Raw genomic sequence first — 144,179 nt, 5'->3', positions numbered from 1 at the left:
AGCAAAAAGACGGCCGGAACAAATGGCCTGGACAAAAGACCTGTTCTGTAGTAGTGCGAGATTATGGTTTGTATTGAGAGGTGTGAGGTATGTTGCACTGCAGCGCCCTAGGACAAATTATTAGAGGATGGTGTGGTAGGGGCTCAAGAACAACCGCCAAGGACGTAATTAATAGAACAATAAAATTAAAGAAGAAGTAAGCCATAATGCTACATAATATATATAAAAACGAACCAACAGATGCAGCGTATCTTATCATCAGTGCATTAGTAATATACGTATATAACAGTTTTAGTCAGAACCAAGTTGTTGGCTGAGTACAACTTAGTTACATATAACATATACAAGGGCTTGGTGGGTAACATATATCTTTATACATGTATCTATGACATCCATTATCCTTATCCATGTATTCCCTCCGTTCCAAATTATAATTTCTTTAACTTCTTTTGTTGTTGCTTACTTTATTAATAAAAGTTCTTCAAGAATAATGACTTAAAGTTGACTATGTTAGCATAAATTTTTTAAATAAACAAGGGTCAAATTTGAAGTTAAAAAAGTCAAACGAATTATAATTTAGAACGGAGAGAGTATTCAGCTTCTGGTGGGTCTGTTTTCTTTAACATGGTTTTGTGGCTCAAACTGTGGGCGCAGAACAAGCCAACTAATAACCACACACTAATATAAACTGGTCGCTGGCGATGCGTATATTGCTAGTGATTAATTAATCATTATTGCAAACATATATACAAGTTCCTTTTCTTCTGCTCGGCTCAATAATCTGCTAGCTAGCTAGCTAGCTAGACTATATATGTAGCTAAGTTTTATTTGCACCCAGTACGTAAAGCAGCCGGTACAGCTAAGTGAATTCAAGTTCAAAGACTTCAAACTGGTCTAGGCTAGCTATAGGTACATATCACTGCGTCAGTGCGTTCGCATAAATAGAAACAATGGCTTGGCTCCACCAACTATAACATATGGGTCATATGAAGTTTTTGTGCTTAAATTAAAGATATATTTTTTGTGCTTTATGGTATTTTTGATAGACTGTAAAAGGGCTTTAAGAATTAATTGTTGCGTGGATAAAGATTGCAACCACACTAAAGCTCAAGGACCCCAGATCAAACAAATATTAGTCTTGAGAACTAAATTAAGTGCAGTACTTGTTTAGTTTTATTGCCATCAACAGCACTTGAAAAGTAATGAAAAGTATACCAGCAATTGGGCCTTGTTGAGGGATTAAGAACAGCGCCTATATTATAGCTTTATTTGACTATATATATACCACATGCATTCGCGGGGTGACCTCGATTATTAGAGTGGAAGTCAACTTAAAGCACATCTATGTATGTAGCATCATATATTAGGAGTACTTGCTAGTAAATTGAACAACTAGCTTACCTTCATTTTGTTTTATCTATAAGAAGCATAAGGGCTCCTCCCTTCTCCATCTTTGCGGTCTCTGCAGCAAACGAGACTGACAACAGACAAGTTACTAATTTCTTTCCTGAACCACTCCATTGTAGCTACATTATTATCTTCTTTTTATTCCTGTGCGCGTTATATCGATCGATATATATTTTCCTGGTTTTGGCCAATTATTCACCGTATTACATAGCTTCTTTGTAGCTGAAATGCAGAAGTTTGAACACTGATACTGTCTGTCTTATATATGACAGCGGTCCAGAACTGAACTTGGTCCTATTGAAGTACATACAGAGATGAACTCCTCATCAGCCAATCATCAATGGCTGGAAGAACTGGTAAGCCGTACCCCAGATGATCTCATCTTCAAATTGAAGAATCCGTCTGTCAATTCGCACTGTCAGATTCATGAATACTGATGAGGATCGCAACTGTTTGTGTTTTCGCTGAGTCCAGGAAAACGAGGATCTCGGGGAGCTCGACTTCATTGACCCGCTGAGCATGCAGCAGCTCGCCGAATCCCTCGCCGACGAGCTCTGGGACCAGCCTACTCAAGAACAGCAAGTACAGTTGGATCTACGGCGGCAACCTATGTGCCCGACAGGCTTCTCCTTTCTCGGGGACGTCAGCAAATACTACGCCGGCGCCGAGGGATTCCCAACGACGATGACGGCCATCAGCGCGGGCGGCGGCGACAGCATGTTCTCCTTCACCGACGGCAAGTCGAAGCAGCTGAGCTTCTCTTCGCCAGAGCCCAAGCAGGAAGGCGACGCCACTGCAACTTCCGGGAGATTCGGCGCACCGCCGCCGCCGACGACGATGGAAACGAAAGGCAGGCGGAGAGCGAGCTCCAGAGTGCATGAGCACGTTCTTGGAGAGAGGCGGCGGCGGGAGAAGATGCACCTCCAGTTCGCGACCCTCGCATCCATCATCCCTGACGCCACCAAGGTGAGATGATAAGCTATCTACCATTCTTCGTAGCTCGCCGTGATTTCAGAGACAACAAAAGGATATATGCAATGACTAATGCCATCAGTTCCCAGAGAGACAAGGTGTCCCTCCTGGGGAGCACCATCGACTACGTGCAGCATCTCAGGGGCAGGCTCAAGGCCCTGCAGGATGAGCAGCTCCAGAGCACGGGAAGCACGGCGGAGTCACCGCCGCTGGACGCCCGGTGCTGCATCGGCTCCGAGGATGACGGCGAGGCGAGCCAGAAGATCGAGGCCGACGTCCGGGGGACGACGGTTCTGCTGAGGGTGGTGTGCCGGGAGAAGAACGGGGTGCTGATCATGGTGCTCCAGGAGCTGGAGAAGCACGGCCTGTCCATCACCGGCACCAACGTCTTCCCGCTCGCCGATCAGTCGTTGCTGAACATCACCGTCACCGCGCAGGTGATATATATATATATATATATATATATATATATATATATATATATATATATATATATATATATATATATATATACACACACACGTATGCAATATATATGCAGCTATTCTCCTCCAATATTACTCCCTCCGTTCGAAATTATAAGATCTTGGAGAGTCAAAGTTTTTTATATTTGACCAAATTTATATAATAGAATAGTGATATTTATTATATAAACTAAGTACTATTAAATTTTTTATTAGTTATATTTTTATAGTACATCAATTTGATATCATAAAATTTTATATTTTTCTCTATAATCTTGGTCAAACTTGAGATTGCTTCGACTCTTCAAGATTTTTGGGATGCCTTATAATTTGAAACGGAAGGAGTAACGTGGAAGGAGGCTTGGAAATGTCATGGATGTTGAATAAATTATGTGTTTTATTTCCTGTTTCTTTATAACCATGCAGATTGTTGAAGACGGATCTTCTACTGCTGTTGAGCTTGTGAACAATCTAAACTCTGCTCTCAGAAATTTTTATTAGGTACAAATTTCAGTTTAATGGACGAAGTATTGACATATGTTTGGCAGCAACTAGTTTGTAGGTGTGATTAGTGACCCTGTGTCCCTGTTCTAGCTTAGTTATCTTTGCTCAAGCAAATTGATACCTTGTGTTTGTGTTCTGGCAAAATAATGGGATAAAACTTTGTATTTTGGGATATTTAGTACACCCTCCATTTGAGATGGCAATGCTTGTTTCATTTGGTTAGGATAAGACTTTGACCAATAATTATTTTATTAATATATAGTTTTTTAGTTATATATATAGGAGTGAATCCATTGTTTACAAGTTGGTAGGCCGGGAAAGACGTACCCCTTCACAAGTTAGTTTACAAAATGAATTTTATCTAAAAAAACTAATCCTACTCGGATTACAATAGGTCGGACAGGTCTGACCGATCAGACCGGTCGGCCGCGGTCTTTACCAATTTTGGCTGTCAATATATGGCCCCTACCTTTCTGGTGAGATTTGCAAGCCAAAACACAAATACCAGAATCATGATCTAAGAATACAATGTATATTGTCCTATTGTCCTAAAAAAGTAGTACTAAGGGTGATATTCACATATCGGTCATCTTCATCTTTCATGTATCTTGCCATACGTTGGGTAGTATTTCTTCAATTATCTCCCATTGATAGCCCTGGATAGACGTTCTCCTTGCAGTGTCTCCACCATGTATGAGTTCCCGAAGATAACCTTGATAATCTTGTACGGACCCTTCCAACTTGGTAACCACTTACCAAACTTATTGTTTTCATCCCAAGAGGCAAGTTATTTTCCAAATCAACTCGCCAACCTAAAAAGATTTGCCTTTTACCTTCTAGTTGTAAGTTCTAGCCACCCAAAGCATGTCCTTTTCAATCTCCTTCAAAGCCTATAATCGCTTGTCGGTCACCTCATCAATATTATCCATCATCAAATTATGGTAATCAACAGCAGAAATGTCATTTTGTTTAGCCAATCCATAAGCATCCAGATTTACCTCAATGGGTAAAACGGCCTCTTGACCATATACAAGTTCAAAAGGAGTAAGTTTAGTGGCACCACCTCTAGATATATGATGAGCCCATAATGCTTCGGATAAAACTTCATGCCACCTCCTAGAATTTTCTTCAATCTTTTTCTTGATAAGCTTGCTAAATATCTTATTACTTGACTCGGCCTTACCATTGCCCTGAGCATAATATGGAGAGGAATTGAGCAATTTAATCTTGTAAAAATTTGCAAATTTACACACCTCGCTCCTTTGAATAAATGAAGAACCTTGATCCATCGGCAAAGTTTGAGGAATATCGAATCTATGAATAATATGCTTTGTAATAAACACAATCACCTCTCTATATGTCATGTTCTTCAAAGGAACTGCTTTGGTCTATTTAGTGAAATAATACGTAGCAACCAACACAAAGCGATGTGCCTTTGAAGATGGAAGATTAATCTGACCAATAAAATGTAATTCCTGCCCTCGGAATGGCTATGGCTTAATAATAGGATGCATCAATGCAGAGGCACTAACGGTAAATCACCAAATCATTGACATTCCTCATACCCTTTATAATATTTGAAACAATCAGACATCATGGTAGCCTAACATAAACCGGCTCTTCTAAGTAACCACTTCATCTTGGTAGCCGATTGATGTGTACCACAGATGCCTTCATGAACCTCGCCCATGGTGACTCTGGCCTAATCCAAATTTAAACACTTGGGAAGTAAATCTTCGGTGGTCCGACGATAGAGCTCATCGTCGATCAAAATGTATTTAAATGCCATACGCCGAATAATCCTCTCTGCACCATGACCAGGATCCTCTAATCCTAATCTTCGACTTTGATGATGGAATCATCTTTTACAGCCGAGTTGGTGTCCTCAGCATCTTAGCCGGTCAGACCGGTTTCTCTTACTAGTTGGACCGGTTGGCCAGAACCTGCAGCTCAGCACTGAGTTGCATTGGCTTTCGTGCGTGAAAATACTTCTTCACAATGGCATAATCAGATGCTTGCTGAGCTAGAGTATTAGTCTTTTCATTTTCTTCCCTTGGTACATGTTTTATAACAAACTCATCAAAGGAAGAAATAATATCAAGGCATTTATCAAGATATGCATTTATAGAACCATTGTAACATTGGCATATCTTGGATACTTGCTGCACCACCAGAAGTGAATCACCAAGGTTTCAATGTGTTTCGCGCCCATGGATTGCAAAAATTCCAAGCCAAATAGAAGTGCTTCAAACTCGACTTGATTATTTGTGCAACTATCTTCCAATCATTTTGAAAAATAAAAAAACAATGATATTCAAGGAAATAAGAACGACACCAATTCCTTGACCATCACAACAAACCGATCCATCAAAATATAACTCCCATGGTGTGCAAGTAATATAGCTGATTTCCAAATTATGCTCATCATTTGTCTGATGCTCAACTATAAAATCCGCTACAATTTGGCCTCTCATAGATTTCAAAGATTCACAAGCCAAATCATAATCAACTAATGCATAATCCACTTGCCGATTCTACCACTTAAAATCGGCTTGTGCAACATATGTTTGATCACAGCAGTTTGACATACTACTATGCAAGTACTAAATAGTAGATAATGCCTTAATTTTGTACAAGCATATAATAGTGAGACAAATATAACTTCTGAATAAAATTATACCTTGTCTTCACATCAATTAATCGTCGGCTTACATATGTAATAATATACTCCTTGCCTTCGGTTTCTTGAGTCAAAACAGCCCCAATAACTTTGTCCTCTGCTGCCACATAAAGCCTGAAAGGAACCCCTCTCCTAGGCGCCTTGAGTACCAGTGTCGAAGAAAAATATTGCTTGATCTTCTCAAATGTCACTTGGTATTTTGCCCCCCAAGTAAATTCGACTTCATTCTTTAACTGAAAAATAGGAGTAAAAGCATTAATCTTCCAAGACAAGTTAGATATAAATCTTCTCAAGAAATTCACCTTACCTAGAAACTTTTGGAAGTCTTTCTTGCAAATAGGAGCCTCGACTCTTCACGTAGCTTCAATTCTTTTAGGATCACTCTCTATGCCATTCTCATGAATAATAAACCAAGAAACTTTCCAGCTGATTCATCAAAATCACATTTTAGTGGATTCATATTTAAACCAGCCGATTTGATCACAATATCATCAATGTAAACTTCCAAGATGACACCAAGTAAATCATGGAAGATTAAATTCATATCTCTTTGAATCCTGAACATCTAAAGGCCATTTTGGACGTATCCTCTTCGGCCATGAATCCAACTCTTCCTAATAACACGATGTCCGGAAGCTTCATTAATCAACATGTCGACTATAGGCATATGATATTCATCTTTGGGAGTAGCTTTATTAAGATATCCAAAATCAGTGCAAACTCTAATCTTGCATGAATCTTTATTTTCAACGGACACAATGTTAGAGATCCAATCAGTATAACGACAAGACCGAATAAAACCAACATCTAGCAGACGATTAATTTCTTCTTTAATTCTATCATAGATAATAGGATTGAAATGCCTACAAGGTTCTTTATAAGGTTTAAAATCGGCTTTAGCCGGTAGCCGATGTTCTACTAGATCACGACTCAAATCAGGCATTTCATGATACTTCCAAGCAAAGCAATTGATGTATTCTTTCAACAAATTGATCAAATTGGCTTTATACTCAACTGATAATCAAATTGGTTTACAAAGAATGGCCTATGAATAGCACCATCACTGAGATCTAACTTTTCTAATGGATCAGCCAACGTAAAACCTTGGCCCAACTTTTCTATATCATCAATATCTTCAATGGCTTCATACATATCGTTCGCATGCGCCCGATAGTGATCAATCCGCTGTTGTAGCCAATCTGCATTGGACCAGTCTAACCCACCGGTCTGACCAGTCGGCTCTGAGTGCCAATCCAAAGAGGACCAGTCTGACTGGTCGTGGGACCCGAGTAGACTGGTTGCGCCTGAGTCGCGTGCTTGACTCATCTTGATCACATTAGATGATTTAGCTGATTCTCCATCGACTTTAATGTAGCAGGGACAAAGCCATCCTTGGTTCAACTGATCAATCCGTAATTGAACAGATCCAAGCCCGATAAACACTTGATATTGGCATACGCACCAATGGAGTAGGAACCAGCAATTGTAATGAAGAAGAAGTGTCACCACGTACCACTTCAATCTCATCGCCGATCCACTGAATAAGAAATTGATGCAAGGTAGAGGCACGCATTGATTAGCATGTATCCAATGATGCACAAGGATTAGACTCAAGTTACCTTGCACCTCGGAGACGAAGAAGGCTGTGGAGAGCGTCTTGCTTCTGACGGTCAACTCCATGGAAGCAAACCCCTTAGCACCATCTGGGATCACCTCCACCCCCGTTGCTGACCATCATGTTCGTCCTAATCAGCTCCTCATCCTTTCCGCCAAGTTTTTTGAACAACGAGTAGGGCATCAAGTTCATAATTGTGCCACCATCAACAAGCATATGCAAAATCGATTTCCTATTAATATGCCCCCTCATGTAAAGGGCGTTCAAATGGTTATCCAATTCTTTGTGCTTCTAGAACATAGCATCATGAGGCCTGAAGATGTGCAACCTCTTCTTCCAGAACCACAAAGTAATCCAAATATAAATGTACAACATTAATTTCCATGTTGCTATGTTCCGGGGATGCTTCATAGTCCACTAGATCCTCATCCTCCTTTGCTAGAGGAATCAGTGGCGCTCCATCATCACGAGAAGCCAAAATGGATACTGCTGATTCGACTAGCTAATCTATGCTCGGCTCAACTGGTCTGACCGGTGGCTCAGGGCGGTCGGACCAGTTGGATGGACTGGTCTGACCGATCGACGGTACTGGTCTGACCGATCTTGCTGCTAACTGGTCAACTGACCAGACCTGCCACACTTTCCCTTGAGGAACCATAGGCCTGTATTTGTTGAAGTGTTCGTCCCTTAACTTCTCTACCTCTTCTTCCTTTTTCTCCTTGTTGCAATTTTCTCTTCTGCATTGTGAGTCAACCAAAGAGGACACTACATAGGTTGATGATACTTATCTGTTGCGCTACTGCTGCTGCCAGTGTCATGGTCATTGGCCATGACAGTCTTCTGGATGGAGGAATTAACTGATTTGCCAATTACCATCTGTCTTTTGTCTGTGTCTTGCACAACCACTTTGACATCACCGATTTGCACAATATCATCGGGTTTGGCCTTCTCAGAATTATATTTTATGGGCTGCACTTCTTCCTTCTTCTCCTTGACACGGTACTCTTATTTTGAAGCAAAATCATTTGTCGGTCTCTGATGAGACCCTGGTGCACGAGTTTTCACCTGACCTAATTGCCATGATTCCAATCGGTCATGTGCGAGCCTCCTGATGTCTTCTCCTCCCTGATGAGTTGGAGAATGTGGCATGGGGAAGCACTACATCCAGATCCCCTCATGCTCCCATGTTGGACATGAAGAATTTGACGTCGGTGGTGCCCATGGCATGGTAGCATATACCTTCTGTGGAGCGAACAGTAGTAACATCCCCCCGGCGCTTGCTGGATTCTCCCCTAGGGGATCAAGGTCTTTCTCTGCGCGGTGGTGACCTTTCTCTCTTTTTTAGTGGCCGATCATTTTGAACGGCCCTTGTGTACTTGTTCAAGAGCTGAGCAAAGGTGGGTTTCTGATTAGCAATTCTTCCCTTCACCTTTGATTCACTGATCTTACAAGTACCCACTTCCGGGTGCCTAGGATTGAAAGTTCGGGCTTGGCCCTAGGCAGGACCGGTCTCGATAATCGGGGCGACCGGTCACGCCTAGGTAACAAGCCAACTCGCGTCGGCAGATGGATTCTCTTGCCCCTCAGGTCTTGAAGCTTGAATAGTAATTTTCAAAGACTCCTTACCATCAAGAGTCTTATCCAGAACCACTTTTCTAACTAGAATTTTGCATCAACATCCTTCGGTCTTGGCTCTCCAACGATCACATTGTTCCCTTTGGCCCCTTCGGCTTGTTCTGGCCGAATGAGCACTTTGGCATTGTTTTGATCCAATGTACGAATAGGGAAGGGAGCCTTGTCAACTTGCATCTCAGCTAGTAACAATCGTCCTTCATTAATGGCCGATTGTACCTGTCGGCAGAAAACATTACAATTATTAGTTGCATGCGAAAAATTATTATGCCACTTACAATACGCATGTCGCTTTAGATCTTTTGCCGATGGTATAGCATGAGATAACCTGATGCTTCCATTCTTAAACAGTTCATCAAAAATATGATCGTATTTAGAAACATCAAAAGTAAATTTTACTTTATCTTGCCAATTCTTTTGAGTCAGCTTGACTGAAGGACAAGTACATGGTTTGGGCTTTGATTGCCGAACAAACTCGGCAGAGTATACCTCTTTTTCCTCACCGCCTGAATTGTCGGAATCATGATCAACCACATGGGTGTTGGACCGATGGGTTTTATAGGTATCCTTTGCATTTTTTAGTTTAAATTTCGAACCGATGGCTTTCATTTGCAAACAATTAATACAAAGAAAGTCAAAACCCTCAAGTTTTTCCTTCGAATAAAAACGCAAACCCGCAAAGGCCAAATCTGCCAAGTCCTTTTCAGAAACTGTCAAATTACAACAATGATTTTTTATGTCCTTAAACCTTCTAAAATAATTAGAAGTAGAGTCATCACGGCCTTGCCTAACTGATATCAAATCCATCAGTTTAGCCTCATTTTCCGCACTGAAAAAGATATTTTGGAACCTACGCTCTAATTGATTCCATGTCTGAATAGAATTTGCAGCAAGTGAGAAAAACCAAGAGAAAGCAGTTCCGGTCAAAGATAATGAACACAAACAAACACGTAAAGCATCATGGAAATCAGCTTCTCCCAATTGCAAAATATATTTTCTCATGTGTTTCCAAGTCGTATGAGTACCATCACCATTAAATTTGGTGAACTCGGAAACACGCAAACCAGTGGGGTAAGAAACAAATCAAACTCAGGAGGATACGGTTTTTTATATAAACATGAATTATCCATATCAATCCCAAGCTTAGTTTTAATTGTGTTAACCAGATCTTCCTTAAATCTGGAGAAATCATCTTGATAGTTACCGCTGGTCGAAGCCTGCACTAAAGGCGCAAGACGTTGTGCATTAGGATTAGGAGGTGTCATCGTTTGTGTAGCATTTGGAATCAGTCCATAATGGGGACCAGATCCCTACGGTGCACTGCTCGCTGTTGTGGTATGAGGCGGTGTATAAGTCATCGTCTCATTGGTTCGGCCAGGGGCAACCGAAATAGGAATTGTTGCAAGCGGTGTAGGTGAAGGTAAAATGGCCACCATGGCACCAGTATGACCGGCCGTCTGACCGATCGCTAGGACCGGTCTGACGGGTCCTGTCTGGAATGATGAAGGTGGTGGCATTTGACCTGCAAAGTAGCCTGGTGGCATGACCTAGAGTGTATATATTGCAGGTACTGGCATAGCCGATGAGCTAGGATTTAAAGCATCCGATGAATATGTGCTATCAGCATTTTTACCCTTTTTCAATGCATCTATTTCATCGGACATAGAAGCAACCCACAGCTAATTGTGCAACAGAAATTTTCTTATCCATCATGAGTGATAGTTGCTTAAGTAAATCTGAGGCTTCATCACTTACATTGGGGATCTCTCCAATCTGATTATTGGTTAGCTTGAAGGATGGTTGAAGGATGGCATGACGAATTCTTCGACCCTCTTGACAAGGCCACCACGATCCTTCTTGAAGCCCTTCAAGAACTGTGCCATGAAGTGCCCCTCAACAATTAGGTACACCTTGTGCTCCTCCTCGGTGAGCTCCCCAATCATTGCCATGATGATGTTGCTCTTGTCGATAACTCACCATTGGAGCCCATCTTCTTTGGGGAGTAGATTAGATCGGTTTTGTATAACCAAGATCTCCGTCCCCAGCGGAGTCGCCAAAAGTATGTTGACGCAAATCTGGTCAACACACGAAATGCTAGAACGCATGGGTTGCAAACAGACCGAATTGCTGTAGGGCTGCGCAGACCGGTCAAACCGAATCAACAACCCAGTCAGACCGAATTGTTAGGATTTGGCCTAAATCGGTCGTTCGAGAGGGATAGCTATCACGCTTACATGATGAAGGACGGCTAGGTTTATAAGCGAACCAGCAAAGGATAACCAACGCACTTACCTGACAAAGAATGACTAGTTTACGAGCAAACTAGCGAAGGTCGTCAATGTCCATGCCCTGACAGGGTCCCTCCCGGGCGTGAGCATCGACGACCTTTGCTAGTTTGCTCGTAAACTAGTCGTTCTTCGTTACGTAAGTGTGTTGGTTATTCTTTGTTGGTTTGCTCATAAACCAAGCCGTCCTCCATCACGTAAGCGTGGTAGTTATATCCCTCTCGAACTACCGATTTAGGCCAAACCCTAAGAATCCGGTCTGACCGGATTGTTGAGCTGGTCTGACCCGGTCTGCACAGCCCCACGGCGATTCGGTCCATTTGCGACCTGTGCGTTCGAGCACTTTGTGTGTTGACCAAATTTATGTCAACAATGAGTAGTTGAACACGAATCTACAAATGCAATAATGTACCTAGATAAGTAACCCGAATAATAAAATTTTGAAGGACCAATTAACTTATTGCAGCACTAGTAATTAATTTATTTGATGACATGCCAGAATCTCATAGCTAAGCTACGTACGGGGCAAGTCCAACTTGGTCTTTCTGGCTAATCCAATATCCAGCTGACTATGGATCTGCTGCTGGTTTTGTGGCTCAACCTGTGGGCGCAACGGCACACACACATCAACTACCTAATATACATGTAGCAAGATATGACCTCAAATTGAGGGTAGATGCATGTGCAGCACGATCAGTGCACATCATCCCATCAAAAAAAAATTGCAACAGCACTGAAAGTATGAAACCAGTGGGAGGTTATTTTTCATGAAAAGTCAGTCTGGAGGTTTAGACACCTTTGCACTTGCAATTCTCAATAATAAAGAGGAGAGGGAAGTCAGACTTAATCTCAGATCAGGACAAAATTATAACCAATATCTAGAGTCCTAGACGTGCAAAGAAAAGTTAGTTTGTAAGTTGGCTTGAATGTACTACCCTACAAACTAAGTTTTGCCTCGAACCTGTGTTCACCTTTCCATGGCACGGCTCAAGAAGCTTATTTATTTAAAAGATGTCTCAGCGCTAAAGGCGTCACTGCCACCTGTAGCTCAGTGGATAGAGCGTCTGTTTCCTAAGCAGAAGGCCGTAGATTCGACCCCTACCTGGCGCGATGTTCTTTGCTTTGTTTTCTCTTTTGCTGGCGGTCCAGTAAGATCTCTTCTATTATTTTCTTTCCTTCTTATACTACTGCCTTAAAAATGTTATATATATATCATCGATTCAACATCTTTCAAAAATATTTTTCAACATTTCATATGTCCAAATCAAAGAGCATAAGTGGTTATATCCTACCAACCAATTATAACTATCTCTGTTTCTAAAGCAAGTAATGTTTCCTTAGTCTGTCAATTGGAATCCTAATTGAAATCAGACAAATCAATCAGATCTTCTGCTATTTCTAAAGCAAGTAATGTTTTCTTGGTCCGCCAATCCGAATCCTAATCGAAATCCGGACAATTCAATCAGATCTTAATCGGAACCCGGACAAATCAATCGGAATCCCAATCTGAACACGGATAATCAATGTCTCGCACAATCACGGCACGACTTGTACATGAAGTGAATGAACACAAAGTTGATAGTATTATGTATTATATTACCGTAACAACGCATGGGCACTATGCTAGTACACACAAATTACAATTATGGTACTACAACCTACTTCATCCCAAGATAAGTTCACTTCTAGAAGAGATCAATGTTGTTGAGAAATTACATATATACACCTATAAAGATGTAATCATTGCATTTTAAAAAGAGAGAGAGAAAGTACAAAAAAAGAGAGCTAGAGTTAGGTTATCTCATATCCAAAGGTGCACTTATTTTTGGTCAAATTTTGAACTCTAGAAGTGCATTTGTTATAGGAGGGAGTATTCTGTACAATATTAAATATGAAATAGGCCAATAGCCACGGTTACCTTGAGACCAATGGGCTCGCCTCGATGGGCCACGCCGCGTCACACCACCCGCTTGCCCACCATTGTGCCTGCTCGACGAGGCCCAACCCCATACCCATCCCCGGTCGTGAATACTTGACGCCACTCGTCCCAGGCTCGTGTGCCATGTGTGGGAGAGGGGAATAGGAGGTAGGGGGAGGCAGCGGGAATGAGTTGGAGAGAGAGAGAGAGAGAGAGAGAGAGAGATGGGATGTGACGGTTGCAAGAGAGGGGTGGTGGGGGAGGGGAGGAGCTGCGGGGGGAGAGGAGGAGAGGCAGGCTGAGGAGAGTGAGGGGGAGAAAGGAGACGCTATAGCAATGAGATATGGAGAGGATGGAGATGGAGGGGGGAATATCTATGACCTGCATCCTCACCGCCGGGATGTATTACGACCCAGCGGTGCTATCCCAACATCAACGTCGGTTCAAATTACGACTCGGCGTTGATGCCTGTTACACCTATCACCGTCAAACTGAACTGGTGGTGATGAGATGTTTTGTGACACCTGACCAATTTGAATGTGGCCCAGTAGTGGCCTATGAGTATTGCGTGCATAATTTAGTACCACCTTGCTAGTTGTGCAATTGTGGAGCCAATTTATAAGGCTTTGTCCTCTAGCCATAGCACCTTCAAGTTGACCCTTTTACACGAAGTGAGGATGAAAGTGTAAGCAGAGAGCTATGTGTTTGCAAGCCCGCCCCTCGAAAGGGCTGGGTAGTGCGGCTTTGGAGGGCAGGTGTGACAAATGGTATCAGCGCCGACTTTCGTGGTTGCGCGTACGGGTAAGTGTCCAGGCATATGGCGCATGGCATATGTGGGCCTAGATGGGACACACGACATGGCATATAGCGCTGCCACTAGACGTGTGGTCATGCGCTAAGAGGGGACGTTCCTAGATACGTACAGGTTAGTGTGTGGACATATGGCGCATCGCGCGTGTGCGTCTAGAATCCAGATGGAACACACGGCGTGGTATATGGCACCGGCACTAGACGTATGGTCATGGAGCTAGACCGATGAGGACGTCGGGTCCTTTGAGGGGGGTGGCCCAATTTGGATGTGGCCCAGTAGTGACCTATGAGTGCTGTGTACATATGTTTAGTACCACCTTGCTAGTTGTGTAAGGGTGGAGCCAACATATAAGCCTTTTTCCTTGAGCTATAGCACCTTCGGGGTTAACCCTTTTTCAAGAAGCGGGGATGAAAGTGTAAGCATGATGTTATATGTATGCAAGCCCGCCCTTGGAAGGGCTAGGCAGTGCGGCTTTGGAGGATGGGGTGTGACAGATCATCTCAAGAAGTTGAAGCCTCATGAAGTTGATCGTTCGCAGGATGATCTCAAAGATATCAGTAAGGGATGCTAACATCGTGAGTCACAACCCTTGCTTAGGAGGATTCCCTATAACCTTAATAAGAACGTTAGCTTCATTTGGGTGTTGGTCTCACTAACCTTAGTTAAGTATGCTTGTGATGCTTGTTAGTGTGTTTGTTTGTGCTAACTCCTCGTTTTCATCATCGATGTATTGCGGGACTTGTGAGTCACAACCCATGCTTAGGAGGATTCCCTGTAACCTTAATAAGAACGTTAGCTTCGTTTTGGTGTTTGTCTCACTAACCTTAGATAAGTATGCTTGTGATGCTTGTTAATGTGTTTGTTTGTGCTAACTCCTCGTTTTCATCATCGATGTATTGCAGGACTTGTGGCTACAGTAGCACCTGTGGCAGAACCACCTGAATTATCCCGGCTCAAGTGCGCTAGCCATCATCATAAGGCAATACCGGCTCAAACGCACTTCAAACGGAACAATTCTTGGTCTGTCGGGTAACGTCCCGATACAACCACCGGTTCTCGGATCGAACAAGCATACCCCGCACGAAGGTGAGTCCAGAGGTATTACAACCACAAATTTTACATCACAGGCATAAAAGTTATTACAAACCAGTTCTAAAGCATTATTACAAGCACAAACTTAAAAAAAAATAGTTACACAAACCAAGTTCAAGGTTCAGGGTTTATATAGCGGAAGATAAAACACGTCAGCTACAACCCGTTGCAAAAGCATACCAAGCTAGCCCAAGCAAGGTATCACTCGTCAGGTTCATTGCCAGCTGAAGACGGATCCCACTCAACAGACCAGCCAGCAGGCTAAGAGCAGGGATAGGTCAAGCTAGCTATCTGGTTCTCGAAACTCATACCTGAAAAAGGTTTCAACAGCAAGGCTGAGTATACTAATACTCAGCAAGACTTAACCGTCAACGGGTATACTTAACCCACTTTAGCTAGACTATGCAGGGTTCTGAGAGGCTCTGGTTTTCTTTTGCTGAAAAGCAATAAAGAGTAAGTCCTTAATGTCATATTTTAGCTTTCAATATTCTAGTTAATTAACCATTCTATGTAAGCATCTAACTCTACTCAACCATGGTAGAACTTTAAGCAAACATCAAGATTATTCATAATAATGTTGCTCTTATTACTCTGTGTGGCAAAGAGATCAAGCAGTCCCAAACTGTGGGAAGCAGACGATTCGAATCGAATTTGTTAACTTGGCCAGGCAGACCTAACCACACGCATGGGAATAGAGTCACCCACGCAACAGTTCCCTTCAATTCCCGCTTCACGGAACAGGCCCACCGCCCTCAAGTACAGCAGTACGACGACTCTGTACTCGCCATTAGCTAGATGTGAACGAGTTCAAGACAGTGGGGAGTATGTTCCGGCCTCGATTCAATCCAGTACTTAAGCTTACCGATTACCATATTCTCGGCATGTGGTTAGTACGTTCAAAAACTTAACCAGCACTACCACACACCGCGACCTTAGCAAGTTCATCAACACAGACGGGGTCTCACCAAAGGTCATGATATCGAACACGACCCCGTCCGTCATCCTTATATTGATAACAGAAAGTAAACAAGCCATTCCTATAAAGCTCGCGAGTGACAGGCAATCACTCGACTTTTACCGGTCCTATAAGCTTAGCAAGTAGTCGAACTCCGGTCTAGTGTTCATTACATAGGTTTCTAGGATCATGCATCTAGGGTTTCAATTCAAATCCTAAGAACTGTAAATGCACAAGTAAGTAATAACAGTAAATGATAATAATTTGAAATATAGGTTATGTCCGGGGCTTGCCTTCTTGGTAGTCGCTAGCTAACACAGCCTTGGGCTCTTCCGAACTTTGGTTCGGGGCTTCATTTAGTTCAGCGGCGTTCACCTAAACTTCTGGGTCACCTCCGTCAGACTCCAGGATCAGCTCGTATGTCCCGTCCGTTAAAGCAGTCGTATCTATATGTGATGCAAGAGATGGAAACACAATCACACACATCTCATTTAAAAAGCTATAACTTAACAGATAGCAAACAATCGTATCACATGGGCAATCATTTATAGAGTAGTTAACTAACAATTCTAACTACACAAGGCATCATGATCAACAGCATAAAAGAACTATACTAACTTCATAACAAGTTGGAGTGGTTTCCTATAGCAAGTAATTCAGGGTTTGCTTAATAAATTAGTCACTCAGTGCACATTCAGTAATAAAAACAGAAAAAATTACTTTGAACAGAAGGTAAAAAGAACAAGCTATCCTGCGAATTTCATGGTAAAACTTGTAGCCAAATATTCAGAATAAATCATGTATTCAGACAACACCTAGAACAAGATTGAATTCTTCAGATTAAACTAAAGCACATCAGAAGTTCAAAAATTAATAGCAGGTGGACACAGATATTACTTAGCTACTGTGAATTTTTCATGATTTTCTCTGAAGAGAATTAATTCTGAGAAAATAAACGATACAGACATCAATCTAACAAGATTCATTTTTAGATCCTGCTCTAATCAGTAACTGGGGCTCAAAATTTATTTACAAGCTAAGATATTCAAACAGATCACTCATAAATATTTTCATGATTTATCATCAGCATAAACTATTTATCATAATTAAAGTATACTAAACAAGGATTAAACCAAAGAAATAGCTACACAAGAGAACTGACCACAAAATTTTTATAGCAATACTAGAGTTGCAAGAACAAACCATCATAAAAATTTCACTGCAAGACATTGCTTCAAACATCATTTAAGGAAAAGATAAAACAACAAGTCTTTATTTACCTAGTGACACAAATCTAATTTTTCCAGCAAAAAGTTTCAACTAACACCCAGCATATTATGATTCTAATGCAAAGAGCTACTCTCAAGGATTCCAAAACATCAAGGTTTACATTTTTCTGAATTTCCTACTAATTTCTACTGAATTTCAAATTCGTAGCTAGAAATTACAAAGAAGTCCTTAGAGCACTATTCAACTGAGTCTAGAGCTTCGCAGACAGCCCCCTGGAGTTGTTTAAATTCTGAACTCCAGGTCCTTGCCAAGGTCAGAGAAGAGCGCGGGGTTTGACCGGTCGATTCCGGCGTCTAGGATCACTGGCGGCGAGGGGTAGGTTGGGGAAAACGGAGTAGAGGCCGAGGCGATTCTCTGGATGCTCTTGGGTCGCAAAATGAGGGCTGGAGGAGGTCGGTCCACGGCAAGCGGCAGCCGTTTGAGCTCGGAGCACGGCGGCGGGGTGGTTCCCGTGGGGTTTGGGCGAGGCAAAGGGGTTGGGAAGCTACGCTAGGACGAGGCGGAGCGGATGGTGGGGTTGGCGTGGGTGGAGTGGGTCTGTGGTGGCGGGTCGACGGCGGGGGTGAGCTCGTCGGAGTTCAAGCGGGGCGGCGGCGGCGTTCTGAGGTGAGGGAGCACGGAAAAGGCGAAAGGAGGAGAGGAATAGCTTGCGGGGATAGAAGTAGTGCTCGTGCGCGCGAGAGATGAGGACCTGGGGTGCTGCAGCGGGCCCTCCACGGCGGCGGCGAGGTGGCGACCGCGAGGCGGTTCTGGGCGGCGTGGCGAAGGGAGGGGCACCAGCGCGAGACCAAGGGCGGTGGAAAAGCTCCGGAGCGACGCGTGGGAGCCAGCGCGAAGCAGGAGGTGGCCCGGAGGCGGCCCAGAGCGGCGAGCGGCGCGGCGCGGGAAGCAGGGGAGCAGGCAAGAGAAAGGAGAAAGGGGGCATGTTTGCAATATCCGAAAATTCCAAGGACCTGAATGTAAAACAAGGATAACTTTTAAACTAAAGCTCAAATGGAAAAGTGCGCAACATGAAAGCTGTTCAATTTTTCAAGATCTACAACTTTGATGTTGTGCAAAAATTTATTTGATCAAAGATTCAAGAGATATTTTTGAAAACGTAGGAGGGATTTTGAATTCCAAGGAATTTTGTCTTTTTCAAGGTAATTTCACTTTAAATTTAGACTTAAAAGCAAAATTTGCTGCCATGTAGTAAATGCACTGAATTTTGCAAAAACACCCTCCACAAAAGCAACATATACACAACCTATTCAAATATAACTGCAGAAAGGACCTTGCATAAAATCATAATTACACAAGGGCCCTTATAAATTTAAATTAAGCCCTTGCTCAAACAATTCACACATGAAGCATAGCAAACAAATGTAGTTTTTATTGTGCAGACACCTAGGGTGTCACAGCACCGTTCAGCCCATTGTTATCTCGTCACCGCCGTCTTCTCGTTTGGAAGAAAAAGAAGCACAGAACATACAACGCTAAATCTCTCTTTCTCGTTATCTATCTTGTTTTCTCCTTACCAGAATCTATTTGTTCTACCTGTTCTCCTAACCCCTAGTTTTTGCGAATCTCGGGACGAGATTCTATTTAAGGGGTAGTTTTGTCACACCCCAAAATTTCAATTTTGGGATGTAAATATATTTCCAAATATAATTATCCATCTTCTGAATTTTTTGAGAATTTTACAGAATTGTCGGGCAATTATTCTCATTTTTTCTAGAATATTTTTTTACAAAATTCAAGTATTTTATTTGGACTTCTCGTGTCCCAAACTATCTCTACGATTTTTTTTTCGATCCTTTGGGATTTTCATGATATATTTTTTGTGGATTAAAAAGGTTTATCTAGAATTTTCTAAATTTATTTTAACCCTGAGAATACATTCTGGGCAAATGAAATCTTTTCTCGTTTTCTCCTGGACTAGGTTTAGCAACCCGTCTTGGCCATTGTCCTTTTTCCGGTCCAAACCAATATTCATCTTCCTCAATTTGTTTCCACTAAACCGGCGTGCTTTCGTTTTCTTGGATTCATCTGACCACCTCTTGGTCTCTCCCTCTTTATCTTTCTAGCCGTGACTCGAATTCTTTCCATCGACCCAAATCAATGTTGGCTAAGCCATTGCGCCCTATAAAAAGTTTCAGCCCGCCCAATCCTCTCGCGCTTTTTTCTTTTTTATATTTTTAAAAAATAAAAATTTCAAAAATATATGTCCGTTTTGAAATATTTCAAAAATACCCCCGGTCGCCCTAGGCCCTAAGTGTTTTTTTCTTTCTTCAAATTCGCCGAACACATAGGTACATATATGTTTCATACAAACTGGACACATAGGTACAATAATATTTCATTACATGCCTGCAATATTTCATTACTACATATTACAAATAATAAAATACAATTGTGGATCATGACACCGAATGCCTTCCACGAATAATTCTCGCCGATGCTCGTCTGAACGTAGGAGGTGCTCCATCTCTGGGATTTCCGGAAGGACCGACGTCAACAGCATCGTGAAGTGCATTCTGAGGACACTTCTTGTAGTTGTGACACAATGCTCCACATTGGCTGCAACGCTTTTGTGCCTTGCTTGCTTCGGACTCGTCCATACCATTCCGAATACGACATGTCTGACGGCGGCCTTTGCCTTTTTTAGTGGCTGGATCAGGAAAAAACATCTTATTCTCATTATCCTGAATGAAAGGCCCCACTATTCCAATCCCGTATACTTCATGTCCCCAGGTGGAACCAAAACTCCTTTCCAGATGTTTATCTATGGCGCTAGATGTGCACTTAAAAGCAGAAAGATCTACTCCATTTGGCCCATACAAAATATTGTAGTCACCATAAAATACTTGAAACTGCATCTTGCTCGACATATCTGTATATCACATAATACTTATCGAGTTATACTCTTTACTTCACTACCTTATTCAATAATCCGTAAAAAGTAAATATGAAATTCAACTACAACGTATAAGTATTCATAACTACGTGATGACACTCAAATTCTATACTGCATATGCCAAATTCTATTCTAAATCATAATTAATTTATAAACACGTCTCTAATAATACTGCAATTGTAATAATAAATGCGTAGTACTAATTTTCTAAATTAATTTACTACTACGTAACTACAAACTAAAGTATCATTAAACTCCTACTTAAATGATTCTACTATAGCACTAATTAAATTAAATTACTCACCCGTACTTAAATTACTCCTACTTAAATGCGTAGTACTTAAATGGGAAAATATATAAACTAAATGTACTAACCTGCAAATCACAAGTGCTGAATCCGGCAGGGCTTCGCCGCTTCCCTTCTCCTCACCCCTCTTTTTTTCTGGATTTTTGGTGGAATTTTCGGGCTCAAATGAGGAGGGAATGGGGTGTCGGATCCTTATATAAGGGGGGTACCCCGGTCGCCCGAGGGGGGGCGACAGTCCCCCCTGTCGCCCGCAGGGGGGGCGCGACAGGCCCCCCTGCCGCGCCCGTGGGCGGGGCCCAGTGGTCGCCCGAGGGGGGCGACAGACCCCCCGTTGCCCGTTGGGGGGGCGACAGGTCCCCTTTTTTCCAGGGACCTCGTTGCAAATTTGAAGAGAAAAAAAATACACTTAGGGCATGTCGCCCTATGGGGAGGCGACCGGGGGGTATTTTTGAAATATTTCAAAACGGACATATATTTTTGAAATTTTTATTTTTTTAAATATAAAAAAGAAAAAAGCGGAATCCTCTCTCTCACACACACTCACTTCTATCTGTGATCTCGAACGACTAGTTCAGCCTCGCCAGGCCGCTTCTCCTTTCGGCCCAATTGACCCGTGCTCATCACCCCCAATCGGACCAGACTGACTTGGCTGAACCTACCCCAGAGCCTCTGGCAAGCATGCCCACGCTAGGGTTGCCAAGCTGATCGAGGTCGAGCACTCAAGCCACTCGGTACCCCAGCCGAGAGCTCGCCCTTGCACTAATTGCGTGAAGACCTAGACCTCTATGCACACGTGTAGAAAACTTAATCGGTGATTCGAAAACTTAATTTACTCCATTTCTTTATGCTAAACCAACATGCAAATTAATCATACTAGCCAAGCACTTTTGTGTTCTGATATTTAGCAATTTCGCATATTGTGACCATCTGTCTTTTTTTTTGTTCCAACAATCAATTCGTACAATTAATGTGTAGAAAACGCTTTGTAAATGAATAAGAAACTTATTCATTCAGTAGCATATTTTTGTTCTGGTTGCACCAATATATATTGGCTAGTGAAAAACATGTCGCGCATTAGTTTTCTTCTAATTAGGTTTGCACCAATGCTTATATATTAAAATGGTAACATCCTTGTTTTGCGAATGAATCGAAAGAAATGCAGATTACATAAGCTAGATAAATCAATTCAGGATACAAAATGATCTTGAGGAGAGGTACCAGGACTGCAGGAGAGGTACCATTGAATTATATTTCTAGACTATACAATGGCTAACTTTAAGATTACCTGTCAATCTGACAGGAGCAGGGAGCAACATGACAACAACAAATAGATTGAAAGAGCCTAATGAAAACTTGAGTGATTGCTTTTTCTAAATCACTGTTGGTGCTTTATGAGATTATGTGTGACATGGCTCTACTATTGTAGTTGTGCTCTGTAGGGATGTATGCCGGATGATGATTGCCCCTCTTTAACAAATGCTGCAATATGTTTCTCACTAAGCAACAATATGGTTTTCATTAGGCAATAACATGATTTTCACTAGGCAAACATAACTTTTATTAGACAAAATATTGTTTTGTGTTAGTTAATGTTGTTACTTCTAGTTAGGCAAAAGTATTGCTCTCATGATATTCTCTGTGAGGTATAACATTGTTTTAATTGTTGCTTGCACATTTATTTTTCCAAGGTGCTCGTGATGTGCCAACTTTTAACCAAAATGCTTACAGCTGTATGAGAAAATCTGTTCTTCAGCTTATCTGACCTTTTCTTTTCCTTACTCATTTACTCTTCACTACATGCTACTGAACACATTTTCTTCTTTTTATGGCAGGTCATTAAGTAGTTCAACATGAATGCAAATATGAAGTACAATAATGTTTTGAGAAGCAAATATGATGTGCAGTATGTTCAAGTATTAAGCAAGGAAGCAAATATTGTATCTTGCAATACTGTAAATAAGTGGTACTGTAGGAATGCATGGTTAGTCTCTGCTGTGCAGCTGCAGCATAACAATTGCTAGAGTTTCTAAATCTGAACTATGTGAGCTTTTCTGAAATATTGCTAAATTAAAGCTGTGCGCAGTTATGCCTATGCATTTGATGTGGGCCTAGTCTAGCAAAGAATTATGGACAGCACATCCCTGTGCTTGCGTTAGAATTGATTCATTAAACTTCTTACCAGAAAAGGAAAAATGTCCTTATAGAATTTGTCTCTTTGCTAAAAGAGGAGGGGCCGTACGTTATAGCCAGCCGTAAATTAACCACATTCTTTTTTATTATTAAGGCGGTGCTTAGATTAAGGACGGCAATGGTTCGGTTTCGGGTCGGATATTTGCGGGTTTCGAGTTTTGCGGGTTCGGGTTCGGGTATGATTTCTCACCCACGGTTTTCGGGTTCAGGGCCCCGAAACTTATCAGGTTCAGTTTCGGGTTTGGTTTTTCACCTGTAGATACCCAATGGATAATCGTTTGGAGTAAAACCTCATGTTTTATAGTATACTTAGTAATAATTTTGTTTACTTAGACTATTAGATTTATTCTATGTTGACTTAGGAAATTATTTACTATTTATTGTAACTTATTTATACATATAAATGTTATATATATCATGTGTACGTTTATAAAAAGTATTTATTGCTCTTACTATGTTGCCATACAAAAACGGGTTTCGGGTATCCGCGGGTTTCGGTTTTGGGGATGGATTTTGACCAGAATCGGTGTTCGGGTTGGGTTCGGGTTTTAAGTTCGGGTTTCAGTTTTGGGTGCCCACACACTCCACCCGACCCGAACCCGACCCATTGTCATCCCTAGTTTAGATGTTTAGGGTTAAAATTTTTGAAAAGAAATCTTGCTATTTTGGAGTACTAAATGAAGTCTATTTATAAAACTTTTTGCATAGATGGATTATAAATCGTGAGACGAATCTAATAAGCATAATTAATCTATGATTAGCATATGATTACTGTAGCATCACTGTTGCAAATCATAAATTGCGTAGCCTCATTAGATTCATCTCGCGATTTACAACCTATCCGTGTAAAAGGTTTTGTTAATAGTTTCATTTAATACTCTATGCATGTTTCCAAACATGTGCTGTGATGTTTTCTGCCAAAAATTTTTGGCATCTAAACACGGCCTAACAATATACAAAACTTGCTTGGACGGTGCATATGATGTTGCCAAGATTTGCACATGCCGGAACACTAAGCTGGACCTCAGAGGGTAAAAGGATCATCATCTGCTTAGGTGCGCGCACAAGAGCAGTACAAATAACTGTTACGATCACCAACTTTCAAAGCATGTACACAGATCTACAGGACAACAAGCATCACATCATCTAAAAGATTAAAAAAAATTGAAAGAAATCTAAAAGATAAAATTATGGGCTACCTAGAGTTCCCAATTATTCGACCTACCCTGCTCCGGATATAATCATCCCGCTACAGAAAATTTAAGTTACAGCTCCCAATCATATGCCTGATATCCCATGTATCCTTAGATCCAAACAACGACAAAAGGCATGAACTACAACAGATTGTGTGCAATTTCTTCACCACATTATATCCCAAAAACCACCCACCATCTTCCTGTCAGCCGTGCTCCACCAAAAACTGATGCTGAAATGCAGAAACAGATGTAGGAGTGGGCAACTAAAAGTGCATCCAGTCGCAGTAGTGTAAAAACACTAATTCAAAGTTCCCTTCCCCCAATACGATACATGGATCACCCTGGAAAGTGCAAATTCAGCAGACGAAACACATCTTCTCAGTAAACTGCACAATGTTATTGCATTGTAACTGAAGGAAAACATGTTGCCTAGCAAGTTATCACACTAATCAAGAAAACAGTCAAAATGAGTGGCACATTTTTTTTTGCGTTGTTCATGTCACCTGGAAGCTTGCACTGGCACACACAAGAATGACATGCTCATTATCAACTTCTCAAATGCCATCTCTTTCATTTGCAAAAGACAACAACGCTTTCATAGATGTGCAAGCAAATGAGAGCCAAGTTTCTGTACAATAACCATTCTACATGACATTGCAGACTTCAATTTACACATATTTATTAAGATGCTGAGTGAGAACATAAAAGAAACTTGTGTATTTCAAGCAAATGAGAGCCAGGTCCTATTCTGGGGAAAATGTAGGGTCAAAATTCCAAAGTAGGACAAAAGATAAGACATTACCTGGTACTATACATTCTCGAGAAGCAGAAGTTACTTATGTCTACAAAATAGCTTCACAGGTTGCCTTATTGTGTCCTGCTTGCTTGCACCTGCTGCAGAGTCGAATAACTGTGGGGACCTTGTTGGGGTTAATCCGCTTCCTTCTTGGTTTGTCTGATGAACGAGGCTTGGGAGGTGGAATTAAGTTAGCCCCAGCACTAAAATCAACAGTATCCATGTCAAGTATTGGGAAGATTGTTCCTGAATAAGTCAAATGGTAGCTTTCTAATCTGAAAAACTTTGAGCAGTAGTCATAGTAAGATCGCCCAATCCTATTGAAGACAGCAACAGCATGCACGCACGGGAGACCAGAAAGTTGCCACCTCCGGCAGGTGCACTCCCAGTTTGCAAGGTTGACAACGAAAATTGCATTGCCCCGCACTTCAAACACAGTTTCAGAGGAGCACAGCACTGTCATCTTACCAGCCTTCATCATCTCCTCCTTTGCTTTGTATTCCATGGAAGGCGTCAATGGCCCTGACCACACCTTGCAAGCTTCATGCCTTGATTCTATTATCTCCATTATTTTTGTTCTCAAGGAGTCAATCATCAGCACTATTGAACCCTCCTTCTTGGTTGGTATCCAGTTATTGAAGGCATCAACAATGTTTGAGGAGAAATGATCATATCGACAGCCTCTGAAAATGGCATCTGACCAATGCTCAGGCTTGCTTGCAATGATCCAGTCGGCAGCTTCAGTGGATATATTCCTTATGCTCTCAATGGATGCATTAAAATCCTCAATGCTGCATGCTTGAGCTGCGCGAGTAAAATCCTCTATCATCCCCTCTCTTATTTGTTGTGACCATGGCCCTTTCTTCAGCTCTCCTTTGAATTCCTCCATGATATGATGCAAACAGAAGGCATGGTGGCTATCTTCAAAAGTTTGAGGAACAGCAGCATCCAGACCCTTTTGTCCACTGGACAAGAATGTCATGGCATGGTAAGGGTAATTCTGATTTGAGAGAGCATATTTCAGCTGCATTAAGAACCAAATCCAGCTATCGTAATTTTCATCTTCAACCACGCTAAATGCCACTGGAAAGACACCATCATCTGCATCAACGGCAGCGGCCACCAGCAATTTGTAATCATTTGTTGCTTTCAGAGGAACCTTGTCAAGAAATAAGAGGGGCCTGCACCCACTTGCAAAGCCATGCAAAGAAGCATGGAATGCAACAAAAAAGCGACGGAATTTCGTATCCACCATTGGAGACAGCAAAGCTATACTTCCTGGGTTAGACTCAATAAGCCTATCAGAGTACCAGGGCAAATGGCTGTAGGTCTCCCTGATAGCATGATACAATTCCTTCTGCGCTACTTCTTTACCTCGCCAAACCTGCGAATAAGTTAGTGTGACTCCATATTGTTCATATATTTCTTTGACAAGCTCTTTCGGCTTCAACATTGGATTATCGTGCAGCTTCTCCTTAATGATGGTTGTCAGCCACTGTCTTGTTGCTCGACGCTGGCCTTCTCCATTACCTCCTCCACATGTATGCTCATCTGTAATTTTCTTGATAACAAACTTCTTGTTACGAGATGACTCGGATGCATGCAATCGCCATGGGCAGCCCTCTGCAACACATTTTACCGTGACTCGAGTTGTTTCATTTTTTATGAATCGATATGCAAATCCTTTCCCGATGGCATATTTGCACAGCTGAGCACGGAAATCCTTCACATTATCAAACTCTTGACCAACACCCTTGATAATGTCATCCCAAAACACAATAGGATTTTCAAGTCCATGATGAGGGTCTGCAGTAATCTCAGAACCAACATATGGGTCGCTGGAATCATCAAACAGAACAGGTTCCCTGAAAAAGCCATGCATAAACATCTGTGAAATTTGTCCTATTTGTACAACAATTTGAAGTGGAAAACATGAGATAACAAAATTACCTAGGAGTGGCATCAACAAGAGCAAGAAGATTTTGCTGATCCAGAATGCTTGGTGCACTGGAAGCACCTCCAGGTGGGGTAGCAAAGGCAACATCACTTCCGAATTCCAGTTGGAAAACCCTAGTTTGAGAAAATTGTTAATAGCAACTGAGAATTGGCAATATACCTCCACAAAACAGAACTACTGAATAATCAGAGTAATAGTTCTGATTTATAACACTTCAAATGATAAAATGACATGTATTCAAAAGACTTAAAAATTCAAGATACTGTATTGCTTAGCAGTTACAAGTTGCTAATTATTCACTCGTATGTTCTGTCAAATAACCAAAAGTACTATATAAATCAACTTATGGGAAAGACCTTCAAAAAAAAATTATGCAGGAAATAAGTCGACAAATTCAGAAGTAAGCATTAATGATGCATTGGTCATGAAGTGGCAGTGCTGGCACAAACAAGAACTTAAGAAAATAGGTTATGCAGGAAATATAGGTTAACTAGAATGCCATTATCCAAAATAGGCATTTTATAGGCTAACCAGAAAATAAGGTAGTACACTGGAACACGCCACTCTTGAAATTAAAGGGGCCTAGAATAGCTGTCTTGCATGTTCGCTAGGCATGCAGTAGATAGGTACCAATGACAAAATGTCTTTCCTGATGGGAACATGGAAATACTTTATTGTTCATATCATCTCAGAGCAAGAGGTTTCTATGAGGTCACTCAGACAAAGAGCAAAATTGCAGTCGTGCACTGTGCCGGGGGAGGAGGCCGACAAGATAAGGTAGATTCAGATGCCACTGTTGAAACTAAAGGGGGCTAGAATAGCTGTCTTGCGTGTTCGCTAGCGATGCAGTAGATAGGTACCAATGACAGTGTCTTTCCTGATGGTAACATGAAAATACTTTTTTGTTCATAACATCTCAAGAGGTTTCTATGAGGTCACTCAGAAAAAGGGCAAAATTGCAGTCTTCCGCTGCGCCAGGGGAGGAGGCCGACAAGTGACAATCCTCCACCCGTCAGAACTGCTACAGTTGTGTCTATTTATATTGGTTGTCTAGCTAGTACTAAGCTCTTGAGCTAGGATGGGTCTCGATGTTAACCTCTTGAACTAGGATGGGTCTCAATGTTTTGTTTATAAAGCCATTTGTACATAAGGCTTTATTTCCCTCCACTTTATGAATGAAAGGTAGAACTCCTGCCATTTCTTCAAATTCAAAAACATCTGAGAGCAAAGAAGACGTAAAAAGATGTAGCTGTTATATGAAGATTGATTTTGCACCTGTTGTCATCATTTTCAGTGACAACTGGTCTTGGCTGCTTCACATTATTCGCGCTAGCTTGAACTGCAGTTCCTGGAACATTGGGAGTTGAAGTCTTGCTATTTTTTGATGCCCTACAGAGAGAATGTTTCATGTAGAGCTTAAGATTATGGGGGATGCAAATAACAACAAAAGGACAATCAGTGCAGCGCAAACTACTTGTCTTTGTTTTTGGAAGGTGTCCTTTTCCTTTTGGCGCCAGGCGTATTAGACCCAGGTTTAATTGCAGACGCTCCAGAGTGAGTTACAATACTCCTGATTATCCAGCAAGAGAAAAGCATGCATCACGGAAACATATGTGTGAAGCTGGCTCTTCAACATGAATTATAATGATAAGGTGCAACACAGCATACCTGTTGTCCACTCTACTAATCAAGAAAACATCCACTTGTGCAGCACTAGTAGTAAAATCAACCATCCGTTGTAAATCTCGATCACATGATATTGTGATGAGAGTTCTGTTATTATTCGGAAGGAAGTACTTGAATGACATGTCAGTGACATCAACATGGAACACCTTGGATACCTCATCCTTGAAGCTCTCAAGTGACATATCACGAGTGACATCAACAGCATGCGCCTCTCCTCCTTTATATATCAAATTACCATTGGGGCCAGAAGTAAACTCTCCACCGTATTGGCAAATGGCAACCACGATACCCCCATCTGCCATACTTCCTGAGTTGTTCAGGGTTAAGTATAATTAGAAATACATAACAAAAGTAAAGGAAAATTACTTTCTACCAAATCTCTCAGATGTAATCTACGCAATTACAATACATTGGAAAATACACTCAACAGTTCAAAATGGATGAGAGCAAAAGTCACGTTAAAGAGGGGAGAGCTGTTCATGAGCATTTTGAAGCCTGAAACTCCCATTTATTCTAGGTTTAACAACAACAACAACAACAACATAGCCTTTTTTCCCAAGCAAGTTGGGGAAGGCTAGAGATGAAACCCAAAAGAAATAAAGGTCATGGTTCAGGCACATTGATAGCTAGTCTCCAAGCGCTCCTATCCAAAGCTATCTCTTTAGAGATATTCCAATCCTTAAGGTCTTTCTTAACCGACTCATCACAAGTCAGTTTAGGTCTACCTCTACCCCTCTTTACATTATCGACCCGCTCAAGAACCCCACTACGCACCGGCGCCTCAGGAGGCCTCCGTTGGATATGTCCAAACCATCTCAGCCGATGTTGGGTAAGTTTCTCCTCAATTGGTGCCACCCCGACCCTATCCCGAATAGCTTTGTTTCGGACTCTATCCCTCCTTGTGTGCCCGCAAAACCACCGCAACATCCACATCTATGCTACACTCAGTTGCTGGACATGTCGCCTTTTTGTAGGCCAACATTCAGCACCGTATAACATCACCGGGCGACATTGATGCCTGAAATTCAAATTTTTTTAGGCAAAGGTATAACAAGAAGAACACAGTTATTGGGCAAATAGAGTGCATGATTGGTAAGCATATAGCTTAAATTGGTCAGGGTTGTTCGTGTGCATATAACAAAACAGATAAAGCTCTCAAATATGCAGTATTCAACTTACCAACAAGGTCGTGTCCAAAATTTGCTCAACTTTTTTGGCTGTTCTATTGATCATAAATAAAATAGTTCACAAGGTAATTGAGATTTTATATTATCAAACATACAGGCACAACATACAACGATTTCGACCCGGATGTCATATTGGCGCCACGTTACTTAACCTCTGGGCTTTCAAGTCACGGAAGCGAGTGTGGATATCCATCTTTGCGCATCTCGATCCCACCTATCAATAACGTACTCATGGACAGCTTTTTCTTCCCTAAGAGGTAAGAGCTGAGATATTCAAAAACAGTGGCTGAAGCTGAACTGAACTCGTCTGAGTGAGCGATGGGGGTGAAGTGCCATTCGTTCCTAATTGCAGGGCCGCAATGATAATAACTAACAAAAGCCAAGGTACCTTAGGAAGGAACTTTGGGAAAAGGGGGTAAAAGAGAGAAAGAGGAGCATTTTGCTCAAGAATCCCCTGCAATTCGGACAAATCGCAAACGAGACTGCGAACAGCAGCCACGAAACCAGCGGCGAGGCTCGGGGGAAAGACAAAAATCCCAGAGGATGCGACGCGAATTCGCAGGCAAACCCAGAGAAACTGAAGCGGGGATCCAAATAAAAATTGCTCATACTAACTGAAAATAAGCACAAAAAAGGACGGCCGTCTCTCGCTGAAAGGGATTCTAATTCTAGCACCAACCCGTGGGGGGGGGGGGGGACGCAGGGGCTGGACGGAAGAGATTCAGTTCAGTCGAAACCCCAGAAAATCTGCAAGGGAAGATAGATTTACTTACCGGCAAGAGCAAGAGAAGAAATCAGCCCCTCAAGTTCGGATCCACGCCTCCCCCCACCAGGAGAGGGGGGACGGAGGGCAGCACGAGCACCAGAAGCGACGAGCCGCTTCGAGGCGGAAGGAGGCGGGCGTGCCTGGCGGCGGCCGCGAGCGAAGGGGAGGGGAACGGGATTGGGGGCGGGGGGGGAGGGGAAGATGGAGAGGGGTCGATTTGCTAGGGCTGCGGACGCCAGGGGTATTCCTGATATTTTCCACACAGGGGGAAAACTTGCCTGGTTCTTTTCACAATTTTGCTCCCTATCTCCCTTTCCAGGCGGAAAACATTTTGTCATTCATGTGGCCCCGAATCCCCCGTGCCTACCACATCGTCAGCACTCGCTTTTATTTTTTTTTTTTGGCGGTCTATTGCGAATGTAATAATTTTTCTCAAAAAAAATGTATGAAAATACTACACTACAGGAACGGCTAATAAGTGGGATTTGATTTGAGAATTCAAACCATCATAGATGAGGTGGTTCATCATAAGTGCATCCCATAATTTTTTATGACATAACTTCATTCCTAATATTTGTACTAATCACCCGCAAGAAAATAATATTTGTACTAATAAGGAGCTTGTGACGAATGAGCAGACCATATATCAACATATTTTATTTTTCAAACTAAATAAAAACTTAAATAGTGAAAAGATGAAGATTCACCTTATTTCTCAAACTAAGCATGCCATTAGTGATTCCCTTTTTGGTTTTACACAGGTGACGAGTTTGCTCTTTGGGCTTTCTATAGTTGTTAAACATGTTTCTTTATTTAAAATGGGTATGGCTTCAACTATATTAAAGGTGAGTAAAATCGAAAAACATGATCTACCTAATAAATAAACAATTAATGCCCAAGTCAAAAGTGAAGATGTGTTCAAACGGCTACCATATATTACCATAACCTTTTTTATGTCAAAATTTGCCTAAGATGCGCCAAATAAGTCACATTCAGGGCAAGTTTTATTAAATAAATAAGCTTATGACAAACTGCTAAAGTACTCTTACCTAAAAACTAAGGCTATATCCTTTGGTTAGGCGATATTTAGCTAATAACTACTCATGCCCTTTTACTTCCCCGTGATATTTTGCTAACAACTAATCCGGCTCGTTTAGTTCCCTCAATCATAAATAAAAATAATAAAAGCTCATTATCCTAAGTCAATTACTTATACAATCATTATCTAAAAGTTTACTACCTAGATTGACAACACAAGATAAATAGCACTGAAACACTATGTCTCATTGCCGCGCGGAACGTTCCCGCAGCCAAACTAGCAATATAGTACTATATACTATAGGCTAAGCATGCATTAATCATATATAGGAGTATTGCAGTAAATATTACATATGTGCACGCATAGATGTCTGGATGGTTTCAAGTATGTATATATAGTTGCATTAGTAGTAGTTAAAGAATCTAAAAGAACTTGTATTTTATGTTACACAGGGCACAAGTTCTGTAAAATATGATTAAAAGTACATATTTGGGCACAAGTATTTATAAGTAAATTTGGAATTTACATGTGTAAGAGTAGGGCATAAGTTCTACAAAATATGATTAAAAGTACATATTTGGGCACAAGTATTTATAAGTAAATTTGGAACTTACATGTCTAAGAGTATAGTATTTACAAAAGATATGTTATGACTCTAATTGTATTTAAAAATGTCAGGTACCATTCATCATTGTTATTTAACAAGCCTCTTACGAAGCATGCATCTTTGAATGTATTGTAGAGAACTCTATTATATGTTTTAGTACCATTATAGTTTTTAATTAGCTCCTTCAACAACCATTAGTAGCATTCATGAGTAAAATTTTCCATCTTCAGCTGGGTTTACATAATATAGACAATGAACTTTGAAACCATATTTTTCATTCCATTTACAGTTTTTATTCCATGTTTGTTTTGTTGGAAAATCTTCATAAGTTTTTTCATACTGTTGGTTTGCTGTAGACCATTCAGTAACATTGTTTTTGCAATCTTAGGATTTGTCATCAGTCATCATTGGCAGTGCTGGTGGGCGGATTGTAGGTTCCTATCTATAGATGGCAACTAGTAAATCTGCGTGGATAGAATCTTTGTATACCTGAATCCGCGAGTAAAAATTCATATCCGCATCCGCACTCGCTATACCCACCACGCATCCGCACTTGCTATACCCACCACGGGTAGAAAATCATACCAGTACCTACTATCTGTGAGTACTCTATGCCCGTGGGCATGCCCGTACCCGCAAACTTTAGGAAATTAAGCATTGAAGAGCTATTAGCCATTGCAACTGCAAAATAATTAACAAGTTCAGATAATCACATCAATACATCAGTGATTCAGTGCCCTGCGGCAAAAAGATCAACTAAAATAAACATGAAAGTCTCAGCCATTTTCACTTCATATTCTACCAGGCATATCACTGATTCACCGCAGGTCTAACGTTCTAGCTCATGTTACAACAGATGTACAATATGTGATACATCAAAAAAATTCCTTCATATACTACTTCATTTCTCGGTGCATTGAAAGAGCATATCCGTGCATGGAAAGAGTAGATTCATGCAGGAAATAGATCAGAGCAGCACGATAGGACTAGACTCCTGGGGCGGCAGGGCGGTAGAGGTCACGACTCACGAGAGCAGCATGCCCATGGTGGAATCGGACGGGCGGGGCTCGGGCTGCAAGGGGCCCTGAGCACGTACGCGCCACGTGGGCCGCAGTGAGCCAGGCGCACTAGACGCAATGGTCAATGGGCAGCCGGGCGCACGGGGAGCGGAAGTGGCATGCCGACGCCTGTGCCGCCAATTGTAACACTGTTTCATGAGCTAAACCAGGTTCATTAACACCAAATCATGTATCCCTAACTAAGAAATGTCGAAATAAATGCATGTGTATGTATGTGTGTCTATGTGTATATGTGCATAGGTCAGGAACCTTAAATAACTTTTAACCCAATGCAAGTATGCATATGAAATTAAATAGGCATCTCGCTAATGTTATGATAAACCAAATGATAGTTGAAGTCAAAGGGAGAAAATGAAATTTTACACATGAAATGACGAGCCTTTCAAACCACAGTTTTCAAACAATTAAACTGTCCTTCAAATTTTAAACAAATATGTTTTAAAAATAATTTCTAAAATATAGCTCAAATGAACTTTTGTCTAAAACCAAAATCGTAGGGTTTCAAATGATGAACGACTTTCGTGTTCAAAGTTTTTCAAGTTGCTATATAAAAATTGAAGGAAAATTTTGAATTCAAACTTGAATAGGGCAATAATGTACATTTCTCAAGAATTTAAATTTAACTCTTTAACTAGGCTTCAAATGAGTTTATGCCTGAAACGAAAGTTGTAGAATTTTAAATTTTGAACAACTTTCGTACTCAAAATTTATCGATTTCATGTGGAAAATTTTGAGAAAAATTGAATTTTGACTCGGTCAAATCTCTTCCTCTCTCTCCACTCTCTTTCTCTTCTCTCTCCCTCCCCTGTTCTATGCCGGCAGAGCTGAGGCCGCCGGCCACGTGCCGCGCCCTCGCCGCGCCCCGTCCCTGGCTTCTCCCGAAGCTTCTCGGCTTCTCCATGCGGCACTACCTCCCTGCGCGCACGCCGAGGACGGCTGCTCGACGCGCCACGGCGACGACACGCAGAGCAGTGCCGTGCACCACTTCCTCAGCCCGCTGGCGCCCTCGCCCGGCTCTCCTCCCTTCCATTTGCTTCGCAAACGAGCCTCCTACCTCCCCCTCTACTCTCCTCCCTGCTCCAGGCGCCCAGCCGAGCTTCCCCGGCGTCCAGAGCCGCCATTAGCGCCGCCCCTCCATAGCCGCCGTGGTGCTCACCCCTCCGGTCTCCCTCCGCCCCGAACGACCCCCCAGCTAGCTCCCCCTCGCCGCCCTGAACCTCCTGCACCCGGCCACCCCCTCCTTTCCCCGCCGGAACGCCGCTGCCACGGTCCAGTCCGCCGCCGGCCGCCCCTCTCCGCGGCGAGGCCACCTCAGTCCACGTCCGCGAGCCCCAAGACCCTCCAAAGGTAGCGCTTGTGCCCCTCTCTCTTTTCCCCTGCGAAGCCCCCACCGCCGGCGACCCTGTGCACCGGAAATGGCGCCGCCGGTCCTCCCCTATTTTTCAGCCAGGGGCTTCCCCTGAGAAGGAGCCAAAACTCCAGGGGGCCCAGCGTAAAAACGCCATGAACACAAAATAGCAAACTTTGAAAATGCCTAGAAATTCGTAAAAAAATTGGAAAATTCAAACTCAATTGATCTGAGTTCCTTGTTACTAGATCTACAAGTTTCATTACATGCACATAATTAATTTCTGTCTATATTTTAATCTAGGAAAAAGATTAGATTACCTAGGCTATAATTATTGTAGGAGTTCTACTCAGTATTTGTGTGTGATTTTTGGCTGGTAGCTACTTCATAACATGTTTAGTTTTGTGTAAAAATTTGAGCACTAGTTAACACTTGTAACTAGATGAAACCCTAGTCTTGGCTAGATCTAGTAGAATAACTTACTTTTTATTTCTGGATGTTCTAGTTCAGATATGTGTATGAAACTTTTTGTGTGTACTTACAATACTATATGAACACCACTGTACAAGTTTCATTATTTTTAGATTTGTGTAGCTAGCTCTGTGTTTTAATCTTTAAAAATGGTGCTAAATTGTTATAAATAGCTGTTGCATCTGTAAAATTTTGAAAATTTTACCATGGCTCGGTCTTCAGAAGATAAGCTAGCATACAAACTTTGAGAGCCAAAAACACTTTGTAACTCTCTGTACTAAGTAGTCCTATTATATGTGAGTTAAATTTGTCAATTTTATTACTCTTGTTTTATGTCTAGAAAAATACTGATAAATTTAAAGTGTGTTTAGAATCATATGTAGACTCCTCTGTAAAAATTTGAGATTCAAAAGTGTTGTGGTCTAATCTGTGTAAATTCATCTTGATCCTAGCATGTGCTGTTTTTTAGTATGTTTCATTCATCCATGCTTTACTGTTTTTGCCTGAAATTTTTACTGCAAGTTTCTGATCTGATGTACTACCTTGTGTAAATATTGTAGTTGCTGAAGTTATTTCTAACTTATGAAGTGTTGAAACTCAACCCTAGATTCTTTTATGAACTAAAACATATTAGATTTTACTCTATAAACGATTGCCCAGTAAAATATGAATGAAAGTGTTTCACTCTTTAACTTCAGGTTTTGTTTGAATTACAACTTTATAGTGAAGCAAATAATAAATTACTATCGTCACACAAGTCATACATGTGCATTTCATATAGATTCGACTACTCTTACTGACGGAACATACGAGCTGGTGCCCGAGTCCGAGAGTGAGCAGCGTGAAGCTCAAGTAAATCTAACTGAAGCTACTGAAGACCTGAACCCGATTTCGGAAGAGCCCAGAACTAGCTACGCCCAGGAAGGCAAGCCCCGGAGCATGTCCTTCTATTTTAAATTTATGCAACTTATTATTGTTCCTATCTACTTGTGCATTTAAGTTACAGGAGTTGACTGCAACCTTAGTTGCATGATCCTAGGTACCGATGCTTGAACAATAGTATGTGTAGGTCGCTATTTGGCTATGCTATTGGTTCGGTAGAAGTCGAGTGATTTCCTGTCACTCGCGAGAAATTATAGGAGTTGGGTGTTTACTACTTGCTACAACTATAAGGTCTACGGGTGGGGTCGTGATACTTGGGATGCCCCGTCTGTTTAGTGAAAAGTGATAAGGCCGCAATGTGTGGTAGTGGTGGTTAAGCATTTGAACGTACTAGACACATGCCGAGAATAAGGTAATCGGTAAGCTTAAGTACTAGATTGAACCGAGGCCGGAACATACCTTCCCACTGTCTTGACATCGGTCTCATCTAGCTAATGATGGGTGCAGAGCCGGGCTCTGTAGTCGAGGGCGGTGGGCCTGTTCCGTGAAGCGGGAATTGAAGGGAAAAGTTGCACGTGTGACTCTGGGAGTAACCACGTGACGTGTGTTTAGGTCTGCCTGGCCAGGTTAACAAATTCGATTTGAATAACCCTTTTGCCACATAGAGTAAGAAGTGGAACATGATGATGATGATGAAAATGATTGATTGATGAAAGATAAAAAAATTTCACCATGTATGTTATTGGATAGATGCTCACCTAGAAAGGTTAATTGAACTAGAACCTTGAAGCTAAAATTTAAAAGTAAGGACCTACACTCTATCGTTTTTTGGCAAAACAAACCCCCCAAGGCAAAGGCCTTGCATGTCTAGGTAGTGGGCTAAGTATACCCTCAGTCGGGTAAGTCTTGCTGAGTATTAGTATACTCAGCCTTGCTTGTGGCTCAATTTGTTTCAGGAGATACTTTTGAAGACATGTTTGCCAGTCTGACCTGGCCTTGCACTCTCCCGCCTGGTTGGTCCGTGGAGTGGGATACGTCCCCGACCAACGATGACAAGAACGAGTGATGTCATGAAATGGGCTTCATCATGACACCCATATCGTCGTTAGTTCTCATGTTTACTTTCCGCTAAAATAAAGGACTCTGGTGAACTTCTTATATGTTGATTTTACAAAGCACTTTGTTAAGCGTGGAACTTGGTTTGTAATCCAATAGTTATGTTAAACTCTCTGTGTTGTAATATATGGTGTAGTGTTGTAATCTCTGGACTCGCCTTCGCGTGAGTTATGCTGCTTTGTTCGATCCTGGTTTAAGTGGTTTCATCGGGATTTTACCCGATGGGCTGCCGATGTGCGAGTTAAACCTAATTGTCTTTGCAATGATGGTTAGCGCACTTAAGCCGGTTTATGTCGGGCGGTTCTGCCACAGCTGGTATCAGAGCCGAACAAAGCGTGCACCAGAGAATGCGACGAGTTTCGAAGAATTTTATTAAAAGTTTGACCACAAAAATTGTGTTTGCAAAATACGTTGGTTCATTAAGGATGGTGCCTAGTTCGTAAAGCCCTAGGGGAATTATGGGAAGTTATTAGGTGGCTATCTAACTTATGTCATTATATATCTGACTTCCAGCACTTTACTTTCCGTCAAACCTTATTTTTGTGCACAATCAACCCTTTAATTCTGTAACGACACACCTACGCTAAGGTAAGAAGGTAAGAATCCTCAGTCAGCTGAGGGAGTCTGACCTTCCCGTCGGTGATGCGAGCCGAACGCTGCCCTCAAGCAATGGCTTACTTGAGGTGCTGCCAATATACCAACTATCAGTTGACTATATTGGGAGTAAAGTATACTCAGTCAGCTGAGGGAGACTGACCTTCCCGTCGGTGATGCGAACCGAACGCTGTGCTCAAGCAGTGGCCTACTTGAGCTACTGCCAATATACCGATCATCAGTCGATTATATTGGGAGTAAAGAAACTCGTGAATATGCTATCTCAGCAGCGTATGTTAACGTTGGCCATACGGCGGAAAATTGTATGGCTGTCGTTTCTATAGTGAATGGTAATGTATGGGTGAATATGTAAGTGCATATGCGTTATCCATGTGGCGTAGGACACATGGGGGCTGTTCGTGAGTGCTGGCACGAAGGGTCCAGTCGTGAATATTCATATATATATACATGCTATGCATCTTCTACAGGTACACTAACCGCGATTACGTTAAGTTAAGAATGGTTAGAATTCGGCTAAACATATATAGAGAGAGACGTAATTTTGTGCTATGCTACCGGCGCTAACCCCGTAAGTCCAAAGCTATTTGTCAGTTGTTTGTTTTGTGAGGACGAATAGGTCGTGCATGCATCATGATCTTAAAATGGAAATCAATAAAAGTACATGTGGTAATGGGGAATACTGAGGTTTGCACCTGAGCACGTGTTAATTTTTTTTCACGATTAAGGTCTATCTAGACTCTGCTCTGTCTACCGTGTCTGGATATAGGAAGTTAACGAACTCAGCAAAGGACTCTATCTGCCGAAGTGCTTGAGTAGAATACAAAAGTTGTAGAATGTTAAATTACCCCTCGGCTGTCAAAAGTTGGGAGGATTTGGTTGAACAGAACGTGAGTTGTGATTTTTCTTGTAACAAACAACCTTCTGTCCATGTTGTTATATAATTCATGCTAGTTCTATTTTTCTGCATTTACTCTTTTGTACTTTGGGGCATTATATACCACTTGCTCACAAAAGAGTTTTTGCATGTTCCAGATGGTGGGATCGACGCATGCCAATCCGGAGGGTTTTGTGAATGCGAGTGGTAGCGGCTCGCAGCAGCCGCCACCCCCGCCACCAGGCTTTGCGGAAGTCCTGTCCGCCCAGACTGAGTTGCTTCGCCAACTTGTCCAAGGGCAGCAGCGAGGTGGACACCACGCCCATCAATCTCAAACTGCTGGTTATCAGGAATTCTTTGCAACCCAGCCTCCTCTGTTCAACAGGACAGAAGAACCACTGGATGCGGATGCTTGGATTCGCACAATCAAGTCCAAGTTTGCACTACTTCCGGTGCCATGTTCGGAGGAAAATAAGGCTTGTTTTGCCACGCAACAGCTTCGCGGTTCTGCGCGTCTTTGGTGGGACAACTACCATGGCATGCTTCCAGTCGATCACGTTGTTACTTGGAACGAATTCAAAAATGCATTTAGGGACCACCATATTCCAGAGGGTCTTATGGAAAGGAAACTGAATGAATTCCTGGCTCTTACTCAAGGAATTCGTACGGTTATCCAATATGCCCAAGCTTTTAATGGTCTCTGTCAGTACGTGGGCTATCATGCTGACACAGATGTTAAGAAGCGTGACCGCTTTCGCAGAGGACTCAATACCAAGCTCAAGGAACGTCTGAATCCCATTAGGGTCGACACATATAATGAGCTGGTTAATCTGGCAATTACACAAGAGGATTGCATTGTGGCTCATCGCGCGGAGAAGAAGCGAAAGGCTCCACCTGGATCCTTGAGTGCTTAGTCACCGAGGTATCGTTTTGTGCAGAATGTTTCTCCTACAATCCCTCAAAAGGCCCCTCAGCCAGGTTGTTGGATTTTTAGGCCGCCACAGCAACAGGGTGTAATGCAATCCCCTGTTCCTCAACTAACTGGTCCCAGGCCAATTGCCCCACCACCAGCCCGTCCAGGCGATAAAAATCATTGCTTCAACTGTGGGAGTTCAGCTCATTTCGCCCGAGAGTGTCCGCAGCCTAAGAAACAAAACCAGAGTCAAGGTTCTACTCAGAACAACCAGAACAAGGGAAGAAGGCAGACTATTTAGGTCAGGCAAGGTCGGGTCAACTTCACCACTCTTGCAGAACTACCTGAGGGAGCACCAGTAATGACGGGTATATTCTCTAACCGCAATAAGCCTGCAGTTATATTATTTGATTCCGGAGCATCCCATAGTTTCATTAGTGCAAAATTTGGTGCAAAACTGGGTTTGGATTTTTGCCACACAAAAAGTTCTTATATGATATCAACACCGGGTGGTAAAATTGCTTCCAACCAGGTTATACCGTTTGTACCAATCAAATTGGGAAGTATAGTCATCAAAACCGACCTCATCCTTTTGCCACTGGAAGGCATGGATATTATTTTGGGGATGGAATGGATGACTCAACATAAGGTCATGTTAGATGTTCCCTCGAGAGCTGTTGAAATAAATTCACCAAAATATGGAACTACTACTCTTTATTTACCCTCCCAAGAGTGCCCCAATTCTTGTGCATATGACATGAGCGAATCTAGATTAGAAGAAATCCCAGTGGTATGCGAGTTTGCCGATGTTTTTCCGGATGACTTGCCAGGAATGCCACCGGATAGGGACATAGAGTTTGTTATTGAGTTGCAGCCAGGTACTGCACCTATTTCAAGAGGCCCTATAGAATGCCACCTAAGGAATTGGCCGAATTAAAAATTCAACTTCAAGAACTTCTTGACAAAGGTTTCATTTGCCCTAGTGCATCACCTTGGGGTTGTCCGGCCCTATTTGTGAAGAAAAAGGATGATAGTTTGAGGTTGTGTGTGGACTACCGGCCTCTCAATGCGGTGACAATCAAAAATAAATATCCCCTTCCCCGCATTGATGTTTTATTTGATCAGTTGACTGGAGCTAGGGTGTTTTCAAAGTTGGATTTTCGCTCTGGATATCATCAGATCTAAATCCGACCCTGTGATATTCCTAAAACCGCCTTCGCTACAAGATATGGACTATATGAATACTTAGTCATGTCCTTTGGCCTCACAAATGCACCTGCTTATTTCATGTACCTTATGAATTTGGTGTTCATGCCTGAGCTTGACAAGTTTGTCGTGGTTTTCATTGACGACATCCTTGTTTATTCCAAGAATGAAGAGGATCATGCCCAACACTTGTGCATTGTTCTTCAACGCCTCAGAGATCATAAATTATATGCTAAGTTTTCCAAATGTGAATTTTGGTTAGATAGGATGAAATTTTTGGGTCATACTATATCCAGTGAAGGCATAGCCGTTAATCCTAGTAAAGTGCAAGAAGTGATGGACTGGAAACCTCCTACTTCCGTTCATCAAATTCGCAGTTTTCTTGGTCTAGCTGGATATTATCGTCGATTCATTCCGGACTTCTCAAAAATTGCTAAGCCAATGACCGAACTGTTGAAGAAAGGAATAAAATTTGTCTGGGATGAAAGATATGAGAAAGCTTTCCACACTCTAAGGGAGTTGTTGACTAAGGCCCCCGTCTTAGCTCAACCTGATAATGCCAAGCCCTTTGACGTGTATTGTGACGCGTCAGGTACGGGTCTTGGTTGTGTGCTCATGCAAGACAATAGAGTCATTGCCTATGCTTTACGAGCTCTTCGGCCCCATGAGCAGAACTATCCTACTCATGACCTCGAGTTAGCAGCCGTCATTCATGCTCTAATGATTTGGAGACACTATCTTATGGGCACTCATTGCAATATCTACACAGACCATAAGAGTCTCAAATATATCTTCACCCAAGCCGATCTAAATATGAGACAAAGAAGATGGTTGGAATTAATCAAAGACTACGATCTCGAGGTGCACTACCATCCGGGCAAGGCCAATGCAGTCGTGGATGCACTAAGCCGCAAAACTCATTGTAATTGCCTAGCTATGGAATCTTATAACCAGACACTGTGTTCTGAAATGAGAAGACTCAATTTGGAAATGATTCCGCAAGGCACTTTAAATCGCATTTCCATTGAACCAACCCTCCACGATCAAATTATCATGGCGCAACTACATGATGAAGGTATTAAAATCATCAAGCAGAAGCTCTCCCAAGGGGAAGAAAAATATAAATGTTTCCGCCAAGACCATAATGGAATTCTATGGTTCGAAAGCCGCATAGCCGTTCCAAAGAATCATGAGCTCCGAAAGAAAATCCTCGATGAGGCACACCTTTCCAAGTTCTCCATTCATCCAGGCAGTAACAAAATGTATCAAGATCTTAAACAAAACTTCTAGTGGACTAGGATGAAAAGGGAAATTGCTAAATATGTTTCCGAATGTGATACCTGTCGGCGAGTAAAATCCAGCCACTTGAAGGTAGCCGGCCCTCTTCAACCTTTGTCTATCCCATCATGGAAATGGGAAGACATAAGTATGGATTTCATTGTTGGATTGCCAAACACATCCCAGAAGCACGACTCTATTTGGGTTATCGTGGATAGGCTCACAAAGACGGCGCATTTTATTCCAGTACACACTACCTACATTGCCAAGAAATATGCCGAGATTTATCTCGATCGCATTGTTTGCCTACATGGCGTACCTAAAACGATCATTTCTGATCGTGGTACTCAATTCACAGCATGCTTTTGGGAACAATTGCAAGCTTCTCTTGGTACCAAACTGATTTGAAGCTCAGCTTATCATCCTCAAACCGATGGACAAACAGAGAGAATAAACCAAATCCTAGAAGACATGTTGAGGGCTTGTGTCATTCACTTTGACAAGAGATGGGATAAGTGCTTATCTCTAGCAGAATTCTCGTACAACAATAGCTATCAAGAAAGTTTGAAAATGGCACCATTTGAGGCCTTGTATGGTCGAAGATGTCGTACTCCTTTGAGCTGGTCGCAAGTCCGAGAACGAGTGGTATTCGGACCTGATCTTGTAACCGAGGCAGGGTAATCCAAGCCAATCTTAAAGCGGCACAATCTAGGCAAAAGAGCTATTTCGACAAAAGAAGAGATCCCTTGCAATTCGAAGTTGGAGATCATGTATACCTTCGGGTTTTCCCAACCAAGGGTGTACAAAGATTTGGAGTGAAAGGAAAACTAGCTCCCCGGTATGTTGGTCCCTATGAAATCATCGAAACTTGTGGACCCGTGGCCTATAGAGTGAGACTACCTCCGCAACTATCCACCATACACAACATCTTCCATGTTTCTCAGCTTAAGAAATGTGTTCGAGTTCCCACGGAGATTGTCGAACAAGAGGATATACGGGTAGAACCGGACCTTTCCTATGTGGAATATCCTATCAAAGTTCTGGATCGGAAAGAAAGGGTAACAAGAAGAAAAGTAGTTAAAATGTACAAAATCCAGTGGAGTCATCACACTGAAGAAGAAGCCACTTGGGAGACTGAAACTTATCTAAATGAACATTACCGTGGTTTTCTAACTTCCCTCCAAGGTACACATACCTTCCACACTTAGCATAATTACTCGAATCTCGGGTCGAGATTCTTTTTAAGGGGGTAGGCTGTAACACCCCAAGTGTTTCATTAGCTAAACAAGGGTCATTAGCACCAAATCATGTACCCTTAACCAAGAAACGTCGAAATAAATGCATGTGTATGTATGTGTGTCTATGTGTATATGTGCATAGGTCAGGAACCTTAAATAACTTTTAACCCAATGCAAGTATGCATATGAAATTAAATAGGCATCTCACTAATGTTATGATAAACCAAATGCTAGTTGAAGTCAAAGGGAGAAAATGAAATTTTGCACATGAAATGACGAGCCTTTCAAACCACAGTTTTCAAACAATTAAACTGTCCTTCAAATTTTAAACAAATATGTTTTAAAAATAATTTCGAAAATATAGCTCAAATGAACTTTTGTCTAAAACCAAAATCGTAGGGTTTCAAATGATGAACGACTTTCGTGTTCAAAGTTTTTCAAGTTGCTATACGAAAATTGAAGGAAAATTTTGAATTCAAACTTGAATAGGGCAATAATGTATATTTCTCAGGAATTTAAATTTAACTCTTTAACTAGGCTTCAAATGAGTTTATGCCTTAAACGAAAGTTGTAGAATTTTAAATTTTGAACAACTTTCGTACTCAAAATTTATCGATTTCATGTGGAAAATTTTGAGAAAAATTGAATTTTGACTCGGTCAAATCTCTTCCTCTCTCTCCACTCTCTTTCTCTTCTCTCTCCCTCCCCTGTTCTGTGCCGACCAAGCTGAGGCAGCCGGCCACGTGGCGCGCCCTCGCCTCGCCCCGTCCCTGGCTTCTCCCGAAGCTTCTCGGCTTCTCCACGCGGCACTACCTCCATGCGCGCACGCCGAGGACGGCTGCTCGACGCGCCACGGCGACGATGCGTCGAGCAGTGCCGTGCACCACTTCCTCAGCCCGCTGGCGCCCTCGCCCGGCTCTCCTCCCTTCCAGTTGCTTCGCAAACGAGCCTCCTAGCTCCCCCTCTACTCTCCTCCCTGCTACAGGCGCCCAGCCGAGCTTCCCCGGCGTCCAGAGCCGCCATTAGAGCCGCCCCTCCATAGCCGCCGTGGAGCTCACCCCTCCGGTCTCCCTCCGCCCCGAACGACCCCCCAACTAGCTCCCCCTCGCCGCCCTGAACCTCCTGCACCCGGCCACCCCCTCCTTTCCCCGCCGGAACGCCGCCGCCGCCGCGGTCCAGTCCGCCGCCGGCATCCCCTCTCCGCGGCGAGGCCACCTCAGTCCACGTCCGCGAGCCCCAAGACCCTCCAGATGTAGCGCTTGTGCCCCTCTCTCTTTTCCCCTGCGAAGCCCCCACCGCCGGTGACCCTGTGCACCGGAAATGGCGCCGCCGGTCCTCCCCTGTTTTTCGGCCAGGGGCTTCCCCTGAGAAGGAGCCAAAACTCCAGGGGGCCAAGCGTAAAAATGCCATGAACACAAAACAGCAAATTTTAAAAATGCCTAGAAATTCGTAGAAAAATTGGAATAATGCAAACTCAATTGATCTGAGTTCCTTATTACTAGATCTACAACTTTCATTACATGCACATAATTAATTTCTGTCTATATTTTAATCTAGGAAAAAGATTAGATTACCTAGGCTATAATTATTCTAGGAGTTCTACTCAGTATTTGTGGGTGATTTTTGGCTGGTAACTACTTCATGACATTTTTAGTTTTTTGTAAAAATTTGAGCACTAGTTAACACTTGTAACTAGATAAAACCCTAGTCTTGGCTAGATCTAGTAGAATAACTTACTTTTTATTTTTGGATGTTCTGGTATAGATATGTGTATGAAACGTTTTCTGTGTACTTAAAATACTATATGAAAACCACTGTCCAAGTTTCGTTATTTTTAGTGGTGTGTAGCTAGCTATGTGTTTTAATCTTTAAAAATGGTGCTAAATTGTTATAAATAGTTGTTGCATCTGGAAAAATCTGAAAATTTTACCATGGCTCAGTCTTCAGAAGATAAGCTATCATACAAACATTGAGAGCCAAAAACACTTTGTACCTCTCTGTACTAATTAGTCTTGTTATATGTGAGTTAAATTTGTCAAGTTTATTAATCTTGTTTTATGTCTAGAAAAATTTTGATAAATTTAAAGAATTTTTAGAATCGTATGTAGACTCCTTTGTAAAAATTTGAGATTCAAAAGTGTGGTGGTATAATCTGTGTAAATTCATCTTGATCCTAGCATGAGCTGTTTTTGAGTATGTTTCATGCATCAATACTTTACTATTTTTGCCTGAAATTTTTACTGCAAGTTTCTGATCTGATGTACTACCTTGTGTAAATATTTTAGTTGCTGAAGTTATTTCTAACTTATGAAGTGTTGAAACTCAACCCTAGATTCTTTTATGAACTAAAACATATTAGATTTTACTCTATAAACGATTGCCCAGTAAAATATGAATAAAATTGTTTCACTCTTTAACTTCGGGTTTTGTTTGAATTACAACTTTATAGTGAAGCAAATAATAAATTACTATCGTCACACAACTCATACATGTGCATTTCATATAGATTCGACTACTCTTGCTGACGGAACATATGAGCTGGTGCCCGAGTCCGAGAGTGAGCAGCGTGAAGCTCAAGTAAATCTAACTGAAGCTACTGAAGACCTGAACCCAATTTCGGAAGAGCCTAGAACTAGCTAGCCCAGGAAGGCAAGCCCCGGAGCATGTCCTTCTATTTTAAATTTATGCAACTTATTATTGTTCCTATCTACTTGTGCATTTAAGTTACAGGAGTTGACTGGAACTTTAGTTGCATGATCCTAGGTACCGATGCTTGAACACTAGTATGTGTAGGTCGCTATGTGGCTATGCTATTGGTTCGGTAGAAGTCGAGTGATTTCCTGTCACTCGCGAGAAATTATAGGAGTTGGGTGTTTACTACTTGCTACAACTATAAGGTCTACGGGCGGGGTCGTGATATTTGGGATGCCCCGTCTATTTAGTGAAAAGTGATAAGGCCGCAGTGTGTGGTAGTGGTGGTTAAGCGTTTGAACATACTAGACACATGCTGAGAATATGGTAATCGGTAAGCTTAAGTACTGGATTGAACCGAGGCCGGAACATACCTTCCCACTGTCTTGACATCGGTCTCATCTACCTAATGACGGGTGCAAAGCCGGGCTCTCTAGTCGAGGGCGGTGGGCCTGTTCCGTGAAGCGGGAATTGAAGGGAAAAGTTGTACGTGTGACTCTGGGAGTAACCACGTGACGTGTGTTTAGGTCTGCCTGGTCAGGTTAACAAATTCGATTCGAATCGTCCGTTTCTCACCGGTTATTGAGACTGCTTAACCCTTTTGCCACATAGAGTAAGAAGTGGAACATGATGATGATGATGAAAATGGTTGATTGATGAAAGATAAATTTTTTCACCATGTATGTTATTGGATAGATGCTCACCTAGAACGGTTAATTGAACTAGAACCTTGAAGCTAAAATTTAAAAGTAAGGACCTACACTCTATCGTTTTTCGGCAAAACAAACCCCTCAAGCCAAAGGCCTTGCATGTCTAGGTAGTGGGCTAAGTATACCCTCAGTCGGGTAAGCCTTGCTGAGTATTAGTATACTCAGCCTTGCTTGTGGCTCAATTTGTTTCAGGAGATACTTTTGAAGACATGTTTGCCAGTCTGACCTGGCCTTGCACTCTCCCGCCTGGTTGGTCCGTGGAGTGGGATACGTCCCCGGCCAACGATGACAAGAACGAGTGATGTCATGAAATGGGCTTCATCGTGACACCCATATCGTCGTTAGTTCTCATGTTTACTTTCCGCTAAAATAAAGGACTCTGGTGAACTTCTTATATGTTGATTTTACAAAGCACTTTGTTAAGCGTGGAACTTGGTTTGTAATCCTACAGTTATGTTAAACTCTCTGTGTTGTAATATATGGTGTAGTGTTGTAATCTCTGGACTCGCCTTCGCGTGAGTTATGCTGCTCTGTTCGATCCAGGTTTAAGTGGTTTCATCGGGATTTTACCCGATGGGCTACCGATGTGCGAGTTAAACCTAATTGTCTTTGCAATGATGATTAGCGCACTTAAGCCGGTTTATATCGGGCGGTTCTGCCACACCAATAGGTGTTGAGGGAGGAGGAGGGTGGGCGGGCGACGCACAAGAAGGAGAGCCAAGGAGGTGGAGGTGATGCTCAGAGAGAATAAGGGGGTAACGGCGTAGGGAGGGGCCGCAATCGGGGAGGAGGGGGCGGGTTGGGTAGCTAGGTCTGGGTGGTGGCGGCTGCAGGAGCCTAGGAGTGAAATTTGGAGGCTAGGAGGAGAAATGAAGACGAAACCCTAGAGGTTCTTTATATATAGGAGTATATGTGTCCACCTGTAAACAGGTCTAGCAGGTTTGCGGGTTCGGGTATTAATTTTTTTACCCATTAGCAAATACCCATTATTTTTCATGTTATATCTGCACCTGTATCCGTAGGCACAAAGTTAGACCCGTATCCGTGCCCACCGGGTTTCCTATCCGCGGTTACATGGATATTTCATGCTTGTTGCCATATTTATTTCTATCCAGGAGTACAAACAACTTATGAACCACCGGTAGAAATTCTTCCCATATGAGTGCCATCATATTCAATAAAAGTAGAAGGGACACAATCCCATGACACAGTACCTTGTATTTTTGGTGCTTGACCATTGAGGGTATGGTAATTTTTGTGAATGTCAAAGAAAGATCCATGGTAATCCATAGAGGAGCCTCTCTACTCTCTAGGCATGGTGGTGGAATGTGATCGATGACCCACTCAGGTTCGAATCCTGCTGCCCAACACATTCACAGATATTCTAAGAGCATCTCCGGCAGGCTCCCTTCCCAATAAAATTATAATAACAGATATAAAATTTACTCCAATAGTTCCCTAAAACCTTCCCTTTCCCGATAATTCACTACAAGAATTCTAATTTTTTATGACAAAAGTCCCCATGACGAGGACAAATAGCGTCATATATTGTAACATAATATGACAAAAAAAATATTGGCGTCATAAATTCATGAGCCCTTGAACTATTTATGACGACGCTCTATATTTTGTCACATAAAGATGCCATCTGTCGTCACAAATTGTCGGCCGGCAGTAGCCGATCGATGGATATGTTTTTATGACGGCACGGAGTAGTTTTTTGTGACCTTGTTGTAGCATCATTGTTTGTTAATTGTAACATGACGGTCCCCAACATCATTATTCAGCCATGGTCCTAAAAAAATAAAAATCGTGAATATACTCCCAGTATGATTTTGACTATTTCGAATCGTTCCCCAAAATCCCCCACTCCCACACGAGAGCTGACGGGCGGTGTCTTGGCCTCAAGCAGGGTGAGAGGAGCGCGGCTGCCGGCGAGAGGTTGGACCGAGCGTGGCTACCGGAGGTGGGTGGGCCGGTGTTGCGTGGCGGCCAGGCAGAGGTGGAGCTTGGCGAGCGGCCTAGTGGAGCGCGGCGGCTGGCAGGCAGCGGATCTCAGCGTGAAGCTAGGGTTCACGGAGCGCTGTGGGGGGATTTCGGTGGGCGGCGGGCGGCGGAGCTTGGCGGGGTGAGCGCGGCTTGCGTGCGGGCGGAGCGTCGGAAGGGCCTGGTTTGGCGGCGAAGCGGAGCGTCGTAGGGGCCTGGTTTGGCGGCGAAGCGGAGGTCGGTTGGGTGGCGAGGCGTGCACGGCTGGCTAGCGGACTGAGCGCGGTGGGTGGGCGGCGGAGCGCGGTGGGCGGGCTGAGCTCGGCTTGCGAGCGGGCGGAGCGTCAGAGGGGAGGTGGGCCAAGCGCGGCGGGCAGGCTAAGCTCGATGGGCAGCGGGCGTCATCTCGGCAGTGGTAGCTCCTCATCACCCTAGGTGTGCCATTTTGGCAATGCCCCTCCCTGTCCCCCCTCTATTGCCTTTCACTGTTGCTCACCTTCCCTCTCCAGTTATCATGTCGTAGGCGTCGTCCTCAACCGATCGGACTCGGCGGTCAAGCACAGCTCGGGTTGCCCTGCAACCTGGACCCCTTGCTGTTGTTGCTGCAACGCGTCCGCCCACTGCTGTCGATCTGCAGGCGCCGCCTGATGATATGACCGGGTTGCCATTGATCATGTGCCCGACTTGCAAGGATGTGCAGGTGTTTGCTGCCACTACCACGAAGTCTCAGTATAATGTTGGAAATAGGTTTTTCAAGTGCCCCTGACAAGGCTATGGAAATGTCAGTTCAGTGGCAGTTTCTGTTCCTCAAATTTCATTCTTGTTTGAATGCCCTGAGAATGGTAGTGTTTGTAGCATTCAGTGCCTGCACTATTGGTGTTAAATTGTCTGTGGTTGTGACTTGGATGCAGGGGAGATGTTCCAGCTATTGGTTTGAGGAGGAATATGTGGTGTACCTTGAAGATCATGGTTATCTACTTCCAGCTTCCTCGACCATTGCAGCTGCTTCGACAACAGAAGTTCCCGAGCTGGTGGGAAAAATTGATAGCTTGGAGCAAAATCTGAACAAGGTGAAGGAAATGGTTGGCAAGAACAGGGAAAGCCTGGGAAGCTGCATTTGTCTTGTGTGTGGATGTGTGAATGTAACAATATTCGTGGTGTTGGCCATCGTCTTGGTTGTAGCTGTAGTGTTGAAGTAGGCAATGCTGATGAAGTATGGGCCTTTGTGTTGAAGCTGTAGTGTTGAAGAACATGTTGTAGTGGTGGATGTATGTGCCCTATGTATGTGCAATGCTGATGTATGTTGGAAATAAAAAACACTTTTGCTTTGATGTGAAAATTGTGTGGGTTGAAACTTTTCCAGCATGTATGTTAGTTCCATATACATTTTTTGACAAATTTTATACTTTCCATGACATGGCCTTGGGGTCATAAAAACCCGGAAATATATTTTAGGACAGATTCTGGGCATTCCATGACATTTTCATGTGTCATGAAAACACAGAAACCTTGGACTATATACATATACACCATGTCAAATGAAATCTAGACACTGTAACTTGCATCACACATGAAGTATCCACTGAAAACAAAAACATTGCATATAAGATCTTACAATCTGATAATTCAGATACAAATGTAGTAGCATAATTTAAATACAACAAAATCAATAATAGAAAAGTTGATGGTTCACAAATCTCTAGAAATGCAAAGGTCAATCAACATCACTGTCTTCTCCTGAAGTATTGCCTTCTTCTAGACTATGGTACTCAAGGTAGGTTTTATCTTCGTCTTGATCTACATCTTCGTGGTCTGCTTCATCACCTTGAGCAATATGTTTTTGTCGACGGATGCACTCGACGAGGTCTCTACTAATAGGGCTGTCTGGTTCATTATCCATGTGCAACAAATTAATATCTGGAGGAATGTCTCTCACTGCAGCATCTCTAGATGAAATATGCTCCTCTTGGTATGCCTCTTGACATCTCATTTGTACTTGCTCATGGATTGGTTGGTTTGTATCGGACTCTTCGACATCAAATATATGTCTGTGGCCAAATTCTTGTAGCACTCGCCAACATGGACCTAATTTTGTATCTTCCAAGAAAAATACTTGTGTAGCATCTGTGGCCATAATGAAAGGATCATCCTTATACCATCGGCCTTGGATGTTTATGCTCTTGAAGTAACCATCATCTTTCATCTTTTTATGTCCTTCCCCCAAGATGGTACTATTCACATCTTAATAAGATAACAGTTCTACGTCCTTTGTTGTTCTGACTGTAACTCAACTTAATAATGTCTGTATTGCATTTGTGGTGCAGGAGAAATTCGCGAAGAATAAAGTAAACCGAGGCAACGTGAAGCTTCACCAAAAAAACTGGTTCTAGGTGCTACATAGCCCATCGATACAGCCTGGTAATACTATTGCTTTCACTTTTGGGGTACTATACTACACACTTTTGGGGTGCTTTTGGGTTTTATGTTCAACATCTTTAAGCTCCTGTTAGATTGCAAAGGAAAATGGAGTTCATGGCTAGGTGTCCTTAAAAAATATTGGTTATTATTAACTTTATAAAAGCTAACATTGAACATGTGAAAATGATGTATGCTAATTTATATTGAGAAAGATTGATCATGTTGAAATAAGTAGATTTATATTGTGCTTTTCCTCTACTGAATAGCTATTTGTAGTGCTTTTCCTTTTGCAATTTATTTGGAGAGGGAAACTGAGAAAGATGGATGAAAAGTGGCAAAGTTCTTTCTGATAGTAACATTTTGCTTCTTGTACTGTATGTGGTTATTTTGTTCTATATGAACACTGATTGCCTGGTGTTCAGCTGGATCCTTTTGTTACTACAGCATGCAAACTGAGATGTGTGCTTCAAAGTAATCCAAGACTTTTACATGCTGCAGAGGCCTAAGTATAACAACAGTGATCCAGATGTTGTAGAGTTCTTTGGGGAATGTATGAATAGTCGCAAAAATGGTCGCACTCCTCTTGCCAATGAAATATATGTAAGTTCCAAAATGATTGGACACATCTACTGTACTCAAGTACATGCCTGTTTCAACACTGTTCTACAGCCTTGTTATTAAGTGCATTCTTTTTATGTAGGAACAAATGGTGGCAGAGAGGGATAGAGAGCCAGAAGGAGAAGCAAAAAAGTCTCCCTCCAAGATTGTTGATGAAAGTCTTAGCCAGATCAGCCTCTCATCCACATTTCTTCTTAACATTGGTGTCCCTCGACCATCAAAGACTGGTCAGTCCTCATCGACAGCAGCACAAGAACGCATGCAAGCTCAGTTTGAGGCAGCCCTCCAAGCTGAAAGAGAGGAAGTTGCTAGGAAGCAGGAAGAGTTGCAGGCATAGCTTCAAACTCAGCAGGCCGCACTTGAAGAAAACCAAAATTTGCTGCGGCAGACCCAAGAGGAAGTGAGGGGGATGACTACAAGGTTTGAGGAGACTAATGCGCTGTTGCGAGCTGTCCTAAAACTTCAGAAAGATTGAGGTATGAATGCAGTTTCTGAGGATGAGGCCTTTGCCTAAGCTTTTGCTACATTGCTTCAACTTAGTCTGTGCTTGGAACTTTGTCAGAACTATGTGTCATCTGGTTGTATGTTAGATTGTGCCATATATTTGTATGTTTGCTGGAACCTGAAACTATGTGTTGGAACCTAGCTAGAACCTGGAACTATGTGGTTGAACAAGTATGATGTAAGTTTGTGGTTGGAACATGTGTATGCATGATGGCTTCAGTGAATTGTGTTATCATTGGGATGTCAATCTGTGAATTCTGAATGATTTATGAATTGTGATGATGGCTTTGATGATATATGTGTATTATGCTTTTGTGTGCTGTGATGAAAGAGCAGTGGATTGTCACTGAATATGCATGCCACGCTCGTCATGAATGAAATGACAATTTGTGACGCCACACATGCGTCTCCAGATGTGTCTAAATATCATACGAAAAAGTACAAAACATGACAAATATAAGTGTCACAAAATCTACAAAACTATACATGACGACCCTGTGGCGTCACAAAAAACTATCCAAACTTGGTCTTCGGCTTACCATTTGTGACGACTCGTACATAACGTGACGCGTTGACTAACTAATATATGACAAAATTAGTCGTCATAAAAATGTAACAATATGTGACGTTAGAAGGATTCCGTCACAAAAGATACTGATATTTTGTGACGACATACCATAAAACCGTCACGAGGTATATTATGTGACGGTCGTTTTGTGACGACCTCGTGATGCGGGGTTTTTCGTTATAACATACTTTTTATGACCAATTTCGTACTTTATATGACAGATTCGGTTTGTCATACAAGCCAAGATTTCTTGTAGTGATTATTTAGTTGTCCTAATATTGTATCCCAACTTCCCTCAAATAAAAGAAGAATTTTGGCTCTTCCAATATGTTACTTGATTAGGATGAGGTTATTGGGAAACTGTAAAATCATCTCTCCCAATAATATATGGTATTGGAATATCCCAACACTATCTTATTGGAAGATATTTTTTGGGGAACTGATGGAGATGCTCAAAGGGCATGTGTAAATGTTCAAAAGAAAATGTTCAATTGTTAAAGATCATTTATCTGTGCAAGTATATGATTTTTCATAGGTGTGATAAAAGAAGAGCACTCGCATTTAGCGTTGGTAGTGTGTGCACAAGCTTGTTCATATAATTGTGAAGAAAGAAATTCATCCACAAGCTACAGATAGGGAAGACGATATGTTAAGAGATCGAACAACTAACATTGTTATCAATTTACCACCCTTTACAACTCCGTCGTGCATGATCCTTTGCCCTAACATGATGTGGTATGCATATATATTTTTAGGGGCGCTCCTCCTTCTTTTGCTTCTCCTCCTCCTCCTTCTCCTTCTCCTCCTCCTCCTCCTCCTCCTCCTCCTCCTCCTCCTCCTCCTCCTCTTCCTCCTTGTCGTGCATGATCCTTTGCCCTAACATGATGTGGTATGCATATATTAGGGGCGCTCATCCTCATCCTCCTCCTTCTTTACTATTTTTTTTCTAGAATCGCGTGATGAAGGGAGAACTAGAACCACAACCATGAAGCTGCTACGACCAATTTCGTTCATTTGTTCTATATCGCTGCCACCAAACCGAGTTTCTTGAGGATTCAGAGTACGGGAAAACAATATTGTGCCGCCATTTTTAGGGGCGGGTGACACCGTCACCTGCTCCTAGAAATGCATTTCTAGGGGCGGGTTCCTGAGATGGGTGATGGCGTCACCCGCCCCTAGAAATGCACTTTGGGTGTCCACCTTATTCACAGATATTCTAAGGGCATGCGTAAATGTTCAATTGTTGAAGATTGTTTATCCGTGCTAGTATATGATTTTCATAGGTGTGTTAAAAGGAGGGCACTCGCATTTAGCGTTGGTGGTGTGTGCACGAGCTTGTTCATGTAATTGTGAAGAAAGAAATCCATCCACGAGCTACAGATCGGGAAGACAGTATGTCAAAAGATAGAACAACTAATACTGTTGTCAATTTACCACCCTTTACAACTCTGTCATGCATGATCCTTTACCCTAACATGATGTGGTATGCATATATGTGCATGTACTAGTTCACCAAAAAAGATGGAGAAGAGTCATCTGAGAGTTATTACTCACTCATGGATATACACATATAGAACCATGCATTATGGATCCAGTATGTATGTAGGTCATCACTTGCTTCCGTCGTCCCTCTTTCCATCGATCACCCTCTCTCTTTTACTAGTACCCATCGATCTAGTATATATGTACAGTAACAGTGTATATATATATATATAGCTCCTGTGTGTATATATATGTGTACGTATATGCATATATACATATAGGTAGTGTAGTTGTAGGAATAATAAGTAAGTTAATTAGTTGGGGGACGATTATTAATTATGGCCTGCGTGGCGGGCGGGCGGTGGAGGAGTCGGTGCTGTAGTCCGAGGAGTAGTCGTCGTAGTCGCCGCTGTCGAAGGCCAGCTGCCGGAACCGGGACATGTTCTGGGAGCCGCCGCCGCCGTCGCCGGTGGAGAAGAGCATGCTCTGCCCCGGCTTGACGCCGTCCTGGTGCAGGTCGTCCAGCGACGCGTCGCCCTCGAGCGCGCGCACGATCTGGCTCATCCTGGGCCGCCGCTTGGCCGAGTGGCGCGTGCTGGCGGCGGCGCAGGCCGCCAGGCGCTCCACCTCCGTGGGCGAGTACTCGCCGCCGAGGCGCGGGTCGACGAGCTCCTCGAACCCCGCCTCCCCCGCCAGCGCCGCGGCCAGCAGCGGGCGCGCCCAGTCCACGAGGCTGTCCTCCATGTAGTTGGTGGTGTCGATGGGCCGCCGCCCCGTGAGCAGCTCCAGCAGCATGACGCCGAAGGAGAAGACGTCGGAGCGGTCCGTGAGCTTGCCGCTGGACGCGTACTCCGGCGCCAGGTAGCCGAAGGTGCCCATGACGCGCGTGGACACGTGCGTGTTGGTGTCCGTGGTGAGCTTGGCGAGCCCGAAGTCGGCCACCATGGCCTCGAAGTTGTTGTCGAGCAGGATGTTGGCGGCCTTGATGTCGCGGTGGATGATCCGGGGGTGGCAGTCCTCGTGGAGGTAGGCGAGGCCCTTGGCGGAGCCGAGCGCGATCTTCATGCGGGTGGGCCAGTCCATGACCTTGCCGGCGGCGTACAGGTGGTGCTCCAGCGTGTTGTTGGGCACGAACTCGTAGACCAGCATGCGCTGGCTGCCGGCGATGCAGTAGCCGACGAGGGAGACGAGGTGCCGGTGGTGCACGCGGCTGATGATCTCCACCTCCGCCTGGAACTCGCGCTCCCCCTGCCCGCTGCCGGACTTGAGCTGCTTCACCGCCACCTCCTTGCCGCTGCCGGCGAGCACGCCCTTGTGCACGTACCCGAACCCGCCCTGCCCCAGCATGTTCGCCGGGGAGAACCCCGACGTCGCCGCCGCGAGCTCCTCGTACGAGAAGGCGCTCTTGGAGAAGCCCAGCGCCACGTTCGGGGAGGGCGGCGGGAGGGCGGGGCCGTGGGGGCCGGACGAGTAGGGGCCGCCCATCTCGCCGCTCAGGGGCGCCGCCATCGAGCCCGGCGGCGGCGACAGAGGGTTACCGCCGCCGGCGGGGTGCCATCCCGGCATAGGAGCGATGCTGCCGTTGCTCCCATACTGCTTCCACACGGGCGGCATGCCAGCGTTCGGGTAGTACACATTGCCTGCACGGTGCATTGTATGGTGGGTGGGTTACATACAATACAAGTCCATTTTATTTGCCCCCAACATGTTCAGTGGTTACCGAGTTGAATTACTGAACTACTGATAATTTGTTCGGTAATTCATCAACTCAGTCTAGCTATTATTGATGTAGAATAAACTGCTACACCTAAAGTGTAAAAGTAGCACATATGTGTATATTGAAGTACACATCTATCATCACCTTTCTCGTCGGTGTAGAAGGGCATGTTCATTGGTTGTGAATGCTTCTTCTTCTTCTTCCTGGAGCAGCACACGCACGCCACGATGGCCATCAACAGGGCGAAACCCACCACTCCGAGCACCACGCCGGTGATCACGGCGGCCGTATTATCTGAGGACGACGAAGACGACGATTTCTTCTTTCCATCTTTGGAGCTAGTAGAACCACCGCTTTTTCTTGGTGGTGGCGGCGGGGGTGGTAACTCCGCCGCCGGAAATGAGGATGATTGCGACGATTGAACCTTTGGCGGTGAGGTTGATGCTTGTTGTGAGGGTGGCGGCGACAAGTTACTAGAAGACGGTGGTGACTGCTTGGAGTTGGACGACGATGGCGGCGAGGACCGTGGGGCAGAGGCCATCTATTGGTTTCTTCTCGCAGATTGAGGATGGAGCTCTTCCTGCAAATGGGGAGAACTCCACCCCCCTTGACCCTGAGGGTCCTATATTTATGTAGTATATTATATTTGATAGCTAAGAGTTTTAGCTCTTAGTTGTGCTTCGACACCCTGCAAGACGAAATTGGGAGAACACATTGTAAACTGAAGAGCTAGCACAAGGTGCAACTTTTGTTGCTGATTAAATAAGAGAAAAAAAAATAGAACTGCTGCAACATTACAAGAGAAAAGAAATTGTTACACTTTTTATTTTTAATCGAGTGTACATGTGTTCCTGAAATTGATGATTGGGCTTTACTGGCGACATAATCCAGATGATAATTACTAATGGATACATGTGGTACGATGAACATACATGGGAGTAACCATCATTGCAATGCCTCATATCATCATGAGCGTTACAATAATAAATATACAGAGTATAACAAGTCAGCATATATGAACAATAAAAGATACGAAGAATTCGTAGGCTCTTGGGATTAATGTTCAAAGAACAAATGAAGCTGCAAGTGGGTGCACTCAAATGCGTGATTAACAGCATGAAACTCCGAATGAATCGCAAAATAAGTTGCAACGGAGAAACAGCTGATTATGAATACATGTGGACGCTAGCGATCTGCAGGTAGATATGCAGGATTGTGTACCTTTTCCATTCCCGTGCAGGTGATTAGGTGAAGAGGGAGGAGAAAGGGGTCGAAGCCGGATCGGGGGTGGCAGAGGATGAGGGAAGAAGGGGCGCGCCTTCCGTGGCACCATCCAACCATCACCCCACCTCCCTGCTGCCATCTCCCATTTTTAGCTACCACTCCAAATAAAGCCCACACGTATTTGCATGTAGAGCGATAGAAAGCACGCAGCTAACTAAAGAATGAATGCAAAGAATACAATAAGATCACACAAGATTCATGTCAAAGCATTCCCTCTGTCCCGACTTGCATTGTCTAATTGCATACCAAAATCTACTATGTATCTAGAAAAGCAAAAACGATTAATAATTTGGAACAGAGGGAGTACATTACTTTCGTTGAACACAATTACACATCAGTTGGTTCTCCTTACATCGATCAATTAGATGAATGGTTGGTCTGAATACACATACATGATACACAGCATCAAATCAGCAGACTGCTCAATTGAGAAGACATGAGAAGGGTCTCCACCAATTAATGTTTTGACACCGCACCATACAGTACAACAAGCACTCCAACTCGACTGCCGCCATGCCTACATTCATCAATCCAATCTTATGAACTAGAACAAGATGGCATGATTATTAGTAGCATGCTCTTGGATGGACCCAAATCAAACCCAACCAGACTTGCTCTGGTCTTTCCTTGCTCAGTTCTGCTTTCTTTTTACTGCTCAATCACCTCCCCTGCAGGAGTGCTAACAGAGGAAGCCCTCGCATGAGCCACACTCGCCACAGAGGTGAAACTTGCAGGCAGCTCATACAGTGGGCCGCTCCCCTCTGATTCACCCAGGAACGCTTGCCCCAGACAGTAGCCCAGTGCCCGGGCAACAGGGACAGCCACTGCATTGCCGACTTGAATGTACCTATTACCATCAGACAAAGCACACCACTCAGAATTAAGGATGTTGATTGCTGTAACTGGCAGAACAAATGGCTTACTGCACAGTGTTTCAAGAGAGATTTCTTAGGTACAAACTTTTAAGAGGAGCTTACTTTTCCTTGATCGGACCAAACAATCGGTAGTAATCAGGGAAGCCCTGCAACCTTGCGTTCTCCCGGACTGTAAGGACTCTTGCCTGAGTCGGATGCAATATAGCCTGTGGACAGCATGTTCAGTCAGGGTCACTTGCAGACAACAATAACAGTAAACAAAACAGCTGCAGACACATTCAGAGTAGTTTTGCTAAAGCTGACCTGGTTATGAGGCTCTGCTCTGGTCACAACGGTAGGAACTGTCTCATCCCACCACAGGCGCCCAAATGGCCTACAAAATCATTTGTAAGAACAACTGCTAGTTTCCATTTTTTATGTAGAAAAAGAAATCAGGGTCTATTCACCACTTACTTAAGTGACCTCCCCTTGATGAATGACATCGCATAATCTGGAACCTATTACAAGGATTTGTGCATTAACATAAAATTTGCACCTGACACATTAACATTCTATAGAGAACTGCGCAATTGAACCCATACCAGGGGTTTCCCAGACGACAGGTACACACGTTCGATTTCTGGATCCCACTCAACTATGTTGTTTGCTCCGACCTTTACACCCTTGAGGTCTCGGAAATTGGCTCCCTGTAACAGAAAATAGTTATAAGGATTGATGAAGGTGAGGAGGCAACATAAAAGGAGCATAGTTCAACAGCCAACCTTCTTAACAGGAATCTGCTGAACACGCTCATAATCATCATTATTCAGCCGTAAGGGCTGGTGATCCAACAGTTTGCCTTCATCTGGACCAGCCTCCTCCCCAAAGGACCAATCCAACATGTCTGGAACATTTAAACAAAGTGAAATTGAGCATGAAACAGAAAGCTAAAATTAGCACTGAATTTTTTTGTCAGTTGAGCCACTTGGACATGAACCGTAGAGTTCATTGGGCCTTACCTTTACGACCAAGCCGAATATAGCGCTGGAATTCTGTCTTGGGGGAAGAAGAATATTCCATTACATCATGAGGCTGATAATTCTCTACCTGCAGAAACAAAATTAGATTGCATGTACAGGTTGCACAATGTATGAAACTTGCAAAAGGACTTGCCTGCGGTAAGTCTGAAATAGCATCACCAAGAAGTAAGGCCTTTTTTAAGGAAGGCCTTTGAGTTTCATCATATGCAACAATGCTTTGCTGCAAACAAAATCAAATCAGTCACTAACTCTCACACTTCCTGAGATTTTAAAAGCCACGACTGTACTTACAGAAAAAGCATTAGGAGCCCCTCCACGCACAACAACATCATGTGTAGGAAGAGGGTACTTTGGGAGCACCTACATTGACAAATACAGCTGATTACTCATGAAGGCTAAAGAAATCTAAAAAGATTATAAAGCAGCAAGCAACAGAACAGACCATGGAAGAAAGAGCACCCCAAAGGAAAACACGCATCCGGAATTGTGGCAGACCATAACAGCCAGCCACCATCATTCCAAGCCGTGCTTGGTAGTTCATAGCGACCAGGCAGCTTAAAGCATATCGTCCTAGGTAGCCATCAGCGAATTTGAGTATGTCCACAACATTTTCCATGAGAACATACTTGGGTTTCAAGTATGCCACAATATCCATGAAAGTAACCATTTGTTTATTTTTCTCATCTTTAAGGGGCTCATTTCGGTTCCTGAATCGATTAAACCCACTGATCCCCTGGCATGGTGGGCCTCCACAAATGACATCAACATCACCCTTTCAAAACATTAGAGAGAGGCAGATGTAATTACCAAACAGAAGTGTGGAGCTAAACATGGAGGAACATCAAAACCAAATAAATACTCACAGGCAATGGCAAAATTTTCCTCCTGTAACCTTCTTGTACAAATTCTTTAATTTTCAGTGGGCAGTCACTGGTTTATGGAACAAGGATTAGGACTACAAATTAATATATCTGGCAACAAGGCAGATAAGTTATCATACACTAACCTGAGGTTATCGATGGGTTCCCATGTATCCTCTTCAGGACCGTATCCTTCCCATTGGACCTGCAAAAATTCAGTATTGTTACAGAACAAACATAAAAAAAAAATAATTTCTTAGAACTCCGGACTTTTTTTAGATTTCCATAGTAACTAAACTTTTTTCTTGGAAATGCTTAAAAACTGCTGGCATGCAAATGAAGCCTTTTTCAGAAATCCAAGCAAACAGCATAAACAAATAACACATATGTACCTTAAAATAGATCCCATTTTTCCTGCCACTGCCACCATAACATATCCCAATAAGCTTCTCTACAACAAATTCATCCTTATCAAGAGTACTGTCATCATCTTCTTGATCCTCTGGGACTGTTGAATCCGAACACACATCTTTGTTGACATACTGGTCGCAAAGAACTGCCCATTCCCTAAGGAGAGCAAGAAACTCATCGGCTTTCTCATTCCGAACCTACACTCAAAGACCCAAAGATACTTTGTAGCAGCAGCCGTCCATAATAAAAGGAAACCAAGATTCAGTTTACTGCCCATACCTCAGTTTGTGGATGATTGTACTTCAAACTCTGGCATGCAAAGCTGTTAAGATCAACAGCCCATCGCTGCAACGATAGCCAGAAGAATAGAATTAGTACTGAGGACATGGATATATTCCCTTCCATCAAATGACAAGGTAGAAAATTACAGTTTCAAGTTTGAGGCCTGCAAGTGCTGCACCCAAGCAAAGCCCAGTGGACATGCCCCCACAGCCAGAATACAGATCAAGCAGGGTTGCTGTTCTCCCTGGCATATGTGATGACATCCCCAAATCCGCATCATCAGAAATACCAGAAGTAGTTTCACTGCCTGATGCCCCATTTTCTAGTTGAGAAATAAAGTTAGGATTTGTGCCAAAAAATAGCAAAAGCTTTCAATAATGTTTGTTACTATAGACTGTCTAGATCCGTTATATGAAAATAGAAACCGGTGCACATTGAATAAAATTATTAGTCGACGAGTATTATTGTAGCACTAAGTTGACAAAACAAGTAATTTGAACACACCCAAAACTAGTAAAGGAAGCTGTAGGAGTAATTACCTGATGGGATATTAGCAAATGTAGAGTACGCAACAGAGTAAGACATGTCATAGTACAAGTCACAATGCTCTATAAGTTGAGCCTTGGCTTTTGGATCCATCTAAGACAGAAACAACTTTAGTGAGGAACTTTATGTGCATAACAAGACAAAGCTCTGAACAAGAAAACTTACATTTGGATCAACAGGGACTATCTTGACTTTTGAGATGATGCAATCGAGCACATTGTCATTATTTTCCTCAGAAAGAAAAACACGTCTGGGATCATGCTTTTGGCCATCAACATCTATGGACACCAAGGAATTGATAACCTGCAAAAAGATAGCACTCAATTATATTCCTAGTGGGAGACAGAAAAAAAATAAAAAATCAATACATACCGTATCCTCAGGACGGAAGAACCAACGGCAAGTAAAATACTGACAGTGGTCAGTCCCCTCAAAAAATTCAGTAATGCGGCCAATATAATCAGCCTCATTTTCTCCAGCCTATATGATTGGCAAAAAGGTGAAAATGTAAGGTACTATTATTGGAGAACATGACAAATGGTGTAGTGAGAGAGAAAATTATCCAGTTGTACATAAACAATGAACAGAAAACTTTGCTGCAACCAGCCAACAATATTTTTCTCTCACACCAAACCAGCAACAGCCACCAACCACCAGCCAGCCAGTAGTAATTTTCTCTCACAACAAATCAGCAACAGCCACTAGCCACAACACAGCGAACAGAGTAGAATACTCTTTCTTGTCCAACGTATAAACTATGCCAACATTCAGTCAAAACTCATAGAACTTTCACCAACTAGAAATCAAGCAATAAACAACACTTTTGAATCATACACAGCCAGACAAGAAAAGGATAGCACCATGTAATCGCATAGGTCGTTGTGATGTAAGCAAGCACTGACAAATGCAAGTTAGAAACAGGATTAACCAATTAACAAACATTTTTTATTATTTAAATAAAACATAATTCATAGGATTCAGCTTATAGTAGAACAGTTAGTCCCACTGAAATGGTGAACAAGTTAATCTTAATAAAATTCAAAAGGATCCAGCTTTTATCAGCAACCTATACACCTCTGTTTTCAAGGCGTCACCTAGGCGACAAGGCGGTGGCGGCTCGCCTTGCTTAAGGTCTCGCCTTAGCCCGCCTAGGCGTCGCCTAGGCGATAAGGCGGTGGTGGATCGCCTCGCCTCGCCTTACCGCTTTAAAAACATAGCTATACACCCAAGACCTCATAATTATCACAAGATTCTAGGCTAGCATCTAGTCGTGCCTGAAACAATATCACAACGGAAAACTTCCTAATGAGTCAGCCATATGCATTCAGTTACATTATCATGAATTTTTGGTACATCAAAATAAAGCTTCACACACTTGAATCATAGAATAGATTGAAACAATTGAGTCACATGCACCTACCAGTTCAACAAAAAACCTAACCTAATGTGGAAAGCTTGACAGTTCACCTATACTTCAACACTCCCTCTCACAAGCACATGTCATCAGCCTCCCAAAAGCCTAAGCTAATGGGGAAAGGCAGGCAATTCACTAATGCTCCAATAGAAGAAGAAAAAACAAGAACTACTGCTCCATGCAAGTTGAACTACAATTCAATAAAAAAGGTAAGGAAAAAAACAGAGGGTCTTGTACAGACAGAAGTTCAGAGTACCACTTTAATGTATCAATAGCATATGCTGCTTGCTAAACACATCACTAGGAATCAATATTAAAAAAACTTCCTTTTTTCGCAATGTAACATGGCAACATTCACTACAGTGCATAAAAGAAATCAGAAATGTTAGAATATACAACCGATGAAAATGTTCAGAAAATTTTGAAGATGACAAATGGAAGATCATTTACAGCATAAATGAAGCATGGGACTAATCACTTTTGGAAAATAAACAACATTTACAGCACTCAGTTTGCTTAAACAAGCAGAGGCAAAAGTGAAGATCATGGTTTTTTTTATAGAATCAAATGGGTCCATTTTTATTTGCAGCTTATACAAAAGCCAAACAATAATCACGGAATTCCAGAGTAGATTTCCTTGTTGCATTTCAAGCAAATATCATAATCAGTCAGTCAAATCTAGAATAAATATGTGTGCAAATTGCTCATAACACTTGAAGGTCCAAATAGGGCACAACCAAACGAGCACTACGCAATACAAACTAAACTACAAGCCGATAAATATTTTCTATATACATGAAAGATGCTGCCAAGAAGGGCATTTTGGACACATGCATCCATTGCAACCCTCTACCCACCAGACTACCAGAACCATGCACAGCTTTTCATACCCACATTGCATCATGAGGGATTGACTTTCAAAACCAATCAATGTTTTATTTCATCACAAAGGCACAAGCACACCGTAAACAAAGGCAAAACAAAAAAAAATAGCAAAACTCATGGTGGAGCAACATTTACAGTTTTTCAAACAAAAAAAAAGTTGGAGCATTCAGCTTACACTAGAACACTCTACACCTATCTTGTTTGATTGACCTGCAGCTTGCTAAAATGCTACCCTGAATGTATTCATTGAGCAGCAGATTGGATCGGGTGTATTTAGTTAAAGTTTGGAAAGTAACTGGGTCAAAATTTTGTTCAAGTGGCTAGCCCACAAACTTGATTGCTCAGGGTAGTAAAACGAACCTTTTTCCAACAAACAAATAGCTCCACATAGTTGAAATTCAGAATATGCAATGAACAGTTCTATGCTACAATGGTCATATGAATCTCTTATATCTCTCCCAATGCCACCTAATGGTCTCTACGAATTCTTTTTCTCTTTTTTCTAAAAAAAAGGAAAGAAGGAACTGCAAACTAATCAACATTAATCAAAAACCAGGAATGACATCAACCAAGAACGGCAAGCAAACCAGTAACCAAGCAGAGCATTTTGTACATGCAGACATGTAGAGCACCACCTGAAATACCAGTGCCGTGTACTGCTTGCTAAACACAGATCATCGCATCACACCACCGGGAATTGACAATAAGCAATGCTTCCTTCACAAGCACACGAGCGCAGCAGCAACAGCAGCACAGCGAGAAAAGAAGGTAATGAAGGGGGCGAACAATGACCTTGACGTAGACATCGTCGTCAAGGCTGTAGACGACGTTGTCCACCTTGGCGCTCCGGTAGTGACACCTGGCCTTGAGCTCCTCGTCCTCCTCCGGCCTACACGCGCGACGAATCAACAAAAGAGGAGCAAAACTGTTGGGACCGAACGAAAAGACAAAGCAGAGTAGGGAGGGAGGTGTATACCTCTTGGCGGCGGCGCTGCGGTCGTAGCGCTTGGGCCACTTGGTACGCGCCTCGGCGGCGGGGACGGGCTCGCCGACGAACTCCGGCTCGTGGTCCCCGGCCGCGACGGCGCCCCTCTTCCTGGGCTGCGCCACCCTCTTCTTCCCCGGAGACCCCGCGGGGGCCGCGGCCGCCTCCTGCTCCTCGGCCTCGGCCTCCGCCGCCTCCTGCTCTCCCATGGCCATCTCCTCCTCGTCCGGCTCCTCGGCGCACACGTCGTCCTCCACGGGCTCCGTCCTCTCGGCCTCCGCCTTCTTCTTCCGCCCCGCCTTGGGCGGCTTGGGCTTCGTCCCGGCGGACGCCCCGCGGCGGCGCTTGGCTGAGGACGCCACCAGGGCCTCCTCCTCGTCCTCCTGGATCTGGCAGACCTCCTCGGCCTTGGCGGCGCGCTTCCGCTCGGAGACGCGCGTGGGGGCGGCGGACGACGGGGAGCTCGGCGCCATGGCAAGGGCGGCTGCTGCTGCTCTCACTAGGGTTTGGGAGGCGAGGGGTTCGGGAGAAGCGCGACGGCTCCTCCGGGGGGCGATTTGAACTCGAAATCGAATGGGATCGGATTGGTGAGATGTGAAAACAGGGAGGGAGGGAGGGAAAGGAGGTGGGAAACCGAAACCCAAAAGATTGGGGGCAGCGGGAGCGCCCGATTTCGGACGGCGTGTGGGGCCCGGCTGCCAGACGGATGCCTGCGAGAAAGATTGCCGCGTCGATACGTCGCCGACGGGTGGGGTCGCAGATGATTCGGGCCCGCCTGCAGTGGATGGGGCGAGAATTGCAGCGGTGAGGTCGGATGCGCGGGCAGGCGGGATGATTCGAATTTTCTGCCGGCGGTGGAGGCAGGCTGCATGAGCGCGCGCGGGGTACGGGATTTTGAACCGTTGGGACCCGAGTGGGCCATACGGGCCTGGTTTGGTTTGCACTGTACTGGGAAATATAGCAACTTTGACTGCTAATTACGGTATCAAACAAGTCAGTTTGTAAAACCAACTTTAGAATCTCTACGCTAGTAATCCTAAAAAAATTTAATGAGACCTTTGACCGCGTGATTAGAGGATGGTTACTGTAGCATCACTCTAGCCAATCATCGATTAATTACTGTCATTAGATTCATCGCGAAAAATTACATCCATCCCTAAAAAAGTTTTGCAAATAGTTTTTATTTAGTACTTTATGCATGCGAGATTTTTTTTTCGAAAAATGTGCGCACTAGGATGGTAGGGTGATCCAAACAAACAAGGCCATGATCCGCGAGAAGCAATTTTTACCGTGTCTGTGGACACGGGACAGTAAAGTTGGATAGTTCTGCCAGGCTGGTGTTTCCTTATTTTCTGATTCATTGATAAAATATAATTGGCTGCTCTGGCCTTTATTGTTTCATGTTATATTAAATTTAAATTTTTTTCGGGCAGCTGGGCTTTCACTTCCAAGATAAATAGGAATGGATGAGCCTCCACTCCAAAGTCTGTTTGGCAATGCTCTAAGAGCATCTCCAAGAGATCCTTTATATATTTTTTTATTGTCATAAATAGAGATTTTGATAGGAAAATACTCTCCAATAGCTTCTAAATGGCTATCCAAATATAGATATCCTACATTCCACATTTCTTGATAGCCAAAGATAGATAATAAAAATAGCTTTCTAGAGTGCACACAAGATATAGAGAAAACTGTTGGAGAGTGCAAACATATAGAAAACGATTTTTATGCATAAGGCTCTTCAAATGATAATTTAGAGGGTGAAATTTAGAAAAACTCTTGGAGATGCTCTAAGAGCCTTTTTGGCATGGCTCCACGAGCAGCTCCAAGATGGGCTCCTGCCAGAGCCCTCCCAAACGAGATGCAAGCATCCGGCTCCGATGGTGAAGCCCGAAATTTGCACTCTTTCGAGTGATTTGGTAAAGGAGAAGACACAAAAATGTAGCTCCAAGCGGCTCCTCTGGCTCCTCACATCTCGCATGTTGTCTTTGCCCTCGGACTCCGCCTCCTCGAGCGTGGTGACTGGTGAGGGCGGATAGGGGCCATGGGAGAGCACCACCGGGGCGGAGGCAGCCAGCGGCGCGGCAGAGCCCCCAGAAGGAGCCGCGGCACGGCGGCGGTGCAGCAGAGCACTTGGCTGGGGAGGAGCCTGCGGCGAAGCGCACAGTCGGAGTAGATCCGACAACAGCGCGGCGGAGCCCCCGAGCTCGCAGTGGAGAGAGAGAGAAGGGAGAGCGGCATGTGCGGGAGAAGGGGATAAGGAGGAGAGAGAATGTGGAGAAAAAATAATAAGGAAAAAATAGGATAAACATTTTGCTAGGGGTTTGGACATTTCATCTTTTAGACAATACGAGGAATACATTTTGCTAGACGTTTTCAAAGCGGCTTTAGCTCCACCACAGAAATCGCTCCACCAAAGGAGACGGAGCCGAAGCCGAAGCCGTTTTTTAGGAGCCGGAGCCTTGCCAAACAAACACTAAATTAATGTGCAGTCTCTCTAGCTCTAGCTCTAGCTCTGCCTGATTTTAGCTTCAATTAGCTCCATGCTGGATAATCCCACATGTGTTAGTGCTTCGTGCTCTGCTTCAGCTCCCCACCGCTTACCATAGATGGGATCTCGGCAATGGTGACACCTTCCTTCATCCTCATCGCAGATCAGAGCTCAATCATGCCTCCTTCCTTCATCCCCATCACAAATCAACCCTTCCTTGTGCGAACGTGGCTGCAACTAGCGGAGAAGAGCGGTTGGCAATGAACTGGTGGACAGAAACAAGCTGAGGTGGGCACCTGGACAGACAACAACGAACGGTAGCGTACTGGTGGCGGTCGTGGACAAGCTGAGGCCGGTGGGCAAACGGAGAAGAGCCGAGGTGGGCGAGTTGGATGCACGAAGAGGATGGAAATTGTCAATCGGGGGAGCATGGTTTTTCCACTCCTCACCGTATGTACAAAATTGTGAATCGATTTTGTTTGCTCCACAGGAGAAGCGAGCAATGTCTTTTTGCGTTTGGCAGCGCTCCGTGCAATCTAGCGTGGAGCAGAGTGGAGGGAGCACTGCCAAAGTGGGCATTTGATGCATAGGTTTGAGTACTCCTGAAATGGATCATCATCCAAAATCCAACTGACGATATCCAATTGACATCCAATTGATATCAAGTTATGATCTAGTCCAATCTTAGTAGCTAGTCTCCACCGTCCAATCTTGTCCAATCCAACCTTACCTTGGCCAGCCAATTAAATTCTCTCATGGATGAGGAGGAGGCGGTTGCCTTGGCCAGCCGACCGTTGATGATGTCGTCTAGTATGTGGAAAATCTTCCCCTGGTAGCCTGTCACCCAGCGACACCATTCTTGGGGGTTGAGCAACTTGAGGAAAGGGAGGAGGTCGGACATGTCAAGCCTGGCGATGGATACAATGAGCTCCTCCATGAACGCCTGCAGGCAGGGATGGAGCCAGAGCTTGAACCAAAGGGGGGCTCATTTTCTTCTTTTTCCTCCTCTCTTCTCTCTTTCTCTTCTTCTTCCTCTCTTCTCCTTCCTCCTCTTCACCATGCCAAAATTTCTTAGAGGGGGCTTGTAGGGATCCAATGGACAACATGGGGGTAGGGGCTGCAGCCCCCTGCCCCCACGCTGGCTACGCCCCTGCCTGCAGGCTCTGTGCTGATGTTGCACCAACATCGACAATGTCATCGGAGAAGAGCACGCTCAAGACGATGTTGATCATGTTGTTGTACATGGCCTTCTTGAGATCCACCTCCACACCACGCGTAGCTGTAGAGGTAGACCACCAGGTCCCACACTTACCGCTCCCGAACAACGTGTCTTGCTGCAAGACGTGTGACACCATGATGCCGTGCAAGTTCTTCTAGAGGCGCAATTAAGGATGATGCCAAGGGCGAGGCGCCAAATGCGCGTGCCCAAGAGAGTTTCCCGAGCAGAGTCCAGGTGTGGTGGAGGCAGGTTGGATTAGCACGTGCTTCCAGGATTTTTAACCACTGGACGTGGGTGGGCCATACGATCCGAGAGGCAATTTTCACTGCGTCTGCTAGGTTGTGGACACGGGGCAGTAAAGTTGGATAGATCAGCTAGCCTGCCAGTGTTTTCTTATTTTCTCTTATATTTGTAATTCATTCATAAAGTGATTGACTGCTCTTGCCTTTATTGTTTCTTGTTATATTAAATTTGAATTTTTATTGGACTATTTTTACCATCCAAGAGAAATAGCAGTCGCTCTAGCTCCAATTAAGTTCAGCTTCAATTTGCTCCCTGCTGGATGATTCCGTGTTTGTTAGCGCTTTCTGCTCTGCTTCAGCTCCCCACCGCTTAGCACAGATGGGATCTCGTCGTCTCGGCGACGGCAACACGTTCTTTCATCCCCACTACATACCAGAGCTCAATCAGGCCTCCTTCCTTCGTGTCTGTCATAAATTGGCTCTTCCTCATGCCAGCGTGGCCACGGCTAGCGGAGAAGAGCAGCTGGCAATAAGCCGGTGGTCGGGGACGAGCAGCGGTTGGTTGGTGGGCGGAATGGGAACGAGTTGAGGTGGGTGCGTGGATGGACGGCAACAAGTTGCCAGCTGCCAGCGCGGTCGTGGACGGGCTGAGGTGGGTGGTAAAGCTGCGCCAAGCATCTGCTGCCACAAAGAGTAACAAGACATCGCATCCAACGCCAAGATCTGCCTCCTGCAATGTTGCAATGTTTGTTGTGATAGCAGCTTTATGTTGTTGGTTAGGTAGGAGGTGTTGTTCATCGGGGAGTTGAAATCATATCTTAGGCCACTGGTGTCCCACATCATCCATGTTTTCCTGGTTGTCGCTACTGACATTCCCTATTCTCTCTGCTCCTCCTAACATCACACATTGCATGGTTGTCGGCTGTAATACCACCAAAAAAAAAGAAAAAAAGGCTTTCTAGGGGGAAAAGGCCCAACCAGCCCACCTCCTCCCTCCCCCACACCATCTCTTCTTCTTGTCCGCCCCGAGCTTCCTCTCTCATTTCTTTCTCTCGTTCCCTTCTTCTTCCTCCTCTCCTATGGCTGCTCCTCCCTAGATCCCCCCACAGCAACACCCAATTCTTAGAGGGGAGTAGCAAAATGGAACGAGGAGAGTAAGAGGAGCTCGAAGAGGTGCATCTTTGGGGCGAATTTGCTTTTCCCACTGACTCCCCGCGGCTAGGGTTTGGGGAAACCTAAGGTGAGTAAGATTTACCCTTTTTCTATACTAATTAGGCATTTATGGTGGAGTTTGCCTTTGAGTTTTAGTGGATTAGTGGGGAGAAAGAACATTTTGGTGTCTCTCTAGGTTTTCAGATTCACTATTTTTATTGTAACCATATTGATAGGACGATTTTGGCTACTTAGAGACCGAACTAAATCATGGGGCGAACTACAAAGTTGTAGGGAACATTCAGATCTAGTAGTTTGTGATTTTAGCCCAAGTAATTTGAGAGATATGGATTTTATGAGCTAGCTGTCATTTTCTGATGAAAATCTGGACAGGGCCGGAACAAGGAGGTTTTTGAAAAATATTAAAGGCATAATTAGACTTTTCATTTCATTTCCAGATTGGTTATTGTTACTTTCCAACCTTGGGGAACTTGTAGTACTTTTCATTTCATTTCCAGATTGGTTATTGTATGTTTATGATAAGTATAGTTTCAATTTTAGATTTTATAAAATCAGTATCCCTGTTTTGTTAGTAGAATTTTGAGTTAAGGTTGAGCCCTTCTTTAGGCCATCTTTCTGGGCAGATTTAAAGTTCTATTTTCAGCGGCAGATTTGACCATTTTAAAGCCGCAATAAAAATAAAGTTCCTCCATGAAAGTTTTAGGTCTTTATATGTAGATTTCAATAATGTATTCTTTCGCTATCATATCTTTTGTATATTAAAAGATACGAAAAAGTGAAGCAGCACTGCTGTAATTGACTTGTGGTCTTTTCGATGTTTGGGTTGGATGATGGTTTGGGAGGGGGTGTAGGAGCGCTTTACTTATTGAAATGCTTAATGGTATGAGTTGTTATTTAATCTTACTTTGTCAAACAGGTGGTAGTGCCTCAGATCGCACCTAAAGCGGTCATCTCTTCGTTGGAGGCAAGTAAACATAGCAGTGGTTACTACTTGCTTTAACTTGTTATTTATTCTACCTTCACATAAAAATTCAGAACCACGACTTATATAATATGATCTATTTTATCATGTTCTAATTGGGTTGATATATGTGCTATGGGTTCGATGTGAATATTTACATTTCTATGTTTGTGATAATCTAAAAGTAAGGTTGTACATGGCTCTCATAATTATTGGAAAAAGTAAGAATATGTTCTTCTTCCTAATTATCAATGTAGCTATGTGGTGGATATTTTTCCTTCTTAACATGAGTACATGTATGCATAAAATGTTTGTTAGATGATGGTTTTCGATATTATGGTTGAGGATTGATAAATTATTGCACATGTGGCATGTGCTTGGTTATTTAACCCATGATGTGTTCTTTTACTTTAATTGACATTCATGGTCTCTTACGTAATAGCTAATGAAGTGGGTTACAGAGGTATATTGACTTTGGTGTTCACAAGTCTTTATATTATTTATGCTGATTTGTTACTCTTAGTTGCCAACCAGTTTAAGTACAAGGATGTTGGGGGTTGCACGGGATGATATGAGTAATCTCCCACAAGCCTTGGGGGTTGCACGGTGTCACACCCCAAAATTTCAATTTTGGGTTGTGAATATCTTTTCTTGTATAATTATCCATTTTCTAAATATTTGAGAATTTTCTAGATCTTTCTAGCAATTATTCTCATTTTCTATAGAGCTAAATCCATTTAATGGAAAGTTCTACAATACTCTTTTTTTTCATGAGACTCAAGTATTTTATTTGGACTCATCGTGTTCCAAACTATCTCCAGGATTTTTCTTGAAATTTTTTTAGGATATATTTTTCGTGGATTAAAATATTAATCTATACTTTTCTAGATTTATTTTAAGCCTGATAATATATTCTTAGTGACTAAAATTCCTTCTCTTTTCTTCCCTGTCTGGATTCAACTTGTTTTGTCCCATCGAGTTTCCTGTTCTCTTATCTTTCACCTCAATCAAATCATGCCCAAAATAGCCTTATTTTGATTTTGGCGTTTTCCGGCGATATTTTACTATCATCACCGTCTGTTCCGACGACCAGTACAATTGCTCCAAAATATTTGTTCCATCTCGATCCCCCTCAGCCACCATAGTCTGCTGAGGCCGAGCGCCGCCGGCTGTTGGCTGTCCGATTTGCCGACTCCTCCGTCCGCTTGCCAATGCACGACTTCCCCCGAGCGCCACCCGCAACCCCACCACTGGTCGCCACCCTCGTTTCGTCGCTGAGGAGCTCCGTTGTAATGAAGGCTAGAATGATGGCTGCTTTGTTCTAACGTGGGGGAGCACCTTCCGTGTTTCCCTTGCTCTCATCAGTTTCCCTTGATCTCATCTCCTGATTTCCTCTCTCTACCGCGCCTGTACAAAACATGTGTCCAGAAACCCCCCGCGTGACCCTTCCTCCCACCCTTGATTTGCTCCGTGGCCCACCCTAGACCGCACGCCACATGTTTCCCTGCCTTCCCGTCACTCAAGTATATATAATCATATACATGTATATGTATTGAAAAAAATGAAAAAAACAGCATTCAAGCTACATTCCTACTTCAAATGGGCCAAGCAGCCCAAAAACTACCCACTAACAAGCCTGAACCTTGCCCACTCACGGCCCACAGCTCACTAGAACCTCTCCTTCTTGGCTCCCTCACCCTCACTCAGCCAGGCTCCCTCCAATCCCCGTTAGTGGGTGAGGGTGTGCTCCTACTGGTGAGGGCGCACAACAACTTGGGCCTGGGTCCCAAGCAAAATTACAAAGCCCGTGGCCCGATAAAAGGTGACACAGCACCCTAGTAAATTCTGAAGGTTTACTTGTTTCGACGATTTCCATTGACTCAGAAGTAATTTTGAAGCAAGACCGGTGCCATTGGAAGCCATACGAAATTATCTTTCCAACCATACATGGATCATCGAAATCGGACTCCGTATGTGGCCTGGGCGTCCAACCTAAGATGGATTGTTCCTGAATTCCGAGCTGGACTCGAACTTGAGATGTGTTGGGCCTCCTACTTGGCTTGGACGTCCTTTGCTAGCCCTTCTCACCTATATGGCTGTCTTTATATACTTTATGATGCTCTCCATAGTTTCTAGTCATATTAATATCATTAGGTAGCAATCTATTCTTAGAATTACCAATAGTACATATGAACGAGCTCACCTTATCATCGTCTTGAAAGGTTGTAGCTAAATGGTTCATGTCTTCATCAACAAACATGTATTTTTCTTCTTGTGACTGCCGGTGAGAATTTTTCTTATGATTTTAATAAAATATGATTGAAGGTTGATCTCACTTCTATTGCTTTATTTTAGATGCCTGGTAAAGACAGGGTCGGGAGCACATGGCTTAGGGTGATCTGAAAACAATATATGAGCAACCGGTGATGTTCTTATTTGTGACAGTTCACAGTCGTTTGCAGTTTTTTTTAATTTATATCTAGCAATGAGGATCGGGTAATCTTGCTTGCCAAACAGGATAATTACTCTGGAGGTGGGCATTTATAGTGAATGTTTGGTGAGTTTATTGGACATGTGTGATCTATTTAAATGTTGCATTATGAAATTTTAAAGTAATCAGATCTTACTCTTATGTCCTATAATATTTGGAAAAAGTTCAATTTACACCCTCCAAATATAGCCAAAGTATGAATAACCCCCTAAACTATAACTTGGTCCAATTTACCCCCTAAATTATGGCATTTAGTTCATTCTACCCCATAATACAATTTGTCTTTGTTATTTCTCCATACACAAGTTGAATTTTAATATCAAATTTTGCAAGGTTGTAGTGGACATCAGGATGGATATTTAAAAAATTGTTATAATTTTTTCAACATTATTTTTTATATAATTTTGAACTCCAATGATTAATTTCTTATTAAATATCCTAACCTATTGCAATAATGATAAAAAATTAACATGTGTTATGATGTGTACTACCATCTTATAAAATTTCAACTTAAAACTCCACCTATTGATGGAGAAATGAAAAAGACAAATTCTATTAGGGGGGTAATTTGAACCAAATGACATAGTTTTGGGGGGTGTCAAATAAACTAAATGATAGTTTAGGGGGTTATCTGGACTTTGGTTATAATTGAGCGAAGTAATTTAGATATTTTGGTAGTGTCATCTTTTTAAAATCGTTTTAGAAATTGGGCTGATCTTCTGAACTTTTGCATTGCATGCAGCCTTTTCAAGGCTACAAGGCTATAGAAAAAGTGTTAAAAAATGGCATACTGTTGGATACCCTTTTGTAAGATTCATGCTTGTGATTCTCCCATAATATGTTGATGTGGCAAGCCTTCTTGTTTTCAATTTGACATATGTGATCAATAATTTGTTGAAGAAAAAAATTCAGATGTATATCCATTGTGCTTCCGTGCTTAGGAGATCAATGTTACCACTGACTTGAGCTACCTTGCTCAGTGAGGAAGAAGAAAGTAGACGTAGGAAAAAGTGGTGGTTCCGGTGTTTGTCTGGCTAGCTGCGCCTTGGTTTACATGGGCTGATGGCATGGGGACGAACATGACAGTGGTGGCGCTCTACCATGCTGCCTAGTTTATGGAAAACAGGAGAAGGAAGGAGCAGAAAGCAGATGAGATGGGCTATATACTTTGGGAAAATTCCCTGTAAGGGCCTCAAACAAATAAATACTTTAGGTTGGTGAGATAAAATGAGAGGGTGTTATTTGCATTGGTTCGTCCCAACTTGATACCTGAGAGATCTTCACTTATGAAATCCACATGATTTCTTTCAATGAATGTTTTTCCTTCGATTTTTGATATTGTTATGCCCACAATTTGATGGAAAAAGTCGTAGCTACTTAGGACAACAGGCTCTATCAAGCTTCAATCAGTTGTAAATACTTGTCCATACTAGTATATTGCAGCCATAATTTTGAACCAGAACTATGGTGACCACAAAATTTATTATAACATAGGGCACGCAATTTTTTTGTAGGAACGTAAAAAAACGTGTGATGCATCTTTATTATAACATAAAATTTAATTCTTGTTTACAAGTTTTTTTTAACATATGCCTAGGGCATGTGCACTCTACTAGAATTTTAGCTCTTTTCAGGTTGATAAAATGCCAGAATTGTTAAATGATGCAAACTTTTCTGATAGATTTTTTTAAACTCCCATAAATTAGAAGTCCTAAATGATAAGTGGTCAAAGGAAGAGAAAGAAAAGACAACATAAGGTGTAGGGTTCATTCTTGAACAATGGAGGCATTCAAGCATTAAACAGGTAACAATTTGTTATTGGTGCCTCCGTTCGTGGCCTCAATCACTGTGAATTTAATGGAAACAAAGCTGTTTATTTTTCCTTATCACAACTATACCGATACTCCATTTCTTAGAAGGATACTTCGAATTATTTTGATGCGTGTTAGGATAGTAAAAGTTGTTAGAGCATCTCCAGCAGTCCCCCAATAATCCTTTTCCAATAACTGGTATTGAAAGATGTTCCGATAGAAGTTTTAGGATTATTTGGGGACTTGTTTTTACAGTCTCCCAATAATCTTATTCCAATCCAACTATTTTATTAGGAGATTCTCTAACTCCCCCTTTATTTAGGGAGAGTTGGGGTGAATTATTGGGTTGTCCCAATAATTATTGAGAAAAGGGAAAATGTTTTAAGGACTGTTGGAGTACTATTTTTTTATCTACTCTCCCAATATGGTAGTTGGATTGGGGATTGGGGGACTGCTGGAGATGCTTTTATGGCAGCACAGTATTCATAATGTTCTCCTGCTATATGTATAGTCTCCTGCTATATGTACAGTTAATAGTGAACCACATGATTAGCTAGACAATTTTGCAAAGTGCAAATTATTTATAAGATGCATCTGCTTTTAGCTTGATTTTTTTTCTAATCTTTGTTACTCGATTCTTGGAATTTTGTCATTCTACTCTCCATTTTTCCTTCTTTGGATTATGTAATTGTGTCATGCTACTGTTCAATCTTTGATTAATCCATCACCATGTGTTCAACGATTAACTCAATGATGATGATCAGATTGGAGGCAAGACCGTGAATAGAAAATTTAGTGCGAGATCAGAATCAGATGATAAGTATTCTTTTTTATGAGATTGCTTGTAACAAGTAAACTAAATTCATGTGACCATGTAAATTAAATCTGGATTGCAATAGCATTATGCAAAAAAATTATCTTGCCTGTAGAAACGCACTGGCATTTAGCTTTTCTTTGAATTTTTTCTTACTATAAAGAGAACCCTATACTGGTAGGGATACAAAATTAATGTCGGTTTCAATTGGATTTGCTTGCTTTGGCCATATATGAAATATTTGCTCTTTTATTCTTGATTACTCAATGATCGATGTCTATGAATACATCAATAACTATGGTAACTTAATTGGCATTATAATTAATATCCTTTGCCATCATTCATTGTATTAAGTATTTTGATATATGAATATAATTTTTGTTTACGGGATTTTTTAGAAACATGTTCTGAATTGTTGAATAAAAAAAGTATTTTTAATTGGATCTTTTGTTTACCAAATATTTTAATATGTTTGATACTAAATTACTAACCTCCGTTCATAAATAATTGGCAACTTTGATTTTATTATTCAAAGTTTGACCTTCAATTTTAAAAAGATACATTGTTATACCATTTTAAACATGTGTCATACTTAAAGTATTCTTGACACAAAATACAATGATACTCTAAGTGTTTTCGTTAACTGGATACTTTTTAAATAATTAGTGGTCAAAGTAGCAATAGTAAAAGTCAAAGTTGACAAGTATTCGTGAACGGAGGTTAGTATCAATTATTATATTCTTATTTATAAAATTTATTTTAAACTACGTACTCTCTGCATGAACACCTGTACTATGAAATATAAAATTGTTATCTACTAGACTTTATATAAATATAAAGTTCTTATTTAATATATTTTATTACATGCGCCGTCCATTAGTCTTAGATAGTAGGAGCTTTGGTTCTGCTGCACGTTTCTTGCACTTGTTCTGCTGCACGCCCGCAGCTAATTTACGACGCTTGGGGAAAGACCAAGTTGCCCCTGTCTTTCCCCTGTTCTGTTTTTAGTTTTTAAGGTAATGCTACAGTATGTACGTCCGGAATTTTGAAAAAAATCAGACGCTCCAACATATGTTGCAATAGTTAAGCATCAATATTGAAATTATTGTTTCTACATGTTTCACAACAGATAACAGATGTTGCATGAAATATGCTGTTCATGTTGTGGCAGGAATTTTCTATCACGAGTTGAACAAAACAATTATTTTTACATATAATTTTTCCATGTTATAAATAGTGATATCTGATGTTGCGCAAGTTAATTTTCGATGTTTCATCACAGACGTCCGGGGCGCAGCGTCCAGACGTCCGGGGCGCTGCTTAGTTTTTATCCAGGTACTCGTCTTCTCTCAACCGGCCTCTCAAGAACAAGTCTGCCTTCCGTGTCACGCGACTGCTAGTCAAACCGCATTGTTCAACAGTAACCTGTAATCATATAGATCGTCGTTTCAAAAATAAAAAAGAGTATTTTTTTATGGGAGAAATGCCAAACACAGGAATAGGGAAAAAACGTAAAGAGAAAATATGAATGAAGTGGAAAATAGAGCATTTAAAACCACAGGAAATATATTGGTGTTTGGAACAGAGGAACTTAACCACGGAAATTTACTGCACCAATGGAATAAAAAAAACTATAAGCCCCACCAACCAGACAAACCACCAATGCTACCAACCAACGAACAACACAGTTCCGGTTCTTTCCCGGTGATGCCGGCCACAATATGTTTCCCCGCTGTTCTCTCTTCGCTATTGAATCAGTTCCTTTGCAATTTCTCCAAAGTTCCTTTGAATCAAACAGGGCAAAGAAAAGAAAAACTATATAGACCGCTACACCATCCCGTGAAAACATCACAGATTAACCGAACCTTTGTGTCAAAACTGCAAATCTATACCACTCGCTATCTTTCCAGTTTTCCTTACACACAATTGGGGGAAAAGGAAATCAAGGTAAAAAAGGGGAAATAAATATTCGAGGGCAGCACAGTAAAAACCTCGAGCTACTTTATTCTGTTTTTCGGGGAATACAAATCACTGGCCATTGTATCGCTGTATTGAATGCTCACTTCTTTCTCATGTCTAGTTTAACCGAAACATCACTCCGTCGTTACACCCGGAGAAGAGGTTGTACTCCTTGATGTTCGTCTCCTCCCTTGAGCATGGCTGGGCCTGAGCTATCTCCCTTGAGCATGGCTGGGCCTGAGCTATCGGCGGCAGGAGTCTTGACGGCGCCAATGCTCCCTCAACTTGCTCTTCTTTGGACGCTGCCGGCGCAGGAGGGGCGATCGGCAGGTTGAACTGGAACAAGGAGAACGGCATGCTATCATCATCTTTCTGTTTCTGTTTGGTGTTGTTGTCTTCTGCACAGCCGTTCTCAGCCACCAGCACTGCCTGGTTTAGTTTAGGAATGAGAGGATGGCTCTGCTGCCTCTCTTGATTCATCAACACCGGCACTCCACTTCTACATAGCGGGGTCGGTGGTGGCACTGGCACTGGCACGGCATGGAAGCTCACAGGAGCCTTGTGAACTGGTGGCGAAGGCAGAAAACCAAACTCAGGGCCTGAGTAAGGATGAATGTTATTGTTGTACTGCATTGGGAAGTCCACACATTGGTTACCAGCGACTCCATATCTGACAGGGGCCACAGGACCAGGGAAGAAGTGACCAGGCTGAGGATATGACAAGTACCCATTTGTTGGAACTGGCAGGGGGTGATTGTGGAACCCCATGAATGGTGCCGAGTAAGGTGGTGCATGGACCTTCTGATGGTGCAACATCTGGTCCTGGAAAGGGCCAACCCTGAACCCAAACTGGTTGCCATCAGGAGGATGCAGGCCTTTAGGTTGGTACTCCCTGAAACCATTTCCTGCACACATCTCAAGCAATGAACGGGAAGCACTCTTCACTGGTGGATCACCCGGACTTCTATTGTTCCTGTCTGAAGAATCTTCTGAATCAGATGTCGATGAAGACTCCGCATTCTGAGCACTCAGTGAGGTCATGCTGCTCATGCTGCTGTCTCTGTCTCCCTCACTTAGACAGGAGGAGCTGTCCGAACTGGTTAAGTTTGCTGTCCTACCAGTGTCCTTTGCCAAGCAGCTATCTGGCTTATCCATGACATGAGGTCCATCATTACAAGCAGACTGACTCTTCTCACCTCTGCATGGCTCATCTGTGTCTGACTTGCAAACTACCTCAGATCCCTCAGAACCAACATCAGCAAGTGGTTCACACACTTTCTCAAGCTTTTCACATTCACTAATAACCTTTGAGCATTCCACTTGATCTGACCGATCAGCATCATCAGCAACCCCAGCAGTATTACTTTCATTCCCCAAGCTGGCCTTCTTTCTTGCATCCATTGGCTCCCATACTTGCTTTGGCCCTGCATTCTTGGTTGGTGCACCACCAACACGGCCTCCTTTGGGCACTATGAAGCTATCCAATGGATAGCACCTGCGGTACTGCAACCTGGGCTTCTCAACTGTTTTCCTGGCCATCTTCATATCTCTGCTTGGTCTAGCTGTATTTGAAAAGTATCTGTATTCTTCCTGATGCCCACAACTGCAGGGATTGTATCTATCCCTAGTTCTATTATTTGCACCAAAAACAGTGTTGTAGCCTCTAGTGTTATTCCATATCCTCTCCCTAGAATGCTGCTGAACATCTCCAGAGTCATCTTGGCAATCTTCATACCAATAACTGGCATCTTGTTCTTGAGGAAAGTCTCTTCTATATCTCAGGTTTCTTCTTGATGATATAGACTCCTCATATGAGAATGAGCCATCACAATCTGTTGTTGCATTGCATTCATGCTCATTGCTCCGCTCATCACTGTCCCTGCTTGAAGCCTGATCAACAGAGGAATCAGGAGAGGAGTGCTCCCTGGCCATAACATTATCTTCTTCTTCGCTATCTGAATATCTCAAGTCCAGAATATTTAGTGACTCATTATTTGGTGTTGCTTGGTTGCTCAGAGATGGCGGTGAAGTATCACCTTTTGACTTAACCACTATTTTTTCCCTATCTCTATCCTTCCCTTTTAACCTTTCTTTTCTTCTGTTCTTCTTTTCCCTCTCTTTTGTCCTCCTCCTCTCCCTGCGCTCTTCTTCTTCACGCTTTTCTTTCTCCTCTTCCTCGAGAAGTTTGGTCTGCAAGAGTAACTCAATGTTGGTATACATCATGAAAGGCGAAGCAAATAATTCACATCAATGATGCACCTTCTACAACTAAGGCAATTTGTGTACACATCTTTTATATGTGCCTGCTTTGCTCACTTGTCATCATACTTCCTATTTTGTGTAAAACACTGGAATTTGTGTGTGCACCACTAGCCAGTGCTATACACACAAACTTAAATGATATACACAAAAATTCAAATTGCATATACACAAATAACAACTTCAGGATGGCCAGTACATGAGCTAAACAGGAAACTCCCAGTGGCATATAAAAAAAAAATTATCCTTACATCTGCTATCACATACAAAAGATACCTGTTTTTCCAAAGTAATTATTTCCTTGCAAGCAACATGAACTCGTTCTTCCAACAGTTTTAGTGCAAGGGACACAAAAACACTATGTGCATTCTGCCGTGCTGTGCCTTCTCTGAAAGCCTTCTCGACCTGCAAACAACACCAACAATTGGCAAGAGATTAGTGCTTTGGACAAGTTGGTCTAATTATCTCAAAGTACAGACCAGTTAGCACAATTGTTCTGCCCATAATGCTGACCATATAATTTTTGGTACAATTAATAAAGATCAAGTATGCTGATAAGTGGCAACAGACTCACAAAGAATATTTTTATATTTAATGCTTAAATCGATTGTACTGTCTCAGTTGTGCTGGTTACTTAAAAAAACTATAAATTCCACATATTTATGTTCTATGCAAAGAAATCCTTATTTCAAGAGGTTGGTATATAAAAGGAGAAGACATTCAGGTAATGCTGTGACATTTAGAAAGCGTATCACCAATTTTTACTACATTTATGATCAGAATACTAAAAGTAGATAAACTTTTGCTCTTCATACAACCAATAACAGTAAAGAGCTTTTAATTTCTCAATAGATCAGTGTTTGTAAAGCTTTAAGGCGAGGCAAGGCGAGCCACCACCGCCTTATCGCCTAGGCGGGCTAAGGCGGACTAAGGCGACACCTTAGGCAAGGTGAGCCACCACCGCCTTGTCACCTAGGCGACGCCTTCAAAACATAGCAATAGATGGTTCGTTACTATGTATCCAGTGCCATACACTACCTGTTCTTTGAAGATCACTGCAGCAGCATCCAGGAGAAATTCTCTTGCAAGTTCAGGGCTCTTGGCATGCTTCTGGGGATGAGCAACATCACCATCAGGGTCATTGCTGTCTCTATCCATTGCATCATCTTCCTGCTCATGCATACGTCACAGGATCAGACTTTATGAACAAGAACAATGTATGTTCAAGTTCTGAATAACAAATATTCTGAATTTCTGATCATGTTTGATGTTAATGATTTAAAATAGGAGCCACTTACATCCTCTTCCTCTGCTTCTTCAGCATGCTCAAAGAAACTTCTAATACTTTCACCTTTGGTAATTGTCACAAATCCATCCCCCACAATAAGTCTGCGGTGAACACATGATTGGCCCTTCAAGGCATGAGCCTTCACACATAATTCTGAAGAACGCCCATCTGGTCTGCGTGCTCTCAGTGTAACAAAATAGTCTTCAAACTGATCAAGATCGAGGCCTTTTCTATGGACTTGCCCATTCATCCCCACATCTTCAAAGTTTAGAATATCAGATTTTCCTTCATCTGTTCCAATAGCCAACTCAAAATGATTGTAAATTTCATCTTGCTCCAAAAAGGATTGGTGCCAATCAACAAGAACAGCATCTTCAAACATCTGCAAATATGCAAAGGAAAATGTTAACAAGCCAACTAGGCAAGCTCTATCAGATTACAACAATGAAAATGTGAATGAAGACCCTTGAACCATATTTGCTGCAGAGTTTTTCTCTGTACGGTTTTACCACAAGATGTGTGCCCAAAGAAACAAAGAGAGATAAACAACCATGAAATTGCAGATATGACGGATGATAAGGAATGCCATTCTGACCTCACACTGAAATGCTGTATCTGCAACACAAAACCAACTGGTGCAGCAAGGTTCCTTTCGCATGCGCTTTAGTTCCTTGAGCTCTTTGAATTCGCGAATAACATTCCTTCTGCAGTCTCGGCAAAATCTCTTGCTGTCAAACCTGCACCAAAATTTCATCCAAAAGGTTATTAAATTATTCTATATTGACTACAAACATATACACATTCATAATTCAGAACATCTCATCAAAAGGTTGCATTGGATAATAAATGTAAAACCATGGTACTGTTATCGCTGATGAGCTGATGACATTACATATAGTAGGGCTTGTAGATATTTAAGTACCAGGCACAATGTTGCAAAGCATTAAACATTATATGTACAAGCTTGAACAAGAAATGAAAAGCTTTAAAACATAGCTTTAGGTTGCATGCTCTATCTGTGCAACATTATAATAAATAAGCAGCGGACATATGTTAGAACACAGACCAATTTGAAGTAGCGTTTAGCCAATTTATAATTCATAAATGCATTTACCCAATAAACATGCGGATTTATAAGAACTAAGATTACCTAGTTCAGCGACTTATTGCTATCATTAGGCCCGTTGACAATGTCGAATTATTGCAAAAATTTAGTTTTAGATTGTTTGATGCACTTCCTTAAATTAGAACAAGTAATTTTTTATGGAATTTCATATACCTTTCAAAAGATATTTCAATCAGTATCAAGAAGAAAATCAACTCATCTTACAAAAAAATTAGCATGTAATGCCTATAACAATCTACATTTAGAAGTTATTCCTATCAATATCAAGAAGCAAATAAACTCAAATAACAAAACTAATGGTTATCCCATTCTTGTTCACGATAGCACATCCCTTGACAGTAACATCACTGTATTTCAGTTCAAAACAGTATAAAATGAAAACAGCTTTTGGACTCACCTATGCATAAGTCTTTCAATGAAGTCCTCTTCCTTCATCCTTAAAAGAGATGATCTAGTTTCTTCACTCAGTGCCGACCAAAAATCCACCAGAGTATCGCAAGAAAGGCGTGCAGTGTGCAAAGCACATGTGTCTCGTGTTCCATGCCCCCTGCCATAGTTAGGTATCACTGGGCTAATCCATCCTCTGCCACCGCCACCACATGCATCAGGGTAAAGCATTTCACGTTCACGTTCCCTTGCACGTGCACTGGCAAATACCTAGTCAAAACAATGTGGAGTGCACTAGAATATGAACATATGAGAAGGAATACTACAACAGACAATCAGAGAACAAACGAAAATATCATAGGAAAAGTTCATAGGCCAGATAAAGAGAACTAAGTTTACTGTTTCATCCTTACATTCTGGATCACATGAAGAGATTTTGCATTTATGAAGCAATCAAGAAGAGTTAAGATGCCATCCTTTGTTGTTGAAAGGCCTCCCCAAGGATGAACTGAGGGGTCCTGAACTTCTTCTGCTTCAACTTCCTGAAACCTTGGCTCACACGAACCTTCTTGATGCAGTGACTTCCCATACTTGACTATTTGTGTAAAACTTTCCAAAAGCAGCCCATTGCATCTTGAACAGTACAAGTTCTTGCGAGCATGCTCGATGAGGGTCTGTTTATCAAGTCTGAGCAGCTCATGTCGTGCACGAGGTGACAGGGCACTCCAAAACTGGAACAGTTTGAATCCACAGGATTAAGAGATCAGTTACATTATTCAACTTAAAATGACATAGCTCTAATAGTACACATTAAAAAAAGAACATAAATGCACATCTCAGGGCTCAATAAAGAAGATAGTGCATTCAACAAGTCAATTGAAACTAGTGAGAACTATCAATGTACAGTACCATACCAACCATTAACTCTGTTTGAGAAGCAGTGTAGTGTATTGAACCCCAAGTTGACAGAACTTTACAGAGAAATGCTTTGCATTAACATCTCCACTAAATCTTTATAGCCCATTCACCAGCTCAGGGCCACTAGAATGTTTCTAAATCAGGAATCTACATTGCCTGGATCAATACGCAACCTTCCATTACTAAATGCATACTAGGAATGACACAGTTCGATAAATATGATTCCATCTGAAATAAAATGATCGTAGGCTAACTTAACAGTACATATATTGAAATGGTACCCACATAAAACACCTAGGTAGTCAAATAGTGAGAAAGCTAGAGACAAGCGCACAGCTAAGACATAGGTTGCAATGGCTCCCTCGTCTATACTGCCCTAGCCAAACACCAACAATAGCTTTTACGAATCCAGATTCTTGGCATCACAACTATGGCCAGTTAGCACAGCAGCATCGTCACTAGTAAGGCAGTAACGCCGTGAATGTATTCTCCATCCATGTGCCCAAATCTGACGAACCAATCATATACTTAGAAGCAGTTGGTTGCTGCAGCCAGGATGCAGTGATTACTCTCCAAAGTTTGGTTTGTCGTCATCACTGCTCGTCGGTTAGCAGCAGCAGCAGCAAAACCAATAGTAACCGCTTCAATCCAGCGCATTCTTCATACCTTCTGTTTGTCTGGCAGTGAGATAAACCAATAAGCAGTTAGCTTCTCCATACAACCCCAAGATCGTTCTTCAAAATTGAGGCCGTTCCCACTTCTCTGGACAGCTAGGTTGGCAGCAACAGCGCCGAAAACAGCTTCAATAACTCAATCCGACACATCCGGCCATCCGAATGCGACAAACCAATCAAATTCTTCAGTCAATAGCTTGTCTGCTCCAGCCCCCATGCAACACCCAGCACCAGCACCAGCACCAGCACCACCACCTGGAGTCCATGCCAGCTGAGAAGCTGGAGCAATCGAATCTAATAAAATCCTCCCACAGGTGAGCAACAAAATCAAATCAAAACCTACAGACTACAGCAGCGCGCCCTGGAAGAGCCACCCTCGGGCGCGACGGCGAGCGCCGCGGATCGTCTGAGCACGGCCCGGGCGCGCGGGAGGCGTCAAACATGGGGGAACAGGGCGGGCGCCTCAGATCCGCGGCGTCGACTCGGGGCAGGGTCAGCGAGCGGGCAGATCCGATCGGGGCGAGACCGGGAGGGGCGGTACCTTGTGTAGGCGGTCGAAGGTGATCTCGTCGCGGCGGCGCGACCAGATCGCCGACGGCGCCGCCTCAGCAACCATGGCGTGGGTGCTCGGGCGGTCGCCGGAGGTGGCCGTCGCGGTCGCTCAGCGGCGGGCGGCGGCGGAGTCCGATCCGGCGGCCATCGGGCAGGGCTGAGCTGGGAAGGGGGAGGGATCTGAGGGGAGGGGGAGGAGGGTTTGATAGAAAAATTGGCGACGGAGGCGGAGGGGGAGGATTTCTCTGGTGAGGTGGAGGCGATGATGAGATGAGGTCAGGCGGGGGTATGGTGTGGCCGGCCTGCTGCGACCGGGGTAAAAAAATAATACATAAACAAACTCCGAAATATGTTCTCTGACAACTCGGAAAAAATATAAAATACGCAAACAAACTCCGACAATGATGACAGCCTCTTCTTCTCTTCCGACGTAAAAAGACGCGGGGGTTTTGCCAAAACTTATCCCATTGTTTTACGTCATACTTTCCATCTATTACTTATTTCTTAGATCTTAGACGAGAAATCTAACATTAGAAATCATCTACCACTTTCCTTGAGAAAAATGTTGTTGATGCGAGGCATACTGGTGATGGCGAAAGAATAATGTTGTTGAGCGTTCAATGAATACAACTCACATGTAGCACCTTGCACAAGCGAAATTTAAATTCTACTACTCCAACACGATGCAAGGAGAAAAGAGAGAGGCATGTGTTAGGCAGTAGAAAAGGCTAAGAGTTAGAGCTTATTTATCTTTTTTTTAGCCGAATTCTTCTTTACAGAAGGTACCTAGATATCAAGGCCTATTAGTAGTGGTACACGTACGATATTATATTATTTTTTAAGAAAAAATTAGATCTGTATCATTAAAAGATCTCAAAGTTAGATATATATTATTGTAACTCATATGTCATGGACTCATGTGAGCCCCACATGTCAGTGAGACAACGATGGTATATATCTAACTTTGAGATATTTTAATGATACAAATTTAAATTTTTCTTTTTTTATGATGTTGAGATGCAGAAGGTACAAGAAAATATGGTTGTTCCACAAATACAATGGTCTCATAACCTAAATTTTAGGACCATGAAACTAGTATAACACCATTATAATTTTGAAAAATCATTTAGTTTAACGGCCACTGTACTGACACAAATGTAACTATCTAATGAAAATCCCACCAATAGAAAACTAATAATCTCTTCGAAAATCCTACTATGCGTGCAATACCCTACAGATTAAAAATATATTTAATACCATGAGCGCCCATACATTGATATATATTCATTGTTTTCTCTCACATACCATGCTGTAAATATTACCTTATACAGTTAAGAAAACACCACAAGGATACTACATCCAAGTGGTTTTTTCCCATCATAGATATGTTCAAATGGTATTTGTTAATCTTCTCCGATGTGTTTGTATTCATTTCCTTGTCCAGGAAAAAAACATAACAGAGTCAATATCTATTTGTAACATCCCGTAATTTTTACGGAATGTTATAAACTCCAAAAATGCGAGTTTCAAAAACTTTTTGTGTGATCGTGATAATAGCTAGAAAAGTATAAGATTAAGTGCTATCTCCCTCAAAATTCCTAGAAAATAAAAGCCAAATTAACATAAGGACCTTAATGCTAGTGTGATATATTTGGATTTATTGGATCTACATTGTTTAATTGAAGTTCGATTTGAATTTACTTTTCCCTTGTTTGAATTCTGTGGGAATTTATTTGAAAGAGGACATTCAAATAAATTTCAAAGGCTAACAGGTCTAACCCCTCTAACTCCTAACCAAACCCACCTAACACTTCCCTCCAGCCCAGCTACAACAAATCCGGCCTGCCAGCAGCCCAACCCACGCACCCCCCCTCTGCAGCCCAAACTGGCCCAACTAGAACCACCCTCTCACCAAGAGACCGACAGGTGGGGGCCACCCGTAGCCTTCCCCCATGTTCCTCTTCTTTTCCCCGACGCTGTCGCCTGCTCCGCCTGCCGTGCGACGCCGTCCGCCCGCTCCCACGCGTACCTGCCCCGCTCCACGACAAGTTGTGGAAGCCGTGGCGCCCCCTTTCCACCTCATCCTTGACCAGTCGTGCGCGCTCCGAGCCCTAGACCGCTCGGCAGCCGCTGTGATGTCGCCACGTACCCCTAGCGCCTGCACCGAGCTGCCTCCATTAATCCTCGACGTCTGCGCCGAATCGGACCCCGACGCCACACCTATAAAGCTCGTGGCCGCCTCCCTTGCAAACCCTAGGCCCCCTTGGGTTCTTTTCCCCTCAGCCGCCGCCACACCTAGCAAGGAAGAGAGGAGGAGGAGAAGAAGAGAAGGGGAAGACTGAGAGGAAGAAAGAGGAGCGCCACCTCCGCCCGGCCATCGCCGAACCAGGAAGAAGGTGTTGCGGAGGAAGGCCAGAAGGAGGAAGAGCGCCACCGGCCACCAACACCACCGCCGCACTTGGAGGAGGACGCCGCTGCCGGACCTCGACGTCGGCCCTGCGCCCGTACGACGACCTCGTCGTGGCTGCGCGGCACTGCACGACAGCAGCTCGCCATGGCTTCACCTCACCCTTGCAGCGCCCGTTTCCCCCTCGCGTTCCACAGGTAGGTCGCCGTTCCTTGCTCCCAGAAACCCCCCTAGTGTTGCGCTGCCGACGAGCGCGTTCGCAGTCGTTGAGCCTTCCCTAGAGGAACCCGTAGGCCTCACTGTTCCTTCCTTTCTTGTGCAGGAGCCCGACGTGCCACGTTCCAAACCCGCAGCTCGCACACACCGCTGTTTTGTTCCCATCGCGGCCACGCCATGCCTCGCCATGGTCACGCCTGGCGTGCACCCGCGCACGCACCGGCCCAAGGCCGTGACTTTTTAGCTTTCTTGCACACCAACGCCTCGTTTCTGTTCTTTTCCGCCTCACCAAGACCAGACCCCCATGGCCGCACCGTTGCGGCGCGACATGAAAAGCCCTTTCAGGCATTTCATCGAGCACTCACAGAGCGCACACCCACACAGCCTGCACGTGCATGTGACCTCGCCTTTGCACGCACACCTGCCGCCTACGACGCGGCCGAGCGGCCGTGTAAGGATCGCGGCCCAAGAAGGGGGGGTTGAATTGGGACTTTTTCAAATTTCTAACTAGTCCTTAACCTAAACTAGTATTGCCCAATCTATAAATTTGAAACCTAGTCACTAGAACATACTAGCACAAGGTCCTTAGGTAGGTAACCACACTATCATGATCATATTGCTTAAAGGATATCACACTCGCAAGAACAAAACCTAAGCAAACGATCACACTACCATGCAAGTTGTCCTAGTCAAACTACAAGCAATCAAAGACAAGAGTAACAACAAAATGATTTAATTGCTTGAAATAAAAGTAAGAGACACGAGACAACCGGATTTTTTCCCGTGGTATCGAGGAGTTGACGCTCCCCCCTAATCCACGTTGGAGCACCCACACAAGGGTATAGCTCCCTTGCTTCACCAATGAGCAAGTGATCACTAAGAATGCTCTTTCTCCATCTCCGGAACGGCGAGCTTCACACCGTGTACAATCTTCTTGTCTTGGGGCTCCCACAAACACCAAGAGCTCACCAAGAACCTTCCGATCACCAAGACCAGCTAGGTGCCGTCAAACACCAAGAGTAACAAGCTCCTAAGCCTTCACTTGACCTACACTCAGTTGGCCCTAGCTCAAGCACACTTGCTACACTTGCAAAAGATGGATTCTTCAAGGTTGAAGCACAAACAAAATGCTAGATCTTCTCTTGTTTGCTCAATGCACTTTCTCTTCTTGTCAAGGGTGGCCTCAAGTATTCAGGGTGTCAAAGGCAACTAAAATGAGCCATGGGGTGCCCTTATATAGAGTGGAAGGAGTTACATAGCCGTTGGAAGTCCACTGCAGAAAAACTGTGAGCACCGGAAGAACCGATGGGTGTCTGTTTTGAGGCGTCGGTTCAACCGGTCTCTCTGTGTCCCAATTGTAGCCGTTGGAGTTCTGACACAGTGTCCAGGCTTGCTTCAATGCACCGGTGCATGCTCCGTAGGGGCATCGGTTCAACCGGTGCTGAAGAGGTTCACTGATTAATTCAAACAAGCTCTCTGGAACATAGGACGCTCAATGCACCGGTGCTTTGATTCCGAAGCGTCGGTTCAACCGGTGCTGAAGAGAAGTTGAAGTCCACCAAAACATGCTCTCTGGAACAAAGAACTTTCATTGCACCGGTGATTACTTTTCTGACCATCGGTTCAACCGGTGCTATACTTGATTTCAGCCTTCATCCAGAGAAGATAGACCGACAGGGCATCGGTCCTTCCGCCAAGCATCGGATGCTCCGACGCTAGGGCACCGGTTCAACCGGTGCTGCTGTTTTTCCTGGTTTTCAGCTGAATTGACTTGGATTTCAATGTAACTTCGATTGTTTCTTCTTTCAAGTGTTGTGTTAACTTATATTGACTATCTTGAGCTGTTTTTTGAGCGAGTGTGCAAGATTTCTAAGGCCAACTCAATTTTGATCAAGCTACTAACTCATGAACCCCTCTTAATAGTACGGTCAAGAACTAAAAACTATAAACCCTATCTAAATCAAGTGTCATTCATCTCCTTGTGACACTTGAGGCTAGAAAGGTCCTTAATCTTTGAAATTGAGTCCTTGGCACGCATGATTGTTCCGAATTGAGGGGTCTCTTTTCACATTTCATATGAGACTAAATTAAACAATAATTTTTCCTTCAAAGCACACGTTAGTCGCATATGGTTGTCATTAATCACCGAAACTTACCAATACATCTATCGGCCTAGATGCACTTCAGCCCGCGACTGCCTTTCGGCATTCTGCCGAACACCTTGCAGGCAGACACCAACCTATGCTCACGCGAACCGCACACAATACCGTTGGCTGGTTCGCCATGCCGCCGTCGCGTTCCACCTACGCCTCATTTCCCTTGCCATGTTCTGGCCTTGGCCTTGTGCCTTGTGCCACTTCTGACCCGTCACATCGATGTGGACCGGGAACGCCCGCGTTCCCGTCGCGAACGTGCACTGGAGCCTCACCGAGCACCAAGCATGTTGAATCCGCGTGGCCCTAGTCTCGCCGCGCCACATCTCGGCTTCCCGAGTGTCGGTGTATGCACGAACTTGGTTCGCCTCGCACGTCCAAGCCGGTCCGCTAGCCGTGCCCTTTTTCCTTGCTCGTCGTGTTCCAACGCCGCTCATGGAGCCGTCGCTTGGTCAACGCGTTCCCGAGCTTGGACCAAGCCATGACCTTGTCCTTGCCCTGTTCTAGCCCTTGCTGATCGAAAGGTCGTGTCCCTGCCTTGACCAGCCTTATCCTCGCCATAGAATGTTGTCGTTCACCAAGTCCCTACCTGGTGATCGCGAACACCGTCGCGACGACGCGTTCGCGACGTTCCCGAGCCCTTTTGGCCTTTCACCATGCGCCTCACGAACACGAGCCCGTTCGTTCGCCTGTGTCCCCCGAGCCTTGCCGTCAAGTTGGACCCTTGGCCATGTTCTACGCTGTCTCGCCTCGACCTTCGTCGAACCAGCGCACCGTGCCCTCGTCATCGTTGTGTGCTTGAGCCACCCTGGCTAGCCCTTGTCGTCTCGCCGCCGCCAAGTTGCCGCAACGGGCCGTGTCGCGGCTTCCCGCACACATGCATGTCGCTGCTCACGCTGCCGTCGTCGCCACGCCGTCGTAGTCGCCTTGATCGGCTCCGACGCGCCGCTACCTTGCTACGTTGCCTTGCTCCGCCGCCGCATCTCGCCTTGGCCTCGCCGCCACCGCAGACTGGTATGCCAGCACCCGCGCGCGTGCGCCCCTGGACCCTGCCAAGCTCCACCACGGCCTCACCCGAACCGAGCTGTCAGGGGAAGAAGAAGGCGCCACTAGGTGGACCCGCCCCGTCAGAGAGAGGAGAAGAAGGAAAGAAGACAGAGAAGGGAAGTTGGGCCGCCGTCACCATGCCGGCCCAACCCGCTAGGAGTGAAGACCCAGCCAAGCCGAGCTGAGAAGATGGGCCGCCAGCGTCCGAGCCGGTCTGAGGAGCCAAGCCGGCCTGCCTCATCACAAACCAAGCCGCCGGCCCAAGAAGCCAAAACCCGAGTCGACGCCTTTTGGGCTGCCGAGCCGGCCCGAGTTCTCTTTGAGCCCAACCGAGCCGCTCCTTGTTTCTTTTTCTTTTTCCTGGAAAACCTGACACGCGGGACCCACTGGTCAGTGACTCAGTGCCGCTGACATGTGGACCCCACTTGGACGTGGACCCAGTTGACCTGTTGACTTGGTCAACATTGACCGGGTCAACGCTGACGTCGTCAAAGGCCATGATGACGTCACATTTGGCGGACCCCGTGCTGACGTCATGCCGATGTCAGCAGGACACGTGGCACTCCCCGGTGCTGCCACGTGTCAGCCTGTGTATTTTTCCTTTTTCCGAAAACCTTTTATTAATTCTAAAAATTGTTTTAATCTTAAAAAATTCATAATAAATCAACCAAAGTTCCGAAAATTATGAAACCAGTTTTATAATCCTTCTAAGTAGGTTTTGTTGTGAGTTGGATCTTATTTGGGTAATTTTGTGCATTCTTACACTTTGGCCCTATAGGAATTCATAATTACGAATAGGTCCTGCTGCTGAAGAGAAGATCGACGCCTCGAACGCCTAGAAGACTCAGGAGGACGTCCCGGACTACGAGAAGCCCTCGAGCACTCAAGAAGACTACGAAGAGTCACCATGTTCACGCCCATCTACGATTTGAATTTCTATTAGACATTGCTTGCTAGAATTGCTATCGCTTTACTTGTGTGTGTGAGATATGCTTGCATGGCCTACTTGTTTACCGTATTCCTTGCATCCCTATTATACCTTGATTGATTCTTGGATGCTTTGGCTACTATGAGAGTGATTGGGTATGGGATTCCGTGATATGATAGTCTTGGCATGCATGAGATCCACCATGTGAGGAGCCAGTGATAGGGCTTTTAGTGGGGGCAAGCGACTGGCAGGGGATGTGTGGTGGGCACATCCTAAGAAGCACCTGTGGCGGGTGCGGGATGAGGAGGGGCGTACCTGTGTGGTTTCCCAAGGAGAGGCGATACTTGTTATGGGTGCCTTTGGTGGACCACTGCGGAGGACTGTGCAAGAAGATGCTTGCCCCGGCAATGTAGATTGAGATAGTGCCCCTGGTGACGGAACTATGTCAAACGTGCACATCACTTACCCCGTATGGGCAGGGGTTCCAGCCATTCCTAGCTGTGCGGTACCAGGACTCTGGCTGTGTTTAAGGAGAGGGTAGGCCGCGCACGCCCATGGGAATTCGGGGTGCGTTGGGCCCGGCCGGGTGTTCCGACCCTTGTCTCCAGGAGAGGGTAGACCGTGCACGCCCAATTCGGGGTGCGTTGGGCCCGGTTGAGTTCTTCGACCCTAGTCTCCGAGATTCTCGAAGCCAATGGCCAGGTTAGAGATCCACAGCCCTGGAACATTCGTTGCAGTGAATGTATCCTACCCCGGGAATGCAGGATGGTACCGTCATGGTTAGGGAGTCATGGTTGTGGGCTGTGTCTCAGCTGGTTAGCTCCCGGCTTGCAGCCCGAGTGGGTACAAGTGTACAACCCCTGCAGGGTGAAAACTATACGTATAGCCGCGTACTCGGACATGTACAACTCTTGATCCGGCTGCACTTTCATAGAGTAGTGAACCCCCAGTATTTCTACCTCCCTCTAGTCCACTTCCCCATGTGGAGTCAGATGAGGTGCAGGGAGAGAGAGAGTTTCCTGCACCAACCTGGGATGGGTGAGAGACATGATTATGGATATATATGCGCATAGGAAACCCCAGCCTATCCATTGGCTACTTTTTATATCTTTGCATCCACTTAAAACTTGCATACAGATGGTAACGTGAACCTATCCCGTCCTTGGGGATAGCCTGGTAGATGCAGGATTCAATTCGCGGATCAAGCTCGAAGACAAAAGGATAAAGCTCAGGACGGTTCGTGTTATGCTCAAGTGCTGCCTGTGGAGGAAAGTCATCAAGACGAAGGATGCCCAGAAGAATAGCTACCGCTTCCAGTTTCTGTTTGTTTTCCTTTAGCCCAAGGGGCTTGTACTCTGATTTTCGTACCACAACTCTCTGGGTTATGTAATAATTAAATCCATATAATGATTTTTAACGTTGTATGTCTGTGATATCTAATTGAAATGAGTTCTGTATGTGATAGCTACCGATTCAGGGACTATCACGACGATACAGGGATTCGGGTTCTTAGTTCGGAAACCCGGATTGTTTCACTATTCAAGTTGTCCCTTATGTGAGTGCCAAAAATTCATGAAACATAGCGAGTTCGAGTAGGTTAATGCAAGTTGTGGAACCATCTAAGTTTCAACTTAACAAGCACAAATGAATACAAAATGGCCTTTCTAGGATGAGATGGTACATTAGAATTTTATAAGTCAGAAAAAAGAATCAAGTCATTTGGAGTTTGGGGGGAGGGGATAAATTTTGTGAAATCGTATATTGGGTTTAATGCAAAAATAAATTAAAGAAGGAGAATCTCGGGTTGGGCCTGATTTCCTGTCCAGATGGGCTACTGGTAGGGAGGGAAGGGCACTTTTTTCTTTTTTATATTTTTTAAAAAATCAAAATTTTAAAAATATATGTCTATTTTGAAAAATTTCAAAAATACTCCCCGGTGGCCCCCATAGGGGGACAGGCCCTAAGTGTAATTTTTTTTCAAATTCGCAACGAGGTCCCTGGGCAAAAAAAATGCAGGGGGCCTGTCGCCCCCCCCGCGGGCGACAGGGGGGCCTGTCGCCCCCCCTCGGGCAACCGGGGAACCCGCCCCTATATATGCCTCCGACCCCCATTCCCTCCTCATTTGAGCCCGAAAATTCCACCAAAAATCAAAAAAAAAGAGAGGGGTGAGGGGAAGGGAAGCGACGAAGCCCTGCCGGATTCAGCACTTGTGATCTGCAGGTTACTACATTTAGTTTATGTATTTTTCCATTGGTATTGTAGAGTAATTTAATTTAATTAGTGCTATAGTAGAACCATTTAAGTAGGGGTTTAATGATACTTTAGTTTTTAGTTACGTAGTAGTAAATTAGTTTAGAAAATTAGTACTACACATTTATTATTACAATTGCAGTACTATTAGAGACGTGTTTATAAATTAACTATGATTTAGAATAGAATTTGGCATATGCAGTATAGAATTTAAGTGTCATCACGTAGTTATGAATACTTATACGTTGTAGTTGAATTTCATACTTAGTTTTTACGGATTATTGAATAAGGTAGTGAAGTAAAGAGTATAACTCGATAAGTATTCTGTGATATACAGATATGTCGAGCAAGATACAGTTTCAAGTATTTTATGGTGACTACAATGTTTTGTATGGGCGACATGCCCCTATACCGTTGGGGGGGGGGGCGACAGGCCCCTTGTATTTTTTTTGCCCAGGGACCTCGTTGCGAATTTGAAAAAAAAATTACACTTAGGGCCTGTCGCCCTATAGAGGGGCGACCGGGGGTTATTTTTGAAATTTTTCAAAACGGACATATATTTTTGAAATTTTGATTTTTTAAAAATATAAAAAAGAAAAAAGCTCGAGGGAAGGAGAGTTTGCTGAGGGAGAAGAATTTGGTTTGGCTTGGGCCGTTTGTCAGGCCCAATACGGTATTCTACTGCAGTTAAAGTACGGGCCTAAATTTTCGAAAACAAACCAGGCGGTCCAAACCGATTAAAATCTTCAAAACAATTCCCAAAATTCAGCAATGACCGTTTCCATTTTTATCACTAGCTAAGAAATTGCTGCAGCTACTTTAATTTATATACAAAAGTAAGCATTACTTCAAGAGACCAAAATTCCGCGAGAGAACATTTCCTGAAACATGATCATATATACGCCAAATAACTGATACAAAAGATTGTAACTCTATCTTGTAAAATCTTGTAGAAGCCACATTCATTTTATTTGAAAATTGTCCTAATATAGCAAAGCTTTTGTTATGAATAGATAATGTGTTAACATTTGGTTCTATAGCTAACTATAAATTGGAAAAATTAGATATGTACCTTAAAAGATCCCAAAGTTAGATATATACCATCATGACCCACATATCATTGACTCATGTCATGTGATGTGAGCCCCACACTTCAGTGAGATAACGATGGTATATATCCAACTTTGAGATCTTTTAGTGGTACAGATCCAAATTTCTCAACTAAATTTCTGGTATGTGCTTCGCCTTGCTCCGGGAACTCTATGGGTGCATTTTGTTATGAAGAAATAAATTAGTGATCGTAATAGTTAATTAGATTAATTAGGTGTTTACTTTTCTCGAAAGAACCAACTCTCGAAAGGGCCAACTCATGAAAGGGCCAATCCTAAAGAACACCATGCCCTTTGGACTTGTATAAATATGTAATCAATCCTATCAATGAGAAGCTAATCATTCCATTCACTTTTACTCTTCACACCTTATCAGCCACGTACTGCTCTCCGCTGTGAGATTGAGAAACGAACAGAAGAAGCAATCAATGACGCCGGCGACGAGCGGTTACCAACATGCGCTACGTCCAAGAAGACCAGATTTCCTTCGACATCTTCGTCACCAATGGCGGCCACTTGCCGGCGGCAACAACCAAGAACGAGAACTCACCGGAGTTCCTGCAAGAAACTCGTCGAGTTCGGCCTCGCCGAGAACACAGAGAACAAGCAAACCGGAGGAGAACATGGACTCACCACCGTGTATGGAGACGACGGCAAGATCGAGGCAATTTATGCATCACATCCTCTCCCGACGCAAGGATATGGCAACGGTGACAGGTTCATCTTGAAGTATTGGTCTTGTCGTTGTTCTTGCCGTTGGAGAAGAAGAAACTGAGAAGAATCAGTAGAGAAGAAAATAAAAATTCTCCACCTACGGGAGTACTGCATCAACTTCACTTGAGGTACTATGTGGGATCGCTCACCTTCGTTTTGATGCGATTATTGGGGACTCCGGCGGCGCAGCACCCTTCGACCCCACGCTCGCCCCTCCACTGCGCGCTCTGTCCTCGGCGCGTCGCAATGCGACGGCGGCAGTGGCGTCCTGGTTTTTGTCCTTTCTCCAACAGGGACGGCGGCAACCGCATCGCGGCCGGAGGCCGGCAACCCCTGTGCGCATTGGGGTGGATGCGTCACAGGACAAGCAAAAAGGGGAGAAAGGAAGGCGGCGCTGCAGTGCAGGGCATGGCACACGCTGCGACGACGGCGCACCACGCGGATGGCGCATCGGCGCACATAGAGACGGCGCGGCCAAGGGGCGGTTGAGCGGCCAGACGAGACCGGCGGCGACGCCAAGAGGCCAGGCGGCGGCGGCGCCGGTTACAGGGGTGGCCGATTTGGGCCGACTTGGGCCAAATCGGCCCACAGGCCGCCATGCCGGGCCACTAACAGGCCGCCTGATCTCTCTGCAATTCAAGAACTTTATCTTTACACGTTCTAGATTATTCAATTCTGCATATTTATATTTGAGGCCATTATTCTGTTTTAGCCTCTAGTCTTGATACAACACTGCAATATATTACATTTATAATTACCTATATAAATGCTTGTTTTAGACCTTGTGTTTAAATAAGTTATGATGCAAATTATTTACCTAGAGTAAATTGATAGTTTTGAGACCTATGAGTCTTTAGAAATTGCATCATAATACATTATATTGCGGAGATTTTACTATTTAATATTTACATATTTTTTTTGTGTCTATGGTTTTCTATTTTAGTCATGAACTCTAACAGTATTTGTATGGTAGATTTTTATACCTATACATTGAGCCAAACCATTTTTTGCTAGTAAGGCTAACATAAAAAGTGGATTTTTTGTTTGCTTTAATCCCTACAGAATTAGCACACATTATGCCACTATCCATCTATAGCACTATGTGCTTAGTAAATTTTCTATTTTAATCTATGAATTAAACAGTATCAATATGGTGGAGTACTTTGTTAACCTTGTTAATTTAGTTATTTTTCTATAAATAACATTTTAACAAAGATTGTTACTCTTAATTAAGAATTTCTTAATTATTGAGGGGTTATGCAAAATTGTTATATCTATATTTTGGATACATTTGGGATCCTAACACAAGTAATGGAGACCTAGGCATTGACTGCGCTTAATTCATATCGAATTATTCAGCCCAGAGACTGTGCCTATGGCAGGGATTATTCGCCCATTGCTGAGAGGTCTACATCACGTTTATTTTAAACTTGATGATTACCTTGTTCTCCCAAATAAGTGTTTTGCTCCCAAATAAGTGTTTTGGAAATATACGAATGGTACACTTTTACAGTGACTACCATCATTCATTATTAAAGGTTACACACAGATAGTAGAGTCTTAGGCATTGGCTGCAGTATATTCATGTGAATATATTAGCTTAGAGACCGTGCATATAGCAGCAATTTATTTGCCTACTACTGAGAGATCTACTCTATGTTTCGGACATAGAGATTATCTACTATGTGTGTGCCATATTAATAATGATTGTCTATGAGGTATACACATCTTGTGACTACCTCTAATTGTTGTGAGGTTTGAAGTTTTGTTGACTACCTCCAATTATCCAAAACAACAAGAAGATATAGATCCCCCTAAATTTTGCATTGGAGATTACAACATCACCATAGTGATTTTTAATTTACCTTAGGTGTAAATTAATTAAATCAATGGGCTGTTAAATGTTGGATATTGACTTCAGAGGAGTTTGATGAACTTGCTCTAGATTGTATCATTATCCTACATGGACAGTGGAAAATAGCAATGGGTTTTATCCCATTGACTAAGGGAAGAATTTCATGAACCTTAATTGGGGTTGTTCGTTATACATCAAAGATGTTGTAATACTCATTGTCAACGCATAAGTATTGTAGTATCATATTATGAATTTGATACTTGATAATATTTATGAATTTCTATATATTATATGAGAATTTCATTGAATTCTTGTCATATATAAATATAGATAATCCGGGAATCATTCCAATGTGGGAATGGTATGTGCCTCGTGGACATTCTTTTTACCACAAACTTTATAATTGAGGAAGTAAAATGTTTCTGATTCTTATGACAAGAAGAGGGAATATTTTTGGCCATCGTTGATGCGATGCAATGATAGTTTGGCTTGTTCTACCACTGTCATTCTTCCTATGGATATGAGTTAACAATTGCGGATATTTAATTATGTCCTAATTTGACTCATATCTTACCAAATTATAGGGATATCCAAATGTGTAATGAGACAAGACAATATTGGATATGGCATATAAGTAATGAGATAAGTCTCATTTTGATTGTATTATGCATACAACCATTTCAGTACAGATGTTGCGTATAAGATAATTTTTCACACTGTTGATGTATTCCAAATTTGGAATGATCAACTTGCCCGTCCTATGGGATTAGTTGAAAAATTATTAGCAATTCAAATGTCCATATTTTTCAAAAGCGTGGTTACAACAAGTGCCACAGTGAAACAGATTTTAAGACCCTCTTATCTTAAAATCATATTTCAGTGTCTAAGATTCCTTGATCGTATTAAAGAGAATATGTTTGAGTTCGTACAAACATTGTATGGACAGAACAGACATTTCATGGTTGTAAAGATTCATCTATAAGATGATCTAGAGTGTGTGAAGTATCCACACTCAACCATGCATTTGGTAAATAATGGCTCAAGTTGTGAGCTCATTATCCTGAACACTACTGAATTTATATGCCTCAAAACAATTGTTTTGGCATTAGAATTCAGTTAAATATCTAAAGGGATAAATAGAATCTATACGAAAGACATCAAAATAATAGAGAACCAGTGTTAGAGAATTGCTATTTGCCAACTTCGTGTTGGAGTCAGGTAGTTTTACACACGCCTGACTTATGATTAACTGCATATCCCCTATATGTATTTAATATGTGGGAATCCCTGAAGATTTCCTATTTGCATAAGGTTTGGTTACGTTGTATACGTACCAATCTCACCACCACAACGTACATTGATTGGTACACATAGAAAATTTGAGACCAATATAAGATTTTCAATCTCCGTCAATCATTAAGTATCTAGAACCTCTCAAGGAGGACCTATTTAAGGCCCGTACGCTGGGTTTATTTTAATAACGAGCATTTCCAGGCATTAGGGGGAGATTTGAAGTACCATATATAATGTCAGGAAAATATTTAGAATGCTTAAGGCATTTCAAGCTCAGGATCACGTACTAAATGAATTAAATTCTGAGTTCAAGGAACTGATTTGCAAAATATTGCAAATAAACTGTCACATGCATTTACTGACCACTAAGGTATCTTTTAAATTTGTTAATCCTTTGTAAGTATGTGCCAGAAAGGGTGGAGGTACCAAATAAATCCACTCAACTCCCAATTGTAAATTGGAGGCGGAGAAGTATGGCCATAAAGCAGGATTATTCATTGCTAGCAATAGAAGACTTTCCTTCTAAGATAGTAAATGCAGGTCAACTTATGGTTGGCAACATATTGTGGGTAAATATTGGTTATTACCCGGTGGATGAATGTCATACACAAATCTAGCTCAGAGGTGCACCTAAATAATACTGATGCTAGAATATCGGAAAGCCATGACTCTCGTTTTAGGAAGTCACGATGAGTCGTTAAATGGTATTTTTGAGACTTGATAGACTGGAGAATTATATGATACAAAGGCTACACGTGTCGACACATATTTCTCTGAATAAATTGTATACAACATTCTAAGTCATCCAATTAATAAGACCATGGCAGAGTGTTTTGAACACTCTTATTGGAACTTGTTGAATGAAGTAGTACATACAGAGATAGTCGTGCTGACCAAGAAAGAGATGGTTTAGCCTATGGAGCTAACATCTCAAGGTATCTTTACTGTGGGATACATAAGTGTTTTCATCCTAGAATGAATTGGGAACAATATGATGGTAAGATACAAAGTAAGACTAGTAGCATAAGGGGTTTACGCAAAGCCCAGGCACTTAGTTTCAGTGCAAATTATTCTCCTAAATAATTTTTAAAAATTTATGATACTATCTTTTGATTGGCAGTGCAAAAGCATCTATCTTTGTAGTTGATAGTTGATAGATGTAGTGATTGCATATATTTATATGATCACTTGGTTTGGTATATTTGTGAAACTTCCGGGAAGGAATTCACATACCCAACTCTCATACATAAAACACAACATATATTGTGTATTGCTTAAGTCGATATATGGTTTAAAGCTGTTAAGTCGAATTTGGTACAATCGACTTTGTGTGTATTCATTAAACTTAAGGGATACAAGGTTGATTACACGTGTGTAAGGATCACCGGGGTGTCCGACCCTAGAGGGAGAGAGGGTGAATAGGGTCGCTAATCGCTTTGTAACCTAGGGCTCAATCTATTTGCATAAGATAAACCTAACACGTCCTACACATGCTAGTTATGACTAAGGTTTATCTATGCTACTCTCTACTTACCCCAAAAGACTTGCAACCTATAGCCAATCCTAATCAAACTAACTAGGAAAGTAAAGGCACATAAGATAGAGTAAATACGGAAACATAATATAGTAAGTAAAGAGGTAAGGGAGAGAATATGCAAACTCCCGTGAAGACACCAAGACACATGATTTAACGTGGTTCGGTTAGGACACCAAGTCCCTCCCTACGTCCACGGCCACTTGTCCAACAAAAGTGTGATGCCGAGTCTCTGCGCTTGATCACCGTCTTGCATTCGCCACCAAGGCTTCTGGCAAGCAAAGGCTAAGTGGCGCCAAGTCACCAAGACAAGGCCACCGCCACCATCTCTCTCAAAGCGTCACCAACGGCACCGTCTTCACTATAGGAGCTTCTCACCAAGAGGGGTCTCATTCCCCGCACAAAGTGTCGTTGCCGCTCCACACCAAGTCGGAGGGTCACACGACGAGTACACAAGATGCTAGCCGCAGCAAGGCTTTCACTCAAGCTTACTCTCTCAAGAGCTAAGCCTAACCAAGCACTAAGCACTCTCACAAGTGTGCTTAAGCCTATATGATGTACAATGAAGCTCTATGGTGGTTGGAGGTGTTCTTCAAGTGTAGTAGACTTCTCTATCTCTTCAGCAACTCCAGCACACACCAAATGAGGCGTGGGGTGGGATATATATAGCCCAACCCCTCAAACTAGCCGTTGGAGGAAAGCTGACAGAAAAAGCTCGTAACACCGGTTAATCCGACGCTCCTCCAATAGCCATCGTCGGTTCAACCGGTGAATGTAATCTGCCCGCTTGAGAAACTAGCTGTTAGTTGTACGGGCAATTAACCGATGTATTGTCGGTTTAACCGGTGAATGTAACTGTCCTATGATTCCTGAAAAACTAACTCTCTGGACAATTACACCGACGTTCACTTTGCCATCATCGCCGGTTTAACCGGTGCCTGTAAAACTCCTGCTGCTTCTTCGGCCTCCAAGTGGCATGAGAGGCCATTTTCGCTACAACGTGGATGTTCATTTTTGATGTCCTTGATTGGACTTCATAGTCTTATATGGTGGTCAATAAATTTGACATTATTAGTAATGAACACACATTGATAGCGTGTGATAATCAAAGACGGAGTTTAAGTTGAAAGATACAGACTAAACCAATAATTTGTGTTTATGACCTAAGCATCTGCTCTCAAGATTTTGTACAAAGCTTCTATATCCAGATCATATTGAGCAATTCAATATGAAGGTATCCTATGGTTGTTCCATCTCTAAAAAGGAGAAAGATTATTGTATGCCATAGTGATTGAGATGAGATAATAGGACATATGGTTCATTATCTCTGTGCTATTAATGCACTAATATATCTTGCAAAAGTTCCCGGCCGGATATTATTTTTGCAAAGATTTGCTATCTAGTAGCAGTGCTAGTCCAACCAAATATTGGTAGATTGGAATTAATAGATCTTTTGATATCTCAAATAGCACATGTGATCTTGGTATAATTCATGATCTGATTATATGGATATAATGATTCTGGTTATCTCTGAGATCTCAAAATCCAGATCATTAGAAGACTTAATGTACATATAGAAAGACCATTTTGTAATAGTCTATAATTAGACATTTAATGGTCAATTCCACTAATCATTCTGATATTGTATTACACAAGGCTTCACATGAATGTGTATAGCTTGAGAGAATGATATATCACATACTGAGGTTATGTGTTGTTGATTCTATTAAATCAATAGTCATTACCTATAAAAGGTAATGCAACTTGTGTTGTGTAGATGAAGACAAGTTGCACTTAGTGTAATATTTGTGCACTAAGATGGTTCTGTTCCATAAGTAATATGGACATACGAACACTTGCAAACTAAGTAATGTGATAATCTCGCTGAGATATTCACAGAGTCTGCCATACTCCACATTTCTTATGTGGTGAGTGCATTGGTATGAAATTACTTTAAGATTTGCAAGTATCAGGGGGAGAGTCTCTCTGAATAGTAACTTGTTGCAAACATCATATTGCACTCTTTTCTTTCTATGTGTTTTTCCCTTGGGGGTTCTCATATAAAGTTTTTAATGAGGCAATATCAACACAAGGTCATGTTATACCATCCATTTTTCCCATGGGGTTTTTGGTGGATGATACTCAGACATAACATGCATTGTACTTTTTTCTTTATGTGAGTTTTCCCTTTGTGGTTTCTCATATAAAGTTTTTGATGAGGCAATACCAGCGCAAAGGTATATGCTATATCATCTATTTTCCCCACAGGAGTTTTTGGAGGATGATATTTGAAGCATATTGACCATAGGGGCAAGATGTTATTAGACTAAGACTTTGGGTTTGTCTCAAGGGTCTACTAACATTGATAATTGTATATTACGGTGTTTCTCCTTATTTTTCCCGCTGGGTTTTAAGGAGTTTTGCCTAGTGTATCGGAATTATTTTTGTTTTTCCCACAGAGTTTTCCAAAGATTCTCCTCACATTTTTCCTGAAAGGTTTTTGGGGGAGTTATATATATACCATCTCCTAATTTTTCCCATAGAGTTTTCAAGGAGTTATTCGATTGATTACAAGATCACAAGAAGATCAAATTACAAGACCACAAGAAGAAGAAAATTGATCAAGGGGGAGTGTTATGAAGAAATAGATTAGTGATCAATTTCTATAATAATTAATTAGATTAATTAGGTGGTTACCTTTCTCGAAAGGACCATCACGAAAGGACCAACTCTCGAAAGGGCCAACTCACGAAAGGGCCAATCTCAAGGGACACTATGCCCTTTGGACTTGTATAAATATGTAATCAATCCTATCAATGAGAAGCTAATCATTCCATTCACCTTTACTCTTAACACATTTGAATACATCTTGCATCCTTACAAAAGCATAGCTTGAAAATTCAACCGTGTGAGAATAATATTTGAGAAAAAGCTCCTTTTCTAGTGCGTTGAATATAGGGCTGGATATGCCTCGGCTCGTTCTCTGAACGAGCTGAAAGGTTAGCTCCACTTGGCTCGGTGAGCAGCTCAAGCTAGCTCGTTTAGCATTACAAGCTTGCTGTGTATCTGTATTGGACGGCTCAATACATGGCGGTATTCGCTAGAGCTCATCATTCTCGTTCTCCATAGCGATTGTGGTGATTCCTATGGTGGAGGGCACAACCAGGCGAGTGGCAAGGCAATTACTGGAGCTGGAGATGCGGAGGGCGAAGGTGGCACTCTGACTACAACTGGTGTTGAGGTTGGATGGAGCTGGAAATAGACAATTCCTTGCTTCCATTGTATGGGGTTGCTGCAGCCTAGCAATGCAGAAGAGAAGGGAACAAAGTGTGGCATTGAGGGGGGTTGGGGGTGGCGCTAAGAGTTCCATACCAAGGACCCCGATGTGGAAGAGAAGAACGGGAGATTGGAGAGATGACTGATAGGGTCAAGTTTTCTTATCGTTTCAGAAGCTAACCGGTTCACCTAGGGTTATGTAATGAACATGGCACCATTTATGCCATTTCGAGTGATTTTGGTGATCGTATGACAACGCAATCAATGAGACTAATGATTTTGTTAAGTGAACATTTCTAGATCCCAGGGATGAAGTAAAAAAGCCATGCAAAGCAATACATGAAGAAAGAACTCAAAGAAACGATGAATTGGACGAGTTCTACTGAAATCAGTAGCACAGGAAGAACCGATGCCTATAGCATCGGTGCATCCGATGGTTGTCGGAAGATCTGACGGCCTGGCTTTGGTGCAAGACTGAGCGCCTCTGGAGATCAAGTAAAGAAAGAATGAAGCACCGGTTGAACCGATGGTGTCAAGAGAAGCGTCGGTGCATTCAACGTACTATGTTCCAGAGACGTTGTCAAGCGTGCAGCAGCCAAGCTTTCAGCACCGGTTGAACCGGTGGTGCGTCGGAGTAAGGTGTCGGTGCAATGATGTCAGCAAGAGCAACGGCTATCTGCGGATCAAGTATCACCGGAAGAACCGACGCTTAAGCATCGGTTCAACCGATGGGTGCCAACTTAGCTGCAGAAGCGTTAGAGAAGCCAACGGCTAGTTTCAGCCTGTGAGTGACCGGAAGAACCGATGCAGAAGCACCGGAAGTTCCGATGCCCACGCAGAAAAGCTGCTAATGGCTACAAACGGCTAGTTTGAGTTGTCTGCCTATATATATGTGCTCCCCCGGCCATTTGAAGATTGCTGGAGTTGCTGAATATCCCACACACACCCAAGAACATCTCCAAACCATCCAAGAGCATAAAGATAAAATCCTTAGTCCTTAGCACAAGCTTTGTGAGTGTTAGTGCAAGGTTAGCTCTTGAGTGAGTGATCAAGCAAGGTTTAGATCCTTGTGCTGTGGTTCTAGAGTGAACCATCCTTGTATCTTGGTGCGCCGACCATCCTTAGAGCTTTGGTGGCTCGCCGACAAGTCAACGACCCTCCGACTTGGTGTGGAGCGGCGTCGACGACATTGTGCGGGGGACGGAGACCCCTCCTTCGTTGGCAATCTCCCTTAGTGAAGATCGGGATCAAGGTGACCGTGATTGTGTTCACGGAAGAGACTTGATTGCCGGGAAGCGATACTCTTCGTGAGTGCTTCAACAACCTGGACGTAGGGGCGCCTTTGTGGCAATCTGAACCACGAGATAAATCCTCGTGTTGAGAGTTCGCTTCCTCTCATCCCTCTCTTTAAGCTTCCGCATTTCATATTGCAACTTGTGTGCCTTTACTTTCTTAGTGTAGTATCTTGCTAGGATTGGCTATAGGTTGCAAAACTCTTTTGGGATGAGGGTTTTACACTAAGGTGAACCGCAGTTGCACATCTAGATAGCTTGATTTAGTCTAAGTTTTGTGCAAACTAGTTGGAGCCATAGGTTATGGTTTTAATAGTGCCTAATTCACCCCTCCCCCTCTTAGGCTAGAGCACCCGATCGCTTTCTATTGGTATCAGAGCCGGGACTCACTTCTCTCACAAAGAAAGCCAATTCCATTGGCAAATTCGTGTTTACCGGCTCATTTTATCGGTAGGCTTTACTGCTTAGTGAGTTAGCTCTTAGGGGGAAAGGATGGATCCTTTTAGACCCGCTCCACGGTTTGACGGCACGGGCTTCCAACGTTGGAAGGTCTTGATGCAAGCGCATCTCCAAGCAACGGGATTAAACGTTTGGAGAGTTGTGAGTGAAGGTGTAAAAAATAATGGTCAACAAGAGAAGCAATATGATGTCACCGCTAAATGCAAAATCTTGTCTTCTCTTAGTGATAATGTGTTCAACCGGGTTTATTCTTGTGAAAATACTAAAACGCTATGGAAGACTATCATTGAGAACCATGAGGGCATGAAGGATGTAGCCAACGAAAGATATCATGTTTTCATTGATAAGCTTAATAGCTTTAAGCAACTTGATGATGTGAATGCCGAATCTATGTACTCATGTTTGAACACTCTTGTGAATGAGATTAATTCCTTAGGTGTGAAGCAAATTGAAGATTTGGAACACATTCGCAAGATCCTTCACTCACTCCGAAGACCGGACTATGATTTGGTGTCACAATTCTATATGAAAAAGATCTCACCACAATGACACCAAATCAAGTCCTTAACAAGGTGATGGCTCATGAGCTACGCAATAACATCAAGGCAAAAGCGTCTTTTTCTTCACCAACGCATAACACTCTTGCATGCAAACAACTCAAGAAGTTGAAGAAGATGGCCATCAAAGGTAGTTCAAGTGATGAGGAAGAAGAGGATGCAAGAAACTCCTCAAGTGATGATAAAGAGCCAATGAACCCCAACCTCTACAAGCAAGTAAAGAAGATGAACAAATGCTTGAAGGAAATCAACTCAATGGGGTATATGGTCTTCCTCAAAGATGGGCCTCACCATCAACTTATGAAGGTTGAGAAGAAGTTCAAGAAGAACAAGCAAAAGAAGGAGAAGAAGCCCAAGCATGAATCATTTGCCATATTTGGTGAATGGGTTAGTGGTGGTGAAGAATCAAGTTCAAGTGATGAATCAAACAAGAAATTCACCACTCGCATGGGATCATCATCCAACACTTGCTTTATGGCCAAAGGTATGGATAGCGATGTAAGTGATGATGACTCCGACTCTCCTTCAATTGATGAACTTCTTGACCTTGTTCATGAGCACCAAAAAGTCATTAAGAAGCAATCAAAAGAAATTAAAAACCTTAATGATCTCAAAGATCTAAATGCTTCTCTTGCTACAAATTTTGAAGATTTGATGTGCAAATTCAAATTGCTTAGCAAGGAGCATGAAGAGCTCAAATTAAAATTTGAGAGCATTAATGATACTAATGACTCTTTGGAAATGAAGCAAACTATTCCTTGTGCAATTCCTATCTCTAGAATAGATGCTTCAACTTCTTGCATTGATTTAATTGATGAATCTTGCTCTAACCCTTGCAATGAGAAATGCAATGAGAATGTTGTTGTGGAATCATGTGATATCTCATTGCCAAGAAGAATGATGAGCTCAAGCAAGAAGTGGAAAGGCTCATGAAGAACTTGTATAGATTGAAGGGCAAAAGCATCGAAAGCAATGTCCAACCTTCTCAAGATAATCGTGAAGACATGGTGAAGAAGCTTGAGAAGGGGTCCACCGTGACTTGCTCAAAGTGCCACAAAGTAGGCCACAAGTTCAACAAGTGTCCTCAACCGAGGAAGAAGCTTTCGGATGAGAGGAACAAAAAGAAGCTCACAATCAAGAGTTCTCTCATCTACACCAAGCCCAACCGGAGGAACAAAAGCAATAGAGCCGCCTATGTGATAAAAAAGAAGACCAATGGCAAGGTGGTTGCTCACAAGGTTGGGAAGAAGGAAAGGAGTTGGAAACACTTCATTTGGGTGCCCAAGGACATCATCACCAACATGAAGGGGCCTCAAATGGTGTGGGTTCCAAAGGAAACTTAAAGCCAAGAATGGCTTCGGGGGATTTGGTGGCTTAGCTTACAAGTTGAAATGAAGGTTCAAGCCAAAACAAGCTAAGCTCACAACTTGGACATTCGTTGCCCAAGTCCCCCATAAGGTAATTGTATCTAGATTTCAATTCAAGCATCATGTAGCTCCATTATTCTTGCTAGGATATTTGCATCTTGCATCTCCTAGTGTTATATATGGTGGGTTGCTTGTGTCATGATTCTAATCCATGAGCGACCTACATGGTTTGATAAGTGTGTAAAAAGCTACACAAGGTTATCCTTCATGGTACATGGATCTCATGAGGTATGTATTTCATATGTGTACCATGAACACAAGCTATAGGGTAAACTTCCCAATTGTGTCAAAATCAATGTGCATACATTTGCTTGGTGATTCAAACACTAAATGCACACATTTAGAGGGGAGGTCACTCTATGGTTTGTGATTTTGATACTAATATGTTTGCAAGTTTATCTTTTGTAGTCTCACGGTGGAATTAACACTCTAAGAGAATGTTATTCACGCTCAATGTGAACAAACAACTCTATAAGAGTGATTAGACAAATTGTGCTTGATGCATATTGAGCCATGCTCTATTGAACTTAAATGCTCATATCTAAGTTCATAGGCTATGCGCTCATACATTTGCTTAACATCGGTGTACCAAGTGCTCTTCTTTTAAAGACTTTCAATTGGATGCAAGTCACTTTCAAATTGGTACATGCAAGGTAAACAAAATCCCCCAGAGGTATGCAAGGTTCTAAACTCATTCAATTGGTATAATTGTCAATTTCTTATTTTTTTAGAGCTACCCCGTGCATGATATGATCTAAGCTTTCTTGTTAAATCTTTTAGTTGTACACTTGATTTTCACATTATCATGATGTGTACACACTTGTGGAAAGCTTAGCTCATGTCATGCTAGTTTCGTGATTTGGTGATCCACCATAGTAAATTTTCAATTGGTATCTTCATTGATATCATACAATTGGATCATAAGTCATGGAATTAACTCCCTAGGCTACTAATCTACTCTTGAGCCATATTATTTTACAAGACCTTTAGGTGCAAGAACTTTTAGGTGATTTGATTCTAAAGGGGGAGAAATGTGGATCAAAGCAAGGCATGTTCCCAACAAAGGGGGAGAGAAGGGAAAGTATACTCCAAAGAGGGAAAATGCCAACTGGATCAAGTCAACATATGAGAGAAGAGTAGCAAATAAGGGGAGGAACAAAGGGGGATCATGGCTTTAGGGGGAGGCCAAGCCATCATTGGATGGTGGTAAACATCCAAGCGAGTGTAAGTGGTTAAATTTATCATTTTTTTTTCAAATTTTATGTTTGCTTTGATTGTGTTGTCATCAATCACCAAAAAGGGGGAGATTGTAACGAACATGACACCATTTATGCCATTTCGAGTGATTTTGGTGATCGTATGACAACGCAATCAATGGGACTAATGGTTTTGTTAAATGAACATTTCTAGATCCCAGGGATGAAGTAAAATGGCAGGCAGTCAGCTCACAAACATTAGATCTTTTCAAACTATTTCAAAACGTCGTTAGCCCTTATGCATGCATCTAGACATTTTGAGCAAAATGGCACTAAAGACCCGTCAAGCATGAGTACACAACCCCTCTTGATAGTACGGCTATCTATCCAACAAATCCGGTCACTTTTCATCCACTAAACACCTTGTGACCGGTAAAATGCAAAAGCCCTAGTTTATACCTTTGCCTTGAGCCCGAGCTTTGCACATCATCTCCAACACTCCATACGTTCACAATCAAATCCCTTTCATCCGTGGATCAACCTGCGCTCATTAACTCAAATGAAATCGTTAATCCACAAACCATTGGCATTAATTACTAAAACTCGAATTAGGGGCCTAGATGCATTCAGCTGCCCAAGACCCCAGCGTTAGTCCATCGCCGTCACCGGCCGCTTCCGGGGAGCCCAGTGTTAGTCCGCCTCCACCATCTCCTCCCCCAGCAAAGGAGAAGAAATCTGCTTGGGTGCCGCCACCGCCACCTCCAAGGCCGAAGAAGACCCAAGCACGAAAGAAGAAAGAGAAGCTCGTGCCAGAGAAGTCAGGTTACGAAATGACTCCAGAGTAATTGACTGCTTGGGTGCAAGAAGACGTGCGCAAGCAGTTGAAGCCAAAGAAGCCTCCGCCAAAGGAACCAGTGGATCCAGCAGCGAAGAAATTCTTTCTATCCATGATGTGCCAACCAAAGCCTCCACTGATGTCGGATTACGACCGCTCGATTACAAAATCATGGGAGAAGAAGAGTAATCGGAAGTACAACCAAGTCCCCCAGCTCGGCAAACAACCCAAACAAAGTGTACCCGATCTCAAGGTCCTTTCAAAAGAGGATGAAGCACTTGCACAGTTTGCGGCTGAAACCGGGCTCACAAAAGCTCAGCTGGAAGGGAAAGAAAAGGTCCCCGTTCATGAAGGAGCAGGCAGAAAACTATTTGTATTGGGACAACCTCTTATGTGGCCAGAGTTGATTGACATGCTACCAACGAGAATGCGTGAGTTGCATAACTGGTACATGAAATATTCTTCAGAGGGAAATGTTATGTTCGCTGCTCGCATTAAAGATAGCCATTTCCATCGGGGGATGGACGATGTATGGATTGAACTTGAAAATCTGTGGGATCTATACCATCAAGATGCTCTAGACAAGTCCCTCCTCAGTACATTCTACATGTAAGTGTTTTCTCTCTCATTTCTATACTCTCTAGCTATACTAAGTCTGTGGTTTCTCATCCCGTCCTCGTATAGAGTTCATATATGGAACACTTTGGAGTTCAAAAGTACTTGAGATATTACAAATTATTAAGCATCAACTATAGTAACGTATCAGCTTCCTCGTCGTCGGATCTTCTTTGGCGACGCTTGTACGGAGATCGCCATGAAATTCGCCCTTAGGATTTATGACTTCATCGAGCAGGAATCCGCATATAGCTTCTTGAATTGCCCTGACCTGAGCCATTTCAATGAGTTCTTCTTTCATCCACCAACGCTGTCACATTTTTCGATGAAGTCATGAGAATAAAAAATAATGAATTAAAATAATGAGCAGATGTGATTGTTCTCACGTACATTGAATGCCTCCACTGTGATTTGCCCTTTTTCACTTGCAAAAGAGTTGATCCACTCACATACGTAGTATCCACATAAGTTGTTTCCTTGGTCCTGTCTCCAACACTATGAACAAATGTGGGTTACGATATAGATTTTTTCTGATGTTTATTGCGAATGACATTAGTAGCGAGAGTATATTCATACCGGAAAATTAGTGAACCAACGAAGAGGCTCAATTTCACCTATGGGCAAGCCTATGAATTGCCCTGATGTTTATTGCGAATGACATTAGTTTGCGGAGGTAGCGACTCCATGCAATATTTACCACCTCGATGAGATTTTGGTACTTTGATTTATCTTGCCTTAACGAGTCGTACACCAAGACCTTGTTCTCCTCAATTCGAATACAAAGAAATATCCAATGAAAGCTGTGCATATACATATGCACAACCAATTAATGTTGATTATAATAGTTATTAAATAGTATTATTAATACGAAGGGATTGAAAAAAAGAGGCTAACAAAGAACGACTCACTGATGGTTGTATGGCAAGAGAATGAAGGGACACATGCTATTCTTACGCAACCCCCTGTATATAACATTGACTATGTCTTCAGGCTTTTGCGCTACCGATTGCTCGTGTATAATATCGGGGCCGAAGAACCCGACGTTATGGAAGTTCTTCTTTCGGCAAATTTGAATTTTTGACCTACGGGACACAAGAAAAACAGGGATCAGTCAACACACAAGGCTAAAATAATGAAATGAGAGACAATACTTACATGCACCATACACTGACGAGGGACTTGTGAAGGGCATCTTGATGGTATAAATCATAAAGTGCTGCAAACTCGATATATACATCATCTGCCCCCGCCAGAAATGCCCATCCTTAATCCGAGCTGGGAACATCTCTAGTTCATTAGCTTTAGATTGCATGGCATACCATTTGTGTAACTCGGCCATTCTCGTTGGTAGGAATGGTAGCTACTCTGGCCATATCAAAGGTTCACCAAGTACAAACTTTTTCTTGCCGCGGGCATTCTGTAGGGCCTCCCCAAGCAATTGAGCCCTTGTTAGATCAGTTTGCAATATCATCCCAGCCATGGTCAACGGATCTCTTGATTCATCGGGACATTCTTCACGCGGCACTATCAACGGAGGGATCGATTGTTTGGACTGCTCTCCGAGCCGGGGAACGGTCTTTGCATTAATCCGCCGATTCTTGGAGTTGCTGTAGCACTTTCTGATCTGCCGATCATAATCCGACTCCCTTTCTTTCCCCTTGGTGGGATCTTTAATGAAGTGTTTAATGAAGTGTGCCTTTGCAACCGGATCTATTTCTGGCTTCTTGTTCGCAGCCTCCCTCAGTAGCTTGCGCTTCAGCAAGAAGGTTTGAAACGATTCTTCTGCCTCTTCCTCTTCTGGAGCCTTCGCTTTCTTCTTTCTTTGCTGCTTATGAGATGGCTGGACCGAAGGTACCGTGTATGCCTTCTGTCGCTGACTCTGATTCTGTTGTGCGGCTGGTGATGATGCCGGAATTGGCTCGCTTTGTGCGGCTGGTGATGGCGGATCCATGCTGGGATCCCGTGCAGGCGGTGGAGAAGGTGGGCCAACACTAGGATTCCTGTCAGCTGGCATTGGTGATCTTTGCCTTGAGCACCGAGCGGAATCTGTGGCTGCTTGCACCAATCTTATGTCGCGCTTTGGCCACGCGATCCATGTGTGTACGACATATTGTAGTTCTGTTTCTTCAGGACCTATAGGGATCGGGTGGTCCATGTCTTCCCAGCGTTCTTCAGTAATTCGGTCAACAAAGACTCTGGCGAATCCTTCAGGAATCGGCTGGCAATGTATTGTCCCGTCTTCTTCTTGGACTTCCGCATAACCCTCAGCACAAACTTTGAGCTTTTTCCCATAAAGAACCAGAAGCTCACATTGGGTCCTAACGGTGATGTCGTCAATGGGGTCCCTCGGCCCGTCGGCACCCAAATTAGGGTGCTCTGTGGAAGCAACACTGCTACGACGCTGAGAAGGGGGGCTGATCTCCACATTGGCAGCTGGTTGGTCCGAGCGTTGCCCAACTGTTGCCTCAAGTGACATTATCCGGTTTTCTAGGTTACGGATCTTCTCTGCCACTACTGCCTTGCTTCTGCATCGGCTTCGGTAGGTTTCGAGATCTCCGGAAAAGCCATATTTCCATGGAACTACGCCCACGCCTCGAGTCCGTCCAGTGTGTTCTGCATTCCCAAGAGCGTAAGTCAGCTCGTCATTCTCTCTGTTGGGCTGGAAGGTTCCTTCTTCCGTACGCCTCATTGCGTCGTCGTGTCTTTGGGCAGCCTCTCTTAGTACGTCGCTAGTCACAAACATTCTAGTGTCGGGGTCTAGTGTGCCTCCATGAGCATAGAAGTAATACCTTGCTCGTTTGGGCCAACTCAAGGTCTGCGGTACGATTCCTTTTACAATTAAATTATTTTCCATCTTTTCCCATTTCGGAACAACAACCTTATAACCTCCAGGCCCAAGTCTATGGAAGTTTGTCTTTTTGCTAGCATTCATTTTGCCTTGAATCGAGGCTGCCATGCTATCAGCACTGTGCTTGTAATTCACGAATTCATTCCACCACTCTCGTTGCTTCTACCAAACTTTATCAAAATCTGGTGTGAGGCCCTTGTTGACAAAGTTTGCCACCAATTTTTTCTGGAACGAGCCGAACTGAATTGCAATCTTCTTAAATGCCCATCCCTTTACTTTGTCAGCTTTGCCTGGGGGAAAGTTGAAGTGCAACGACACCTCTTTCCATAACAAATCTTTCTCTGAATATGGCACGATATATTCAGGTCGATCAGAGACTTTATTTTTCTTCCAAAGCTTGTACTTTATGGGGACGCTTTCCCTAACAAGATATCCCAATTGATTTACAAATGTCGTCTTAATTTGACCAGGGGCTAGTGGCTCGCCGGTTGCTTCGTTGATCTCCGTGATGGTCGTACATCCTACCATCTTCCTCTTGGAGCCACGTTTCCGTTTAGGCTTTGTCGATCCTGATGCCTGAAAGAATCGCAAATTTATCAAGCGGGTTGCTAGCAACTAGTGGACGTCGCGGCAGGTATGCGTAACCTTCATAACCCGCAAGCAAGGGTTCCAGATCGAAAATTATCATGATATTAGGTAACTTATTGACTAAAACATTCATAAGAATTTTTAGCTGGAGCACGACTGCTTACACAAGGACTGAAATCATCAACAAAGCTAGCAACATAACACAAATAGTTCGCAGCTGGGCCGCATGTGTCACAAACAATATCTTGCTCCTAACATATATATTGACAAAACGTTTATCCTGATGCCTGAAAGAATCACTAAACTTTTATACCTCGGCTTCCTTGATATTTTCTTCTTCCTCCCCACTAATATCTTGCTCCTCATCGCCATGATAATGCAAGTTTAAAAATTGGCTGCCATCGTTCTCGTCCTCATCAAACTCTGGAGCTATATGCCCAGTACTACCACGAATGAGCTCGTGCATTAACTCGTCTTGGTTGTCCGTAGGATCCATTTCCACTACCTAAAGCAATAAAAAAACATTAAGTATTTTCTAGTAATAATAAAATGTACATATTTGCAAAAATATTGTACACATGTTTATATTCATAAATGCTCACATGGTTATTTAAATCCAGAAATCAAAACACCAAGGCAATCATAGCAATCATACAGGGAAATCGAAAAATAATCCGGAGCCTAACAGTCATGGGGAATGGAGATGATTATGAGGAAATGGAAGACGACGATGAAGGTGAAGAATTCGACACTAGTCCAATGAGTATAAGTACCAAGAAGAGAGGTTGCAGCACCAGTAACACCAGTAACGTTAGTGCCGGCTATAATTACCAGCCGACACTAACGTGTACCTGTAGCACCAGACTATGCTGTACCTGTAGCACCAGACTATGAGACTAATAAGCTAAAAGAGCAAGCATGAGACTATGAGACTATGAGACTATGAGTCAAAATCACAAGTTGAATTTGAAACAGTCGCAAAGAGCGAAGCTTTCCGCCCAATAGGTAACGGTTAAGACAAGAAAACATTTCAAAAGAAGGATAAAAAGAACAGGAACTGTTGGCACATACAGAACATTCACCCTTCTCTCACAAAAGATGGAAACAGAGAATGGGACACACAGGTCTCAACGGTCAACTGTCTAGCAGAGTTCATGTGTGGCATGGACAGTGGACTGCAAAACTTTATGCTTTGTACACAACCACAAAACTCCTGAGACACCCATTCTCTCTCAGATGTTCACTCCACTCCTATGATCGATTTCAGTAACTGGAGTTTCATGTTGATCTCTACCAGGTCCGAAGTGTCCCTTCAGCTGACGGGGTTCCACGCCGACGAATATGTATAGCCCGGCAAGCTCGGCTTCCAGAGTCAAAGATGCCGCAGGGCGGTACCCAGTTATTGTTCTTAGTGTATCAAGCTGCTCCCTCAAATGTTCCTCTGTGTAGTTGCCCTGGTGGAAACAAGTGATAATTAAGATGATTTTAGATCATGCTAGACAAATTATGGTTTCGAACAAAAGCACAACTAATCAGTAAATTGTTCTATAAACTGCCCGACGGGCTTGTTCATGTCCGCGACTAGCAGTTAGTTACTTCAACTTTTTCATGTTATCCAATGGCATGAAATTGTTAAAAAAAAGTTAACAACACGCCAAGCTTTCAACTGCTTTTTTTTCCTCGTGCCATAATCGATACATGCTTTTCTTTACACTGTTAATTCTGGTCATGTGGCTTGTCTTTTGCTCGACTGCCTCTACCAAATGCAGATGCTATTAGTTGGTGCCGCTCATTTTATCCGTCAGCAGTAGCAGCTAACTTCAATACTTCTTTGCGATAAGAATTGTGGTGCTGCTTTGGCAACTCTGTTTCCTCTTGGGTTTTGTGATTAGTGTTGCCGGCTCAATGATTTTTGTTTCAGTTATATGATGATGTCCAACTGGGAGGGAACGAAAATGTCATTTGCTTTGCTACTTGCATGGCTTGGCTCCAAGTGAATAAATCACATGGTGCTTTCAAATGTGAAATTTCTGCTGTGATTCATGCTGTTCGATGTTCAGATAACTCAAATATGCCCCGTATGCTTTCCGTTTTGCTATACTTTCTCTGGAGCAGGGCTAACAATCTTGAAGACTGTTGGATGTTTTCTGAATTCCTTCATCTTGTGCTGCTCTCATCTATGTTCATAGACATGGTCAGTCTGATCTGTAGCATGCTAAGTTATTGATTACATTTCTGTTGAAACTTTGTTGTTGAGGTGGTTATTCAGAATCTATACTCCTTTGGAATGCATGTGTATAAATTTTTGAGCCAGTCTTTTTTTTTCATATTTTGATTCATGATTAGCATGCAGGGTAAGTTGTATAATACTATGAGTGATATGCCCACTGTTGGGACGATTCAAACATTTCGTAGTTTAAGAATGCAAATTGCATGCATTTTACTTTCTTTTTTTCAGTCATATGAAAAGAAATACAGACCTGAAAGAGAGGCATCAATTCTGACAGCATATATGGCTTCAGATATTTCAGGTATACTAGAACAGTTCGACGCCGCGCAAAATATGCCCCTGCTAGTCAGGTGAATTTATACCTTTTACAATAAACGAAGTGAAGCATACCAATGCAGGGATATGGACTTGAACATTCATAGCCTAGATGCCTTAATTTACTCCCATTGTAAATCAGTCTGTGCTCTACATGCTCATTTTTGGGAAAAGGGTAGTGTGCCTAGGTGGAGGGTCAATGCAGTCGTTATTATTATTGCTGCAACATTTACTTCAAAAAAAATTATTGCCGCAACAAACAGAGAGTTGGTGCCAAGCAGCTTCAAGTATTTCACACTTGTTCAAGTCCCGCATATTCACTGACTATTGTCTTTTGAAGCCTCTACGTGCTCATTCACAGGGAGTCGGTTTTGGTTGGGGCACTACATGCTCATTTGAGGAACAATAGTTATATATCAAGATCATTTTTGTGACAAAACAGCAGCAGGGATCACTGGTCAGAATGGATGAGTACGTTGCTATGATCACTTTAAGGCCAAAATTTCTGATCGACGTTTAACAATCAAGGATGGGTTCCTCTTAATACAAAGATTCAAGGAAGGGTACTTTCGTACTGTTCTCTACGCAATCGGATGTTTTGATTTTGGTGAACTGCAGAGGTAAGCCATTAAAAGAATTGAGGCCGGGTAATATTGAAGCAATCAAGCGACATTACATGTCTGCATTTCATCTTACAGCATCTTTGCGTCTGAGAAACTATCATTCTTGCTTCTTGGTCAATCAGGTCGGTTAGCTGAAAGACGAGGGCGGATTGGAGGGTGCGGGAGTCGCCGATGTACGAGCAATGACAAGGCAGGCGAAGAAGCTCGGTGGCAGGGCTGGCCGGTTGGGATGGAACGGAGGGCGAGCAGTGGCGCCGCAAGTTGCTCGGTCGGACTCATCTGGCCGGTTGGGATGGAACGGAGAAGATAGGCAAGGTGCTCGGGCGTGCAGTCTTCCTTGGAGTGCGGTACCGGTGTTGAGCTAGCTAACGAAGAATCCAGATGAGTCCGGACCAGGCCAGCAGCAGTTGACGTCACGGGATCTTGATCCGACGTTTCTAGTAATATGCAGTCCCAATCCGACGGCTGTCAAAGCTATGATGACGTGGTGCAATAATTTTTCTGTACCGCGATGCGGTTTCGGTCTTTAAAGATATCTCAAGATATCCTTATCTACCTTATCTACCTCTTTCAGATATTTGGTCCTTGGATATGCCTTGAGCAGGATACGAGAATCGTGAAGACAGAAACCCACAAAGAAGAAGGAAAAAAAATCCTTGATTCTACTCTTCATAATTATATTATTTGATTCCATTTGCAGCTAGATTGTTGAAACAGAAATACTAAGGTTCTTTTATTTGCAGGGGAGGCGCACGGGAGGACCTCGAGGCGGCAGGGGCAGCCGGGCGGCCGGGCTGTGTGGAACCGGCCGCGCGCGAGGACGACGAGGTGCGCGGTGGCGGGGGCAGGGACGATGTGGTTGCGACGGCGGGGGATGACCTCGAGGGGCGGCTGCATGGACCGGGCGGCGAGGACGCCGAGGTGCGCGGCGGCGCGGGCGAGGACGATGAGGCGTGGGGGCGGCCGGGCTGGGGACAACCTCGAGGGGCGGCCACGGTCGAGCGCCGGCCGGGCTGGGGATGACCTTGAGGGACGGCGGGCTGGGGACGACCTCGAGGGGCGGCCATGGTCGAGCGCCAGCCGGGGACCCACGCGCGGCCGGGGAAGAAGGCGGCGGCGCACGCGGGTGAGCGAGCAGGGGCGGGTTGGGCGTTGTCGGGGCGGCGGGTTGGGGGCGACGTCGATCTGAATTTGGCGAAGGGGGTAATTTGTTGGGGGGATGACTCGGTTAGTGCCGGCTGGCCTTACCAGCCGGCACTAACGTGCGCACGTTAGTGCCGGCTATAATTACCAGCCGGCACTAACGTGTACCATCTGGCGGGAATTGAAAATTGGCCACGCCAGTTCCCATTTACACTAAATTTTTAATATTCATAAATTTATTCATAATAGGCTTAATAATTAGAATAATATAACAAAAATTTATATCTTATTTTTTAGCTACACAATAATTATAGTAATTATATCTACACAATAATAATAGTAATTGAAGTAAATTAACGAATATGCAACCATTATCAATTATGTGTAGCATATAGGGTTTATATGTGTATATGTTTCTGTTATTCATAATAAATCGAAAACATTTCATTTTGATCCATGCAAAAATGTTCAAAAAACTTTTCAATAGTAGCCTATACAATGATGTAATCAATTCGCATATTACTTGATTATTTGTTTGTAATTTAATGTTTCAATGCTTCTAGTAATGCAAAATTAGTGAATGTAAATAATATTTATACCATGCAAAAATATAATATTATCTGAAGATGATATTATGTCATAATTGGACAAATAGTATCAAGAATTGAGATAAATACGATGCGGTGCGTTACATTACATCACTGATCGAGAGAATTCAATATATAACTTATATAAAACTACTACTCATTATCGTTATCTACTGGAACATTGATAATCTTCCTTTTGACGAAAGTGCCTTGAGCGTGATCACATCGTAAGTAAGGTGTGTCCTCTTTGGATAAGAGGATGCTAGGGTCAACGTCAACTGAGAATGGAGGAAGGTCATCAATCTGGTCATAATCTTCCGAATTGTCCGAAATATCCTCAACTCCAACAACTTTTCTTTTTTCTGGAAGAACTATGTGCCGTTTCGGCTCATTTCCAGCCTTGTCTGCTTCAGGCGTCTTATCCGACTTCTTTTTCGGTTTGCTCGACATGTCCTTCACATAGAACACTTGTGTCACATTCTTGGCTAGAACGAATGGTTCATCTTTATATCCAATCTTTTTAAAGTCAACTATGGTCATCCCATACCGGTCCTTCGTTACGCCTCCTCCAGGCACCCATTCGCAACGAAATAAAGCGACAACTATGGGTCCATATTCAAGTTCCCATATCTCCTCTATGACACCATAGTAGTTGTTCTTTTCTCCATTACTGTTTACTATACACATACGGACACCATTGTTTTGGTTGGTGCTTTTTTTTGTCTTGAGCTCTCGTATAAAATGTATACCCATTGATTTCGTACCTTTGGTATTGCTGGACAGTGATTGATGGTCCCCTAGCCAGCCATTGAAGTTCTTGATCAACTATGTTGTTGCCCAATAATTTTCGTCTGAACCAGCCGTCAAAAGTTTTTATATGTTGGCGTGTAATCCAAGCAATATTCTTCTGTAAATTTTCAGACTGTATAATATTCATGTGCTCATCAATATATGGAGCCACATTTGATGAATTCTGAAGAACCGTGAAGTTTGCTTGGCTGAATTCACTACAAGGGATGTTCACATTACATTTCTTTCCTAGTGTGCCTCTTCCCTTTAGTCGCCCCTCATGGTGTGACACGGGGAGCCCAATCGGATTGAGATCAGGAAGATAGTCAACACAAAACTCAATGACCTCCTCTGTTCCATAGCCCTTAGCAATGCATCCTTTTAGGCGAGAACGCTTACGCACGTACTTCTTCAATACTACCATGAATCTCTCGAAAGGGAACATATTGTGTAGAAAAACAGGACCCAGGATAGTTATTTCTGTCACAATATGAACTAGAAGGTGTGTCATAATATTGAAGAAGGAAGGTGTGAAGACCATCTCGAAGCTGACAAGACATTCGACAATGTCTTTCTACAGCTTTATTAGATTATTTGGATTAATTGCTTTCTGTGAAATTTCATTCATGAACGCACAAAGCTTTACAACTACCAATCTCATATTTTCCGGTAGAACACCCCTCAGTATAACCGGAAGTAATTGTGTCATTAGAACGTGGTAGTCATGGGACTTCAAGTTTTAGATTTTCTTCTCTTTCATATTTATTATGCCCAGTATATTTGAGGAGTACCCAGACGGGACCTTAATACTGTTCAAGCAATCGAACATACTTTCCTTCTCCTCTTTGCTCAGATTATAGCTGGCAGGTTTTAAATAGTGGCGTCATTTGTCTTTCTTCTCGGGTTGCAAGCCTTGTCGTCCAGCTAGCATCCACATGTCGAGCCTTGCTTTCAATGTGTCTTTTGACTTACCATACACTCCCAGAAAGCTTAGTAGGTTGACGCAAAGATTCTTCGACAGATGCATCACATCAATTGCGTTGCGAACCTGTAAGACTTGCCAATTATTTAGGTTCCACAATATAGACTTCTTCTTTCACATTGGAACATGTCCCTGGTCATCCTTCGGAACAGGTTGGCTACCAGGACCCTTTCCAAATACTACCTTCACATCCTTGATCATCGAGAACACACGCTTTCCATTACAGAACAGAGGCTTAGGACGAGTTTCGGGCTCTCCTTTGAAATGCTTCCCTTCGGTTCTTAGGGGGTGATCGGTAGGAAGGAATCGGCGATGGCCCATGTATACGCACTTCTTACAGTGTTTCAAATAAATGCTATCGGTTTCATCATAACAGTGGGTGCAGGCCATGTATCCCATGTTCGATTGTCCCAAAAGTTTTGCAAGTGATGGCCAATCATTGATGCATACAAAAAGCAAAGCTCGGAGGTTGAAAGACTCCTGTTTATACTCATCCCACACATGTACACCTTCTTCTTTCCAGAGCAGTAAGAGATCATCCATCAAGGGTTGCAGGAACACATCAATATCGTTACCAGGTTCTTTTGGCCCTTCTATAAGCACCGGCATCATGATGAACTTACGCTTAGGCACAACCAAGGAGGAAGGTTGAACATACATAGGGTCACGGGCCATGTACTATGAGCGCTGCCAAACTCACTGTACGGATTCATTCCATCCGCACTTAGAGCAAATCTTATATTCCTTGGGTCGTTGTCAAATTGAGGATACTCTCGGTTAAGGTTTCTCCACTGGGACCCATCTGCTGGGTGTCTGATCATGTGATCCTCCTTACGGTCTTCTTTGTGCCACCGTATCAACTTAGCGTTATCCTTGTTTTTGAAAAAGCGCTTCAGACGTGGTATTATAGGGAAGTACCACACCAACTTTGTGGGAACTCTCTTCTTTACCGGCTGCCCATCAACATCACCTGGATCATCTCGCCTGATCTTATACCGCAATGCGCTACAAATAGGACAAGCTTCCAAGTTCTCGTATTCGCCGCGATACAGGATGCAGTCGTTAGGACATGTGTGAATCTTCTGCACGTCCAATCCAAGAGGGCAAACTATCTTTTTAGCTTGGTATGTTGTTGACGGCAGTTCATTACCCTCAGGAAGCATGTTCTTTATAATCTTTAATAGCTCACCAAATCCCTTATCGGTGACACCATTAATTGCCTTCCATTTCAGCATCTCGAGCGTGGTACCCAACTTCTTCTGCTCCGGTTTGCAACTAGGGAACAACGGCCTTTTGTGATCCTCCAACATCTTCTCGAACTTTAATGCCTCCTTCACAGTTTCACTGTCTTTCTGTGCATCAAGCAACGCCTGACCTAGCTCGTCAGGTGGCTCCTCTTGTGCAACATTTGCTTCACCATCGTCCATTGGTTCATCTTGAAAGCCACCTGCTTCATGAACCCATGCCCAATCTGGAAGATTGTTATCACCATCGTCATCTTCTTCATTATCTTCCATCATAACTCCAACTTCGTCATGCTTAGTCCAAAGGCTATAGTTACTCATGAAACCATTCAAGGCTAGGTGATTCCATAGAGTATCTCTTTTTTGGAATTACTTTTTATTTTTGCAAACACTGCATGGACAACATATTAAACCCTTTGGCGACCTATTTGCCATTGCCGCCTTGAGAAAAGAATCTAAACCCTGAATCCACGCCGAGGTGCTCCGGCTTCCGTGCATCCATTGCCGGTCCATCTGTACAAATTTAAAAAAACATGCTCATTATCCCTAAAAGCAGGTTACTATGAAGTAATTCAAAAAAAATATAAATGTGTCATAGGCCACCTATCTAGTAAATTTAAACTAAATAGAAAAATAAATTGGCACAATAACATATACACATGTCACCATGAAATAATTCAAAAAACTCATTCTAAATATGTGATAGTCAAACTATATAGTAATCATTCTCTAAAAAGCAACAAATCAATTCTACCTTGCTCAAATTAATGAACAAATTAATAAATCATGCTCATTTCCCCTCATCCTTAAAATCCTTAAAATTTTGCATAATAACATATGCACATGTCCCCGTGAAATAATTCAAAAAAATTACTCTAAATGTGTCATAGTCAAACTATCTAGAAAACCTTCTCTAAAAAGTAACAAATCAATTCTATTTTTCTCAAATTAATGAACAAATCGGAAAATTATGCTCATTTTTCCTCAACCTTAAAATCACTATTTTCTTTATCTAGAAAGCATGAAACAAAGAATAAACACCGTGAAAGAAGAGTGGAAGAAGCTACTAACATTTGGTGCACTTGGATGGGTGAAATCCTCACAAATTTGGGGGAAAATGGGCAGCACCTCCCCTCTAACACGCCATGAGAGAGAGAGGAGGAGCTTGGCCAAATGAATTGGTCGGGCTGGGGAAGAAGGAGTGTCTGGTATATACAGGGCAAGTTAGTGCCGGCTGATGGTTTTAGCCGGCACTAAGTGTGGATGTTTAGTGCCGGCTAAAGCCACCAGCCGGCACTAACTTGCCCCGTGCCAAGTTAGTGCCGGCTAGTATCTATAGCTGGCACTAACAGACTTACCATTGTGAGTTAGATGTTGACCATTGGGGGGATGGCACGTTAGTACTGGCTGGGGTTTATAGCCGGCACTAACGTGCCCGCGGGTTACTGTTTAGACACGTTAGTGCCGGCCCCTAGTTGACCGGCACTAACGTGCTGGTACCAATGTATATTTCTCCAGTAGTGAAATTTAAGTGAGTCCTTTAACTTCTTTTCATCACTTCAATTTCAACAGCTCCCATTGGATTTTGCTCTCTATCGAGATCGATCGGTCCCGAGTTGTGGTGTTTGACTCCTTGCGTTGACCAAAAGAAGACTATCAATCTCTCATAGACATCCTTCAAAGCGCATGGGCTCGGTTTATCCGTAATCACATAGGGGTCGCGACACCGCCTTCTGATCTTTATATCAAAACTGACTTTCCGGTACGGATACATATCGCGCATCTACTGTGATTTCACTAAACGTCATGAATATTTCATAACCCACATCTATATATAGTATTTCAGACAGAAGCAAGGAACCAACCTACTGTTACTATGTATGTGAGCACATACAGGGTTTTTTGCTCCTCCACCAAGAGGATGACACAATAATAATTCGATGTACGTGTTACATTAATATATAACAATTTCTTTCATTTAATTTCATAGAGGTACTAATAGAAAATTTTGGTGTTTGCACTTGACAGATTTGGTGTATGAAGGAGGACCTCATCGAACCGGAAAGAATCAGGGCAATTCAAGAATCACTCTGTGGATTCCTGCTAGATGAGGTCATAAATCGAAAAGGAGAATTTTATTCGGATCAAAGGATAAGTGTGGGTCGACTTGATAGAAACAACCGCGGGGGCGACAACGACGACGAGTATTATTCTCCTTTTTGGATACTTCGACTAGTATTATTCTCCTTTTTGGATACTTATCGGAAAAAAACTAATGATCATGGATACTTGTAAATATTTTTGTACTCCAAATTACTAATATAAGTACTTGTAATTAATGAAGTGTATATCAATATAATATGTATATATAATTGCTTTTGTTTTGCGCGAACAATATATATGAATGCTAGATACGAATGCAAATACACAAATGGCTACGAAATACGAATACTAATTAACTAAAACTAAAATGAAAAGAGGAGAAATATAATTAAAAGAAAACAAATCAAAACCATTTAATACCGGTTGGTAAAACTAACCGGTACTAAGCTGCCGCGCCGGGAGCTGGAACGTGGCAAGCAGTTTAGAACCGGTTAGTATTAACAACCGGTACTAAACTGTGCTTTTAGTACCGGTCAGCCCGGCCGTAGTACCGATGGGGTGGTACCGGGTGAAAAATCGGTACTAACAGGGTTGCCGTCCGGTACAAATGTCAGTTTTTCTGGCCGTGGGTGCCCCTGTTCTTCGGAAGCGTGACAGGTTGACCTTCTATCTTTTCTCAATCCATTTTTACAGATTGCATGCACGCACGTCTACGGGTGTTCGCTGGGTGGTCGTCCACCTATATCGCCGAAGTGCCGTACGAGCACGTTGATGGTGGAGACGTCAAGCTAATGATGAAAGTCTGGCCGGCGATGACACCCCGCCGCCATCAAGCCCGGCTGCCGGCCGGTGATGACGCCATGAAGATGCTGAAGCGTGGCGCGACGAGGCCGGCGCACCGAGGCCGGCACAGAGCTGTCGCTGCTGACATCGCTGTAAGGACACCGTAGCAAGACGTGGCTGCGATGGCGCGGCGATGCTGCTGCCACAAGGCGCCATGACGCCGAGGCCGAGGAGCTGCGTGCACGAAGCCGATCTGCAACTTGGCACGTGAGTACGAGCTCCGTGCAAGTCTAGGCTGCCATAAGAGCAAGGCCAATAAGAGCGACAAGCCGCTCGGCTCTTGCACTGTTTGCGCGGGGTGAATAGTGGATGAACAGTACAACGAACAGTGGACAACCAGTGGTCGAACAGTGGATGAACAGTGCATGAGCTCGGCGACGGAAGCGGCGACAAGCGCATGGTTCTCTCTCTTCCACCTCAGACGTGCAGGTGATATGGCGGGCGATTCGCCCGTTGCTGCACCTGCTCTAAGTGCAAGACTACCTTGTGTTGTTGGCGAGAAGCTAGGAAGCTAAGGCCCATGCACATGAAACACCAGAAGAACGAGCTGCATCTACGTATTTGCATCGCCAACACAAGATTGAAGTGTTCTGCGGACGTGAATTTTCCCGCAGAATCACTTCTTCGCCTCCCATATGCTGCCGCGACACTTCATCAACTCCGTCCAGCTCGCCGACACTACATCGACTATCCACATCTACTATGACTACTACGACACCATCTGAGACCGACGAGGTCGGACGACTTAGGCAGGCACCGCTGATGTTCCAGCGACGCTGCACCGGCTTATGGATTGACGAGGCTATGGATGACGCCGACGCCATCTACACCACCACCACCACCACACATGCATGGAGAACGCGAGCGAAGACTGATGATGACCACCATAGCAACTTAATTGGAGGTGCTCCGACAAGCTAGACTTGCGAAGATAATTAACCCGGTGCTTTCCGAGGCCCCAGGAACCAGAAGACCACATCACCGAAGTCAGATAGGCCTTAGCAAATTGTGGAGCGCAATCTGGAACTTGTATTTGTTATCTGAAAAGTGATTATTAAATACTTGTTCCTTTCTTTCTTTCATTCTTTTTTCTTTGTGTACTTAGTACACTGGCACGCCCGCACGTATTTACCGCAGTGCAGAAAATTCCCATTGCGTGCGCGAATTTTCTCCCCAAACATCAGGTGTTCGGAATATATAGTTTTATAAAGTAATATCGACCATGGAGACTGATACACCAACATGATCATCGGCTATAGAGCCGATTGTCATATGGCAGCTTGTTGGGTATTTTAGGGTCACGAATAATCCGTAAGTGTACGAATACTGTTGTAACTTTCACCTTAGAGTATTCCAAGGGTTATCAAATTTAAGGGAACGTGTGTGCACTAACATATGTTTGGTCCAAGGACACACCTAGGTACCAAAGGTAGAGAGGATTCTTAAGATAGTACTGTAGCTGGGTTAAAGGTCGATCTTTTGGGCACAATACTCGCTTCAGGCACCGGCTTACACCTAGTATGCCAGGCAATCTGGCCAACAGCCCTATGCTATATCCGAACGTGAAGGGTTACGAAGGACCATTAGGGTTGTCACCACCTACGACCTATCTCTAACAAACCGTAGGATATAAGACAAACCAAGGATAACCCCTAGCCTAGAGACCACGTCTACGCTATTGATTACTGTTGTAGTCTAACTATGTATGTTGACCTGTAGCAAACTACAAACACTTCCTATAAATATGGAGCGACAAACCCGTGAGTAAGAGAATTGATCTCACTCAACTACAGGCACTACTAGCATGTGTGAGTTGCTGCACTGTGAGTTGCTGAGCCAAGCCTCCTAAAACCGCCGTTGGGAACCAAGGAGGAGGCACCACATCAAAGCCCAAGGTGGGTTGTGACAAAACCCGGTTGGTCGAACGGGCCGGTCGGCCGATCTGGTTTTGGCTCCGAACTGGCTCAACTTTAGCTGGGCGACTACTATGTGGGCCCTAAGGTTGGTTTTGCCTGAGAACCCATTGTCCTAAGTCGATTGCATATGTTTCTGGGCCTTTTGATCCATGTGAAGCTGAACGACACACTCTGATTGGTCTACGCCTTTTGCTTTGAATTGAGGAATGTATTTTCATGCTCTTGAGGTGTGTTTTCTACTTTATTACACTTGCATACAAATATTTACCAACATTTGTGGAAATGGTTACTAATAAATCCCTACCACTTGGTTGATGTTCACCTTTTACGTATTTATGCAGGAATTAACGACCTAAAATTGGTATTTAAGAGCCGTCAACACAATTGGAATTAAAAGCAAACTCAATCAGAAAGAAGCGTATATAGCTTCTTAAACTTAATTTGCTATTACCATTAGTCGGATTGGATCTAACCGAGAAAACGCTAACCGCAAGGGTGATAAAAGAAATAACACCTGCTGATGAATCTTATTATAAAAGATTTTATTCTAAATTCACAACCGTGATCGTTTGAGGTAGCCAATTAACAACTTGATCCACAACAGATCGAATCGAACCAACGAGCCTAGCTTAATCATTCCATTCGAAGATCAGACCTAACAGAGACAGTCTGAGATGACAAGATTAAAGCAAACGAATCAAATCCCCCCGGCAAGGGCGGGTCACTCCATCACCCGCCCTTAAATGCCACCTCTAAAAATAATTTTCAAATTTATTTTAGAAAATCATTTAATTCAAAAAATAGCAAAACATATAAGAAAATTGAAATTTGTACCATAGGCCTATTGTGATTTATAGAACTAGAAAAAATATCAAAAGCATATTTAATATAGTGATTATGAGTGTGGAAACCACAAATTAAGTGAGTTGTATGAGAGAGTAGAATGAGTGAGTTATACATTATGGTTCACACTCTTAACCATTATATACATTGAATTATAGTTTTGATATTTTTTAATTTCTACATGTCACAATTTGCTAATGGTAAAAAAATTCACCTTTTTTTGTATGTTTTGCTATATGTTTTCATTTAAACGAAATTGCAAAATCAAAAAATTATTTATAGAGGTGGATGAGGGCGTCACCCGGCCCTAAAAATCATTTGTAGGGCCGGGTGGGGGCATCGCCTACAAAGTCACCCACCCCTAGAAATAGAATCGGGGATCCCCGTGATGGGCGAACCTGCGAGCCATGGCAGAATCAATTGACTCGGGATCAACAGGCCCACCAACTCTCCCCACAATCTCTCCGGTCACCTCTTCTCCCTTATCTCTTCCGTCGCCCCCCATCTTTCCCCACCACTCTCTCTATCTCTCACTGTATCTCTTTCTCCCCCCATCATCTCCTCCGCTTCCCTCCTCTCTCTCCCCCTGCGGTGGTGGCATGAGTGCGCAACGGCGGCGGCCCGAGCGTCCGGCATGGGGCCGAGGGGGCGCGAGCCCGCGGCAGCGGTGGAGCGCTAGCGCCGGGCACGGGGTGTGACTTTGCCGTCGAGCCGCCGCTGCAGGTGCAGAACCGGGCGATGAGCATGCGGTGCTAGGAGGCGGACCTCAACTTTGAGTTCTCGATGGGCAGCTACCCCATGATGGCCGCGGACCAGCTCTTCTCCAAGGACAGGATCTTGCTCCTCAAGGGCAATGGCGCACTTTCGTCAGTCGGCCGCACACCATGCTCCACGACAAGCTCCGCGGAGGCGGCGCCAGCGACGACAACGAGAGGGCCTCCACCAGCAAGGGATCCAGCCGGTGGAAGGAGATGCTCGGCCTGCGGAAGGCACGGGCCGGCGGAGCTCGACGGCATGGAGCAGCAGCGGCGCGGGTTGCAGCGTGGGGAGCGGTAGCCCGGAGCAGCGGAGGCGTGGGCGACGCGGCTCCGTCCGACCCCATGACTTTTTTTATTTTTTATTCATTTTGTAGGGGCAGGTGAGAGCATGACCCGCCCCTGCAAGCGTTATTTTTAGTTGCGAAAAGCAGCAACGGGCCTACCGTCCGTTCCTAAAAATTCCATTTTAACTGCCCCTACAAATGCTTTATGTAGTAGTGTGATAAAGCAGAATCAAAATTAAACTGTCTTTGTGGCACCAAAATGCTGTAACTTGGAAATTTGTACAAGAGCAAATATGGTTTGATTGGTTACATCCACCTCTGCATGTAAATCACTTATACACACTTACTATCATCTATAAATTTATCGGCTTTCCTATTGTTTTCTCATGGAAAAAAATCTGCTCAAAATAGTAATGAACACTGTACCACTTAAACATATGCACACTATTGTATGTTTATAACATCTACAATCACATAATTCTATTCATTATCCAATTCTTCTAATGAAACATGAGCATTGCACGTTCTCAGCTTAAAAAAAGATAGTAAATGTTGGCTCAGCTAAAACCATGTAGACACTATACATTGTGAGGTAAATTAGAATTGTGATCAATTATTATAATTAGTTAATTAGTGATTAATTACATCACTAGGAAGTTACCTTTCACGAAAGGGTCATCTCCAAGGGGCCAACCCCAAGGGACACCATGTCCTTTGGGCTTGTATATAAACTGTAATCCCATCAATGGAAACAATCAATCATTTGTTTCATCTTTCACTTTCTACTTTCAACAGACACCATAAAAATCTATCTAGGAGTTGTGACAGATATGGTCATCTCATTGATGCTGGATGACTTAGTAGTAGTGGATGCCTCTTCATTTCCTACCCGTACATTGAAATACGCTGGGTGCTTCCAGTGGTGGAGGACGAGCAAAAAATGAGGTGTGGCAGTGCCGCAGTGGTAGTAACTCAAGATCAAGAGGGGAGGGGGCATACAACTGTGCCAGGCTGCCGCCGGCCTAGGGCCACCCACGGGCGCAGCTACGCAGGTGCGCAGGGGCTGGGCGCCGGCCACCGTAGGTCCGTACTGCTGCGGTTCTGCCGCCGCCCATCGATCTGCCGCCGCGGGATTCCCACAGGGCGGTCGGGGAAGATGGCTGCAGGGAAGGGGGCAGGACCGCCGCGCCGCCATGCTAGGGTCGCCGGCCGCTGCCGCCGTGCCAGGGTCATCAGCCGCCGCCCTCGCGGGATGCCCTGCCAGTGCCAGGCAGGGGCACAGGGCGGTGGGGGAAGGCTGCAGCCTGCAGGGGCGGGGGCAGGGGAGAAGGCTCTCCGCGTCGCCGCACCAGGGCGCCGCCCGCCGCCGTTGCCGCCGCGGGATGCCTTGCTGCAGTGCCTCTCGTTCTCGCTCCCTCTTCCCTGGTGGCCTGGTTGCCGTTTCGGCGTCTCGCGGCGATAGGGAGCTGAGCGGCGGCGGAGCTGAGTGGGAGAGGGCAGAGAGAACTAGGGGCACTTCATTGTTGGGCTGGGCCAAATACTAAGGGGATATAAGGGATTCTGCTGGGCCGAGGTATGGCGGGCGCCATAGTGGGCCATAACAGGCCCTCCGCCCCTGGGTGCTTCGGCTCAGCCAGGATTTTGGTCTTGCTGCTTAGCATTGCAACAACATCTAACATGGTTGGTCGATCAACTGCATTCTCTTGTACACACAGCAATCCCATGTTCATGCACCTCATCAATTCATCCGAGTGATGCATGGGTACCAATGAAGCATCAACGAGTTCCCTCCATCTTCCCTCTTCATATAATTGCCATGCCTGTTTTGCAATTTTGTTACTCAATAACTAATGTAGATACAATAACAAATTAACAAAAATAATTTTACATGCTACTTGTGTGCCAAGAAACTTACATATCCAATGATATTGATGAAATCTCCACAATCATGGCTACTGGAATTCCTTTTTCCACTAAGGATCTCAATTACAAGAACACCAAAGCTAAATACATCGGATTTGATAGAGAAGAGGCCCTCGGAGGCATACTCAGGAGCCATGTAGCCACTAAAATGATATGTAAATGTCAGTTTTTTGTATTTATTATATATAGATATCAATAAATGTATCAACATGTGTGATATGTACTTACTATGTACCAACCACTCTCCTTGTAGTGTTTTCCGGAGTGTTATTTGAGCTAAATATTTTTGCTAACCCAAAATCTGAAATTTTAGGGTTCAGTTCGCTGTCCAAGAGAATGTTGCTTGGTTTAAGATCTCGATGTATGGACACGCAAACGCGAGTGCTTATGCAGGTAGAGAAGTCCTTCTGCTATTCCTTCAATTATTGCTAGACGTCTGTTCCAATCCAGTAAATGTCTTCTATCTTCATCTGCACACCAATTAAATGTTAGCAGAATAGGAAACTAAGACCTAGAGAAACATTCAGGAGTTGGGAACAATATTAATTACTGAGAAATACCGAGAAGTGCACTAAGCTGTACTCAGATTACTGCTAAAACAGTAATAATATACTGAGAAAAATTCCATTCATTTTGAAAATTTGAAATGATAAACTCTATCAAACCTAAATAAAAAAATGAAATACTTACCAAAGATAAAGAAGTCCAAGCTTTTGTTTGGCAAATATTCATAGACCAAAATTTTCTCTTCCCCTTGAGAGCAACATCCCAGGAGCCTAACCAAATTTGTGTGCTGGAGCTTTGCTATGAGTTGTACCTCATTTTTGAACTCTATGAAACCTTGTCCTGAGTGTGAAGCAAGTCTCTTAACTGCTATTTCAATTCCCTCAGGAAACTGACCCTGTGAAGAGAAAATATTCAAAAGTTCTCCAATGATCGATGTTTTGCCGCAAGAAGTTATGATAGCTTCATTGCTTCACATGCATGCACAATCCAACTCCTAGTTCTCAGGTAACAATTGGAAAAAAAAAAACCTTCCCCATGTTGAATATTAGACAGGTACAGCCTACTTGTTCACATCTACATTCGTATACGTGCCGCATATTTACCTTATATACGGGGCCAAACCCTCCTTCCCCAAGTTTGTTTTCTTCAGAAAAGTTATTCGTAGCCTCCAATATCTGATGAAAGTCGAAAACTGAGAACTCTGAGAGTTCTGCTTCCATTTCCCAGTCTACTTCATCTCCTCCTTGAAACTGCTTGTTAGTATGCCTTTGTCGTGATCTCAAATTACCTGAATGATAATAGAGATTGTTTTTTATGCAAGATAATAGAGATTGTGGCAATGAAGAATCAGGTCGATCTCCTTAACTACTTTAGCTGAGTGCGTATCTATCCGGTGAACATATATACGGTCCAATTGGAAGAACTAATAGTCAACCCACCTTTTCTGTTTTTTAGATTATGAAAAAAGTTCCGGCCTTGATCATTAACCCACCTTTTCTGTACCTTCTTCTTCTTCTTCTTTTCCAACGGCAGTAAAAGATGAAGCAGAATGCTACAATCGCCAGAGGAGGTGCCACAATCAAGGGAATCACCCAGGGCTTGATCCCAGATCCTAAAACCCATAAGGAATCAAATTAACAATAGTTATTAGGAGCCAGATCATCAGAAACGCATAATCTTAATCTTTTAACAGTCATGTTCAGGGAACATTCATTGAAATAAACGACGAACAGATAGAAATGAGCTTCGTGGCATACTCGTATTTGTTGCCGGCGCCGGAGGGCTGGACGACGACGTGATCCGCTTCATGGGCGCGCCGTCGTAGAACAAGAAGCTCTCGAACCTGACGTTGCACCGGAGCACGAGGATCCGCCCCCCGTTGCTCAGGGACGCGGTGTCGTTGACCATGCCGATGATCCACCGGAGGCACGCGAGGCAGTCGCCGGCGGAGAGGTCCGGCGTGCACTGCGCCAGGGAGTAGAGCGCCAGGGGCACGGCGCTGGAGGCGTCCATGGAGGCGGTGGCGAACCGCGCCGGCGCCGGCGGCTTGCTGTTGTTGGCGGCCGCCTCCTGGGCGGTCTGCGCCAGCAGCTCGCGGACGGCGGCGCGCACCAGGGTGGCGTCGCCGGCGAGGCTCCCCGGGTTGAAGAACTGGTAGAGAGTGCTGGTGTCCTGCGTGACGGTGCTGTTGGCCGGCACGAGGAGGTCGCGGTCGGAGAAGCCGGCGAGACAGTCGTCGTCGTAGACGCTGGCGGCCTTGTCGCGGGGGCACATCCGCTGCGCGAACCGGAACGCGCCGGCGAGGCAGGCGCTGCAGCCGGTGAGGTTGGTGGTCATGTCGCCGCGGCACAGCGCGAGCGCGTAGACCACGTCGGGGCCCTGGCCGGCGGTGGCGGTGGCGAAGAGCTGCGGCGAGGAGGAGGTGTTGGCCGGGAGCGTGGCGACGAGGGAGGCGAGGTTGGATTGGTAGGTGCCGTTGGCCGTGTAGTTGCCGGCGTGGCCGCAGGTCTGCCCTATTGCCGTTGCTGACGGCAGCACGAGGAGGAAGCCGAGGATGGTGAGCAGGACCCCCGCCATGGCCACCAGGCTAACGACGACGGGCGCGCTAGCTGCCTACTCTACTAGCTGCTTGCTGTGTTTTTTTTTTCTGGGTCAACATCACGAGGATGCACCAGTTGATGAAGGTCTATCATTGTTCAGTGAGTCAGTCAATGGTATACATACTTTTCAAGTTTAAACCATCAATCACGGCATGTCTTCAATAATGATAATTCACGAGGTCTTCTGCAGGTCCGGCCGGCTAGATCGTAGAATTGATCTTCTGCTAACGAGAAAAAGAATAAGTGACAGATATCTTCATCTTGATCTGCAGAAGAATTATCGACAAGAAAACAGAGACAAAGGCCGGATCTTCGAATAGGAAAAACAAAAGATCTGAAGGGGTCACCCATCCACTTCTATCTTTGATTCAGTCTTGTAAAAACGCGTTCATCTTGTTGCTTTCCTGGCTGTGTTCCTGCTGGCTGCTTCAATATACCCCATATTTTTTTGGAAAAGGGGAACTTTATTAATTTTAAAAAAGATACATCAAGATGATACATCATCTTGAAATATTTCCGATCTCTGCCGGAACAGCCCACAACCTAAAAGAACTTGATAAAAGGCCTGACACTCTAATAGCCGTCAATCCTAAGACTAGACTGCCACCCATGTGCCCGAACAAAAAATATCTTGGCCACTTGAGCCAAAAAAGAGATGTCTCCACAAGCACCTCCTGGGAAGAAGGCCGCTGAAGAATAGCCCACGTGTGGAGCCAATACATAGTTGAGAAGATAACCTGTAAAAAAAATTGTTTGTTATCAAACACCACACCATTTCTGCAGAGCCAAACAGACCAACACAAGGCTGCCGCGCCCACAAGAACAAGTGGTTTGAAGTCTTTAGGTACTTTATTTAGCCAACTCCCAAACATATTAGACATACGCGGTTTGGGTATGCCCCATGCCGCATAGACCGGGGCCCATACCATGCGCGTAAAACGGCAGTCGAAAAACAGATGTTGTATCATTTTATTTTCATGACAGAAGCAGCACTGTTGATTGCCTTGCCAGTTTCGCTTCGCTAAATTATCTTTGGTAAGGATAACACCACGCCCGAGGTACCAGAGGAATATCTTATCTTGAGTAGGGCTTTCAATTTCCAGATTTTTTTATTAATGTTCGGGGTGTTTTGATAGAGTAGGCCTAGATAATGTGATTTAACCGAAAATACACCTGTCTGTTCTAACCTCCATTTGAATTCGTCTCTGTCTTGGTTTAACACAATATTGGCAATACATTAAACCAGGTTGTTCCACATTATTGCCAATTTGCTGCCAATGAGATCTCGACGCCAGGTTAAGTTTGGGATCTGTGGACTTAGTAACTTAGCCACCGTAGCCTATTTTTTTCCGGACAATGTTGTAAATTTGTGGATACTGGACGCGTAGAGGGCTATTGCCTAACCATGCGTCCTCTTAGAATCTAATTTGTGACCCATCCTTTATAATGAAGATTCTGAATCATAGGAAGTCTATTTTTACTTTCATTAGGCTTGCCCGAAAATGTGAATCCCCACTTTTTTTATTGAATTTGAACTAGTGGTTTAGTCCCTAGATATTTATTGCGTAGGATCTGCTGCCATGTTCCATCTGCTGTTAATAGGCGGTACAACCACTTGCTGAGCAAACCTATATTTTTCAATTCTAGGTTGTGGATCCCTAGTCCCCCTTGGTCCTTCGGTTTACACAGGATGTCCCACTTCGCTAGTCTATATTTTCTCTTGTGTTCATCATTCTGCAAAAAAAAAATCTAGAACGAAAGTAGGCCAACTTTTTCCGAACCCCCTTGGGGGTTTCAAAGAAAGACATCATTGTTGACACCGGATTTTGGTAAATCCAATGTAATTTGAATTATGAAGCAATCGGCTCTTTGTGTTAATAGGGAAGCCGATAGTCAAAAGTTATTGCCGATGAAGCTGGAAGCCTGGTAGCTGGGAATTCACGCGTAAAGGCAATTGAAGCAAAAGGTTAACAGAAATTCGCATACGGATAGCAGCATAGGAATTATTTGGCTTAATCTGGCCAAATAATCATGGTGACTAGCATGCAGATCAAAGCCAAGGAAGCTTCATGTACGGGAGAGGGTAGAGGATTAAAGGAAGGAGATTACGTGAACATGTATCGGCAAGAGATATGTGTGTACAAACAAGGGGCAAAGATATGGCTGGTTTCGCGAATTGGCTTGTAGTCCAATGGTAGGACGGTCCAGTGGGACGCTACCCACCAGGGTTCAAATTCTGGTGCTCGCATCTTTTCCTGGGATTTTCCTAGGATTTACCGGTGTTACACGTTAAGTGGTAAGTGACGTTCCCGTCGACGACGAGGCGCCAGTGGTGACTTCGGGAATCTTCAGATCTGCCGGTGCTCAGTCCTTCAGAGGTGCTCATAGGGGTAGGGTTTGCGTACGTGTATTCATAGGGTGTGAGTGTGCATGCGTGTTGTGGGCGTCTTCGTTGTACTGTGTGATTCTCAAAAAAAAAAGATATGGCTGGTTTCCATAATTAAATGTATGGGGAGATAATTGCTTGCCAAGTGCACGTGGAGGCAAAATAAAAGAACATGGAAGCCAGCGTGTATGCAGCATATGCGAGAGCCCGGGATGGACGGATCGGCAGGAGGCTTCGTTAGCAAGGTTTCTACAGAAAGGAAAAATAGAGTCCGTGTATCTTAATATTTCTTTTTAGGTTAGATTATGCTTGTCAGTCAAGTTAGCCTAGGCTATAAATATGTGCCCTCGTCCATTGTAAAAGGTTTATCACACGATCAATCAAACAACTCTACTTTTTCCTGCAATTTACTTTTCGGCGACTTCGCCTTTTCTTTTCTTTTTCGATGAGTTCTTTCGAGTTGATCAAGGACGCATCACATTCGAGCGACTTGATCTGCTGGTAAGTTTTCGTTTACCGAATAAATCTGAGCTTTAGCTTCCGGGCGCATCGCTGTGGCTTCGTTTAGATCTATTCAAAAGTTACCGAGTTTATTTAGGCTTTGACTTCCGGGCGTATCGCTGTCGTCTCATCTAGATTTATTCACCAATTATCGATATCGGTTAGATTTGTAGGTTTTCCTACGCTTTTTGGCCATTATCACACCTAAAAACATATTAGATCGGCTTTAGGTTTTGCAGTAACACTTTTGTTATCTCAAGAGCCGGTTTAGATATGTTTTTAGTTTACATCATCTGAGCTACACATTCGTAGCTTAGATTCTGTTACACACGCATAATCGGCTACTCAAAGCCGGTTTTGTCGTCTAGTGCATCGGCTGATCCTGCCGACGCACTCGTTTATTACATGGTTGCATTTAAATATTCTTTTGCCGTGTATTGTATCGGCAAAGCTTGCCGATACGCCTATCTGAGGGATAATCGGAACTCCAGCTGATACACCCTCGAATTTAACATTTACTCTGTCTCCTTGTCAATCAATAGGTCAGATTGACTGGCACGCTTGGTTCACTTTCCGTGCTTGGCGAACACTTGCCCTCGGATTCCAGTGTGTTGATTTTTGCGTCAACACATCTTTTGGCACGCCTAGTGGGACCCGACGATTTCATCATGAATTTTTCAACGGAGATGTTGGAGCAAACTATGAAACAAGCAATGATCAACTGGACTAACAGCCTGGCGAGCACGTCGAATCATACAGTCAAACATGTGGATGCTGATAAAATTGTTCATCAGTTTGATTATCACACCTCACAGCCGATGGTTTATCAGCATCAAACATCGGCTCAGACTGGCGGTTATCAATATTATGCATCGGCTTCGCAGCCGATGGCTTGTCAGCAACCATGGTTAACAGTTCAACATCCACAACAGCCAATAGTTCAGTATCAAACATTGGCTCAGACATGTGGTTATCAATATTATGCATCGGCTCCACAGCCGATGGCCTGTCAGCAACCATGGTCAATGGTCCAGCAGCTACAGCCGATGACTCATCAACAACAGTGGTTAGGTAGCTGTTGGCTGCAAGCATCAGTTCTTCAGCCATCAATCCATCATCAGGTCCAATCGGCTATTAGGCAAGAAAAGGTTCAATGGGAGGAGTTTGCACAGCTGATGAGGGTCAACGAAGATTTGTTTCCGTCCTGCATGGCCAAAGTGGACAACGAAAATAAATGTGTCGAGTCTGAAAAATTGAATTCCCGAATGACTGATAAATCAGGAGACACAGATTATAAAGTACAAAATTCGGTTAGCAGATCTAAAGACGGAGACCAATGTGAAGAATAACATAGCTTTGAAAAGCCTCACGAAGAAGAAGCTCCATCAATTAAGAAGGAAGAGGCTAAAATCAGCTTGACTGAATGGGTAAAGAATATAAAGCTAACTTCATGCCCATATGTCAAAGAAGAACCTGAGAGGTCGGGATCAATGGAAATTGTTATGCTTGATGGTCATCTGCCAAGGATGGTCAATATTTTATTCTTCCAGCCTGAAGTGGTCGATGGATGCATGGAGGTTGTAGAGGCAAGGAAGAAGATGGTTTCTTAGAATAATTATTGCCCACCTCCCAAAAATATTATTCAGGAATATCAGCTGCTTGGAATTTGTCTTCCGTGGAAGCCAGGTGATCAAGAGCAAAAAATTATTGTTCAGAATTATCGGCTACTTGGAGAATATTTTCCCTGGGATCTAGGTGGACAGAGTTGCTACTGCACTAAATACCGCAGCCGATGAAGATTGATCTGCTAGAAAGTGCATACGGGATTGCCGATCTGGAGATTAGATATAATATTGAATGAATATCGATCCAATGGCAAGAAAAAAGTTGCATCGGCAAACAGGCATTCAGGAAAGGTGTACCGATAGCTACATGATAGTTGGTACATCTATCGGCTCCATGGTGGAACACAATCATATTATAATATGAAAGCTAATGAAGATTAGTCTATCGGCTATATGTTACTTAGATGGATTTGGTGTCAAATTACGTCATTTGTTTCTTGGTGCACGCAAATTCATTTGTTTAAACAAATCGGATACATCCGCTTCAGTTGTTGTCGTCGATAGCCAATGGGATTGTCCAGGATAAATACAAAGTGGTATATAAAGAAATATTTATTCAGATGATGGAGCAGCAGAAAATATTTGCTATAACTTGGATATTGAAGTCAGTATATTATTTTATTGGCAAAAGAGAGGCTGGTGGTATATCGGCCGATGACTATGGCCCAATCGGTTGAAGGCTTGAGGCCGATATATGTGAATATACTAAGGCATTGGGATTTTTATTGTCTCCTTGATGACCAGTGAATACTACTATATGACGGAAATTGATTGGTTTTGTCAGCTGGCAAGACGTGACTCTATCGGCACAGATTTTTGCTTTATCATGCAAGCAGCTGATTAAGGGACCAATCAATTACTCATAAATAGCAGGCTGTCAAGGGGACAGAGAATTAACCAATGGATAAGAAGGCAGCTAGAAAGTTAATCCATCGGCTGTCTCATTTGATCATCAGCTAATAAGCAAATGTGTACATGAGCCGATGTGTTTATCAATTTACAAAACAGCCGATGGGAAGATACAGTTCATGGAGGACCAGCCGATACGAATAGCCAATAGAGCCGATATGGTGTTTCAGAAAAAATATATTGGTCATTTATGGGTTTGTCTCCGCATGCTAATTGGCCGAATAATTAGTTTAGTTTGGCCGATTTGAGATGAAGTGATCAAAACATTGGAGACTAGTTATTTCAATAAATGGCCAGCGGAAGAGTCAGGAGTATGGTATGCCAAGTTCAGGTGCCAAGATTAATCCGAAGGGGCTAAAGGGACAGAAGATGGTGTACTTATGCACCGTCTCAAAGGCTAGCTCTATGAAAATACAAAGCCAATGAATATAACACTGATTGGCGCAAATGCTATGGAGAAAGTATGTATCGGCTAGATAAAGGCCAAGAAGGTTTCTGCTTCTAGTCCATTTGATAAATTTCTTGGCGAATGGTTTCAAGTTGCTTCATCAGCTTGAGTTCATTCAACTTCAATTGCCGCCTCTTGTTCTCTATCTGAGAAGGCGTCAAGAACTTCAATGCAAAGAGGCTGAGACAAAGCATCCACGAAATCCAAGTGAATCCGATCCTTAAATTGCAGAGGTATATTTATGATCGGCTTAGTATTTTCTGTCAGGGTGATGACAAGCTTGTTGAGAGCCAGTCGATCGAGTAGAGAAGTAAGAGCCAGCCATGTGTAAAGCCGACGAACCAGAAAGCAACTAAATTGATGCTTTCACCTTCATCAGCTAGCTGTTCTCATCTCCATCGGCTCCAAGACGTTCCATCGGCCAATGGAAAATAAACATGAGAGGAATAGGCCGATGGCTCCTCTGTTTGGCAAAACAAATTGCATATATCCGGAATCAGATATTGAAGGGATATAAAGCAGACATAAGGCGCAAGGCAATGTGCAAGCAGAGCCATTAACTTAACCTTGCGTACAACTTGTTTGCTGCAGAAAGAAGTCGGGAGATTTAGTACACATTGTCATTGTGGCCGATGGCCGATTTCAAGATAGAAAATTTCAAGTGAAAGAAGCAAGCTAGCAACGGCAAGGGTGTGGGCATGTCTTGCACATGTGCGTGCATGCATCTCCGCGAACCCAAATTGGACATAACGATGCTGTGATGCTCAAGGAGCTGGCAAATCGCCGATGAAGATGATGCCGCCGCTGGGATATCAGACCAGATCACAAGATGGAACTGCCGAAGGTGGGATATCGACGGCACAAACGGCGGGCGTGACACAGCTTAGTATCGACAGCACAGTTGATGTCAAATGCATCGGTGGCTCTGATTGCATCGGCCTTGATGATTGAACAAGTCACGTATTGGCTGGATTACGATGCTGATGAGTTGGTTACCAAGTCTACCCCAGCAGAGCACTATTAAAATATTGAAAGCTGGTGAGCCATTTCAATTGGCTAAGGATTAATCTGTTGAGTCTGAGGGTGTCGGCTGATTGGTGCTGGCATTATCATCAAAAGCCAATAAGTTACTAGTGAAGCCGATGGTTTCGAGAACATGAAAGATCAAGTGACCGTACTATTGTCAGCTCGCATGATTGTCAATGGGGTATTAATTCTTTAATGGTAATTGAAGATCACGGCTGTTATATATGCGAGCTTGAAAATTATCGGCTTGGCGTGGAATATTTTAAATGGCCGATGGACTCACTAGCCGACATTTAAGGAGTATCGGCTCATGCAAAATATTAAGCCGATGAAGAGGAAGCTAGCAAGAAGATATCAGATGTATGTAGTCCTTGTTGCTGCGAAGAGCCAGCGGCCGATAGATATTTTATATTACATCAATGGCAGTGGCTACAGCGATTGGAAGATTGCCAATGGCTTCCTAATCGATGGGTCTAGAATCTTTCACCAAATCACCAATGATGATCGGCAAAGAGACGATGGCCCAAATAATAGGAGCCGATCGTGCAGTAGTCGGCTAGCGGGAATTATCTCACACACGATGAAGCCGTCAGGGGTGTGTACGTGGCCGATATCCAAGCTATATTGCATAGGAGGAGGTATATATATATCACGTATGCAGAGGCACCGGCCAGTGGAAGTCTCTTTTATTATCGGCTAATGAGACGAAGTCAGGAAGCTACAGATACAGTGGGTTTTATTAGGTCCGGATTCTGCAAAAATAACATGCATGTTCTGAGAAAAGATGGAAATCTTATTTCTGATCGGATCAACATTCAGAGAATAACCTGATGGCAGCCTATTGAAGATGACTTCGTCCTTATCAAATGAGGGTTTCATGATGAAACAGAAAGAAAAGCTGATGATGCAGTAGGTGAGGCAATCGGCTAATTAGCTTTTGAAGTTTCTATTCATCGGCTCATCCTGAATGATCCATGTAGCCGATGAAATTGTGATTCGAGACAACTGTAGGATTGGAGTCCAATATGAGCAAGTCAATACTTGTGTGGTGGCATGTACATGCACTCCACAAAGCGAGAGGCATTGTGGCTGATTGCTTACTCTAACCCAGCTCAGGTAAGCCGATGGGATCGCCTGATGAACCGATGCTCGTCACTTGACTGATCAACCATTGTGTTGTATACGAAAAATAAGGTCAATAATTGCAAATTCAGAAGGGGCCGTGGATTCAGGCATTGGCTGATGGAGATGCAAGAAGCTGATGATTAGCCGGTGCTTTAGTTATGCTGCAGCCGATGATTGTTGAGCATCAGAGACTGATTATGATGCTGCCGCCCCACTGCCAATGCTGGTATGCTCAAAGAAACCTTACTTTTTACTGTAAAAATACTTGGGGTTTTTATTTTGTGAAAAATAAAAAATAGCTTAGCTCCTCAATGATATGAAATTCCTACCAGAGCCATATATTGACATGTCTTTAAAAATCTCACACATATGCTGCTTGTTTTGCATTGAGCTTTGTCAAATTGTTTGCGACCCTTGTGAGGTTCGTTTCATACTTTTAAGATCAAGATCACGTACACTCCATATATTCTCATGCTGACTTCTAGACTGGAAGTTACACAAAAACATGCCTGCCATTCACACCAAAATACTCCATCGCTTTAACATGATCGAAAGAAAAAGAAAAAATATCCGTGCCCAAAGCATGCGAAAAAGGAAAAGAAAAAGGAAAAGAAAGATAGCTCATATCTCAAAATAAAAGATAGAGTCATGTAGAAAAAGGTGCGAGTTTCATCCAGAAAAATTTCACACACATGCACATCTTGATCTGATTATATGACTTGTTCTCTATTAGATCCGGTTTTTGACTTTGCAAAATATGTAGTACAAGTATGTTTTCTCTTCATTCCCTACCCTGAGGTCCACCAAAAAGCCTTATTAGAAGAAGGGAGAGGAAAGAGGTGAACCAATGGCTTGGTGAGGAATCATACACATTGAGCGATATGAGAGAGTCATTTGAGGAGCAAAATTTTATTTTGATTTTAATAGAAAATCTTTCAAAAACCCAAGTTATTTAGCAGTAAGAATATGGTTGACTTGATTCTTCATGTTGGCTTTGAAAAATTGTGATAAAGAAGCTTGAACAAGGACAACGGCTATGAAAGGGCAGCATCAGAAAAGCCGAGGTCTCAAGTTCCTGAAGTGGTCAAGCAAATTGAGACATTGGATTACAAAGTTTCGAAGCATGAAGTCTTCATACTCCGAAACTGGGGGGCCTGTGTTGACACCGGATTTTGGTAAATCCAATGTAATTTGAATTATGAAGCAATCGGCTCTTTATGTTAATAGGGAAGCCGATAGTCAACAGTTATTGCCGATGAAGCCGGAAGCCTGGTAGCTGGGAATTCACGCGTAAAGACAATTGAAGCAAAAGGTTAACAGGAATTCGCATACGGATAGCAGCATAGGAATTATTTGGCTTAATCTGGCCAAATAATCATGGTGACTAGCATGCAGATCAAAGCCAAGGAAGTTTCATGTACGGGAGAGGCTAGAGGATTAAAGGAAGGAGATTACGTGAACATGTATCGGCAAGATATATGTGCGTACAAACAAGGGGCAAAGATATGGCTGGTTTCCACAATTAAATGTATGGGGAGATAATTGCTTGCCAAGTGCACGTGGAGGCAAAATAAAAGAACATGGAAATGCAGCATATGCGAGAGCCCGGGATGGACGGATCGGCAGGACCGCAGGAGGCTTCGTTAGCAAGGGTTCTACAGAAAGGAAAAATAGAATCCGTGTATCTTAATATTTCTTTTTAGGTTAGATTTTGCTTGTCCGTCAAGTTAGCCTAGGCAATAAATATGTGCCCTCGTCCATTGTAAAAGGTTTATCACTAAATCAATCAAACAACTCTACTTTTTACCTGCAATTTACTTTTCGGCGACTTCGCCTTTTCTTTTCTTTTCGACGAGTTCTTTCGAGTTGATCAAGGACGCATCACATTCGAGCGACTTGATCTGCTGGTAAGTTTTCGTTTACCGAATAAATCTGAGCTTTAGCTTCCGGGCGCATCGCTGTGACTTCGTTCAGATCTATTCAAAAGTTATCGAGTTTATCTAGGCTTTGACTTCCGGGCGTATCGCTGTCGTCTCGTCTAGATTTATTCACCAATTATCGATATCGGTTAGATTTGTAGGTTTTCCTACGCTTTTTGGCCATTATCACACCTAAAAACATATTAGATCGGCTTTAGGTTTTGCAGTAACACTTTTGTTATCTCAAGAGCCGATTTAGATCTGTTTTTAGTTTACATCATCTGAGCTACACATTCGTAGCTTAGATTCTGTTACACACGCATAATCGGCTACTCAAAGCCGGTTTTGTCATCTAGTGCATCGGCTGATCCTGCCGACGCACTCGTTTATTACATGCTTGCATTTAAATATTCTTTTGTTGTGTATTGTATCGGCAAAGCTTGCCGATACGCCTATCTGAGGGATAATCGGAACTCCAGCCGATACACCCTCGAATTTAACATTTACTCTGTCTCCTTGTCAATCAACAGGTCAGATTGGCTGGCACCCTTGGTTCACTTTCCGTGCTTGGCGAACACTTGCCCTCAGATTCCAGTGTGTTGATTTTTGCATCAACAGCAACCAACATGTCAACGCTATCGATTTGATGCACGCCCATGGGACGGGATGGCTGCCTTTCACCTTTCCAACTCTGGTTGGAAGCTATCTTGTCAATCCGCGTCTTTGCTCTCGCAACGTCGAGAGAAAGGAAGGAACCACCCGCTGCTGCGTCGACGTGGTCCTGAGCTTGCTGATTCAGGCCATAGAATAAGTTCTAAATGATCAGCCATTCCTCCATGCCGTGGTGTGGGCATGCTTGAATGTACTCCTAGAGACGTTTCCAGACTTCTAGGATGGTCTCATTCGGTAATTGCTGAATTCCAGAGATCCTGTTCCAGAGGGCATTGATTTTGCCTACTGGAAAGTATTTGGCCAGGAATACATTGGAACAAGCTTCCCATATTGGGAAAGCTTCCTTGTTGGAGTAGAATCACATCTTGGCCTTCTCGAGCAGTGAGAACGGGAATAGCCAAAGGCGGACGATATCCAATGTAGTTTCCTTTGGGTTGATGGTATTGCTCACTTTCAGGAAATTCTGAAGATGAGCATTGGCATCCTCAGATGCCTTACCGCAGAACGGACTTGCCTGGACCATGTTCACCAGTCCAATTTTCAGCTCAAAGCCGTCATTGCCGTCTTGTTCTTGGTGTAGTCTAGTAGGAATGTGGTGTTGGACGGGACTGAGAACTGATGAAGAGTCTTTTCAGCCATGGGTGATGAAACTGATGTGGATGGGGAACCTGAAGGCCAAGTAAATCTTTTTTGAGGTGGGACGACGCGGCGTCTCACAATTCTCCCAATTCTTTCTGGATTCGGATTGAAGCTGCTTGGTAGGTCGAAACCGGTCATGTACTGCTATGAATCAATCAAAAAGATAGAGAGAGCAATGATAAGGCCGCTAATGTTAGCGGTGACAAACTACTGAAGTATATCAAACTATTTATGATATCTTTAGCTAAT

General features: G+C 43.3%; 5 protein-coding genes, 1 non-coding gene and 2 pseudogenes across 10 annotated transcripts; 3 read left to right on the top strand and 5 right to left on the bottom strand.

The window, feature by feature from the left end:
* Positions 1-1,565: 1,565 nt before the first annotated feature.
* Positions 1,566-3,344, top strand: LOC120648007 (transcription factor bHLH18-like). The gene is made up of 4 exons (XM_039924793.1): positions 1,566-1,763; positions 1,882-2,373; positions 2,469-2,816; positions 3,270-3,344. Exons 1-4 carry the CDS (start codon positions 1,722-1,724, stop codon positions 3,342-3,344), a joined length of 957 nt encoding a protein of 318 aa, XP_039780727.1. The 5' UTR covers positions 1,566-1,721.
* A 20,698-nt stretch (positions 3,345-24,042) lies between these two features.
* On the bottom strand, positions 24,043-30,906 carry LOC120651473. Its single transcript, XM_039928953.1, has 7 exons — positions 30,614-30,906; positions 28,636-28,960; positions 28,442-28,537; positions 28,243-28,356; positions 26,961-27,080; positions 25,017-26,875; positions 24,043-24,555 (listed from the first exon to the last, which is right to left on the bottom strand). The coding sequence occupies exons 2-6, from the start codon at positions 28,953-28,955 to the stop codon at positions 25,057-25,059; spliced, it is 2,469 nt and encodes an 822-aa protein (XP_039784887.1). The 5' UTR covers positions 28,956-28,960; positions 30,614-30,906; the 3' UTR covers positions 24,043-24,555; positions 25,017-25,056.
* An 11,438-nt stretch (positions 30,907-42,344) lies between these two features.
* Positions 42,345-49,858, top strand: LOC120648006 (annotated as a pseudogene).
* Positions 49,859-54,585: 4,727 nt separating this feature from the next.
* Positions 54,586-56,507, bottom strand: LOC120648005 (putative proline-rich receptor-like protein kinase PERK6). The gene is made up of 2 exons (XM_039924791.1): positions 56,111-56,507; positions 54,586-55,889 (listed from the first exon to the last, which is right to left on the bottom strand). The coding sequence occupies exons 1-2, from the start codon at positions 56,505-56,507 to the stop codon at positions 54,586-54,588; spliced, it is 1,701 nt and encodes a 566-aa protein (XP_039780725.1).
* Positions 56,508-57,531: 1,024 nt separating this feature from the next.
* On the bottom strand, positions 57,532-65,128 carry LOC120651470 (DNA (cytosine-5)-methyltransferase 3-like). 2 transcript variants are annotated; one of them, XM_039928951.1, is made up of 20 exons: positions 64,519-65,126; positions 64,335-64,431; positions 61,616-61,723; positions 61,409-61,546; positions 61,237-61,336; positions 60,844-61,019; positions 60,695-60,760; positions 60,397-60,612; positions 60,151-60,209; positions 60,008-60,074; positions 59,587-59,916; positions 59,436-59,504; positions 59,278-59,364; positions 59,124-59,211; positions 58,887-59,008; positions 58,707-58,811; positions 58,579-58,622; positions 58,429-58,498; positions 58,228-58,331; positions 57,532-58,097 (listed from the first exon to the last, which is right to left on the bottom strand). In XM_039928951.1, the coding sequence occupies exons 1-20, from the start codon at positions 64,998-65,000 to the stop codon at positions 57,899-57,901; spliced, it is 2,727 nt and encodes a 908-aa protein (XP_039784885.1). In that variant the 5' UTR covers positions 65,001-65,126; the 3' UTR covers positions 57,532-57,898. The 2 variants fall into 2 exon arrangements, with proteins under 2 accessions (XP_039784885.1, XP_039784884.1); XM_039928950.1 differs by having other exon boundaries at positions 59,124-59,364; positions 64,519-65,128.
* A 12,456-nt stretch (positions 65,129-77,584) lies between these two features.
* On the bottom strand, positions 77,585-85,199 carry LOC120651469. Of its 4 annotated transcripts, XM_039928947.1 has the most exons (9): positions 84,882-85,199; positions 83,162-83,479; positions 82,759-83,018; positions 81,831-81,972; positions 81,246-81,617; positions 80,986-81,117; positions 80,224-80,352; positions 77,926-79,878; positions 77,585-77,895 (listed from the first exon to the last, which is right to left on the bottom strand). In XM_039928947.1, exons 1-9 carry the CDS (start codon positions 84,954-84,956, stop codon positions 77,806-77,808), a joined length of 3,471 nt encoding a protein of 1,156 aa, XP_039784881.1. In that variant the 5' UTR covers positions 84,957-85,199; the 3' UTR covers positions 77,585-77,805. The 4 variants fall into 4 exon arrangements, with proteins under 4 accessions (XP_039784881.1, XP_039784879.1, XP_039784880.1 ...); XM_039928945.1 differs by having other exon boundaries at positions 77,585-79,878; XM_039928946.1 differs by lacking the exon at positions 84,882-85,199 and adding an exon at positions 84,333-84,524 and having other exon boundaries at positions 77,585-79,878.
* A 44,355-nt stretch (positions 85,200-129,554) lies between these two features.
* Positions 129,555-132,718, bottom strand: LOC120651471 (annotated as a pseudogene).
* A 10,737-nt stretch (positions 132,719-143,455) lies between these two features.
* On the top strand, positions 143,456-143,562 carry LOC120653157. The gene has a single exon (XR_005666837.1). It is a non-coding gene; the product is annotated as a small nucleolar RNA R71 (small nucleolar RNA).
* Positions 143,563-144,179: the final 617 nt, after the last annotated feature.

This window comes from Panicum virgatum, chromosome 9K (assembly GCF_016808335.1).
Source record: "Panicum virgatum strain AP13 chromosome 9K, P.virgatum_v5, whole genome shotgun sequence".
Classification (NCBI taxonomy): Eukaryota; Viridiplantae; Streptophyta; class Magnoliopsida; order Poales; family Poaceae; genus Panicum; species Panicum virgatum.
The sequence above is the reverse complement of the archived record's forward strand: the minus strand, read 5'-3'. Positions and strand labels throughout refer to the sequence as shown.

Bases quoted from the DNA above. Each gene is read 5' to 3' on its own strand.
- LOC120651469 (XM_039928945.1), bottom strand. From the start codon at position 84,956: ATGGTTGCTGAGGCGGCGCCGTCGGCGATCTGGTCGCGCCGCCGCGAC. The intron at 81,618-81,830 runs GTCAGAATGGCA...GCATATTTGCAG, and splicing joins ATACAGCATTTCAGTGTGAG to ATGTTTGAAGATGCTGTTCT. The intron at 79,879-80,223 runs GTATCTTTTGTA...TTACTCTTGCAG, and splicing joins TAATTACTTTGGAAAAACAG to ACCAAACTTCTCGAGGAAGA.
- LOC120648007 (XM_039924793.1), top strand. From the start codon at position 1,722: ATGAACTCCTCATCAGCCAATCATCAATGGCTGGAAGAACTG. The intron at 2,374-2,468 runs GTGAGATGATAA...ATCAGTTCCCAG, and splicing joins TCATCCCTGACGCCACCAAG to AGAGACAAGGTGTCCCTCCT. The intron at 2,817-3,269 runs GTGATATATATA...ATAACCATGCAG, and splicing joins ACATCACCGTCACCGCGCAG to ATTGTTGAAGACGGATCTTC.
- LOC120651473 (XM_039928953.1), bottom strand. From the start codon at position 28,955: ATGGCAGATGGGGGTATCGTGGTTGCCATTTGCCAATACGGTGGAGAG. The intron at 27,081-28,242 runs GTGCAAAATCAA...TTCTCAAACTAG, and splicing joins ACTGAAAATGATGACAACAG to GGTTTTCCAACTGGAATTCG. The intron at 26,876-26,960 runs GTAATTTTGTTA...TGGCTTTTTCAG, and splicing joins CTTGTTGATGCCACTCCTAG to GGAACCTGTTCTGTTTGATG.
- LOC120648005 (XM_039924791.1), bottom strand. From the start codon at position 56,507: ATGGCCTCTGCCCCACGGTCCTCGCCGCCATCGTCGTCCAACTCCAAG. The intron at 55,890-56,110 runs GTGATGATAGAT...TGCACCGTGCAG, and splicing joins CTTCTACACCGACGAGAAAG to GCAATGTGTACTACCCGAAC.
- LOC120651470 (XM_039928950.1), bottom strand. From the start codon at position 65,000: ATGGCGCCGAGCTCCCCGTCGTCCGCCGCCCCCACGCGCGTCTCCGAG. The intron at 61,337-61,408 runs GTAAGTTTTCTT...TTTCTGTCTTAG, and splicing joins TAGTCCCTGTTGATCCAAAT to ATGGATCCAAAAGCCAAGGC. The intron at 59,365-59,435 runs GTAAGTACAGTC...TTTTGTTTGCAG, and splicing joins GGGCTCCTAATGCTTTTTCT to CAAAGCATTGTTGCATATGA.